The 144,179-nt window shown below is 38.8% G+C and overlaps 1 protein-coding gene across 5 annotated transcripts; it reads right to left on the bottom strand.

Annotated features, from left to right (window-relative positions):
* Positions 1–46,278: 46,278 nt before the first annotated feature.
* On the bottom strand, positions 46,279–120,199 carry LOC129031782 (PC-esterase domain-containing protein 1B-like). 5 transcript variants are annotated; one of them, XR_008501122.1, is made up of 3 exons: positions 116,673–116,799; positions 114,293–116,536; positions 83,929–84,152 (listed from the first exon to the last, which is right to left on the bottom strand). XR_008501122.1 is itself a non-coding variant. In XM_054478487.1 (2 exons), exon 2 carries the CDS (start codon positions 115,883–115,885, stop codon positions 114,653–114,655), a length of 1,233 nt encoding a protein of 410 aa, XP_054334462.1. In that variant the 5' UTR covers positions 115,886–116,536; positions 116,673–116,799; the 3' UTR covers positions 110,549–114,652. The 5 variants fall into 5 exon arrangements, 1 of the variants encoding a protein (XP_054334462.1); XR_008501121.2 differs by lacking the exon at positions 83,929–84,152 and adding an exon at positions 46,279–46,390 and having other exon boundaries at positions 114,293–120,199; XR_010122876.1 differs by having other exon boundaries at positions 75,864–84,152; positions 114,293–120,199.
* Positions 120,200–144,179: the final 23,980 nt, after the last annotated feature.

Raw genomic sequence — 144,179 nt, 5'->3', positions numbered from 1 at the left:
TTCACTGGGTTAAAATCACGGTCTCTGCAGGGCTATGTTCCTCTGGAGGTTTTATGGGTAAATCCACTTAATTGCCTTTTCCACCTTTTAGAAGCTACCTGTATTCCTGGGCTCCAGACATCTTGCTCCATCTTTTTTTTTTTTTTTTGAGACGCAAGCTCCGCCTCCCGGGTTCAAGCCATTCTCCCGCTTCAGCCTCCCAAGTAGCTGGGACTACAGGCGCCTGCCACGACGCCCGGCTAATTTTTTGTATTTTTAGTAGAGACGGGGTTTCACCGAGTTAGCCAGGATGGCCTGGATCTCCTGACCTGGTGATCCGCCCGCCTCGGCCTCCCAAAGTGCTGGATTCCAGGCATGAGCGACCGCGCGCGGCCCCTCTTGCTCCATCTTTAAAGACAGCAGGGTAATGTTTTCAAATCTCTGCTTCTCTCACTCTGACCCTCCCACCTCCCTCTTACAAGGATGCTTGTGATTACATTGGGCTCAGCTGGATATCCAGGACCCTCTTCCCCCACCCCTCAACTTAGCCACAGCTGCAAAGTCCTTTTAGCCGAGTAACAAAACATATTCACAGGTTCTGGGGATTAGGACTTGGCTATCTTTGGGGGCTCATTCTTAAACCTACCAATTACAGTCAATTAATGGGTGCCTACATTATAATGCTTACTCTGAAGATATTTATCCTTTAAAATTTGGTTAGGAATGAAAGTATTTACTTTTTGTTAGACAAATTAACCCCAGCCAGGTCAGAACTCGTAAAGTAAATTCAAATGAGAAACTTTCCAGCGCAACATCTCAAATGTGTTTTTGGAGCAAGTCTAGACTAGAGCATTGAGAAAATACAACAGCTCTTTGGGCAAAAGAAGTTGTCAAGGTAATTTCCTTCTAGCCCGTGGTTTTCTCCACAGATGATGTAAATAAGTTAGCACAAGAATGGAGTGATGGCACGTGTGGTTAGTATTCTCCCAACCTGCTGAAAGCTGACAAGCCGTAAAAACTGTTTTCCGTCTTTATTTCCAGTAAAGGAATTAAGTAGCTAGCTTGCTCTGCAGTTCTGACTTTTCCAAATTTTGTGACTTTCCGCCACCAGACGTAGAGAACAACCACGGCTGTGCCCAGTTCTTCAGGTGGCTGCCAGTCGCCCCGTGCCTGCTCCCCGTCCCTGCCTGCCTTCCCGCTGATGATGACTGACGTTCTGGGACAGAGGAGCAGGTGTGTGGTGTCTGCCCTCGGCATGTTGAAGCATGACTTGAAGGAGGAAATTTGAATTTTTCTTACTTCTTAGGAGAACCAAAGGGATGACAGATTCCCATAGGAAATGCACACACCTGTTTTTTTTTTTTTAGATTTGGTGCTCTAGGCAGTTTCAGAAAACAGACCCCAGAGTGAAACCATCAACATGAGAATGCCTTTGTGCCCTTCAAAATTATTCTCAAAAGCTAAATAGCACTTTCTGACCAGGTGCAGGAGAATTTTTTCCCCCATTTTTCTAAACTCATAACTAATTTTTTAACTATTGCCCTTTCTGGGCAATAAATTATTTTTTAAAACCACGTTTGGATAAAATTAGCTAGGAGATAACATCAACAATTTTTAAACACTGATATTTTTGTTTATAACCTTTACAAACAAAATCTAAAGTATTTTGGACAACTATATATTCAAATAAGATTTAGATATGAATATATAAATTGTGTTTGTGGGTGATAAATATGTAGCCTACTCAGAAATTAGCCTTATTAATTAAGAGAGCTACTTATCTGATATTTTTACCCAGGTTAGGCCTAGGTACAGTGGTGTGCTAGTAAATTTGTAACAAAAGGCTCTTCAGGGGAAGAAAAGTCCTGATTTTCAGTGTTTGCCAATTTCCATGGTATTAAAAGTACTCACACCGAGGCCAATTTTAAGCAGTGCTCCTGAAGTCCCTGAAGACAGAGTTGAAAAGCATCGTGCACAGTTGACTCTTCTGAGCTAGTCTGAGCTGGCTCCAGCACACTACTGCCTATGTAAGTATCTATAAATAATACAACTTAGAGGGTTCATAAGGATAACAATGGGATATATTCAGAATGATTGAATGCTGACTCAGAAAGAAAACTATACAATTTTGCTATACCATAAACCATAGAAGTATATCATAGGAACTGTGACCAAGAATATAATCGTTGACCTCAGATGGTCCTGATTCTTCCTTTTCTAGCTTCTGGGAACACTCTTTTTTGTGTCCTGTCCTGGTTATGCTGAGTCTGCATCTTGCTTCAGAGAATTTACTAAAATCACAGGAAGGTCTGAATTCTCATTTATACATTCGACACCAAGTATATGGAGGCTTTCCCAATTGCTCTGTGTGAAGGACTTGAGTTTTTTTCCAGCATCAGCTGAAAATACCAAATGCCTGTTTGTGTGGAAATTTCCTGAGACTACAGCTCTTAACTCTCTGACCTGAGTAGTATATGTGTGAATTTTCCATCAGGTTGTATTCTCTGCATTTTTCTCTGCTGTACGGTGGCAAATGATTGTCCTAATGTACAGGATCCCCTGTCAGCCTCCCACCCCCAGCCTCAGTACTGCCCCTGAGCTCGGGTAGAGAACCACTTGCCCTGGGCTCCACATTTGATATTTGACTCTAGATATCTGTTGGCTATGCCCGTTTCCACTAAGTCTGTGTACCCTGCTTCTAAGACTATTGTCTGGATTCTGGAGACTCCAGAATTCTCTGCCTGAAAGGCTCTGAACCTATTGAACCTGTAGTGGCCTCTTTGCCTTATCCATTCTCCAAAGGGTAGACTATGCCAAATCCCAAGATTTTGATTAAGAACAGCTAGCTTGTGTGTTTTTTTGTTTTTGTTTGGTGAGGGTGGTTGTGGATGGAACTACACCTAAAGGCCACCATGGATGTTCACATAGCACTCATGCTTGTTGTGCAGACCATATGGAGCCAATAGCAAGAATGTTAAGGGATCCAGCAAAATCAGAAGGCCTGGGGGCAATGGCTGGGTCTCCCCTACCTGTTGCCACATTTCAGTGTGGACCTCTGAAGACTGCAAGCATCCTGAATTTGAACCTTCCTTTGTAGTGAAGGATGGAATGTATTTCATTTAAGAGCTCGTTGGCTCAATTTAAACTTTTAAATATTTAGACAGATAGTATATGGACCTCCATTTATACTCTTGCACCAGACTCTGCAAATATTGGCCAGGCCTTCCCAAAACACAGTTTTTTGTTTGTTTGTTTGTTTGTTTGTTTTAGTGTCCTCTTTTCTCTTTCAAGTGTACAGTCTAGGTGAGTAAGGATTAGGTTTTTAAGAGGGAAAAGTCCCAGAGAAAGTGTCATAAGCATGGGAATGAGTCCCATTGGATCATCAGCTAGGTAGCTGATGATCCAATGTAATTGCCAGAGAGAATGTGGTGGATCTAACCCTTGGAGCTGCTAAGAGGACAAACACTGATGCCCAGACCAGCAGCAGGTCTGGCAATGGCAACTGTCCGGTCTCATGGACAGGAATACAGACTGGGTTAAACCGAGATCTACTTGTTTCTCCTCTCTTATTTCCTAACTCTCCCCTACATGGCCATCACTTTCCTCCTTGTGTGCTCAAGAGACCTAATAAATGTCCTGCAGGAAGAGTTACAGGTGCCTCAGAGTTCTGGACTCTCCTGCAATTGCTGTGTCACCTTAATCTTATCTCTTTGACCATGGTCAGTTGGTGATTTGCTGAAGTGAACCAATGAGCATTTTAAACCCCATTGGGTAGGAAGAGTCATTTTCTGCTTGGACTCTGGACTGGAAACAAACCTTCTCATTGTGCAGCACTGTGGTCCTTTCTGTGTGCTGTCATTAATCTTTTCTCAACTGCCCAGCTGCAATGACTCTAGGACATTACAACATAATTCCTTCCTACTCAGTATCATGTAGGCCACATATATGAACAGACCATTTCCTGAAATTTTTTTCAGCAAAATCAGTATCAATGTGGGAATTCAATGACACTCTAGACTGGTGTCATTTTTGTGTACCAAACAAAATGGTACTATAAAAATTCAACGTAGTCTCAAGAAGGTCCCAGTTAGTGCACATGTAATAACAATACTCAAGTTTCAGTGGCAATTCTTGCAGGAAGGATATTCTGGTATCTTCTAATTAGTGAAAAAAAATACTAAGATAAATATTTTTGTGAACTTCATTGGGAAAATAAATGAAACTATCAATTAGCCAAGATTTGGGGAGCATCTGAGAACTATGAGGTTTGCAGTAAACATGTGACTGAACTGCCTTTGGATGGATGCTATCATAAAATACGTTACCAATTGGGTAGAGATAAATCTAACACACCAAAAATAAGAGTAGAAAATAAAAACAATAAATCACCTGCTGCTATTCCAAGGACCAGATTTTTTACCACAATTAGTACTGACTCTCTGAGTGCTATAGGCTATTGAGACAAGGAAGAAATCCATGAAGGGGATTTAGGGAAAGCTTCCTGAAAAAAAAAAAAAAAAAAAAAGGCTTGAGCTGTGCTTTAGGAAGATGTGCAGTGGAAGGAGGAGATTTCCAGGGGATGGGGACATTATAAATATTTGTCAACTTGACTATGCCACAAGGTAACTAGATATTTGGGCAGACATTATTCTGGGTATGCCTATGAGGGTGTTTGGAAGAGATTAACATTGTGTAGAAGGAGTAAAACAGGTTGCCTTCGCTAATGTAAGTGGGTCTCATCCAATCAGTTGAAGGTCTGACTAGAACAGAAAGGCTGACTCTCCCCTAAGAGAGAATTCTTTGTGTCTGGTGGCCTTTGAACTGGGACATGGTGTTTTTTTCCTTCCTTCACACTCAAACTGAAGCATCAGTTCTTTCTTAGTCTTGAGCCTGCTGGCCTTTGGAATGGACCACACCATCAACTGTCCTGGTTGTCAGGCCTTTGGACTTGGGGTGGAACTAAACCACCAGCTCTCTTGGGTCAACAGCTTGCCGACTCATCCTGCAAATCTTAGGAGGTGCCAGCCTCCTTGATTGCATGACCAATTCCTTATAATAAATCTCTTCATATCTGTATGACCACATCCTATTACTTGTGTTCTTTTGGAGAACTCTGACTACTACACTAAGTAAAGACACACAACATTTGCAAGACAATGCAAAGTTTGACCTGACCAAATTAGAAAGATTATGTTATGGGGAAATTTAAGATAGTTGATTTGATAGAGTCAGAGAAGATGAAGGAGAGTTGAGATGGATTTAGATTGGTGATGCAATTAAAATACTTCCTCCTAAAGTCATCACTATCTCACTAGTCAGTGTTATCCTATTTTCCATTTGAGCCTGAATTTGAGGATTTTGTCTCAATAGTGTATCTCCAAACATTCCCTAACAATCATATGGAGTAAGAGCACTAGATTAAACCTTTTGCAAATAACATAGGGATCTAGTTAAAATGCAGATTATGATTTAATAGACCCAGGGTAGAACCTGAGTTCTGCTGCTACTCCAAGGACCAGGTTTTTGAGTAAGAAACATCCCTTGTATAATTAATGCTGCTTGAATCAGGGAGCCACTGAAGAAATACTACCTGGCCTCTGAAGGAATAAGGGCTGGTCCCAGAAAAAGACAGTATATTCTGGACTTTTTAAAAATTGTACTTGCATTTTACCTCACAAATATTGTCCTTGGAATGCATTGTCAAGAATTTGCAACATCAAAGAACAAAAATTAAGAGGAAATCAATATTCATCCAGAATATGTCATTTGAGGTGAGCATCATGAGTTTGTCAGAGACAATTTGAAACATCATTTTGCTAATATTAAAAGAGATGGCATTTTAAAATTTGAACTCTGAAAAGCATTTGCTGGAATCATTTATAAAATGGCAATATTAGCCATAATTGGCCTGGGTAAAAACTTGATAGGAGGAGATGGAGGGATTTAGGTAATTCAAACAGAACATTTCAGTTAGGTTTTCTCAGGGGAACGAGGCAGCATGTTGGTGGAAACTCCAAGGAAACCAAGTGGCAAGTCTTCTGAAAGCAAGGGCTTGAATTTTCCTTCCAAGACATTTGCCAGAAAAGAAAAAAGCACAAGTGAAGAGATGGATTACGAACCTCTGATTTAGACTGTACCTTAGTCACTCAATGGCAACTCAAGCTGCCAGGACTCTTGTTCCTCCTGTTTTATGCCTTTTCTGTAACTCTACTCAACTAGTGACACTTGCTTTTCCACCAAGGCTTAGCACACCACTTCCAAGAAGATCTGGGCTAGGTGGGTGCCACTCTGAATCTGAATCACCCCCGTCCTGGGCTCTCCTTATCAAAAACACTTAGCAAATTGTATTCAACTGTTTTACTATTTTCCCTTCTCCGACTCTACTTTAAGCTACTTGAAAACAATTATGGGTCACATATTTATTTTCATTCATTCATTCCTTATCAGTTATTTATTAAGTGACCTACCACATGCCTGGGCATGGTGATACAGTGGAAATAAGGTACACTCTATGTCCTTAATGAGTTTTGTGCGTGAGTGCTTGTGCATGGGTGAGTTCTGGGCAAAGAGATCAAAGAGGGATAAGTGCTTTCTTAGGGATAAGGACAATGACTAAGGGTCATCATATGACAGGCATGGAACTTTGGCCATGGTAGTCTTGGGAAGCTTTCAGTAGGTGATGTAAAATGCTGAATATAATAAATGTAAAACCAATACTGATTGTATTTACTTTATCATCATTCCTAAACTGTCCATATGCTTTAGACACTTCTCTGTATATATACTTCATCAAACAAACAGATATGATGTGTGCTGTTTTTGAACATAATAAGAGATCTGGGGTAGTCTCAGCTGAGTTAGTATGTTGGCTCTAGGAAAGGCAGTCCCCACACCTGGCCTGGTAACTGCCACTCCTCAGTGAATGGCTGGATCTATGTTCAATTGATCTAATCAATTCAAACCTCAAGCTGCTAACCATTTCAACTCCAAGTGGCCAGATAATTGAGAACTAAGTGAATTTTACTTGAATGGTCTAAAAAAAAATGATTTAATTCTTTAGAGTATATCTTTAGGACATACATTTAGCCTAACCCAGAAATACAGCTTCTTATCTATTTTTAGTACCTGGAAAGAGAGCCTTCAACAACCTCTCATTGACTCTAACAACATACTAGAAGACAGACTTTGAAAAAGCTCAAGTAGAAAAGAGTTAAATTTCCCCGCCTCCCCCCCGCCCCGCCCCATTCTGATAACTCAGAATGATAAGGGTTTAGAAGAAATGAAGAATAAAAGAGAGAACTCTTTTGTTTTTACTATGTGTAGTTACTTGTATCTACTACGACATGGAGGTTAAATTCTGGTAATTTTTTTTTTCATCTAGAAGAGTTGATCATACACTGAAAATGTTCTTTTTTTTTTAAGAACAAACATTCTCAGGAAAGGTTTGATCTCATTTAGACGTAAAAGCATTTAAGATTTTCAGTAAAAAAGAAAGGACATTGTACTATACCAGTTAATGCTTTTTCTTTGTAAGCAACAGACAGAAACTGGCTAACTTAAAGAAAAGTGGGATTTAGTGGAAGAATGTGGAGCAGCTTTCAATACCTAAGAAATAGAAGCAAAACCAGACCTCCAGGGAGACAGATGCAGAGTAGTGGTGGGGATCTGGGTGAAGAAATAGATACAATCTCTTTGGGAAGATATAATAAAAAAAAAAACCTCAGCTCCAACCATGTTCTGTCCTTGGGCCAAATTCCTGGGACTTCTATCTGATCGGTCTTGGCAAGTGAGAGTAGGGATGGGGAGGAAGTGCCAACTTGCCCCTTTGCACTTTGATCCATAGTTTGACAGTTCCATGAAGATGGTTCATAATGGCGATGGGCAGATCCCCAGAAAATCATAGGGACACTCTCAAAACAAGGGGAGGGGATACAGGACTGGCAAAAAACAACAAATGTTCACCAAAGGCATTTTTGTTCTATCAAGGGAAAAAAAGTTTTCTCTCCAAGTGAATCCATCTGATCTAGTGTTGCTGATATCTTTCTGCATACCTGCATCAGGGGTTCAAATACTACCCAGTTTTAATTAAAGGCCATGGCACACTTTATTATTGAAACATTAGTAACAATTTTAGAAGTTGTAGCTGTTCATTGTAAGTCATTTTGCAATTTTACAATGAGTTATTTAATAGAAAGGCAGCTTGTTTTAAGTAGATACTACCTTGCTCATCTCACTTCTTAGGATGATCACATAAACACCATTTTTTTGTATATAAAAGCATCTAATTTATATTATGCGATCCATGCACAACATTAACATCAGACATTGTGAAAAATTCATGTTCTTTTTAACCTTATGAAATGTAAGATATTTTATGTTTTGCTTCAGGGGATGTTGAATCCATTCAATTTTTACTTTATTTAATTCACTAATGCTCAATTATTATTTTAATCATAACCTGAGTTTGCCTTACCTTATTTTCTCCATAGTATTCAGTGATGTGGAGAGAGGTAAAGAAGATGTCAGATGTTAAATATAATTAATGTTAAAAACAGATCTGATGAATCAGGGTGTTACTTCTGAAGAGAATGACTCAACAAAGACTTGCCGGTCATAATTACTAAAAATTGGTCATTCTGTGAGATTTTTTTGCTGATACTAATAGATGAAACACCATTGAGGGAAACCCTTTTGAAAGTGCTGCAATGTGACCTCAGAGAAACATGCCTTTCCAGACATTATACTAGTTATCAATTCATTCAAGAAGATATGAGCAAAGTTTTCTTAGAATTTAAATATCACTGACAAGTGTATTTATGAACACACTTCTTTTCCTAGCTAAGTTCTGGGTAAGTGATCTTTGCTCCGTACTTTGCATTCCATGAATTACTTAAGACTAAAGACTTAACCTCTGTAAATCTCAATTTTCCGGTCTGCATGATGGGGACAATATTAGTGCCTACCCCTTAGGGCTAGATTGAGTATTAACTGAAGCAAAGCATGTCAAACTTAGCATAGTACTGGACACATACCAGAAACAAGTTAATATTAGTTAATCTAATTCTTATGAAACAATTTTGCAATGGTTTGAAAATTCCACTGATTTTCCCAGCATATTTGGGAAGTCTCTTTAATTTCATCACACCAGTGGATTTCATCTGCTTTCCAGTTTATGTTGAAACTCCTCTTCCCTAAGACTGTCAAGTTCCTTTTCCAAGTTATCTTTAGTGTGCAATCGGCTAGATCCTTCCTTCTCAGCTTTTCATGAGGGAATGAACAGGCACATACCCCTCATGGCCAGGACTCAAAGTGCCAAGAAGATAGGCCAATTCCCTTGACATTTCTCCGTGTTCCTCAGGGCCATCTGCTTCCCTTTTCTGCCTCATCACCTTTAGAAAAATCCTCTTTTGTTCTCATGGTTGCCAATGAAGACTGTTGTCACAGTTTGCCAGAAGATGTACTGGCATGCCTAGTGATAATGGACTCCATAGATAGGACTCGGAGTCCTCACGAATGAAATTCCCACTTACCTGGACAAAGTAATAACAGGAAAGATGGCCTCTCAAAGAATACTTTGAAAAATAATAAATTCTAGAGAATTGTATATTCTTAGCATATGATACATCTCATATAAAAGAAAACACTGAGATATTCCTATGGACCTTTTTTCTATTAATACATTATTTGAACTATGTCTTTTTATGGTATTTATTTCCTTAAGATCTTAGACATAAACCTAAGTTTGCAGGGAAATACTCACGTCTGAAAGGAGATGTTCTTAAATTGACATTTTACATATATCAGTTGTCACAACTTAAGATCCCAACTTTACTCAATAGTGCTTAAGGGGTCATGGAGAAAGATTTGATTGATTGTTTTTTAAGTATACAAGGAGGCCAGGTGCAGTGGCTCACGCCTGTAATCCTAGCACTTTGGGAGGCCAAAGCAGGTGGATTGCCTGAGCTCAGGAGTTCAAGACCAGCCTGGGCAGCATGGTGAAACCCCATCTCTACTTAGATACAAAAAAAAACTAGCCAGGCATGATAGCTCCTGCCTGTAGTCCTAGTCCAGCTACTCGAGAGGCTGAGGCAGGAGAATTGCTTAAACTGGGAGGCAGAGGTTGTAGTGAGCCGAGATCATACCACTGCACTTCAGCCTGGATGACAGAGTGAGTCTCTGTCTCCAAAAAAAGACAGAGTGAGACTCTGTCTCCAAAAAAAAAAAAGTATACAAAGGACAGTTGTTTTACCCAGAAAGGAAGAAATAAGAAAGTCAATTATTAGAAATTTGTTTAACTGGCATGTGTTGAGTTCCTATACCTTATTAGATACAGTTGAATATTCTTTCATTAAGTTCTTAAAAAATATGAATTAGGTATTATTTTCATCTCCCATCTTACAGATAAGGAAACTAAGATTTAGAGAGTGTAGGTCACTTGCCCAAGGTCATGGACTACTGGGAAGCAGGGACATGAATTGAATCAAACTCTTTTCAAATCTAAATTCAGTGCACTTAATTTCTGTGTCATGCCATCACACTTCCTCTCCATGAAAGCTAATTTCTCTTTTAACATTAGGTTTTATAGGTGGTTCTACTAATTATGTTTGTGAAGTTTTGTTTTGTTTTCTTTTCCCTTCACAACTGGACACAGATCAGCATTCTCGTGTTACGAATTGTTTAGCTTCAGATTACTCTTCTCCAAATGGAGGGAGGAGGCAAACCCCAAACTAAAGGCAGGGTTGGAATATAAAAGTCTCAGCTCCTCAAGAGTCCAGAAAAACCTCCTCCCAAGAGTGCTGTGGCCTCTTGGCGCCTCTCCAGGCCCAGCCTGCCTGCAGGACTTGCTTGCTCCATCTTGCCGGTTCTCAACGGAGAACTCTTTGTTTTGGACCCTGTTCTTGTATTCTGCTCAGTGGACTTGAAAATTGGAAGTTTCCTTGCTTCCTGGTCCTTCCTGTGCCTGGGAAACAGACTTGGAATTCTTCTTTTCTTCTCTTCATTCAGCAAAAAGACAACCCCACCAGTTACCATTCCTTGTATTAGTTCTTGGAACCCAGCCTGGGCCAACAGTTAGGCCCCCTGAGAAAAGAAGCCTAACTTCCTTTGCCTAGTTCTTCCCTCAATAGATTAAGAAATGAAGAGAAAAAAACCTTCTTAAGATATACTACATAATCCTAACATTTACTTAAAAAAAAAAAAAGGCTTAACCCCTGCGTTTTCATCACTTGAGAAAATTGATATAAGCTAATATTTTCAATAATTAAAATAAACCATTTCTTTCCTGCTCCCCTCCCCTTCTGAATATTCAGCGTAAATAGTTGCTTGGGTAGAATAAATTCTCACTATTCATTGGTTTGAATGCTTGTGTATATCCCAAGGGTATACACAATGACCTCTATGCACATGACCTCTGTTTTACATAGTCAACTTTTATTTCGCTGAGGCAGAAATAATGCATGCAGCAAAGACTGCCAGCTGTTTACCAAAATCCCTTCTCCTCTTCTTCCTGAGCACATAGCTAGACTATACTTCCCAGTCTCCATTGCAATTCTGTGTGGCCACGTACTAGAGCTCTTGCACTGCTGTGTTTTTGCATCCCCTTCTACCTTCTGGCTTCCTGAGATGGAGCAGACTATATGCAGTGGACCAGGATGGCAAGGGCTCTACTGTCCTTTCAGGAGAGCCCTTGCCTGGTCCACTGCATATAGCCGAGCTCCCACTGACCTGGAACCCTCATCCTGGCCTGTTGTCCAAAAGAGAGATAAATGTGTTGTTCCCTCAAACATGAGAAGCTGAATTTGGAGGTCTATTTGTTATGATGTCATAGCCTGACCTAACTGAAACAGGGCACATGTAGTATGTAGCACAAGTTTCTTAGCTAGTGAGAGTGCTTAGCAGAAGCTCAGTGCCTGCCCTTCACCATGATTTGAGGTTTCCTACTCACGGAGTATCATCAGTAACTCTTGCCAAGTGATAAATCTTTTGAATATTGGTGGAATATGATAACACAAAGTAAACTAACCCCTAAATGTTGGTAGCAAAAGTAAAATACAATTGAGTGTGTCTTAGAGGGCAAAGGTTCTTGGCTAAAAGGGGGTTGTTTTCTAGAGTTTAACAATAAAATACCAAACTCATATTAGAAATATGAATAATTTTACCATATGCTCCACATATAGAAAGAACAAAAAACTCAATTCTGGAAATATTTCACCAAATACTTCAACCAGAATTTAAAAAATAAATATATAAATAACTATGGTCCTGAATTTATAATATTAATGATATGTAGGAATCATTTACATTTTTCAATTTAACTCACAACATTTCAGGTAGAAAATTATATGGTATATATATGGAAATTTAATGATTTACACACACCCACGCTTACATCTATACCGACATACAAAGTTATCACCTTATGATATATTCCTTCTAAATATTATTTGTTTGGTCCAAACTCTAGGATAAATTTACCTTCTTAATTCTCTAAAACTATGATATTAGACCACATATTCTTGCATCTTAAATTGTAAAAATTCAGAACATAGAGGAAAGAAGAAAAGAAATATAAATGATATTTATTCGAGACTATTGAACTCATGTGGAAAAATAGACTGGAAAAATAGTCCCCCGAGGACATCAGGTCCTAATCCTTAGAATCTGTAAATACTACCTGATACAGAAAAAAGGTTTCTGTCTATAAGAACCCAAGAAAAGACAATTTTTAATTAAAAACAATTAAAACATTAAACATTTAAGGTCTTTATAGGTATGATTAAGTTAAGGATATTGTGATGAAGACGTTATCACAGCTTATTAGAATGGGCCCTAGATGCAGTCACGTATATCCTTATGAGAGAGAGGCGGAGGGAGAGCTGACAACGAGGAGAAGGCAATGTGATCAGGCAGGCAGATGGGAGTGATGCAGCCACAAGCCAAGAAGTGGTGGCAGTCCCATGAGCAGGAAGAGGAAAGGCCAGATTCTCTCTTTGAGCTCCCAGAGGGAGCATGGCCTGGCTGACTCCTGGATGTAGGCCTAGTGAAACTGATTTTGGAGTTTTGTCCCCTAGAACTGTGAGAGGATAAGTTTATGTGGTTTTAAGCCATTGAGTTTGTGGTGATTTGTTATAGCAGCCACAGGAAATGAATCCAATTCCATTTTCTAACAGCTGAGTTCAACTTTGCTAAGTTTATATCGGTGATATTTTATCCTAAGTCTTTGGGGACCTAGGTTTGTCTTCCTTTTCCTTGGCCTGGAAAAGACAAATGTCCCACCCATTGTATTATATGTTGTTGAGTGTCTTTAGTGAGCTCAAGAGAGGGAACATCTCTCTTCTCCAGCTGAGTTTGAGTCATTGAAAAACAGAGTAAGATGGATAGACAGCAAATTATCAATTTTCTCATTGATAAAGTTGATTTTGGAGGATGGCCTTACTAACACTGAATCTCAGATTTAGAGAGACTTACCTACCTTATTTCCAACACTAGATAATGGACTCTAAAATTTAGGGTCTGAAATAGCAGAGCAGAATGTATGCTTTCTCTATGCACATACCTCTCAAGAGAATGAGGAGGTAAAGGGACTCAATAACATTAAATGATTCCCTCTTCTGAGAACAGAGATGTCAGGACTGCTGTGCTACTGGAAATCTTTTTATATGGAAAGAAGTGCTGGGAGTGGAGATGAAACATTTCCTATGGTTCCATCTCCTTATGGACCAAGATTGACAGCTATCTGTGGGCAGAAACAGTGACACTCTAGGCTTTACAAGCTGAGTGGAAGACAACTTAAACCATAGATAGATAGTAAAGTCGTAGCTGTTCTCAGCTCAGATGTGAATTTTGGACTTGGGACAGTGTTTAAGATCCCAAATGAGTCTGCTGAAGTCTAGTTAAGTCCTGAATATCCCCCGATTCACACATGGACCTTTGTTTATTAGCATATTCCACCCACCTCTTCTTTTAATCTGTTAAAGGAGACTTCTGCTTTATACAATCAGGCAATAAAATATGTCTTTATAAATATACTTGTTAGTATGCATTTAGAAATGTAAGTCCTCACTCTTTTATTGACAGACACTAATAGGTTACCTACTTTTTTCCCCAAATGATTCTTACTTGAAAATTAAAAGAACATTGCATTTAGTGTTAAAAGCCTGTAACCTCAACATGAGGTCTCAGTAACCCAGCTGCTATCTATTTATCTTGGTAGATTCATTTATTCTCTCTTTCCTAAGGTTATTTTAGCAACGTTGTGTTATTTGTAATAAAAGTTGCTTTTGTTTCCACACTGGGCCAGAATGGATTGAGTAATAACATTAACAAATACCTTGAGCTCACATCCACACCTTTCACCCTGAATTGTTTTCCAATGCTAACTCATTGTCTCCTCAACATTCCAGTGGCTCAGTGACAAAGGGTATTATTCCCATATTTCAGAGAGAAAAAGGAAAGCATGAAAAAGTCAGAGCACACCTGTATCTAGAAATCAGAGCCTTTGATAATGCTACTATACTTTTTTTTTCCTAAGGGCGTACATTGTGTTAATAATCTCTCCTGGTTATTCTGAGTGAGATTGCTGAATGTGCCTTGGGCTGCACTGAGGGAAGCATTAGTTGGAGTCCTGTGGTTGTGCTCGATGATTAAAGTGTGACATAAACATTGAAGTACCTACTGTGTGCAGGGCACAGTGTACTTCTACTCCAAATCTTTGGGAATTCCTGAAACCTTGAGGTTTGAATAAGGGTCAAAGTGGGGGCATTGACTTCCTCTCCTATCCTTGCAAGTTTGCTCAGGTAAGGGAGCATTATAAGACCAAGAAAATATTATTATGTCATTTTCAACTAAGGTCCAAAACCGCAGAAAACTGATCATTTTCAAGGGGTTGACCATTTTCAGTTCTCCATGCAATGCTTTCTATCATCCCAGTGGGACTTCTTAAAACCGAAACCTTCTCTTTTTAGTGTTATCTAATATTAAAAGACTTCTTATTTTTTCAAGAGCAATTGCTGTGAACTAGAGGAATTGTGAGCCAGCAATACCAATCAGCAAAAGACATTGATGATTCACAGCATTTGATGAAGCACAAAATCTTAATATCGCAATCTCTAAAAGTACTGAAAGTTCTGTCTTAACTTCATGTTTTTAATACATTGGAGTTTCTCAAAAGAAATACATTCTTATCGACTGCATTTTTAAACAAAATATTTTCATAATATTGAGCAAGAAATTTGCTGTGAATCATTCAAAGTTATTCATTCATTCTTTTAAAATTTACTTAGTGAACAGGTAAAAACCCATTGATGATCTAGTAACATATTATTATTTAGTTATATTTTTTCTTTGTCTTTAAAGGTAACATACTTTACAGACATAACTTCTCATAATGATTTCCAAAGGAAGGTAATTTTGTTTTTGTTTTTGTTTTTTTTCAAAAGAAAAAATCCACTTTGCTTTCCTAATTTAAAATTTGTCATTTATTACACGGGTTAAAAGAACATAGTTGAGTTCTAAACCCCGTAATGGCCTACAAAGTCAGGAACTGATTGCCTACATCCCAATAAATGACAGACCTGCATTCTTACTTGCTAATTTATTCTAGAATGCATCTTCTTATGCAATATTCATTAAATCAATAATATTTTAGAAGAGTCATCTATGGGTCCAGTGCCATCCTAGAAGCCATGGAATCTTTGAAAAGCAAGCTTCTAACTTTAGAAAACAAGAAATATAATTGGGAAATTAGGAAACAAACAAACAAAAAACCCCCCAAGACAAGAGTAAAGCAATACAGGAAACAGACCTCAGACTGTGTAAATGACAAGGACTTCATGGAAGGTAAAGAAAGACCTTTCTCATTGGATGAGTGTCTTATCTGGGAAGACTTTGTAAAGGAATTGAATCCTGAAGACATAGTGAAATGTAGATTTCCTGAGAGGGTTATAGGCATATTTCATCCTCATTAATTTTTTAAAATTATGTCATTAATGTATGGGCATTACAGCACATTTGACTATATAGAAAAATATGAAGTAATAAAAAAAACCTAGAGATGACTAATTCAAATCTTCCTGTTTCTCTCTAATATTTGTCATGTGTATTAATATGTATACATATATTTGTGTGGTTATAACCATACCATAAATACAGTGCACATGTTTAATTATTAAATTTATATAATCAATTCCTTCTACTGATTAAACCTGTTTCTCCAAGATTGACCTCTGGGGAGAAAGCATCTTAACCATTTTCCTGCCAATCTGTAAGTTTTCCCACAACAATTAAGCTTCTTGCCTAATCCATATGCTCCTTTCCTATTAGAACAGGGAGTAGTAAGTAGGAAAGAAACAGAAAACTCATATCTTTCTCATGGCTGCATGAAGCTATGTAACTGGCCACATGGAAAAATGGACAATGGAGATTAGACCTTCATTTATTTGTCTACCATGAATTATTTAGTGGTTGCCATGGTATGTGCCAGGGATGGTGCTAACCTATGGTAAGCGAACAAGACAGACACAATCCAGCTCTCAACCAACTCACAGTATAAGGGAGATATAGACATTGCAGTAGAAAATCCTAGAAAAGTGTGGTAAGTACTATGATAGAGGATATACAGGATGTTATGGTAACCCATAATCTGGGCTTGTTCAGGAAGTCTTTTGAAGGCATTGAATGTAGTAGTGACTAAACAAAGCTGAGTGGTGACTTGGAGTTAGCTGTAGGCCAAGGAGGGAAAGCGTGAGTTTCAGGAAGAAATAATAGCATGAGGTTTCTCAGATTATGATACAGCAGCAACCACAATAAAGCCCTCAATACGGTTGGAGCGTGGAGGCAATGGGAGGTGCTGGAATGGGTAATGTGATTGGGGAGGTTAGAACTGGAGCAGGAAGGACCTTGTAAGCTCTATGAGGAAGACTTTAAGAACAAGGGGGAATCATTAAAATTTAAAACGAAAGTGACATGATTAGTTTATAATTTCACTCAAAGATTCTATCAAAGGTAGTTACCTTCTAAATTCTTGCTGTAATTAATTTATAAATGCCACTATGATGCCAAATGCTTCACTCACAATATATTACTGATTATTCACAATAATCTTTAGAGAAGATACCATCAGTATTGCAATTACGTAGCTGGAAAACTGAACTCTGAGACGTTAAGTAATTCGCCCAAAGTCACCTAACTAGTAAATGGTAGAGAACTCAAGGAAAGATCTATTTTACTACAAAGCTTATGTTCTTTCCAGTGGACCAGGCTGCCTTCCAATAATGTTCAGAACTGGCTGTTGAATGAAAATGCCAAAATATATCTGAAATTTCACTAGAACCTAAGGAACTTCAAAAACAGGTGAAAAGATGTGGCAAGCATAGGAGGTGAACAGGGCAGAGGTGAAAGGGTTGAGTGAATCAATTCCTTGTAGTAACAGACTCTACTCTATTTAGGTCTGCTTAAGTGGGTTCTCATGCTCAGGAACTTGTCAGCCAACTGATGTAATCCTTTCAGAATAGGCAAGTTTTCTTTTACAAAGGGAAGCTTCATTACATTGGAAACTCCAAGTAGTCCCCTTTACTTAGATTGTTTGAGTTTCTGGGCTCACCTTAAATAGAGGAAATGAAAGTGTTCTATTATCAATAAATGATGATAGTGACTTTTTTTTACAGTAGCCTGCAATTTATATGAGAGCTTCTAAAAGATCAGTAAGTTTTAGTAAAGCATCAAAGACAGATAGGCAGTGTAGGAGAACTTCACCAAAAGTTTTGTTATCTATCTTCCATTGCTCATTGAACCTCCTGTAGTTCAACTATATACACTTAGTATTTGAAATACCTTATTCCCATGTGTATCTGTAAGCCAAGGATAGGTATTCGTAGCAGTTTTTAGTGAAATATAAATAACACACTTCAATTGTTTTGTTCATAATGACTAAGTGTATAGTGTATGTTTACAAATTAAGGAATGCCCAGATATAAATCAAAGAGTTCTCAGAGCAAGAATTGTTCTTAGAGAACATCTGATCCAGTCCCCTATTTTGTAGATTAAGGAACTGAGACTTACATTGACCTAGAGACCTGTTGAACATTATTCCCCATTCCTCTGGACAGTTGTTTCCCCCAAATATGTTTTACTTGACTTTATACCATCAATGGTTGATAAAGCAATCTGACTTTAAAAAACCAAAACCCCATCATCTATGTTATTTCTTTATTATACTAAGCTTCAAATATCTACTTCATGGAAGCCCAGATAGTGGATCAAAAGTAACAAAATATAGTATCTCTTTTGTAGACAACATAAAATTTCTTTTTGCCGTTTTCTTTTTTGGAGGTGTTTTGACTGTCTCAATTCTCCTATAATTGGCAGCAGCAATGAAAGCTCCAGTAAGGGAATAAGAATGGTTGAGGAAGTGTTTGATAAAAATGCATTAGCTCTGTGGAGAAACATATCCAGTTATTTCAGCTCACCTGGTTTGACTGCAGAGTGTTACCTCACAGTGAGGAAATGGAGCATTTAATGTCTTGCTCACCTTCTAAGTGACCCCTTCATACCACGCCTGTGTTGGGAGACAAAAACAAACACAGAGCTGAGAATTCCCAAGGGCTGAGGGCCAGGTAATCCTCTCAGAACTACTCTAACCTGATACTCCCTGACTAAGGTGGGACTCTGGTAATCTTTGAGGAAACTAAAATCTCCCTTTCTTTTCTTCTTTGCCTTTCCTATTCATTTTGCTTAAAATAACCATCACGCAATTCCAAATATTATAAATGCTCTTATAATAACTCTCTCACCTACTTTCTGTTGGTAATTACTATCTAAAAAGAAAAGCAAGTGCCAACCAAAGATTTTACAGTGGGACAGGGTTGTTGATCTAGGAATAATCAAACAGCTTTAAGTAAAAGGATTGCCTTACCTTACAAAGAAGCATTTAACTGAGACTCACCAAGCATCTCACAAGCACCATGATGCCTTAAAATCCAGCGTGTGAATGAGGCCTCCCGGCAGAGGCTTAAACCATCTGGTCTCTCCTACCTGGAGAAGACCATGCAGACGTTGGTCCACTTTTTTGTGCTGGGAACAAGAGGCAATCCAGTCATTAAGCGAGTCCCCAACTCTCAGCACTTAATTAAACAGGAGGACTTTGTGGCTCCAGATTGAATATAACTGTCAGGGAGAGCCTAAACTTCTTGGCCCTCGTTTCCCAGAATGCCCAATGCAAGGTTAATTTTTCCAGTTTTTCTGAATTTGTTTGGTGAGTGACTTTCTGGGGTATCTATAGCAGCCAGACATCTCCATGGTCTTTTGGAAGGGAGAAGTTTCTTTCTTTCTACTCTCTAAGATTCTATCAAAAAATCTCACACTCAGTCTACTTAACCAGGAAATGTTGTCATCAAACACAATGGCCATGTATACCACGGTGCCCTGGCATGCTCTAGGGACTGATAAATCCAGGAGTATTGCAGAACCTGAGAAAACCACATGCATTTGAACTCTAGCTCCACTACTTACCACCTGTATAACCTTTGGTGAGTTACTTTTCTAGCTTCAGTTTCCTCATCTATGTGATAAGCATTAGGGTACTTATCTCATAGGGGTTTATAAAATCAAATGAATTAATATATAGAAAGTACTTAGAGCAATGCTGGGCACATAGCAAGTACTCAAAAAATGTTGGCTCTTATCATTTTAAACATGATCAGCCCCAGATGAACACTGAGGAGCAGAAGAATGAATGAACTATTTCTGACCATAAAGCAAATCCCTGGAAATTTTACACATCAAAGGTATTCTTCACAGCTACATTTTAAAGAACTCCAGGGGATGCATCACTTGTTTTGTGCAAATGGTGCACCTAGAGTTCTGCAGCTTGATGATCCTGGTGTGCTTGTACTTGCTCTTTGTGGTTCCCTAGCATTTTGTTTTTGTTGTTGTTGTTGTTTTGGGATTTTTGGGGAGAGGGTTTTTGTTTTTGTTTTTGTTTTGCTTCTTTCTCCCCCACAAATAATGAATATTTTTACAATTATGCTCTGTATTGTTTTCTTCTGTCACCAGTGACTAGAGTACAATTTATCCTAGGATATTTGAAAATAAGAACAAGTATGTTCTTCTCTGGCAGTTTACTCCCAGATCTAAGACTCCTGTGTGGTGAGATGTGCAGCAAATTAACATAAGAACCCAAGTGGTTAAGTCCCTCCAGAATTCTACGGAAAACTTCTTTAAGTTGCCGTTATTGCTGCTGCTGCTAAACCTGAATAGAAGTTGCCAATCTTTTAAAACAAGCTTCTCGGTGTTATTTTTAAAGGATGGAAAACCAAACCTACCCACAATTATTGAGCATGCACTGTATGCAAAGAAATATATAGATATGAAATTACAAGAGAGGCATTCTTCAGAGAGAAACTGAATTATGCTAAGTGTAAATAAGTATTCATACTTTTAAATTTTTCCTTCCAAGAGATTTTTAAGTACACTTTGCTCAGAAAATGAAAGACTATTCCATTAGAGGAATAGAAATCCACTTTAGTTGAAATTGGGGTCCAATTCGGTGAAAACACCCAAATTCTCTCATATATCAAAGACTTGTTTATTCGGAGGGGGGCGGGGCGGGGGGAAAGCCCTGATGTGAAATACTGAGGTGAAGAGACCCCTTGATTTTCTTCACAATTTCAACCTGCAAAAGTTTAGAGACAAAAGATCTACCAAAAGGACCCATTCCTGAGTGGAGTTTTCCGAACTCTTGCAATTGTAACATCAACCATGCCTCCCATGGGGAAAACTTCTGCCAAAAGCATTCCTGTTTGCTGCCTGTCTGTGCTCTCCACAGCCCTTCCCCTAGTCTTTTGTTACTTGGCCAAGTTAAAACAAAGCTAGATAACACATATAGGTGCCAAACACTTTTCAAAAGGTTCCATATATATTCAGTCATGTAATCCATCCAAAAACTTTTTAAAGTGTGTTCTACTATTTTCAAGTGAGAAAACGGAGGCACCCAGAGATGAAGGCAATTGCCCAGAGTTGTACAAATGCAAGCACAGAATTGGGATTCAGACATAGGCCATCCAGCTGCAGAGCTTCCAGTCTCTCAATCCTCCTTCCTACACTGCTCCAAGGCAGTGAGTGGTCTCCACGTGGGTAATAGATTCACCCCTGGGGCAAACTTTCTTATTCTGATTTTCTCATCAAATTCAACAAAGTCCCCAAATTTTACAAGAGAAAAACTCCCCCTAATCATGCACTTGAATTCGCTGAATAAGTTTTCACAAAGCTGGTCTCTAAGTGACATTGCCTCTGAGAGAGAGAAGCAGCCCTGATTGGCCTTGGGCAAAATTGTGACATGGATGAAATTCTGTCTGTAAAGAAGTGGCCCCAGAATCCTGCTGTTTAGGGAAAACCCATTACATTTAGCAATTGCTTGGGAACAAAAGTGAGAGCCAGAGGGGGCTTTATGGTTCTGCTTAAGAAAGTCAAAAGTAGTTGTTATTACTTATGAGAAAGGGCGAGAATAGGATGAGACTAGTGTAAAAACAAAACCAACAATTAGAAACAGTAACATAGTAACAGTCTGGGAACTACATGGCCAAAAGGGCAGGTGAAAATGCCGCCATGATTTCAGGGACGCAGTTGGGCAAGGGAGAGGAGGTTATGTACATACAATATAGGATATTTTCAATATTTAAGAATGGGGCTTCTTAGGTTTGATTTCAAGGTGTTTGAATTGCTTCAAGGTAAACCCTATTAAGCCACTCCCCCAACCCCACTCCTACACTAGGACCCATCCATACATCTGTTATGATGGAAGGAGTTGTCAGTGGAAATCTGGGAAGGGCTGGTGTCACCATTGTGTTCAGCAGCAGGGAAGCAGGAACCCAGAAACAGAGGGAGCTCCTGGGAGCTTTTGCCCAGTGGAAATTTGCAGAAATCACAGAAACAGCTCTGAATGTACCCAATTCTTGGAATTAGGGCATTTTGCACAAGCATCACCTACATTCAAGGAGCAGGGTGGCCTTAGCTATCATAGAGATGAAATGTCTCCTAGGCTGGGTACACTCCCTCTCCCTAAGAACCCACAGTTGTCATGGAGCCACTTATTTAGTGCTCTCGAAATTCAGCTTTACAACTTCCTTGACTGAACAGGAAATGGATTCCTTGTCTGTTTTTCATATTCTATATTCCCTTGACTCCTTATCATAGTTACTTCTTTTTCTTTTGTCACTGATAAAAAGAGAGCTGTCACTTTCATTGCTAAGGCTTTCCTCAGAATCTTTCATTTTTTTTTCTGGAAATGACCTCAGGCTCCTTGCACACAAACACTGAAACCAAATAGTCATATTATCACTGTGTTCCTAACCCTAGAGCCCTAGAGACACTTAGCATGGGTATGGGTTTGCATAACAGGGAAACTAGTATTGACCCGGTACAAATGCTAATTTAATGTTTAAAAAGTTCAGGGATAATGCTTCAATGATGCCAAGGTAGGGGTGTATGTATGTGTGTGTGTGTGTGCGTGTGTGTGTGTGTTTCTCTCTATCACCTAAATGTATTTGATGGGGATACAAAGTTCAAGCAAAAGCAGAAAGAAAAAAAGGTTTGCATGAATGGTTAGGGAGAATGGGTCCCTCTTCCAGGAAGGTTAGTGACTCACCGTGTGACAATACATAAGTCATCTAGTCTCCATGTTCTATCCTCTACCTTTAAAATGGGGACTGCAACACTTGAGAACGTGAGCACTCAAACAGAGTATCTCCTAGGTACATGAGACTCACTCAGGTACTCAAGTGTATGCATCTTTGGAAGGAAAGATTTGAGTTGTGGGGAGAAAAATGTCTATGAAAGTAAGCCTTTCAAGACTTTATGATACTATGATGATAACTGAGAAAGTGGAGGCAAAATCATACTTACCAGAAAAACTAAAAAGAGAAACTCAAATTACATGGAAACAGGGAGAGAGTGGAACTGGGAGGAAGGCATAGAGAAAATGAAAACAAAAATCCTAATATTCACCAAGGAAAGTATTATGAGCTTTGTATACTTTTATTTTTGTTTTTTTCAAGAGAACTGTTCAACGACATTCCAGCATCTGCTGCCTAAACTCATTTCTAATTGACATCTTTAGACACCTGTGCAGTTGCAACAGTTCAGCATTCAAAGGACTTGGACTGGCAGATAAACATGTGATAAACACAGATAAAACACCTCACTGTCCGTCCATCTTTTTATCGTTGGCAGGTGCTCTTGAAACAGAATACATAACAGAAAAGAAAAAATAATCAAACCAACTCTTTATTTTTGCCCTTTTGAATATATTGTAGGAAACAGAAGTTTCTGACGTTAGTCTCCTCTGATTCAATTGAACAAATACCTTATGCTTGCTCACCACCAAAATGAGGAAGCTGCTTGCCCACAAATTCTCTAAAGGAAGATTCAGAAGAAAAAGGAATTGCAGTTAATCCTTTCCCAGGTCACACCTAAAATAGGTCTCTACTAATAGGGAAGTTAGTTGTGTTTAAAATATAAATATACGTTTTAGAATATGTCGAAGGAATCATTGATGAAAGAGTAGAGTCAGAACTTCAAGTCCCCATTAAAGGGGCTGGAAAATACAAGTACAGTATAGTATTTTCCAAATTGCATCTTAGGGTCTGAGAACTTCTGTTAGATATTCCCCAAAAAAAAAATCTATAAAAAGTGTTCCTTTGGTTAAGTAATTCTGGGGAAGACTGAGTAAAGAAATTACTGCTTTCTGCAAAATTTGGCAAAGGTATATTATGAGTTTCTGAGAGAGAGATGTATATAGTAAGCAGCAACTCTCAAACATGAAACTATTTTGGCAATGCCAAATAATATCTCATGTTTTAAGGAAAGCAGGCTAGAAAATGCTGACATGGAATAAAATTGTACTTGAAGCTTTGTCTAAGTTTTCTGAGTAGATTATACAATATCAGTAAATAAACATTTTGATATCATACCCGATCCACACTAGCCTTCCCATTTTATTTACTTCTAGTTGTGTACTGATTTACTGTTTATGCTGAGACATCCAGACTTGACACTCGAATGTGAACGTTAATGTCTCTTCTGATGTGCAGTGATGGGCAGTAAAAGCAAAGAAAAAGATCCAAGTATCACTTAACAGAGGAGGGCAGTCACTGAGCGCTGAAAGCAGTGGCAATAAATCGCAGCTCCATACAAAGTTAGAAAGTGTCCTTTTGTGTTTAAATGGACACATGGTGTTTGAGAAAAGTCACATTATTTTTTCCTCTCAAAGTGTTTACATTTAGAAAAACATGCTTTGTTTTCTCAATGCAAAATCTCAATTGTTTTCCAACTAGCCCTATTCCTCCTCACCCCTTCTCAATTTGGAGTCCTGTTTTTCTCCAGTCCTGCGTGTCGGCTCCATTGCCCTTTTTTTTGGGTGTGGATCTTATAACGATTCTGGTAGAAGGAGAACTTTAGCAAAAACAGAGTCATGTAGTTTGATACTGCCTGCTTGTTAAATCTTTGCTGTAATAACATTCTGTTCCTACCTGGTTAAGGTATATTGGAATTTGTCACATGAAAGCACAGCTCCATATCAGCAATAGATGACATTAGAAGAAAGCCATTTGAAGTGACACAGAGACTTTAGTTTAATAGCTGTAATTATTGCCACTGATGAGAATAATGGGGAAAGATATTCATATGTCAAGCAACAGATATTGAAAGAGCCTGAGTCAATCATCTTACATAACTATCCTTAAAAAAAATGTATAGGGATGGGAAGAAGATAATAAGCAAAGCATAAGAAAGGAAATGGAGATGTTTTCCCTTAATTATGGTATCTAGAATATGAGGGAAACAGAACAGTTGTATCTTGTGGCAGGAAGACCGCAAATGAAAGGAGCTCTTTCATCTTTTTAGTCATATATTCCAGGATCAAATTTCAGGGAGAAAGTATATTCCCACTGTATGGATCTTTTTCCTTCTGTTGACTCTTGTCTTCCCTGACAACCACGCAGAAAGCACTCTGGCATGGGCGGGTGATACAGGCTGCATAATGCAGCCTATCAGTCATGTAGAACACACCCCACGGCGATCACAATTCTGATTCAAGGCAGGATAAAATGAGTTCAGTGCACAATGTGGTGTTTAGGGAGGTGATCTGGAAGCATTAACCATACAACTTTGGCAGAAACTGCTTTGTGAATGTGTCAGTGATATCTCAAGTACATGCAAAACCAGCTTTACTGTCCCTTGATACAAGATTAATTTTTTATTATTTCCAGAGCATTTACCATTGTATGGTAGACAAATATTATCCCTGTTTTTCAGTTGCAGAAACTGGAATGCTAAAAGGTTAAGCAACATTTACAAAGTTACACAGTGAGTCATTTCTTGAATCAGGAAATAAACTGGAGGCCATGATTCCCTTTTCTCTGATTTTGCTGGCCCCCAAGTGTCATTTAACACTATTTACAGAAGTGTTTTTCTTTATTGTCTTGCAGTGAGCTCTGAGATTTTCTAAGACCTAAAAATCATGAAATGTGACATGTTTTAGGGAGCAATAAAATTCAGTCAATAACATTAATTCGTCCAACCAGTTTTATTAGCACTGAGTGTGTATAGGAGCCAAAACTTGCCAGTCTTAGTTTTAAATCTACCCATGATTTAAAAATATACACATGACATCTCTTTGCCTTCAGTAAAACAGGGGCAATTATTCCTACTACAGATTTCTTAAGAAAATTATGTGATTATATTACATGATATACTTTGGGTTGAATAAGTGGAATTACTGAATACAATTTTTAAAAATGAGCACATCACTCTTCCTTTACTAGTAAAACTTTGGTAAGTTTCTTATAAAAAAGTTTAAAAAATATTATCTAATTTTAGCATGTGTGTTTGTAGTTGTCAAAATATAAAACAGCCCCTTCTGGAGGTATTTTGTTATGGCACAGTTAATATATTGTCATAGTCAGCCCTTGTGCCAACCACTCTGGCACTCTTCCTATGGGGGATGAAGCCTGACCAAATAAACAAACTCTATTTCTCCAAATATCCTGGGTGCTGCTCATTAGTTTTTCTACCCTTGATACTATATTTACGTCCCATCTCTAGCTATACACCTTTTAAAACTAGGGCTAAAACGTAGTCAGAAATCCCAAATTGAGTTCCTTAGTACAACTGAACTGTGCTTTTTATAGGTTGCTGCTTTTAAAACGACTTTATTAAATGATAAAGTAAAACAGCAAGGATGCAAATATAGGAAAGTCAGAAAGGATAACAGAAGTCTAGTTTACGCACTGCAGATTTCTGATTCAACTACTCCTGGGTAGAACTCTGCCCTGATAAAATCTGCCTTTCTTACTCCAAATGCCGTTTTGAAGAGTATAGTGCAGGCCTTGCATACCTATTCTATTTCCCTGGACTTTTTACATTCTAGTTTCTAGCCTTGTTCCACATGGGAGACGCCATCAAATGAACCACCCCAGAGAGGCTTCCTCCAGAATGTCCTGACACTTTGTCTCCCTTAATAGTTAGTGAAGGCCTCTGGGAGATTCTGCCTGCCTTGGTTGTACTAAAGAGAAACAAGGGGGTTTAACGGTCTTTGAATCAGTCAAGGAGAACAGCCAGACTGGAGGACCCCTCACAATGCTAGCACTGGTAGTAAAAGTGTGACAGCCCCACAGAAAGATAAAATTGGGGGAAATGCCAAATCAGCTTGATTTCGCACCTATCTTACCACAAAGCTTTTTCTTTCATGACTAAATTTTGGGTTTCTAGATTTGTTTTTAGTAGGAAAAAGGTTGCCTTGGTAAGTTGGTATCAGTATTTTCATTTTACAGATTAAGAGAGACAGAAAAGCTCAGAAAGGTAAACAACACATTCTCGGTTATATAAGCCTGAATTGGTAAAGCTGAAATTTGGATGCATTTACCTTTAAAGGGCATCCTCTTCTTTCTGTGGCATGAAGTTGTGCTGTCATCCGATAAGTCATGAGCCCCACTTGGAGCACTGCAGAGTAGTCGTATGTGGGCATGTGGGCACAGCCACCAACCAACTAACTTCCCAGGACTTCTGAGAAAGCCCCTTTCCCTTCTGAGATTTATGTTAAGAAATATTGTTAGTGGCACCCTATCAATAGTAAGAAATAATTATTAATACTAACTAAAAAGTCTCTCTAACTAGGAGAAAGATTTTTTAAAAAAGGAATTAAAAATCATCATAAGAAAAGGATATGGTGAGCGTAATATATATGGTAATAATATGGTATTTCATTTTTAAAGAAACCCTACATATTAATGTCTTCTAAACTTTCCATCTGATTCTTTCTGAAGATGATGAAAATATCAAATATGAAATATACAGTCAATTCTCATCATTTGCAATTGTTACTTCTTATAAAATTGCTGCAAATACTAAACCATTCCTCCTAAGGGAAATACAGGGTCAGGTTCTTCTGTGCCTTGTCACAATTTCATTAACTGATGAATACATAACCTTCTTTTATGTGTGTTTCCATTTAAAGACACATTTAGTATTATTGTTGATTCATTAACATTGAACTTAGAGCCGACAGCACTGTAATCTATGGGTGACTGAAGCTTATCTAATACATATATTTTCTCCCTAAGGCACATCACAGCCTTAGGAACTCTAGACAGCACTTCAGCACCGTACTTGGGGTTCATTTTAAACTGTGAAACACAACAAAAAGCACAAAAATGCAGAAACAAGTGGCAATAAATAGACTGAGAAAAGGCCACTTGTTTACAATATGAGAGCTGAATCAGGAAGGCAGAACATGGTTTTGTTCTACCTCAGCTGGGACGTGTTCAAATTTGTCCCTGCTCTATGCATGTTCGTGAAAGAACACAAAACACTGCTAGTATTGATTCTGGGGTTACAAATAAATTTTTGTGAGTAGGTGAAATCACAAACACAGAACCTTCAAATAATGAGAATCAATTATAAATGTAATAAACAAGTTGAAATGAGTTTTAATCATGTGGCTACTTACTTTCATATCCACCTTGACAAATTAGTGGACTTAATCTTTTTTTTTTCAACTTTTATTTTAGATTCTGGGAGTGCATGTGCAGGTTTGTTACAAAGGTATATTGTGTAATGCGAGGTTTGGAGTGTAATTGAAACCGTCACCCAGGAAGTGAGCATAGCACTCAGTAGGCAGTTTTTCAACCCTCCCTCTCCGCTCTTGTGTCCCCAGTTTCTATTGTTCTCGTCTTTCTGTCCTTGTGTACACAATGTTTAGCTCCCACTCACAAGCAGGAACATGTGGTATTTGGTTTTCTGTTTCTGCATTAGTTCACTTAGGATAATGGCCTCCAGCTGCATCCATGTTGCTGCAAAGAACATGATTTTGTTCTTTTTTATGGCTGCATAGTATTCCATGGTGTATATGTGCCACATTTTCTTTATCCATTCCACCATTGATGAGCACCTGGGTTGATTTCATGTCTTCACTTTTGTGAATAGTGCTGCGATGAACATATGGGTGCATGTGTCTTTGTGGCAGAATGATTTATTTTTCTTTGGGCATATACCCAGTAGTGGGATTGCTGGGTTGAATGTTAGTTCAACTCTTAGTTCTTTGAGAAATCTCTGAACTGCTGTCTACAGTGGCTGAACAAATTTCATCCCCACTAGCAGTGTATAAGCATTTGCTTCTCTCCACAGCCCTGCCAATGTCTGTTATTTTTTGACTTTTAAGAAAAGCCATTCTAACTGGCGTGAGATGGTATCTCATTGTGGGTTTTGATTTGCATTTCTCTGGTGAGGACTACACCAGGAAGTCTGTTGACCAGTTCTTACCATAATTATCAACCTTGCTTCAGTCTATGACATTTGAAAGCTGATGATGCATTTTTGACTAAAGTTCTAAGGATAAACCAATTCAAGTATAATAAATTTAAAAATGATTTTGTCTCAAAATTAAATCACTCAGAGGGATAACAACATAAAATAAATATTAGTGATAACATGTGATCGTAGGGCCTAAATTGAAAAAGGGAAAGAATTGGAAGATGGTTTTGCGTGTATGCCAGACTTACATTTCAACATAACTGTTGCTGTAATATCCTCCCACTACCTTTTTCATACCAAGTGCTATAATCCCACGCAGTCCACATGATGCTCTGTGCTATTAAGTGAAGTGACAGAAAAATAAGTGACAGAACAGCAGGGTTATATCACCCAATGCCTTGGAATTCATACCTAGAAAACAAGTAGCACAAATCACATAATGGAGGAGTCACTATCACTGATTAGTGATAAATGGTGGTCTTCACAGTATGGTTTTATTATTAGCAGCTTGTTTTTTCATCAAAAGTCTACGCAAAATGAACAGTGCCACAAATTACACATTTTGGCTCTCTTAGATATTCTATGGATTATAACATACTTGTTTTATTTTGGACGGTTTTTGTATAAGTTTTAAAAGGTATTAATATGAGTGTGTGTCGAGGGGTTGGGGAATGGTAGTGATAAAATTAAAAATATTGTATGGTTACAGACTGATTGCCATGTATGTGAAGAATGTTTGAAACAGTTCAGATTAGTACTGGGATTGTGATCGACTTTGAGTTGCTTCAGGTCTAGTAGAAATCCAGTTATTTCCAAGCCTGTGAAATGTGAAGTTCAAGAAAATTGAATCTGTGTATAGCAAAACCATTTTTCTCACAATTTTTTAACCAATGAACATTGTGTGGGAAATTGATTCCATATGTTTTCAAGTCATTTATGCAACTTGAATAATTAAAATATTCATTGGTAAGAGCTGCCTGATGTCTTTAAAGTCAGGAAATTGTCTTATGCCAAAAGTAGACAAACTCAAACACCAAAAGGTCAAGCTAAGTTTGAAATTTCACAACATCCCAAAATGTAATTATTCTAAAAAAATTAAAATGTTTGCTAATCCCTCATGCTTATTATCACACGGTAGAAAAATAATAAATTCCTTTATCTTCATAGTATTTATTGTTCTTTTTTTACATTTGAAAAATCTTTGCCTGTGTGTCTTTTTCTTGCTAAAGTTACCTCCAAATTATGTTGGGGAAAAGCCTGGACTATTAATGACATTGGCAACAAAATCTTGTCATCTCTTTTTGTAAAAAATCATAACATTAATAAATGCTTCCACTTCTTTTCTAATTAAAAATAAAGCATAATGATGAAGATACATTTTGCTTCAATTATATCTAAATATTTCGAAGAGTTGTGATTATTATTCCCATTTTTTAGATGTAGAAATGAAGGTCCTGATAGAATAGACAGACTGGGAAACCACATCTTAACTAAATAAGTTAAACTTTGCCTGAAATACTTTAGAAATACTTAATGAGAAGCATGCACAAAGGGGATAACTGATACATTTGGCCCTAGTGAAATACTCAAGATTAATCTGTTTAGTTCTATGTAAGCGGATGAGATGAAGAAAATGTGAAAATAAGGAATGCTGAAAATGCTACCATGTTTATAGCATAAGGATGACAAAATTAGGAGCTGGAAGATCTACTTTCAAATTCAGACTCTTCTATTTATTAGCTCTATGAGCTTGGGCAAGTCACTTGATCTCTGAGTCTCTATTCCCTCATCCCTTTAGTGGGAATAATGACACCTTATAGATTTGTGAGAATAAAGTAAGATGTTATTGAATGAGTATTTCAAAAATTAAAAATTACTATATATATAAATAATAATAATAATCACAATAGTATGGAAATATAGGGGTAGTCACTACCTATAATGAAATTAGAAACATTTAAATTTGACCCATGTTATTTATTTTGTTTCATACTACAGATTTAATTTTCCCTCATCCTTATTGTGAAATAGAATCTTATGAAAACATAACATGTAACTTATTTCAAAAAATTATTGCAAAAAACTATAAAAACATCTACTTATTTTCCCATCTTTGCATCATTTTTACAAAAAGAGCCCTTTCTTTGCTTTGTTTATTCTAAACTTAAAGCTTCTTTAATGCCTTGGAAAATTAATCAATTTAATTTAACATGGACATTTCATTTAAGATGGACAATGGTGTTTCAAATAAGACGTTCTTTCAGGAAAAAGAGGATCAGAGGGCCTGGGGCCCAGGATCTGGGTGGCTGGTGGGGGCGGAGAAAGAAAACAAATCATTCAGTTGGAAACAAGCTGATACCTGCCAGAACAATCCATGGAAGTCACCCATTGCTGTACATATTGTGTTTATACTATAATTAAAAATGGATTAAAGAGAGCTAGAGCATAGCACCTCTGATTGCTGCTCGCCTTCACACTCAAGAACGAGAAAGCCATAGTGTTAAATTTAGCCAGTGGCACTCAACTAAGCCCAAGCTGTCTAGCCTGGCCTGTGGGCTAGGAGTGCTTTAAAAAAGGATGGACAGTTAGTTTTCCTCTCTGAGATGTTTCTAGTAAAATAGCAAAAAAAAAAAAAAAAAAAAAAAAAAATTACAAAGTTGATTTTTTTTTTAAGCCAGAAATGCCATGTATAACTAAGGAACATGAGACATTCTCTTCTCTCTCCTCTTAATGTGATTCCTTGAGCTTTAGAATTGGTAATTCTGAATATATTGGGCCTTTTTATGTTTCTTATTGAGGTTTCAGATATGACATTTTCATTCTCTCAAAGAACATATGACTCTGTACAGGGACCTTGCTAACCTGTAAATCCTGGGGAATTTAAAACCTTCTTTTTTGTTTTTTCAGTCTACGAGGTGCTAGTTACCTACCCTTTTCCCTGAATAAGGAAGCTGCTTCCTCTGTTCTTTGCCCTTTCCCTCTCCTCCTTTCAAAATGAGTTTCATTGTGTTTACCCAGAAATGGGGCTTTGTGGCAATTAAAAGATTCCAAAGTGGCAGAGGCTAACGTACCAGTAGAGCTGGATTCCAGCTTTCCATGGTAACACCCAGCTTCCCTTCTCTAACCACCTCCTTCTAGTCCAAACAGACAATTCTAATCCTACCTCTGTGGTTGCTCCGAAAAGGCATCCAGTTTGGTTATCAGAAAAGATCTTTCTTAAACAAATATTTACCAGCATCTGTTTTACTCTTTGGAGAAGTGAGCAGAGGAAGGGCTTGATTCTCTTAATCCTTTTGGATCACACATTGTGTAGATGATGATAGAATGTAGTCAAGTGTACTAGCACTGGAGCCCAACCTGCAAGGAGGATGATGCTTTATTGCCTCAATGATCACAAACCTTAAGTGGCTTGATTGGCTACTCATCTCCTGGGTGACTATTATTCCTATTGCCTTCCACTACAAGTCCCTTCCTCTGCATGGCAGAAATCCAGGAACATTCCAGGAGGGTTACGATATTTTCCTTTTACAATAATGGGCCTTACCTTTCTCTTGGTTCCATGAACCCTTTAAATGTCAAAGTGATTCACATGGGAGGAACTGATCCTACACTCTTCATTGAAATGCTTAAGGATGTAAGATCTTTTCTCTCATGAAATGGTGTGATGCTTATCTTTTTGCTAATAATGCACCGCAGGTTTGTCATCCTAGCATTATCAGTCTGCATGTAGCCAGGAAGTCTGTTGGATAAAAAGGCACAAGGAATGTACAGTATTTGGAGAAAAATATTTTCTAGAGCCCTTACTTTTCCTACAGGCTTTAGGACCCCCTAACTACTGTGAAGATTATCCCAAGAAAGGATTGGTTCTCCATGTCCTTATGTTGTTGGATATTTCATTTTTATTAGCCATGTCTTAGTTTGAGGATGGTTTGCATCAGTAGTAACCCAAATTAATTTGTGTTTCATGTAATCTGACTGTATTTCCCACAAATGTTAATAGATGAAAGTTTATTACTTCAAGTTGTTCATTTACCTCACATTTATTCTGAATTAGATTTCAAGTGCCCCTTTTACAAAAGAACAAGTCAGAAAAAGAAGAGTGAGATACTAAAATCTCAAGAAAGAACACATTAAACATTTTAAAATTCATTCACAACAACATATGGAGAGCCTTTTCTGCTACAGTTGGACTCTAGCAGGGACCAATTCCTCCACTTAGGACCTAGATCCTATCCACTCCTGCCTACTCAGGGATATCATTGTGGTAGTTTTTTTCTCTCCTGTCTACGTCATCAATTGTTTCACCTCTTCTGAATCTTTCTCATCTGCATACAAATGTGCTGGTATACTCCCATCTTAGAAAGCCCTCTTTTGACCTGCCTCACCCTGGCTACTTCTTCATTCCTCTCCTTCCCTTTTTAGACAAAGTCCCTGGAGGTGTTGAGTCCATTTACAGTCTCTAAGTTCTCTATTTTCTCTTGAACTTACTCCAATAAGGCCCCCAGTACTCCAATGAAATGGCTACTCTTGTCAAAGTCACGAATGAGCCTCACAGCACCACATACAACGGTCAGTTCTCCATCCTCATGTTACTTAATCTATAGTAGCATTTAACACTATCATATCTAAAATGTATCTAAGTTGACATTACAGTGCACTATTTCTAGGATCCACAGCTTCAACTTTCTCTTATTGGCTGATGACCTTCAAGTTTACTTCTCGAATCCAGACCTGACAATTGTCAGAGGCATGGATGAATGATGAATGAATTTCCTTTACTACACTTTATCTTAGGTGTTCTAACAATAATATTATTAAATGGAATGCTCATTTTAATACCTTCAGAAGTATTAACTTGTTACAACTTTACTGATAAAATTCTGAAATGTGGTCTTCTTTTTCCAAGGGAAGTTACTTTAGTAACAATCATAAAGCACTACAGCTTTATCCTTATGTTTATTTATTTATTATTATTATTTTATTTTATTTTTTTTTTGAGAGGGAGTCTCGCTCTGTCACCCAGGCTGGAGTGCAGGGGTGCGATCCCGGCTCACCGCAAGCTCCACTTCCCGGGTTCACACCATTCTCCTGCCTCAGCCTCCCGAGTAGCTAGGACTACAGGCGCCTGCCACCACGCCGGGCTAATTTTTTGTATTTTTAGTAGAGACGGGGTTTCACTGTGTTAGTCAGGATGGTCTCGATTTCCTGACCTTGTGATGTGCCCGCCTCGGCCTCCCAAAGTGCTGGGATTACAGGCATGAGCCACTGCACCCGGCCTATCCTTATGTTTTATAAACAGTGAAAGTTGTACATGTATAGATAGTCTGTCATGCCAATTCTGTGATTTTTTTCAATCTATGAAAAGAATTATCTTTGATGCTAATCCTCACCAATAATTAATTGGAATCTGATCTGTGGCCTCGTAAAAACATCATGGATAAAATATTATTTTCACGCTCTTGTCTTCCAGCTTGGCCCCTGCCTCTACTGCGCATTCATACTGCTCTGGACTCAGCTCTGAGTCCCTATGATTGACCTGTATTCTCACAACCAGGAAGCACAATGCCCAGCAGGTTTCTAGCCTGTCTGATCCTGTCCCAAAGCTTGGTAACCAAGTCCTGTTTTACTGATTGTGGTCTACTTAATTCCATGCTTCCTGGTTCTTGACCTTGGCTACAAACTGGTTTATGAAATATTCCTAATAGAAGTGAACTTCCTGTAATAAGAGGACCCTTACAGTAAGATTTTAATTTCCTTACTAATGCAGGAATGAAACTGTTGATCAGAGTTGCAGTATTGATTCTTCCTGTGGCCATGGATACACATATGGGTAAGACATACAGTTTCTTATGTATTTTATTATAATAACTCCCTCACCACCACCTTTACCATGTGGAACTTACACTAGCCTGGAATGATTTAGATTGGCATGGATAATCCCAGCATTACAGAGGAATTTTTATCTGTGTTGTAATGTGCTTTTTTCTTGATTAAGAATGAGACAGCAGAAAGGGTATGAGTAGGGATATGAGGGAAGGAATTTATATTACTCTGTATGGGGCAATTGAGCTAAGCTATAAGGATGCAAAGGCATAAGAATGACACAATGGACTTTGGGGACTCAAGGAGAAACGGTGGGAAGGGGGAGAGAGATAAAAGACTACAAATAGGGTGCAGTCTCTATTGCTTGGGTGATGGGGGCACCAATATCTTACAAATCACCACTGAAGAACTTACTCATGTAACCAAACACCACTTGTTGCCCAGTAACCTATGGAAATAAAAAATAAAATAAAATAGTGTAGTTTGATGTGACAATCACTTTTTACAAATGTAACGAGATTCCCCCTCTCAATAAACAATAAACCAAAAAGGAGGAGAAGGAGAAGGAAGGAAGGAAGGAAAGAAGGAAGGAAGGAAGGAAGGAAAGAAGGAAGGAAAGAAGGAAGGAAGGAAGGAAGGACCCATAAGATCCAGTAGTCAAATATGCCAGATAATCTAGAAATTTATTTAGAGAATTTAGTATTCTCCCTGTAGTGATGGCTTAATTCCAGGGGTCGTAATGCAGTGTCAACTAAAAGTGAGCTTGTAGTTGTTTCATGGAACATAGAGATGCTTAAACAGGGAGAAATTAAGCTCCGGAGAACTCTTAATAAGATAATCACATCAGACCTTGAGTTCAAGTCCTATTTTATAACAGTGTTTTCAAAAAGATGTAGTTTATTGTGGTCAGTTTAGAATAATGGAGTAAGCATTGTTTTCTTTTTGGTTCTTCCTACCAGTAAACTCTATGACCTTAAGCTATCTATCTATACTCTTATTCCTACTTATGAAAAAAAAAGGAATCCCATAATTTATTTTATAAAACCTTGGGGCTACTTTTGAAGCACCACATTATTTCAATTCATAAATATTAATGGCAATGATACCCAGAAAATTGCTGATTTAAAGAAGGAAATTGAACATTTTCACTGGAATCACTGGCAAGATATGCATCAAAAGCTATCATTGCACATAGTGCTGGTTGATGCCCATATATCAGAAACCTCAGAAGAGAAGCCAACATTTGACTCAGCAGAAAGATTGATCCCTATTGCTGGATCCTCCCATTTGGAATAATGTTCCAGGAAGTTTGTACTACCACTCCCTATGCTGAATAAATACACAGTTTCTGTTTTAATTATGCATCAATCTTTCCTTCATATGAAATTCCCAGATAGGTAGGATGTAAGGTCTTTGATGGTTATTTTACAGGAGTCAAGGATTAGTCTCTGTAGTTTAATTCTTAGAAGCCACTCTTGTGCCTAATATTTCACGTGTGCAGCACAGCAAGGGGCCTCTAATGGACAGCTGACGTAGTGAAAGAAAGCGTGACCACAGAAATCATACTCACTAAAACTAGGTCCGAAGGTTACTTGCTTCAGGCCTGAGGCTTCTGCTTGCCAAGTCTGAGGATGGGGAGGAAACACTAGTATGGGGAGAGTTAAGTATTGGCCTTTCCAGGTCTGGCCATGACCCTTCCATTAGGGCCTCTGTATCCCAGGCAATTAATTGTAAAATGTTGAAGGATCAAGGACCAATGAAACTATTTTGTTACTGAATACTGTGTGTGTGTATGTGTAAAAATCCTGAGGTGGCATTGGTTACACTTGAATCTTAAGCAGCAGACTTTTTATGTCAGTCAGTAACTAAATTGGTATATTCTGTGAGTTACATTTGTATTCATTCTCCCTCCTTGGTCTTCAAATAATTCCTCATATTTAACACTCAAGTAAGGGAAGTGTCCCTAGACTCTTAATAATGATATAATATCAACTTCTTGATGCCTCTAGAATCTGGTAGCCCTTGTTTTAACACACTCAGATATGCACTACATGGATTTTTGTGTCACTGCTGTTTTTCATGGTGTTTTTTGGATTCCTTACTGAAAAGAATCAGTGCTTTTAATACAGAGCTTCAGAAATAATGTGCCCGGATTAATCTGTTATCACAGCATCGACACCCTTTGCAGCAAAAAGTTTAGAAACTCAGTTTTCCTGGCTTCTGAACAACGCTTTGGCTAAGGAAGGAAAGACAGGAAAAGTTAGGCCCCTAGGTTACATCTTTCTGAGAAAATATACAAGTTTATCAGATAAACTTAAATCAGAGAAAGTTAAAATTATTTTAAAAGAAATACATCTTGGAAAGTTTCTGTAAGAATAACACAGAGCTCTGTCATCAACAAGGTGTAAGTCATTCATAATTAGGATTCTGTGAGAGATGACTCATGTCTCTTGGATAAGTGAACATAAAAGCAATTAGTAGGGTGTGAATTATTTGGTTTCTAAATGGCCTGACAGTTACGACAACCAAATTTAGGTTTTTATCTGTCCAACACTGGTTCAATGTATTCAGCATTTAATTAACTCTTTTATTTCTTAGAATCAGTGAGAAGCTTTCTTCAAAAACTTATTTTTAATATTTATGATTACACTTTCTTGTTGAAGGAAAGGGAACATGACAAAAAGATGTGATTCCAATAAGCAGCCACCAAATTGGATGTGTCATCCCAGTGAGCATGTCCAATATAATGCGGAACTTCAAATCTCATGATGGACAGCCAAGCACCTGCTCAGCATACACCATGCACATGATAAACTGAGTGAGCTGGTAAACTTAATTGCACTGAATTCTGTAAAGGACGCTTCACATACTCAAGGCTGTCTCATTTCCTTGCTCAAGTGAAATTTATAACCTAACATGTACGCATTGATATAAGCATAGAGAACTGAGGACCATGAAGAGATTAAGAAATTAATCATATCCCAGTGATTTATTCCTTGAGTTTATCTGGGTGTTTACATAACAGCATGGGAGGCAGACAGAATACTGCTTAAAAGCAATGTCTTGGGAATATGACAGAGTCCAAATACTGATTGCAAAAATTTCTAGTAAAATGACTTCATGCAATTTACTCCCTCTATGCCTCAGTTTTCTATTTCATAGAACCTACTGTGAGGATTAAATGCAACATGTTTACTAGATCATGAACTTCTTGAAAATAGTATCTATGTGTCTTTTGTTTGTTATTGAATCTCTGGTACCCAGCATACTCTCTAGCATATAGTAGGTGCTCGATAATGTTAGGGAATAATTATGTAAAATATTTACTGTAGTCTCTGGCATATTGAAGGAAATATGATGGTAGTGATAATTTCATTCTTAGGAGCTTTAAGAATCCCTTTAGTGTTTCCCAATACACTTAGAACAATTTGTAAATTCCCATAAGGCCCTGAATGATCTGACTTGTTTCTGTTGTTCCAATTTTATCTTTAGTGAATTTTCCATTCCTTTTTTTTTTACCTGTAGCCACACTGCTCTTCTTCACTGTCTCAAATAATCCAAATTATTTCTTTCCTCGGGACCCTTGCACGTGCTTCTTTCATTGTATTTTTGCCATTTCACATTCTGCATCCAGTTCTCTTTCCTAACACCTGGTCCTTGTAACTGAGAGCTATGTCAGGCACACTACCAGATGCTTTGCTGTGAAATCACAGAAGCAATAACCATGAAGGACTACAAATGTCTCATAGATTTCTACACTAGCCTATTTCCTTATACACTCCAGCAGGTGAACAAGCTTAGTCTCCTGAAAACTCAACAGGTTCACTGATGCCATGGCTGGTTAGTAACCTTTTTCTGATCACTTTTAGACCTTTACTTTCTCAGCTTCTTCCACAGTTGTACAAGGTGAAATTCCACAATAAATTATGTATTCTGTAACATTGTAGTTATTCTGCTTTCCTGATTAAACACTGATTGCTAAAGTTATTGGTAACAGAACCTTAAAGATCAGTATCTGTAGTTGGTTCTCATCCTATTGGATTTAAAGGCATCCATGTTCCCATGGCCAGTAGCAAAGGAGGCACCAATAATACACTGACAAAACAGTTATTTAAATACTCACATTTTGGCACCTGTAATAAAGTGCCTATAGGAGACAAGGCTTTGGAGTGATCAATTTTTTCCATGGAACATTCCAATAAAAATAAGGTGCATTATGTGGTTGATTGGTTGCTTTTAAATATAACAGAAAACTTGGAAAAATAAAATAATATTTTTGGGATTTCAAAATCCCAGCTAAGAATATTGGATCAGGGTGGAAGGAAATAAGATTAGATCAAGCTGAATTTGATAAAGGTGCACTATGGAAAGATTCTGGATTCATAATGTCACCTTGAGCAACAAAGAGAGGCTCTAACAGTTTGGTTGGTTGATTGACTGAAGCCTAGACCCAAAGGTAACCTATGCTAAATCAAGCTGTAATGTTCATGCTTTCCTGGTGTACTAAAAAGGAAGACATCCAAAGGCTTAGGGAGATTTGAATGTTGGAGTAAATTTATGCTGTAAGATCTTTTTACCTACTGTTTTTTTTTTTTTTCTTGAGACGGAGTCTTGCTCTGTTGCCCAGGCTGGAGTGCAGTGGCGCAATCTCGGCTCACTGCATGCTCTACCTCCCGGGTTCACGCCATTCTCCTGCCCCAGCCTCTTCAGTAGCTGGGACTACAGGCTTCCGCCACCAGGCCCAGCTAATTTTTTAGTATTTTTCAGTAGAGATGAGGTTTCACCGTGTTAGCCAGGATGGTCTCGATCTCCTGACCTCGTGATCCACCCGCCTCGGCCTCCCAAAGTGCTGGGATTACAGGAGTGAGCCACCGCGCCCGGCCCTTTTTACCTACTCATTAATCTTGAGGAGGTCTAGAAGACAACCCATTTACCAAGGCTGTGGAAGGCTGAAAGAAATTCATTCCTGAGGAGAGCTTGTGGCATCTTTGAAGAGCACTGTGGTGGCTAGTTTTATAGGCCAGGAATGATAGGGAAACTCTTGTCATAAAACGGAACCCCTGGAATTCACTGGAGATAATGAGAATTGCTAAATGCCAACAGCTAAATGGTAGCATATCATCATCAAAAACAATGTGAACATGATGATCATCATGGGCAGCAGAGCCAAGGCAGTAATTAGGATGACTTGACCAACAGAGATCTGACATTGGCCAGATGATAGTGATGTACCCAGAAGTGGAATCGATTGACAGCCTACTAAAATCTTAATTAAGTGGAAAAGCTCTGAGTCTTATGAGCAGGAATTTACTTGAGTCATCACAATAGACAGATGTGACCAATCCTTCAACTAATTTTCAGACTTGAGCAAGTGAACAGATTCAGAGTACCTTGAATGAACTGAAGGTCGGATTCCCTTAAGGAAAGACCCTGCTACATAGTCAACAATTGATGCAACATCCTCCTCCTATCCTTCCCCAGAGGGACCTGAGGTCACTCACCAGCATGACTATGCATTGGAAAATAGTAAATAATCACATTTTTTAAAGGGATTATTAGGCACTGTCTCTAAAATGACATTAATTCCTGGAGATGCAAACAGCACTGTGGTCTAACACCTGAAATAGGGGCTTATTAAGGTCAGGTGATTGATGGACTATTGGCTTGGGTTCTGAGTGTCCTCAAATGCTCTTTGTGATTTTTTCCTCCAGTTTTTGAATTATATAGTTGGAGTAGATAAACTTAGCAATTTTCATAATCCCCATATTGGCTATTATGATAGGAAAGGCTGTAATATGTGGAAACCACCAGAACTGGCTTTGCATACAAAGATAATAAAACCAAAGTAATACTGCATTCCTGGAGGGATTGTAGAGATTAGTAATACCATCAAGTACTTGAAGATGCAGAAGTAGTAATTCCCACCATATGCCTACTGAACTTGTCTATTTCTCTTGTGCAAAAGACAGATGAATCTCAAGAAATGACAGTGGATTATAATAAATTTAATAATCTGGTGACTACAATTGCAGCTATTGTACCAGACCTGATTTTTGCTGCTGGAGTAAAGAAACACATTACCTGGCACAATACATAGACAGGTAGGTAGGTAGGTAGGTAGACAGATAGATAGATAGATAGATAGGTAGATAGATAGATAGATACATCTCAATAAATAGATACGGACTTGGCAACAGCTGTATTATCTGTAGATATAGTCTGCTATTACCAGAGCAGTTTGCCTTCGATGGGCAGGACCAAAAACATACTATCATTGTATATCAATGGTTATATCAACTCTAAAATTCCTGTTTATAATTTCATCTTCAGGAATTTTGAACACTTTTCCATGCTAGGGAACATCACATTTGTCCATTACATTGATGATATCATACTGCTTGGACATGGAGAACATGAAACATGAGCTACTTAATACCCTTTGGTAAGATGCATATACCAGAAAATGGGAAATTCCACAAAAATTCAGAACTCTGACATCTTGGAGAAATTTCTAGGGATCTTTGGAGAGAGGTTTAGCAAGTTTTTGGTTGTATGAGTGATGGTTGCATTGTGTTAGATGGAAATATAATTTGCTTTTATCTTTTCTGAGAAATTAAGTATTTGTTTAACGTGAATGCTAAATTGACAAGAGGTAGATTGTGGTGCTTTCATATTGTCATTTTAGCTAAATTGAAAGTACATTTCTATATGTTTCAGATTAGGGTTGTCTACTAGAGACATTTTATGTGAAATTTGGGAGGCAGAAGTGAAGCAACCATTATACTCTGAAAGCTGTTGTTTAAAGGTGATAAAGAACAAATCCAGAGATGCCAAGAGGTTCCAACTGGTCCTTATCTTGCCCTACTGTGAATGTCTTCTTCTTCCCAAATGCCTGTTCTATTTGTGGCTAAGGATTTAAAAATAGGCTAAGTTCCTTGAGGGCAAGATCCAGGTTAAATTCATTGTTAAATCACAGGGACAGGCAGTCAATAAATGCTTGTCGATTTTCTATCAATCAATCAATCGCCCTTCTGTTTTCCCTATCATCTTCTATTAATGTGATAAGAATTGCAATTTGAGACCAGAAAAAATCAGATATTTTAATTCTATTATTTTACATATAACAAACATTTTGCATTTACCAAAATTTAAATGACTAGTTTATAGAAGAAAAAGTACTAGGATTCCGGTCTCTTGACTCCTAGTCCCCTGCTTTGTCTTCTCCAGCAGATGACTAAATTACAATGAAAACAACTTGCCTTTGTAAAGTAATTTATATATTTCAAAGAGTCATACATGTTATCTTAGTTAATCCTTTTCACTAACTCTCTGAGGTAAACAGGACAATTTTTTTTAATAGCAGAGATTAAAATAAATTAAGCTACTTATCTAAGGTCATTTTTAATATAAAACTAAAACAATTTTTTCCTTTTATACTTTTTAAGGGATATTATAAAAACTAATTGATTTGTATTCTGTCTTGCACATGTCTAAATTTGTAGAATCTGTAAATTAGTACATTTGTGGAATATAGGCTAAGAATCATTTCTTTCTACTATATTCATGATTAATGTGTATTATCATAATACCCAGCTGACTCTGGTGGGTGGGTTGGTGAGAACAGTGACCCAAAAGTTCATATTGTGAAATACATTTGAAATGGGAGAGAAAAAGATCACTGCGTATTCCTTCAATCTGGTTGTAGTCTAGCAGACTCTCTGGGGATTGTCTGATTCTACGAGGGTGTGCACATTTGTTTGTCTTTGGTCAGTCTATTTAGCAACTTCGTGGGATGAAAGTTAGCTTGTGGAATGGTGTAGATGTTTTCTGTCCGTCGCAAAGCAAATGACTCCTGTTCATCACAAAGCAAATGAATTTTGTCCAGTAGAGAATACAAATCTCATTGCAGTATGCACGTGGTAAGAAGGCAGGGCATCTTTATTAATAGTGCCATCAGACTATCAGATGGGGAGGAGAAAATTATCCAACAGGAAATCAGGCTGTTCATGTGATGGGACACTTATGTCACTATTAATCAGATGGATGCAAATTATGTGACAATGAAATATTATTTTTTGCCATCAGATTACAAACATTAAAAGGATGGCAATCACATGCAAGGCTGCTCACAGCATAAGATGATAGGGTAAAGCTTTTTGGAGGGTAATTTCAGTACTCAAAAAGCTATTTGTAAAGATATTGACCTGCAGCTTTACTCCTAGGCATCTATTGTGCAGTAATGCTTATATATGTGCACAAAAACATGAGCAGAGATATTTGTTATGACATGGGAAATCAAGAAGCTGTAAAGTGCTGAAAGTACATCAATGGAAATAGTTAATACAAATTATGGTATATAAATACTATGAAATACTCAATATTTGTTAAACAAAATGTGGACAATCTATGTGTATGAACATAAAAATATGTTCACATGTACGGCTGGGTGAGCATAGAAAGGCAAATTGGTATCATATATAGAGTCATCACCATTGGTTAAAAAATTAGCACATAAAATGACCTTCTGGAATAATCTACACTAAACAATGTTTACCTGTTTAACAGGATTAACAATATTTACTTCAGGTGAATGGGCCAGGTGAAGTAGGCCGGGTAAAGAGATACAATCATGTTTTTCTTTTTCTTTCTTTTCTTTCCTTTTTTTTTTTTAAGACAGAGTTTCACTCATCACCTGTCACCCAGGCTGGAGTGCAGTGGCATGATTTTGGCTCACTGCAATTCCGCCTTCCAAGTTCAAGCGATTCTTGTGCCTCAGCCTCTCAAGTAGCCAGGAATACAGGTGTGTGCCACCATGCCCAACTAATTTTTGTATTTTTAGTAGAGACAGGGTTTCAGTATGTTGGCCAGACTGGTCTCAAACTCCTGATCTCAAGTGATCCACCTGCCTCAGCCTCCCAAAGTCTTGGAATTACAGGCGTGAGCCAACGCACCTGGCCTCAATCATGTTTTCCCTAGATCAATTTCCATAGTTTGAATGCATTACCGAAAAATCAGGTGTATATTTATTGGTTTTGTAGCATAAGAACTTTAAAATAAGAAAATAACTTCCCATTCCTAGTTCAGATTTGAGGCAATGAAATTCTCTAGTTCTACTTGTAATATTTAATCAACATGATTATTTCCATGTGCTTCACTGCTGGGAAAGAAAAGAGCAGAATAACTCAGAAGTTATTTCTTGCAAAAGTGTTAGTTATGGAGCTCTCTGAAAATACTGAAACAGGAAGACATTTATACCCAGCTTACCATTATTTTTAGATTGAAAAGAGCGGGGCAACTCTAGGCAAGTGACTTAAATTTTAGAAACCTATGTTAATGAAGTGCCAGTTTCATTTATGTGCTGAAGACTTGCTGTGTGGGACAACCAACATAATAGACTATTTTTCAAATATTCCACTTTCAAAAGTGGCTGCATTGAAATGTCAGGGGGTATGATATGAGGAAGAGGGAATTGAAAGAAAGACCTGAGTCCTATTCCTGGCACTGTGTCCTACTAGTTATGTGACCTTCATCTATAAAATGATATTAATAACCACTCTTCCTTTTTCACAGGGTTGTCCTTTAAGCTTACTGAACTTTCATGTTAGAAAGCATTTCATAAACCAAATAAAAATATAAGGTATTACCATATCAGATCCCGCTTTATAGTTCTGCCTTCCTTTTTATTTTTCATTAGTTTTCAGTTACTTAGCAAAGTACTTGGCAGTCAGTATCTGTTTAATAAATAGTTGAATGAATGAATAAAATCAGGTTAGTTTCACTCCTCTGAGCCCTCATGCTTTTCTGACATTGTACAAGTTAACTGAAACAGGTGAAAGAGTTTGTTTAGGAAATAAAAAATTACCGCATTCCACAGACTTAGAGCAGTTAATTTCTTGGGAGCAGAAAATCATTCCCCCTCTCCCACTGGGCTCAGAGGAATTCCATTAGGGCAGCCAGACAATAATCCACCAAAGCCACCACATCTCTGCTGGGCAGTAAAACACTCACAGGATTAGCTCAGTCAGTCCTGTCACATAATGGGTTTCTGAAGAGTCAGGAGCATCTCTTTCAGAATTTTTTATTTGGGGTCAGCAGGACAATTTCAAAAAGCTATTGACTTTAAAGGGACAGAACAGGCAAAAAGCCTCTTTTGAAGCACAAAATTCATTGTTCTTTTCTGAAACAGCAAACTAAATGAGATACCCATAGGATGGCAGGACAGTTTGCAGTAACAAACTAAACCAAATCAAAACCAAAAAGCCTTTTCTTGCCCTTGCTTCATATTGATGAAATGGTTTGTGAACGTATCTACACTCTAACCATGACCGTATTTGGCATCTTTGAAAGGTAGCTTGAGTCTTAGTGGATTCGTCTGGAAGGTTCTTTGGTATAACTAAATTTATCCAATTCCATTGCATTTCTTTGACTTCCTAGGCATCTTTCTTTGTAATACACATTAAGAGTTATACAGGCAATTATAAAATTAAATAACAAATAAGTTCTAAAAACAAGTTTTAGCTCCAGTTGGTAAAAATCTTTAAAATATTAGATTTTATTTTCTTTCTCTTAGAAAAAGAGGGAGTATTCTAGAGAATATAAAAAGACTTCTTGAGTCCTAAGAGGTCATGAAGACAGCTTTGGAAATGTTATAAGCGTCAAGATTCACTCAAGATACACCTGCTTCTCTTACAAAAGGTAAACAGACCTGATTATTTTTTCAGCTGGAAACAGACCTGATTTTTTTCTTTCAGTTGGATATTCCAAAAATATGGAGATGTGTAGAAAGTTAATTTGGAAGAGGGTTGTTAGGATTCAATGTGAGTGACAGAGAAATATGAGGGAGTGTACATGCCTTTACCTTGGTTCCCTGACTCCTGCTTCCCCATCTTTGAGTATGGAATTCATGCCGATTTAATCAGCTTTTTTTGTGTGTGTGGTTTTTATTCATTCTGTCACCAGGTGGTGCTGCACTGTGTGATGATCCTATGTGTAGCCCTCCTGTTTCGGCAATCAACAAGTTGTGGTCTTACTAGACCTCACAATTAAGAGCATAATAGAGCTGTAAGTGAAAAACGTAAGTAGATGGTGGGCTGTTACTCTCCATAAGCTTGTCTATATTTGTGCTTCTCTTTGCAGTGTAGTGTTGTTTTTTCTTAATCCCCCAAGGCAGTTTCCTTTATTTTGTCCCAATGTATTATTAAACATCACTTTATGATTTTAAAAAGTAGCTTAACTAGTTTTAAAAATCATTTGTTTTATGTTTTTCAAATTGTAATATGTCGCCTTTAATTTTTGCACTCTGGTGAGATATTGTTTATCAAGCAATTCCAAACTAAAACTTATGCCATGTTGATGTGTCGTGAGAATTCTGTTAGTCTCTACCTCTATAAATATTAAGGATAAATGTGGGAAAATGGAACCTGCATGAGATAATAGCATATCAGAGTTGATTAGGGCTATCAACACTTAAAGGACTCATTATACTGGTAAGTTTTGTTGCCACCATAGAATACAGGGCATACTCATTAGAAAAAATTAATACAATTTTAGAAATCTATAAAATTTAATAATTAATTTAAATAAGCTATTATTTAAATTAATAAATTAAATAAATTTTTATTAAACAAAAATTTAAAAAACTGTGTTAGTCTATTTTGTGTTGCTATAAAGAAATACCTGAGGCTGGGTAATTTGTGAAGACAAGAGGTTTCTTTGGCTCACAGTTCTGCAGGCTGTAAAAGCATGGCATAAGCATCTGCCTAGCTTCTGGTAAGGCCTCAGGAAACATCTAATCATGGAGGAAGGCAAAAGGGGAGCTGGTGTATCACATGGCAAGAGTGAACAAGAGAGAGAAGGGGGAACATGCCCCACTCTTAAAATACCAGATGTCATGTGAAGTCAGAGTGAGAACTCACCCATTACTGTGAGGGCACCAAGCTGTTCATGAGGGATCCGCCCCATAGGACCCAATCAACTCCCACCAGGCCCCACCATCAACACTGGGGATTATATTCAACTTGAGATTTGGAGGGTACAAATACCCAATATATATCAGAAAACAAAATTTATTTTTCTTGTAATTTATTAATAAGGTGAATTTCAAAGAGAACATTCCAGACCAGATAAATTATCAGATTTTGATGTAGATCTCTCTTAAAGTATATTTTAAAATACTACATAAAGGGACACTGGTCTCTGAACTACTGTAGTTTAATACTCTGATATCTCTGTCAAAGCTACATGTTGTAGATAATAACAACAGGTCTCAGATATTTTAAGTTAATTCTTATTTTAGATATGCCCGTTGTCTCTTAAGCATATACAGTTGTAAACAGTAAGCCATCTATCTACATTTTTTTCTTTTTCACACAAAAGCCTCTTGACAAGCTCTTTTCCTTTCTTGCTTTATATGTTCTCTTTTTCTCCTCTTTCTTTTCTCTGCAAAAATCTCATATGGTTAATTCCACTTACCATTACTGCCTTTTCTGACTATATAGTTTTCTTTTTTTTTGCTTTGCCTTGCATGGACTTAAATAATTCTTTTAAGTTTATAGTAATAGCTTAGGTTGTGTTAGTTGAACTTCTTGTTCTTCTAATATTTAGCAATAGCTGGTGAAGCAAATCATCAAACCTCCAGTGTGTCTTGATGGGCCACAGTCATTTCCTGTTACTCTTCCTACGTTCCATCAGCTGGACCCTCAAACCTCACTCTAATCCCCCTGCTAAACCCTATCCCAATGGCTCAATTTTTAGATAATTTTTAATTGTAGTAATCAAAATATCTATGAATTCTAAATTTTCAAAAGATAAGACGTATCAGTTTGGCCATTTATTTTCCTGAAAACTTTTATCAGTTGTGTCCTGTAAAGAAAATGGGTACATGAAAGAAACAGTAACTTCTCCTTAATTTTCTTCCTTTGAGGGGAAGGGTGTGGTTCCTGTGATCAACCATTATCTTTTAACATCATGAAATAGTGTGTAATGTAAGAGCTTCCTCTCCTTAATATAGATTAAATTACATCAATGGCTAGTGAAGGAATCACCAAATTTTGAGTGTACTTTGAATATGTACTAGATGATGATTATATTGCCAAAGTCTCATTTAGGGATGAGGTTAAAATGAATAACAAATAAAAAAGAACTCTTTTAGGATACATTATTTTTAATCTTTCTCAATAGAATAAAAGGCCAAGAGAAGGCTTTATGAAACTGCCTGTGAATAAATTTAAAAATAATGAGTGAATATGTTTTTGGTAGTATTGAATAATGTACAGAAATCACTCATTTAGGCAATAATTATAACAAGTAATTTAACAAGGCTTAAAGGATTAAACAGTTTTATAAGCATTAATGACATACCTGTAGCTGATAGAAGAAAAACAAAACGATATAGAGCACATATGCTCCATCATGAGTTGCTGTCATTCTAACATATTATTCCAAGGATGTGGGGGTAGGGAGTTGGGCGGGTGTCCTTCTGACAAAGGAAAGAATTTTGACAACCCAAGTGTTATTAAATAATAGCTGTACTGACAGGCTTCCCAGTAAAGGCCAGTTAGGCTGGTAAGGAGGCCACATGAAGTCACACAATTGGGAAAGGCACAGAAGGATTAAATAAATCCTAATAACCTGCATATTCCCAAACTGTGACTTACAACATGGAGAAACAATGACTACGATCATGGCCCTACAATAATAATAATAATTAAATTATTATAAATTAAATTAGTTTTTAGTAATATTAATATTAAACTATTATACATAATAATAACCAAATCATTACTCTAGAACAAATGACAAATTCTAACCTCATCTAAATTTTATAAAACTGGATTACTGGGGAAGTGAGAGAGGAAGGAGTTAAAGCTGTTGATAGTATAGTTAAAAATCCAGGTTCAAGATTCCCTAATCACTCAGACTTCAACTGGTGAACATTAAAAAACAAACAAAAAACACAACAAAAACCTAGCATGTTTGCTGACCTAACTTTTGTTGTTGTTATTGTTGTTTGAGACAGGGTCTTGCTCTGTCACCCAAGCTGGAGTGAGGTGGCTTGATTAAGATTCACTGCAACCTCTGCCTCAGGGGCTCAAGTGATCCTCCCACCCCAGCCACTGGAGTAGATGGTACTACAGGCGCGTGCCACCAAGCCCAACTACTTGCTTTTGGTGGGTTTATTTTGTATTTTTTGTAGAGACTTGGTTTCACCATGTTGCCCTGGCTAGTCTCAAACTCCTGGGCTCAAGCCATCTGCCCACCTTGGCATTGCGAAGTACTGGAATTACAGCTGTGAGCCATCGTGCCTGGCCTGATCTAACTTCTGTATGATCACTTTATTTTCAAACATATGTTTCTCTTTCTGACTTTAAGATATAACATAAAAATGTTTGTAGTTTAGTGCATCCAAAGGTAAAAATCAAGTTTTCCTGGCACATTTGTAGGCTTGAAGATTGCTTCCATAGATAAATGAAAATTTGTTAAAAGTAAAACATACATGCTAGAAAAGATATTATATATGTATATATGTTTTTAAAAGTCAAAAACAACAGTGAGTTTACTATAAAAAGCAGCAGAACCCTGACACATCCAATCCCATTTCACTTCCCTATAACCTAAGACAACCATTTGCAACACTTTGAGCTACACATTCTGGTATTTAATTCTATATTTCCAAGTAACATGCTTTATTGCTATGTCTTTGCTCTTTAGTTTTATATATTACCTATAAATTCCTTATTATGAAAGATGAGAATTTATCCTTTTTTAAAAAAAATTATACTTTAAGTTCTGGGATACATGTGCAGAACATGCAAGTTTGTTACATAGGTATACACGTGCCATGGTGGTTTGCTGCACCCATCAACCCGTCATCTACATTAATATTTCTCCTAATGCTATCAGTTCCCTGTCCCCCCACCAACTGACAGGCCCCGGTGTGTGATGTTCCGCTCCCTGTGTCCATGTGTTCTCATTGTTCAACTCCCACTTATGAATCAGAACATGCAGGGTTTGGCTTTCTGTTCCTGTGTTAGTTTGCTGAGAATGATGTTTTCCAGCTTTAACCATGTCCCTGCAAAGGACATGAACTCACCCTTTTTTATGCTGCATAGTATTCCATGGTGTATACGTGCCACCTTTTCTTTATCCAGGCTATCATTCCTGGGCATTTGGGTTGGTTCCAAGTCTTTGCTATTATGAACAGTGCTGCAATAAATACACGTGTGCATGTGTCTTTATAGTAGAATGATTTATAATCCTTTGGGTATATACCCAGTAATGGGATTGCTGGGTCAAATGGTATTTCTGGTTCTAGATCCTTGAGGAATGGCCACACTGTCTTCCACAATGGTTGAACTAATTTACACTCCCACCAACAGTGTAAAAGCATTCCTATTTCTCCACATCCTCTCCAGCATCTGTTGTTTCCTGACTTTTTAATGATTGCCATTCTAACTGGCATGAGATGGTATCTCATTGTGGCTTTGACTTGCATTTCTCTAATGACTAGTGATGATGAGGTTTTTTTCATATGTGTGTTGGCTAAATAAATGTCTTCTTTTGGGAAGTGTCTGTTCATATCCTTTGCCCACTTTTTGATGGGGATGTTTGGTTATTCTTGTAAATTTGTTTAAGTTCCTTGTAGATTCTGGATATTAGCCCTTCGTCAGATGCATAGATTGCAAAAATTTTCTCCCATTCTGTAGGTTGCTTGTTAACTCTGATGATAGTTTCTATTGCTGTGCTGAAGCTCTTTAGTTTAATTAGCTACCATTTGTCAATTTTGGCTTTTGTTGTCTTTGCTTTTGATGTTTTAGTCATGAAGTCTTTGCCCATGCCTACGTCCTGAATGGTATTGCCTAGGTTTCTTTCTAGGGTTTTTATGGTTTTAGGTCTTACATTTAAGTCTTAAGTCCAAGTTGAGTTAATTTTTGTATAAGGTGTAAGGAAGGGGTATAGTTTCAGTTTTCTGCATATGACTAGTCAGTTTTCCCAGCACCATTTATTAAATAGGGAATCCTTTCCCCATTGTTTGTTTTTGTCAGGTTTGTCAAAGATCAGATGGTTGTAGATATGCGGCATTATTTCTGAGGCCTCTGTTCTGTTCCACTGGTCTATATATCTGTTTTGGTACCAGTACCATGCTGTTTCAGTTACTGTAGCCTTGCAGTATTGTTTGAAGTCAGGTAGTGTGATGCCTCCAGTTTGTTCTTTTTGCTTATGATTGTCTTGGCTATACGGGCTCTTTTTTGGTTCCATATGAAATTTAAAGTAGGTTTTACTAATTCTGTGAAGAAAGTCAATGGTAGCTTGATGGGGATAGCATTGAATCTATAAATTACTTTGTGCAGTATGGCCATTTTCATGATATTGCTTCTTCCTATCCATGAGCATGAAATGTTTTTCTATTTGTTTGTGTCCTCTCTTATTTCCTTGAGCAGTCGTTTGCAGTTCTCCTTGAAGACATCCTTCACATCCCTTGTAAGTTGTATTCCTAGGTATTTTATTCTCTTTGTAGCAATGGTGAATGGGAGTTCACTCATGATTTGGCTCTTGGTTTGTCTATTATTGGTGTATAGGAATGCTTGTGATTTTTGCACATTGATTTTGTATCCTGAGACTTTGCTGAAGTTGCTTATCAGATTAAGGAGATTTTGGGCTGAGACGATGGGGTTTCTAAATATACAATGATGTCATCTACAAACAGAAACATTTTGTTTTCCTTTCTTCCTATTTAAATACACTTTATTTCTTTCTCTTGCCTGATAGCCCTGGCCAGAACTTCCAATACTATGTTGAATAGGAGTAGTGAGAGAGGGCATCCTTTTCTTGTGCTGGTTTTCAAAGAGAATGCTTCCAGCTTTTGTCCATTCAGTACAATATTGGCTGTGGGTCTGTCATAAATAGCTCTTATTATTTTGAGATATGTTCCATCAATACCAAATTTATTGAGTTTTTAGCATAAAGGGCTGTTGAATTTTCTTTTTTTTTTTTTTTTTTTTTTAGTATTTATTGATCATTCTTGGGTGTTTGGGTGTTTCTCGGAGAGGCGGATATGGCAGGGTCATAGGATAATAGTGGAGAGAAGGTCAGGAGATAAACACATGAACAAAGTTCTCTGGTTTTCCTAGGCAGAGGTCCCTGCGGCCTTCTGCAGTGTTTGTGCCCCTGAGTACTTGAGATTAGGGAGTGGTGATGACTCTTAAAGAGCATGCTGCCTTCAAGCATCTGTTTAACAAAGCACATCTTGCACCGCCCTTAATCCATTTAACCCTGAGTTGACACAGCATATGTTTCAGAGAGCACGGGGCTGGGGGAAAGGCCATAGATCAACAGCATCCCAAGGCAGAAGAATTTCTCCTAGTCAGAACAAAATGGAGTCTCCTATGCCCACCCCTTTCTACACAGACACAGCAACAATCTGATCTCTCCTTCCTTTCCCCACACTTCCTCCCCTTCTCTTCAACAAAACCGCCATCGTCCTCATGGCCCGCTCCCGATGGTCGCTGTCTCTTCGGAGCTGTTGGGTACACCTCCCAGACAGGGCAGCCGGGCAGAGGCGCTCCTCACCTCCCAGACAGGGCGGCCGGGCAGAGGCGCTCCTCGCTTCCCAGACGGGGCTGCCCGGGCAGAGGCGCTCCTCTCCTCCCAGACCGGGTGGCAGCCAGGCAGAGGCGCTCATCACCTCCCAGACGGGGTGGCCGGGCAGAGGCGCTCCTCACTTCCCAGACGGGGCGGTCGAGCAGAGGCGCTCCTCACTTCCCAGAGGGGGCGGCCAGGCAGAGGCGCTCCTCACTTCCCAGACCGGGCGGCCGGGCAGAGGCGCTCCTCACTTCCCAGACGGGGCGGCCGGGCAGAGACGCTCCTCACTTCCTCCCAGACGGGGTGGCGGCCAGGCAGAGGCGCTCCTCACCTCCCAGACAGGGCGGCCGGGCAGAGGCGCTCCTCACTTCCCAGACTGGGCGGCCGGGCAGAGGCGCTCCTCACTTCCCAGACTGGGCGGCCGGGCAGAGGCGCTCCTCACCTCCTAGACGGGGTGGCCAGGCAGAGGCGCTCCTCACTTCCCAGACGGTGTGGTGGCTGGGCAGAGGCGCTCCTCCCTTCCCAGATGGGGCAGCCAGGCAGAGGCGCTCCTCACTTCCTCCCAGACGGGGTGGCGGCCACGCAGAGGCGCTCCTCACTTCCCAGAGGGGGCGGCCGGGCAGAGGTGCTCCTCACTTCTTACCAGACAGGGTGGCGGCCAGGCAGAGGCACTCCTCACCTCCCAGACAGGGCGGCCGGGCAGAGGTGCTCCTCATCTCCCAGACTGGGCAGCCGGGCAGAGGTGCTCCTCACTTCCTCCCAGACGGGGTGACGGCCGGGCAGAGGCGCTCCTCACCTCCCAGACGGAGTAGCCAGGCAGAGGCGCTCCTCACTTCCCATATGGGGTGGCGGCCGGGCAGAGGCGCTCCTCACTTCCCAGATGGGGCAGCCGGGCAGAGGCGCTCCTCACTTCCTCCCAGATGGGGTGGCGGCCAGGCAGAGGCGCTCCTCACCTCCCAGACGGGGCGGCCGGGCAGAGGTGCTCCTCATCTCCCAGACGGGGCGGCCGGGCAGAGGTGCTCCTCACCTCCCAGACGGGGCGGCTGGGCAGAGGTGCTCCTCACTTCCTCCCAGACGGGGTGACGGCCGGGCAGAGGCGCTCCTCACCTCCCAGACGGGGCGGCCGGGCAGAGGCACTCCTCACCTCCCAGAGGGAGTGGTCAGGCAGAGGCGCTCCTCACTTCCCATATGGGGTGGCGGCCGGGCAGAGGCGCTCCTCACTTCCCAGATGGGGCAACCGGGCAGAGGCGCTCCTCACTTCCTCCCAGACGGGGTGGCGGCCAGGCAGAGGCACTCCTCACCTCCCAGACGGGGCGGCCGGGCAGAGGTGCTCCTCATCTCCCAGACGGGGCAGCCGGGCATAGGTGCTCCTCACTTCCTCCCAGACGGGGTGGCAGCCGGGCAGAGGCACTCCTCACCTCCCAGACGGGGCGGCCAGGCAGAGGCGCTCCTCACTTCCCATACGGGGTGGCGGCCGGGCAGAGGCGCTCCTCACTTCCTCCCAGACGGGGTGGCGGCCAGGCAGAGGCGCTCCTCACTTCCCAGATGGGGTGGCCGGGCAGAGGCGCTCCTCACTTCCCAGACGGGGTGGCCAGGCAGAGGCACTCCTCACCTCCCAGACGGGGTGGCCGGGCAGAGACGCTCCTCACTTCCCATACGGGGTGGCAGCCGGGCAGAGGCGCTCCTCACTTCCCAGATGGGGCAGCCGGGCAGAGGCGCTCCTCATTTCCTCCCAGACGGGGTGGCGGCCAGGCAGAGGTGCTCCTCACTTCCCAGACGGGGCGGCCGGGCAGAGGTGCTCCTCACTTTCTCCCAGACGGGGTGGCGGCCGGGCAGAGGCGCTCCTCACCTCCCAGACGGGGCGGCTGGGCAGAGGCGCTCCTCCCTTCCCAGACGGAGTGGCCAGGCAGAGGCGCTCCTCACCTCCCAGAGTGGGCGGCCGGGCAGAGGCGCTCCTCACTTCCCAGAGTGGGCGGCCGGGCAGAGGTGCTCCTCACTTCCCATAGGAGGTGGCAGCCGGGCAAAGGCGCTCCTCACTTCCCAGATGAAGGGGGTGGGTCGCCCCTTCACAGCTGTGGGTGTTTCTCATTGGGTGGAACGAGAGACTTGGAAAAGGAAAAGACACAAAGTGAAGAGAAAGAAATAAGGGGACCCAGGGAACCAGCGTTCAGCAGATGGAGGATCCCACTGGCTTCTGAGTTCCCTTAGTATTTATTGATTACTTATCGGTGTTTTTTAGAGAGGGGGATGTGTCATGGTCACAAGACAATAGTGGGGAGAGGGTCAGCAGACAAACACGTGAACAAAGGCCTTTGCATCATAGACAAGGTAAAGCATCAAGTGCTGTGCTTTAGAAATGCATAGACATAAACATTTCAATGCTTTGTTAAGCAGTACTGCCGCCCACATGTCTCACCTCCAGCCCTAAGGCAGTTTTTCCCTATCTCAGTAGATGGAATGTACAATCGGGTTTTATACCGAGACATTCCATTGCCCAGGGACAGGCAGGAGACAGATGCCTTTGTCTTGTCTCAACTGCAAGAGGTATGCCTTCCTCTTATACCAATCCTCCTCAGCACAGACCCTTTACGGGTGTCGGGCTGGGGGACGGTCAGGTCTTTCCCTTCCCACGAGGCCATATTTCAGACTATCACATGGGGAGAAACCTTGGACAATACCTGGCTTTCCTAGGCAGAGGTCCCTGCGGCCTTCCGCAGTTTTTGTGTCCCTGGGTACTTGAGATTAGGGAGTGGTGATGACTCTTAAGGAGCATGCTGCCTTCAAGCATTTGTTTAACAAAGCACATCTTGCACAACCCTTAATCCATTTAACCTTGAGTTTGACACAGCACATGTTTTAGAGAGCACGGGGTTGGGGGTAAGGTCACAGATTAACAGCATCTCAAGGCGGAAGAATTTTTCTTAATACAGAACAAAATGGAGTCTCTTATGTCTACTTCTTTCTATACAGACATATTAACCATCTGATCTCTCTTGCTTTTCCCCACATTTCCCCCTTTTCTTTTCCACAAAACTGCCATCGTCATCATGGCCCGTTCTCGATGGTCGCTGTCTCTTCGGAGCTGTTGGGTGTACCTGCAGACTAACAACAGACAAAACAGGCACACAAGGATTAATATAAAATTTATAATTGTAGTACTTCCAATGGTCTTAACCCAAGTGACAGGGTTAAGATTTGCGAGGCCATCAGCAACTCCTGTAATTGCCTTAGTTCCTGGCACCAAATTTAAATGGGCTTTTGATGCTTCAAAAATTTGTTCTTTTAATTTGGAAATGTCTAAAGTGAGATTATCTTCTCTTCCTTGTAGATGGCGTCTAACCATATCCCAGTGATGCTCAGACTCATTATAAATTTGGGGTGTAATACAAAAATCTGACGTATTCCAGTCACATTGTAACTGAAGGCCTTTTCTGCATCTATTGAGATAATCATGTGTTTTTTGTCATTGTTTCTGTTTATGTGATGGATTATATTTATTGATTTGCGTATGTTGAACCAGCCTTGCATTCCAGGGATGAAGCTGACTTGATCGTGGTGGATAAGCTTTTGATATGCTGCTGGATTCAGTTTGCCAGTATTTTATTGAGGATTTTTGCATCGATGTTCATCAGGGATATTGGCCTGAAATTTTCCTTTTTTGTTGTGTCTTTGCCAGGTTTTGGAATGAGGATGATGCTGGCCTCATAAAAAGAGTTAGGGAGGAGTCCCTCTTTTTCTTTTGTTTGGAATAGTTTCAGAAGGAATGGTACCATCTCCTCTTTGTACCTCTGGTACAAAGGGCTGTGAATCTATCTGGTCCTGGGTTTTTTTGGTTGGTAGGCTATAAATTACAGCCTCGATTTCAGAACTTGTTATTGTTCTATTCAGGGATTCGACTTCTTCCTGGTTTAGTCTTGGGAGGGTGTTATGTGTCCAGGAATTTGTCCATTTCTTCTAGATTTTCTAGTTTATTTGTGTAGAGATGTTTATAGTATTCTCTGATAGTAGTTTGTATTTCTGTGGGATCAGTGGTGATATCCCCTTTATCATTTTTTATTGTGTCTATTTTATTCTTCTCTCTTTTCTTCTTTATTAGTCTGGCTAGCAGTCTATCTATTTTGTTATGTTTTCAAAACACCAGTTCCAGGATTCATTGATTGTTTTGAAGGGTTTTTCATGTCTCTATCTCATTCAGCTGTGCTCTGGTCTTAGTTATTTCTTGTCTTCTGCTAACTTTTAAATTAGTTTGCTCTTGCTTCTCTAGTTCTCTTAATTGTGCTTTCAGGATGTCTATTTTAGATCTTTCCCACTTTCTCCTGTGGGCATTTAGTGCTATAAATTTCCCTCTGCACACTGCTTTAGCTGTGTCCCAGAGATTCTAGTGCATTGTGTCTTTTTTCTTATCGGTTTCAAAGAACTTATTCATTTCTGCTAATATTTCGTTATTTACCCAGTAGTCATTCAGGAGCAGGTTGTTCAGTTTCCATGTAGTTGTGTGGTTTTGAGTGAGTTTCTTAATCCTGAGTTCTAATTTGATTGCACTGTGGTCTAAGAGACTGTCTGTTATGATTTCCATTCTTTTGCAGTTGCTGAGGAGTGTTTTACTTCTACAAAAAGAGAGTTTGAAAACTCTTCTATCAAAAAGAAGGTTCAAGTCTGTGAGTAGAATGCACTCATCACAAAGAAGTTTCTGAGAATGCTTATGTGGTCAGTTTCAGAATAAGTGCAATGTGGTGCTGAAAAGAATGTATATTCTGTTGATTTGGGGTGCAGAGTTCTGTAGATGTCTATTAGGTCTGCTTGGTCCAGAGTTGAGTTCAAGTCCTGATTATCCTTGTTAATTTTCTGTCTCATTGATCTAATATTGACAGTGGGGTGTTAAAGTCTCCCACTATTATTGTGTGGTCTTGTGTGGGTCTCTACACACAAGAGTGTCTAGGTCTCTAAGAACTTGCTTTATGAATCTGTGTGCTCCTGTATTGGGTGCATATATATTTAGGATAGTTAGCTCTTCTTGTTGCACTGATCTCTTTACCATGATGTAATGCCCTTCTTTGTGTCTTTTGATCTTTGTTGGTTTAAAGTCTGTTTTATCAGAGACTAGGATTGTAACCCCTGCTTTTTTTTTTGCTCTCCACTTGCTTAGTAAATATTCCTCCATCCCTTTATTTTGAGCCTATGTGTGTCTTTGTAACTGAGATGGGTCTCCTGAATACAGCACACCAATGGGTCTTGAATCTTTATCCAATTTGCCAGTCTGTGTCTTTTAATTGGGGCATTTAGCCCATTTACATTTAAGGTTAATATTGTTATGTGTGAATTTGATCCTGTCATTATGATTCTAGCTGGTAATTTTGCCCATTAGTTGATGCAGTTTCTTCCTAGCATTGATGGTCTTTACAATTTGGTATGTTTTTGCAGTGGCTGGTACCGGCTTTTCCTTTCCATATTTAGTGCTTCCATCAGGAGCTCTTGTAAGGCAGGCCTGGTGGTGACAAAATCTCTCAGCATTTGCTTGTCTATAAAGGATTTTATTTCTCCTTCACTTATGAAGATTATTTTGGCTGGGTGAAATTCTGGGTTGAAAATTCTTTTCTTTCAGAATGTTGAATATTGACCCCCACTCTCTTCTGGCTTATAGGGTTTCTGCAGAGAGATCTGCTGTTATTCTGATCGGCTTCCCTTTATGGGTAACCCGACCTTTCTCTCTGGCTGAGATAATTTTTCTTTTTACACCCCTTCCCTGTCACCCCCACCAGCCTTTGCCAACACACACACACACACACATTGTTTAGCCAGTTCTATTTTTCACTATATCCTGCCGTTTTAGAAGTATTTGGAGTGAGCAATTCCTAAGTCTTTCCAAAGTTGTGCAACAGGTATTAACTTGTTTCTTGTTCCCCTTACCTGCCTCTGCCTAGTAGTTTGTTAAGTCAGTTACCATTCATACATCCACTTCCCACTTTCCAACATTTTGACTTCTGTTTTCTGTTGTTTCTCCCGTGTTATTTTTGTACTGGTATTTCTTTTTTAAAAAAATTCCTGTCTGTTGTGCATTTTGGAGCAAGAGCAGATACAAATGCATGTGTTCGATAAATGTGTTGGGATCATTTAGTTTCATTATCCACTTTGTAGGAATACAAAATTCCAGAAAAGTGGTTTGACCAAGACATTTAGGGTTCCATGGCAGAGCCAGGACTAGACTCCATGACCCTGATTCCCAGTGTAATTTTCTGCTGCACCACTCTCTCTTATAATAGACTATTATTCTTTCCTCTTCATCACACAGATGATTGAATTTTTATGTAAGGAACTTACCTCTACCTGTTTAATAATTTAATATCTACAAGACTACTGCAATTCATTATTTGGCACACTGTTTCTGTAAAGTGCTTTTCTATCATTATCCCAATATATATGTGTGCCACACTAGTGAATGATGAAGTATTTACATTTTCACAAGTAGTGCAGCTAAAAGTAGACAGTCATTGTATTTATATATAGAATTAATACTTGAAACCTAGGGAATAGATTTTGGGGGATTGTAGATAACAGGGTTTTTCTTTTTTAAACAATTGTAAGAACAGAATGAATGACCTTCATGATTGGTATAATCTTATAATCCTCATCCCCACTTCAGCATTTTTCTTTTATTATAATAATCACTTTGTAGTTTTTTATTGATGTGATACATATTCCCTAATTTAAAAATTAATCACTATAGAAAAGTACAAAGAAAAAATAGCAACAAATTATTCCAAAACAAAAACACAAATGTAAACCTAATTCCAGGTATCACTTTCACATACATAGAGAAAGAAATTTGTAGAGAGGAAAGGAGATTTGTCAAAATAATTTTATAACAATGAGCTGTTTTAAAAAATCACTTAATTATGCTTCAAGGAAATTTAATAGAAAAAAAGGAAATCAGATTCAAACTGCATGTGTTATTGAACTTCAGATAAACATGGCTTCATCATATAAAAAAAGGATTTAGAAGTAGTCCTTTTAACTTGTGTTTCAGTTTCATTCTGAATAAGTTGATTCCCAGCTATAAAGATTCGTACGTTGTTCAGAGACTAGCTCTCTGGATAATAGTTAAAAGTTGTGGACTCTAAAACATTCAAATCCTATCTCTACCACTCAGTAGTGGTATGAAGTCAGGCACATTTCTTAAGCTCTCCATGCCTCAGTCTCCTTATCTGTTATGGCAAGAATAATAGCAGATGCCTCAAAAGAGCTCTGTGTTGAAAAAATGAGTCCTTAAAACACTTAAGAAAAACTAGGAGTCTCTACAAGTGTTAGAAATTATTATTCACTCTCCCCTTTCAAACTCCTTCAATGTGGTTTGTGTTGACTATATTATTTTTGGTTTATCATACTGTATAATATTTATATCCTATTTTGTAACCTTAATTTTACCTGTTGTTTAGTTTGTAAACAATAGGTTGGTTTCAATTCCTCTCCAGCCTAAAGAATCTAGTTCAATCTTAGTGAGATAGCTCCTGGCAACATCCTCCACCCCACCTGTCAACCTTCCCTGTCCTCATCTAGTATTCTCCATGTCTTTAATTTCAAACATGTTCTCCTTCCACGGACATGCCAGGCTCCTTAAAACCTTTAGGCCTTGGCTTACAATGGTGGCTTTGGAATACCATTTGTCTCCAGCCAACTTGGCGGATATCTACTTAGCTTGCAACATAAACTTTCCCCATTTCAATAAGTGACACCACAGTCCTTCCAGTCACTTTGACCCCAAACCTAGGACTTATCCTCTACTTCTTTTTCTACCTCATACCCCATATCTCATCTAATAGTAAGTTCTATCAGTTTACCTCTGAAATATTTTCCAAATCCAACCACTTTTCATCCTCCTCCCTGCTACCATCCTGATTCAAGCCATCATCATGTCTTGCTTGAATGACCCCAAGGATTTCCTAAACCATCTCCCTTCCTCTACTTTTGTCCCTTTACAGTCTATTCTTTTTTTTCTATTATTATACTTTAAGTTTTAGGGTACATGTGCACCACGTTTCTACATATGCATACATATGTACAAAAAAGGTTTGTTACATATGCATACATGTGCCATGTTGGTGTGCTGCACCCATTAACTCATCATTTGTATTAGGTATATCTCCTAATGCTATCCCTCCCCCCTCCTCCCACCCCACAACAGGCCCCAGTGTGTGATGTTCCACACCCTGTGTCCAAGTGTTCTCATTGTTCAGTTCCCACCTATGAGTGAGGACATGTGGTGTTTGGTTTTCTGTCCTTGTGATAGTTTGTTCACAATGATGGTTTCCAGCTTCATCCATGTCCCTATAAAGGACATGAACTCATCCTTTTTTATGGCTGCATAGTATTTCATGGTGTATTTGTGTCACATTTTCTTAATCCAGTCTATCATTGATGGACATTTGGGTTGGTTCCAAGTCTTTGCTATTGTGAACAGTGCCACAATAAACATACGTGTGCATGTGTCTTTATAGCAGCATGATTTATAATCCTTTGGGTATATACTCAGTAATGGGATGGCTGGGTCAAATGGTATTTCTAGTTCTGAATCCTTGAGGAATCTCCACACTGTCTTCCACAATGGTTGAACAGTTTACAGTCCCACCAACAGTGTAAAAGTGTTCCAATTTCTCCACATCCTCTCCAGCACCTGTTGTTTCCTGACTTGTTAATGATCACCATTCTAACTGGTGTGAGATGGTGTCTCATTGTGGTTTTGATTTGCATTTCTCTGATGGCCAGTGATGATGAGCATTTTTTTCATGTGTCTGTTGGCTGCATAAATGTCTTCTTTTGAGAAGTGTCTGTTCATATCCTTTGCCCACTTTTTGAGGGGGTTGTTTGATTTTTTCTTGTAAATTTGTTTAAGTTTTTTGTAGATTCTGGATATTAGCCCTTTGTCAGATGGGTAGATTGTAAAAATTTTCTACCATTCTGCAGGTAGCTTGTTCACTCTGATGGTAGTTTCTTTTGCTGTGCAGAAGCTCTTTAGTTTAATTAGATCCCATTTGTCAATTTTGGCTTTTGTTGCCATTGCTTTTGGTGTTTTAGTCATGAAGTCTTTGCCCATGCCTACGTCCTGAATGATATTGCTTAGGTTTTCTTCTAGGATTTTTATGGTTTTAGGTCTAACATTTAAGTCTTTAATCCATCTTGAATTAATTTTTGTATAAGGTGTAAGGAAGGGATCCAGTTTCAGCTTTCTACATATGGCTAGCCAGTTTTCCCAGCACAATTTATTAAATAGGGAATCCTTTCCCCATTTCTTGTTTTTGTCAGGTTTGTCAAAGATCAGATGGTTGTGGATGTGTGGTATTATTTCTGAGGGTTCTGTTCTGTTCCATTGGTCTGGATCTCTGTTTTGGTACCAGTACCATGCTGTTTTGGTTACTGTGGACTTGTAGTATAGTTTGAAGTTAGGTAGCATGATGCCTCTAGCTTTATTCTTTTGGCTTAGGATTTTCTTGGCAATGCAGACTCTGTTTTGGTTCCATGTGAACTTTAAAGTAGTTTTTTCCAATTCTGTGAAGAAAGTCATTGGTAGCTTGATGGGGATGGCACTGAATCTATAAATTATCTTGGGCAGTATGGCCATTTTCACAATATTGATTCTTCCTATCCATGAGAAGGAATGTTTTAATGTTCTTCCATTTGTTTGTGTCCTCTTTTATTTCGTTGAGCAGGGGTTTATAGTTCTCCTTGAAGAGGTTCTTCACATCCCTTGTAAGTTGGATTCCTAGGTATTTTATGCTCTTTGAAGCAATGGTGAATGGGAGTTCACTCATGATTTGGCTCTCTGCTTGTCTGTTATTGGTGTATAGGAATGCTTGTGATTTTTGCATATTGATTTTGTATCCTGAGACTTTGCTGAAGTTGCTTATCAGCTTAAGGAGATTTAGGGCTGACAGGATGGGGTTTTCTAAATATACAATCACGTCATCTGCAAACAAGGACAATTTGACTTCCTCTTTTCCTAATTGAATACCCTTTATTTGTTTCTCCTGCCTGATTGCCCTGGCCAGAACTTCCAACACTATGTTGAATAGGAGTGGTGAGAGAGGGCATCCCTGTCTTGTGTCAGTTTTCAAAGGGAATGCTTCCAATTTTTGCCCATTCAGTATGATATTGGCTGTGGGTTTGTCATAAATGGCTCTTATTATTGAGATACGTCCTATCAATACCTAGTTTATTGAGAGTTTTTAGCATGAAGGGCTGTTGAATTTTGTCAAAGGCCTTTTCTGCATCTATTGAGATAATCATGTGTTTTTGTCTTTGGTTCTGTTTATATGATGGATTACGTTGATTGATCTGGGTATGTTGAACTAGCCTTGCATCCCAGGGATGAAGCCAACTTGATCATGATGGATAAGCTTTTTGATGTGCTACTGGATTCAGTTTGCCAGTATTTTATTGAGGATTTTTGCATCGATGTTCATCAGGAATATTGGTCTAAAATTCTCTTTTTTTGTTGTGTCTCTGCAAGACTTTGGTATCAGGATGATGCTGGCCTCACAAAATGAGTTAGGGAGGATTCCCTCTTTTTCTATTTATTGGAATAGTTTCAGAAGGAATGGTACCAGCTCCTCTTTGTACCTCTGGTAGAATTCGGCTGTGAATCCATCTGGTCCTGGACTTTTTTTGGTTGTTAGGCTATTAATTATTGCCTAAATTTCAGAGGCTGTTATTGGTCTATTGAGGGATTCAACTTCTTCCTGGTTTAGTCTTGGGAGGTTGTATGTGTCCAGGAATTTATCCATTTCTTCTAGATTTTCTAGTTTATTTCCATAGAGGTGTTCATAGTATCCTCTGATGGTAGTTTGTATTTCTGTGGGATAGGTGGTGATATCCCCTTTATCGTTTTTTACTGCATCGATTTGATTCTTCTCTCTTTTCTTCTTTATTAGTCTTCCTAGTGGTCTATCAATTTTGTTGATCTTTTCAAAAAACCAGCCCCTGGATTCAATGATGTTTTGAAGGGTTTTTTATGTCTCTATCTCCTTCAGTTCTGCTCCGATGTTAGTTATTTCTTGCCTTCTGCTAGCTTTTGAATGTGTTTGCTCTTGCTTCTTTAGTTCTTTCAATTGTGATATTAGGGTGTCCATTTTAGATCTTTCCTGCTTTCTCTTGTGGGTATTTGGTGCGCTAAATTTCCCTCTACACACTGCTTTAAATGTTTCCCAGAGATTCCGGTATATTATGTCTTTGTTCTCATTGGTTTCAAAGAACATCTTTATTTCTGCCTTCATTTCGTTATGCACCCAGTCGTCCTTCAAGAGCAGATTGTTCAGTTTCCATGTAGTTGAGCAGTTTTGAGTGAGTTTCTTAATCCTGAGTTCTAGTTTGATTACACTGTGGTCTGAGAGACAGTTTGTTATAATTTCTGTTGTTTTGCATTTGCTGAGGAGTGCTTTACTTCCAACTATGTGGTCAATTTTGGAATAAGTGCAATGTGGTGCTGAGAAGAATGTATATTCTGTTGATTTGGGGTGGAGAGTTCTGTAGATGTCAATTAGGGTCACTTGGTGCAGAGCTGAGTTCAAGTCCTAGATATCCTTGTTAATTTTCTATCTCATTGATATATCTAATGTTGACAGTGGGGTGTTAAAGTCTCCCATTATTATTGTGTGGGAGTCTAAGTGTCTTTGTAGGTCTCTAAGAACTTGCTTTATGAATCTGGGTGTTCCTGTATTGGGTGCATGTATATTTATGACAGTTAGCTCTTCTTGTTGAATTGATCCCTTTACCATTATGTAATGGCCTTCTTTGTCTCTTTTGATCTTTGTTGGTTTAAAGTCTGTTTTATCAGAGACTAGGATTGCAACCCCTGCTTTTTTTTGTTTTCCATTTGCTTGGTAGATCTTCCTCTATCCTTTTATTTTGAGCCTATGTGTGTCTCTGCACGTGAGATGGGTTTCCTGAATACAGCACACTGATGGATCTTGAATCTTTATCCAATTTGCCAGTCTGTGTCTTTTAATTGGAGCATTTAGCCCATTTACATTTAAGGTTAATGTTGTTATGTGTGAATGTGATCCTGTCATTATGATGTTCACTGCTTATTTTGCTCGTTAGTTGATGCAGTTTCTTCCTAGCATCGGTGGTCTTTACGATTTGGCATGTTTTTGCAGTGGCTGGTACCAGTTATTCCTTTCCATGTTTAGTGCTTCCTTCAGGACCTCTTGTAAGGCAGGCCTGGTGGTGGCAAAATCTCTCAGCATTTGCTTTTCTGTAAAGGATTTTATTTCTCCTTCACTTATAAAGTTTAGCTTGGCTGGATATTAAATTCTGGGTTGAAAATTCTTTTCTTTCAGAATGTTGAATATTGGCCCCCACTCTCTTCTGGCTTGGAGAGTTTCTGCCAAGAGATCCGCTGTTAGTCTGATGGGCTTCCCTTTGTGGTTAACCCGACCTGCCTCTCTGGCTGCCCTTAACATTTTTTCCTTCATTTCAAGTTTGGTGAATCTGACAATTATGTGTCTTGGAGTTGCTCTTCTTGAGGAGTATCTTTGTGGCGTTCTCTGTATTTCCTAAATTTGAATGTTGGCCTGCCTTGCTAGGTTGGGGAAGTTCTCCTGGATAATATCCTGCAGAGTGTTTTCCAAATTGGTTCCATTCTCCCCATCACTTTCAGGTACACCAATCAAACATAGATTTGGTCTTTTAACATAGTCCCATATTTCTTGGAGGCTTTGTTCGTTTCTTTTTACTCTTTTTTCTCTAAACTTCTCTTCTTGCTTCATTTCATTCATTTGATCTTCAATCACTGATACCCTTTCTTCCACTTGATCAAATTGGCTACTGAAGCTTGTGCATACATCATGAAGCTCTTGTGCCATGGTTTTCAGCTCCGTCGGGTCATTTAAGATCTTCTCTATGCTGTTTATTCTAGTTAGCCATTCAACTAATCTTTTTTCAAGGTTTTTAGCTTGTTTGTGATGGGTTCGAACATCCTCCTTTAGCTGGGAGAAATTTGTTATTACTGTTCGTCTGAAGCCTTCTTCTCTCAACTCATCAAAGTCATTCTCCATCCAGCTTTGTTCTGTTGCTGGTGAGGAGCTGCGTTTCTTTGGACGAGAAGAGGCGCTTTGATTTTTAGAATTTTCAGCTTTTCTGCTGTGGTTTCTCCCCATCTCTGTGGTTTTATCTACCTTTGGTCTTTGATGATGGTGACGTATAGATGGGGTTTTGGTGTGGATGTTCTTTCTGTTTGTTAGTTTTCCTTCTAGCAGTCAGGACCCTCAGCTGCAGGTCTGTTGGAGTTTGCTAGAGGTCCACTCCAGACGCTGTTTGCCTGGGTATCACCAGTGGAGGCTGCAGAACAGCAAATATTGCAGAATGGCAAATGTTGCTGCCTGATCCTTTCTCTGGAAGCTTTGTCTCAAAGGGGCACCCGGCCGTATGAGGTGTCAGTCAGCCCCTACTGGAAGGTACCTCCCAGTTAGGCTACTCGGGGTCAGGGACCCACTTGAGGAGGCAGTCTGTTTGTTCTTAGATCTCAAATTCTGTGCTGGGAGAACCACTACTCTCTTCATAGCTGTCAGACAGGGATGTTTAAGTCTGCAGAAGTTTCTGCTGCCTTTCGTTCAGCTATGCCCTACCCCCAAAGGTGGAGTCTACAAAGGCAGGCAGGCCTCCCTGAGCTGTGGTGGGCTCCACGCAGTTCGAGCTTCCCAGCCACTTTGTTTACCTACTCAAGCCTCAGCAATGGTGGATGCCCCTCCCCTAGCCTCACTGCTGCCTTGCAGTTCAATCTCAGACTGCTGTGCTAGCAGTGAGTGAGGCTCTGTGGGCATGGGACCCTCCGAGCCAGGCACGGGATATAATCTTCTGGTGTGCCACTTGCTAAGATTGTTGGAAAAGCACAGTATTAGGGTGGGGGTGTCCCGATTTTCCAGGTACTGTCCGTCATGGCTTCCCTTGGCTAGGAAAGGGAATTCCCTGACCCCTTGTGTTTCCCGGGTGAGGCAATGCCCCACCCTGCTTTGGCTGGGAGCCACACTCCACGGGCTGCACCCACTGTCCGACAAACCCCAGTGAGATGAACCCAGTACCTCAGTTGGAAATGCAGAAATCACCTGTCTTCTGCGTTGCTCATGCTGGGAGCTGTAGACTGGAGCTGTTCCTATTTGGCCATCTTGGAACCTTCTTCCTACAGTCTATTCTTTATACAATCAGAACAATTCTGTCCTTTCCTCTGTTGCAAACTTGTCCTGGTCTTATGAGAACTCTGAGGTCTTGCCAGTGTTATTTTTGTTGGATGTTGCTATAAAATTTTTTTTAAAGTTAGAATGTTCAGTAAATATGGAGTAAAAATTGAAGATAATCCTTAGATATTGTATTTCTTCTTTAACCAAAAATCTTTGTTTTATAGTCCTGAAATACTGTCTTTTGTTAACAGCAGGAAACAACTTCTCTACCCTTTCCCCCAAAATTTAAGGTCAAATTTAAAACACATTTTTATTTGCTCTTGAATTTTTAAAGATTTTGCATGCTATTAATCAATGACTATGAGGTGATAAATTTACCTTAGATTCTTAGATGTGTGAGTTATTGTGCACAATTATATTTCTGAAAAAAAATCCTTGGGCATTTAAAAGTTGTCTTGTTCCTTGTGAAATAAGGTCATTCTCTTTCTACTAGTCTTAAGATTTCTCCTAGAAAAGTTTCATTTTTGGTATTTTCAAATGATAAGGAAAAAAAAGAAGGACAGAAGAAAGGAAGGCAAGGAGTGAGGGAGGGAGGGAGGAAAAAATATAATGCATGCAAAAATTCTGCATCACCGAAACAAAAGTGAAGGGCTAATATTCTACTAGTACAGGTTGAATATTCTTTATCTATAATGCTTGAGACCAGAAGTGTTTTCAATTTTGGATTTTGGAATATTTCCATATTATATATATATATAAATAGATAGATAGATAGATAGATAGATAGATAGATAGTTAGTAGATATCTCGGGGATGGGACCCAAATCTAAACATGAAATCTATTTATGTTTCAGATACATCTTATACACATAGCCTGAAAGTAGTCTTAGACAATCATTTAAAATAATTTTTTGTGTGAAACAGTTTGTGTACATTGAACCATCAGAAGCAAAGGTGTCACTATCTCAGCCACCCACATGGGCAATCTGGTTGTCGAGCATCACCATCATTCCTTACTGAATTATATGCTACTGATAAGCAATCATTTTTTATACTTATTTACACATAAGTACGTAATAGTAAAAAATGTGACACACCACTGATACTGTGAAAAAAATAAAGTGTTCAGGGGAGGTAAGCAGCACAGTAGCATCACCAGAACACCCATCTCAGCTGTTATCAGCAACAATGAACAATAGCAGGCTCTTAGTCTCTACCTGTGATGCTGTGTTTTGATTAAAAGGTTACTGTATAGTGTATTTTATTTTTGTAAGAAAAATCATCAGAAGCAGTGAAGGATCAGGAAGTGGGTCCTCTAGGGATAAGGAGGCATTCTGCTGGATGTTTTTTTTAAATGTTTCCTCTGAAGTAATCTGCCTCGTTAACAACAGCTTTTGTCTTACAAGGCTTTCCTTGATTTTATAAACATACATGATTTCTTGTTTTGTTATGAATGCATGCTACTCTAGTCCTTCAAAAAGCTCATCACACATTTTCACCATGTTGTCTTTACATACCTTTTCTGCAGTGCTAATAACGTCATCTTCATTATCACTATTATCAGGATTTCCTTAAATCAGAACAATGTTGGCTATTTTACCATCAGTCAGTGAATGAAAAACTGAAGCTTTATTATTAATGTCAAAAAATTCTTAAGTGTCCACTTTTTCCAGCTGACTAATGGACTCTGAAGGTATATTTTTGCATCTGTAAGATCAGGCATTTTTTTCTCACTTGATTATGAGAACCCTTCAAAGTCACCATCTTGTTCATCATCATCATCTATGGACCTAGTTACAGGCCAGAGGTTGCACCATGCATATACAACTGTGTCTGTAGTCACTGTGTTCCAAGTATTGGCAACAGCATATATGGTATCCTTCATGCTAAACTCTGTTGGAAAACCTTCTATGCCACCACCTGTGTTCATTGCTGTTAGCATGCTGTTCAAGAAACTGTTTTCATGTTTACTCTTCATTCATGTAAGGATACCCTGGGCATATGGCTGAATTAATAAAGTCAAATTTGGGAAAAAATCCATGGCATAAGCATTACTTTGATGATGACTTCAGCTGGAGGATGAGCAGAATCATTGTCAAGGGATAACAAAATCTTGCAGTTGTCATTTAGTACAACTTCCCTGCAGTGAGTATGAACTGCTGATAGAAAGTGTTCGTGAAACCAGTCAGAAAAGATTTTTCTGGTGATCCATCCCTTTTTGTCAGCATAACAATTAACTGGTAAAAAATATATTCCTTGAAAACAGTGAGGATACAAGCTTTGGCCCGTCACAGCAAGTTTATTCTTAATGCATGCCTGCTTCATTAGCACATCCCAGCACAGTTATTCTGTCCTTGGAATTCTTAATTCCTGTAGGAACTGTCTCATCAGGTGTAATCAGGGCCTTTTGGGGGCAATAACACCAAAACAGTGATGTTTCATCAGTATCATAGATTTGTTTTGGTGTCAGATTTTCATCAGTGATGACCTCAGCAAACTTGTGAATGAATTTCTCTACTGCTTCATTACCACAAATCTTTAAAAAATTTAATGTTTTGGCTTTTCTTACATTTCTACAATGAGCCTATTGAATATTAACAGTTCCCTTCAATTTTCAGTTTATCAAGGTAGATCTTTATTTGTTTTATACTCAGCATACTATTATGTGGCACTGTTCACTGCAATGCTAATGAATCCATTTTTCATTACATGATGGAGATCTTCATTTTTAGATTTATGGAGTGTTTTCTACTTTTCATTAATTTCTGTGCATCATTTTCAGCACAGAACTTCAACATTTTATCCTTCTGTCTCTTCAGGTCATATATGTTGGTAATTCCCATACCATTCTCTTCTATAATACATTTCACACTTATGCCACTATGCAGTTTCTCCAACAGCTTAAATTTCTGTGCTACAGATAAACATAAATGCCTCCTTTTTTGCCACTGTTACTCATAGGGGTATTTACAGGTTTTGTTGACATTTTCAACATCTTTATACCACAGAACAGAGAATAAGCAAAAAACAAACAAACAAACATACAAAAACCCACAGTGAGGAATACATTTAGGTCTTGGCCCTATGCGGGGCATTGCTGGTGTGTCCGGCCCACATGCATGCCATTTTATTACCCTTTGTGGGTGTGATTGCATAGGGGAATTTCAGCATGCATAGAAAAGATATAGTACAGCTGAAAGGGGCTAGGAGGCTCTTTTTCCCTTGGAAACACTAAATAAGCTGTGTGTTACACACCTATCACTTGAGGTCAGGTGTGGAATTTCTACTTGTGGCATTATGTCAGCACACAAAAATTTCAGATTTTAGAGCATTTCAGATTTTTTGTTTGTTTGTTTGTTTTGCATTAAGGATGTTCAATCTATAGTAATACTACTTTTCCTAGCATTACTACCAATGATAGTAATAGCAACAATAGCCATTTGTTGAATATTCTCTATGTTCCAGGCCAGAACAAAACATTTTACAAGCATCATCTCATTTAGTATCCATGCTACAATTTAATACTGGTGCTACAAGATGTTAAATAACTTACCCCTGGTTACCCAGATAGTGGGTATCGTTGCTAAAACTTGAACCCAGGTCTCTTAATCTGATGCTCTGATGCTATCTAACACTACTTTACAATATCCCTCATCATTAAATAATGAATACAAATTTAAAAATATACTTCAAGGTTGTGTTAAGAAACTGAAGATATTTGTGGTTAGGGTTTCTGTTTCCTCCATTGAAAAGTAGATTGTGTTTCACAGTTTTAAATCACAACAATTCCATTAGCATTCAGCTTTTGCTGTGAAAAGGTTTGGATCTTTGCCATAAAATCCTCTTTAAAGTAAAATTTGGCCAAGCTGTAGCCTAGAAGCAATAGTGGGGCACAATTGATCTACTAAAATAAAATTGCCAGACTTGAGTGGTCTAGCAACCATAATGTAGAATGCTGATTACACAGATTTCAAAGGTCTTTTTTTAATGTCAATGAAGTACTAATTTTTCATGTTCCAAGATGTTCACAAGTAGTCTACATATATATATATTTACTTATTTTGGAATCAGGCAATCAATTATAGAATGGTAATTCTATAAACCATAGCTAGAAAAAGACGCTTTCTTCACATTTCCCAATTCTCTACCCAACTCAAATTTGTGGGAATTTAGGGTAAGGAACATGTAGCCTGCACTGTAGCTTACAGGATTGATATCTTACTGGCATTTTAGAACTATTGGTCCTAAGTGACAGAAATTCAAAAGAGCTTTAGCAAAAAATAAATTTTTGATTTCTGTAAATGTGAAGTTTGGGACTGTTTGCCTTCAGGTGTGTCTGTCCAGTTGGTCTAACAATGCCATTGTTAGATGACAACTTTGTTTCCTTTATATATCCTCAATTCCCAGGCAGGCAATATTCGAATGGGGGCAAAGATGGAAAATATTTTGTATTTAGTTTAGTACCATCATAAGAATACAGGTGCCTCTGTCCCTGTCACTTCAGCCAAAGCTCCCAGAATGGCTACCAGTGCCTCCTATTGTGTCATGTACTCGCCCCTGAGTAATTACGAAGGCCAAGTACAATAGAGTGCTCCAAATGACCACTGAAGCTTGGTACTTGTATTGTAATAGATTGATTTTGTTCTGTTCTTGATCCTAGGCTACAATTTTGCCAAATTTCACTTTAAAGGACATCTATCCACTCCTGAAGCTGAGGACTCAAGTCAGTCCCACTCAAATGCCACCATGGTGGGAAAAATGGAAGAGAAGCTGTTTCTGTTACTAGAAGAAGGACAAATAGATGTTGGTCAGACAAAACAAAAGTCTAGTATACCTGGATATGTTTTTGTCAAGTGACAGAGAAATACAGTAATCTTTCATCAACATCTCATTTTATTGACATGAAATTCTACTTTACCCCAGTTTACTTTGGTTTCACCTTTCTATACCCTGGCAGATTTAGGACTTGACATAAACCTGTATTTCCAGTCACTTATCTTGGTGATAATTGGAGAGATAATTAAACATCAGTATAGAAAAATGGGGATAAAGTGTGCTGTAGAGCAGGAACTGAACTCTTTAGGAAAAACTTATGAAACATAAGAAATGCTAAACCCTACCTTAGAGATCTTCCAACGTCATTAAAAGCAAGTGGTATATCAAAAAGATTGATGATGTGTGCTTTGGGATGACTTGACCTTAGATAAAACCAAAGTTTTATGCCTCACTATATATTAACAGGGAGTTTTAAAAATTAGCATCTCAGCTAAGCTGTTTCCATGGCAAGCATCAAAGTTACTGTCTGTCTCCAGGACTGTGGTGAAATGTAGGAGGTGAGAATAAACAAATACAAATAATATCAGAAAGATATTAAACATTTAGTAGAAGAAATAGTTACACAGAATAAATTTTAACATTCCTATTATAAGCAGCAAAGAAAAGCTAATCAGTGAGTATCTGGTTGAAATTGTAGGAAAGAAAACTGTTAAATGTTTATAATGAACAATGAAATGCAACTACAAATTAATTGTACAGTGCTTATTATTATTAGCTAGGAGTAATAATAGTATCTAACACATAAAGCTATTGTTAGAATTAAATGAGACAATAGTGCACAGTGCTAAGCTCAGATGAACTCCTCAAAAATTGTTAGATATTATATTGAATTTAAATATCCTTCCATATTATTTCATTTAAATTACAGTAAAAACATTGATAGCAACTTTCATCATTTCCCTGATGATCTTCTTCCTTGACTTTAATTTTCCCTGAAGCTCTTAAAAGTTTCTCAATCATGCATTTTCCAAGTAGTTTTATGAACCAAGCCAGTAAAGCTACTGTGGATAATACATTGAGTGTATGCCATGGGCTATGTGGGAAAATTGTAGATGAGTGAGCTGAAAGGACCTCAGAGGAAACCTTCCCTTCAATGCAGCCACACAGATTTTGGGAAAATGAAAAGACAGAGGGTTTGGGCTATGTGATGCTGCAGTTTTGCTCAGATGGAAGAGTTATTGGGCCCGGTCCTTTGCAGCATTTACAAAACTACAGCAGGTGCCTAGGGAAGCTTTGGTATTTACAGAAAACACGCTGTTAAGCAACCCTTTATTCTTTCACCCCCTTTTGGTCCCACACCAATCTATTATTAGTTCTGTAGCCAGAGTCATCTTTTTAAGACACATCTGTTAGTCTTGATGAAGGTACTGCTTAAGCAAGAAAAGCAGTCATTTGAGGGAGTCCAGGTTTTTCTCTCTCCCTATTTCTCACCCTTCACAGCCCATCAGACTTGTGAATTCTTCCTCACAAATGTTCTAGGTATCTTCCCCACAGATGTTCTAGGTATCTTCCCCATTTTCTATCCTCACTTCCATGAGACAGGTAGAGGTTTCTATTGTCAAGTCCTGGGACTATTGTGGGAGTACTTTATTGTCTCTCTCTGCTTCTTGACTTGTTCTTTTCCAAGCTTTCCTTCAGAGAATAACCAGAAGGATATTTATCAAATATAAATTTGGCATTTCACTCCCTTATTTAACATTCTACAGGGGCTATCCCCTGACTTACAGGACAAAGCCTAAAATCTTTCGTATGGCTTTCAAGGATATCAGTGATGTCTCCGGCCAACTGTCCAGCCTCAATTCTTAGGCCCTGCTCCTCCCAATAGTTGGATCTTTAACTTCCAGCCATTTAAATTATGCAAAGCTCCCTTACTGTGCCATGATTTTTACCCTCTGAACTTGCATCTGCCTTTCCTTCTATCTAGGACCCTCTCCTCCTGCATTTCCAGAAAATTCATGCTTTCATAAGCTTCAAATCAAAAGTTTTTTCCTATGAAACTTTTGTTATCATTGAAGGTCTTTAATTCATTTACTCATTCCCTTTTGTTTTTGTTCAATTTTATTGAGTCCTTATTATGCACTGGGCCCTTAAATGCTCCTTCTGTTCTGTTCCCACTAAACTTTTCTATTCAGTTATAACAGTGTTCTTATTATGCGATAATTTGTGTTTTTTTTTTCCTGTCTCTTTTTAAAAATACTTAAAGACCTTAAAGGACAAGAGCTATATCTTTTAATCAAATCCTCACAGCTTAGACTAGTGCCTGGCACATAATAGGTACACAATCAATAAGTAATTGAATGTGTGAACTTACCTAGAAGAGTAGGAAAAATTAAAAAGAGGCACTTGGGTTGGGATTATTCTAATAGGGGTTACCTATGCTATGCTCCTGCCAAGACCCAACCCTGTATACTCTTTGCCTGTTCCTCTGTAGAGAAGCACTGAGCAATCATACTGAGTGAGTAGTTGTTGTTTTGTCCTCTTCCTTCTGTGTGAGATAGCTGTTCATTTCATCTGATTGGTACTGCCCACTTAACACTCAGAACAGTAGACGAGCTAGTTGTCTAGAATCCTTATTAGTAAAGAGAAACTTGGGATGAAATAATATCAGAAGATATTGAGTAGTAGTTGTGCAGATCCAGATAACTTTTGAGAGCCATTTTTCTCTTTCCATTTTTGGGAAAATAAGATTCATGCCACTTTTTGCATTGTTACTTTGCCTTCCCACAGCCAATAAATTGGTAACTGGTTGCCGTGAGGAGTAACTATTTTCCTGATTAATTGGATGCATTAGGAGATGCTGATGTGTAGTGAGAATCTTAAAACATACTACATATTCCTGTTGCCAAAATATATTCATGGATGGTTTACTTTCTTTATTTTAAAGGAGACTCATGGAATGCTGAAGCACATATGGAACTTTGCACAGTGCTTTCATTCATTTCCAGCTATGTTTATGCACTTTTGTTTTTGTGGTAACATTTGGGTGGCTCCCAAACATAATTATTATACCATAGTTTGAAGTTTTGATTCAAGAATGAATTTGAAAAATAGCTGTAACACCTGGTGCCATTTATATAATATACTAATATGCTCTTATTGTGGCATTCTGGTTAATGAAAAGTATTAAATTAATGTATAAATCAAAGGGAAAAACAAAACTGAAATTGCAAGCTCACCATAATGTACTTAAAAGCAGTATGTCTCATATCAAGTTATGGTAAATAGCAAAATTTACCAAGAAGACAATTTACAGCCTTAAATGCCTTTATTGTTAATAAAAACATATTAAAGAGTAAGAGATAGTGACCATCTTAAGAAATATGCAGAATAACAACAAAAAAGAACAAAAGAATTTAGAGAAAGAGAATTAGTAATATTAAGGTGAAATTAATTTTAAACACTTTAAAAATTAATAGAAAAGACCAACGTATCAAAAAAAAATTTATTTCAAGACTATAAAATAAATTGAGTGTATTAAAAGTGAAAAACAAAATGAAACAAAAAGTGAAAATAAAATTGAGAAAGGAGACATAACTCTAAGTGCAGAATAAACTTAATTAATTATACATTACTAAATACAAATTAATATTCAAAGCTTTAAAAGTCAAAGATGTTGATCTCTTAACAAAATGTAAATGACCAAGATTGATTCAAGAAAAAGTGAAAAAAATGGAATGACCCAAATAAATATAATAGAAGCAATAAGAAGATTTGCCATGTAGAAAGGCAACAAAACCAGTCTCACAAATAAGTTCTTTCTGACCTTTACAGAAAATAAAATTTCAAAGATTCTTAAATTCTTCCAAGTAATGAGAAGAAAGTGGAAATCTTTCTAATTCATTTTTAAAGCTAGTATAACATATAGTTTGGACATTTGTCCCCATCCAAATCTTATGTTGAATTATAATCCCCAATGCTGGAGGTGGGGCCTGGTGGGAGCTGTTTGGATTATGTGGGCAGATCCCCCCACTTGGTCCTAGCTTTATGATAGTGAGTCCTCATGAGATCTGGTTATTTAAAACTGTGTGGCACCTCCCCTCCACCCCACTTTCTCTCTCTTGCTCCCACTTTTGCCATGTGATACGCCTGCTCCCCTTCATTTTCCGCCATGATTATAAACTTCCTGAGACCTCCCTAAAAGCCAAGCAGATGCCAGAACCATCCTTCCTGTACAGCCTGCAGAACCATGAGTCAATTAAACATATTTTCTTATAAATTACCCAGTCTCAGGTATTTCTTTACAGTAATGTAAGAATGGCCTAATAAAATAGCAACAATGTTAAAGCTGACAAATATACTATAAAAAGAAAAATATAAAATATAGTTTGCAAACATAGATGCAAAAATTCTAAAGAAAATATTTACAAATAGAATCTAGAAATATACTGAAAACTAAGTAGATTTTATTTTAAGAATACAAGGATGGTTCAATATCTGGAAATCAATCAACATCATTTATTACATAATTTTGTTTAAAGGGAACCATATGACTAAACCAGTCAATGCTAATAAGTATTTCAAACAATCAAATAGCCATTTCTAACAAAAATATAAGTGAAATAAGAAGGAAACTGCATAAATAAGATATTGGTTTCCCCAAATCCAACATCTAGTGATTATTCGAGTTGTTAAACAAGAAAACTCTTCCAATTAAAATCAGATATTACACAGGGATACCTGTGATTACCACTGCAACACTGGGAGATTCGAGGGAATGCAATAAGTTAATAAAGTGAAGTAATTGATATAAACGCTATTGGTGGAAAAATTGTGCATTTGAAAATTCAAATTATATGTAAAAGCTTCTTAGAAAAAATGTGGCACAGTATCTGCATAAGAAACAAATATTAAAAAAGTGTTTTCTTAGAAATAGAAATATGTAATTTCCTCATAATATGACTATTCCTTCACAACAGTAATTAGATCTATAAAAATCTTAAAAATAAACTTAAGATCAACCCCCCAAAATAGAGAAAATTAAAAAAAAATTTGACAAAAGACATAAAAGACAAATGATAACCTTGACTATATTCTAAGATGAGAAGAGTTAATATCTTTAAAATGTCAATCTCCACAAAAGTGATGCATAAATTTAATGCATTTTCATCTCATCAGAATAACATTAGCATTTGGTTTGTTCATTTTCAAATTGAATACAATGAGCTTAAGATTCCTATATAACAATACATTTAATGACAGCCAAGAAAAAGTGAAGAATAGTGGGAAAACATTTGACTTACATGAAAATAAAAATATTTTAAAGTAATTAAAATAAAATAAATAATGAATTAGCCCATGATATAAAATCAGGCCAGGAGAAGGGAGGACTCAACATCCTCCAGAATACACAAACATTAAATAGATGACAATGCTGGTATTTTTCTTCAGTGAGGAAAGCCGGTTTATTTAATAAAGAGTGCAGACAAAACTGGCTTTCCTCCTGAAGGAAAACAAAATTAAATTTCTTTGAATTTTTTAATCCAAATGATATAAGAAATAAATTTTAGATAGAACAGAGACCTAAATATAAAACATTAAGACAATGAAAAATTGGGAGATTAAATGTACCATCTATAGGTATAAGAAACCCTTTTAAATAATGTACGAAATCTAGAAGCTATAAAGAAAAGTATGTATTTGGCTATGGAAAACACATAGCTCATCCAAGGGCTATTCCCTTCTTTTATAAGGAGAACTTTCTTGGGCAGGGCATGGTGGCTTACATCTGTAATTCCAGCACTTTGGGAAGCCAAGGTGGGCAGATCATTTCAGGCCAGGAGTTTGAGACCAGCCTAGCCAACATGGTGAAACCCCGTCTCTACTAAAAATACAAAAAAAAAAAATAGCCAGGTGTGGTGGCACATGCCTGTAGTCCCAGCTACTAAGGAGACTGAGGCAGGAGAATCACTGGAACCTGGGAGGAGGAGGTTGCAGTGAGCCGAGATCATGCCACTGCACTTCAGCCTGGGTGACAGAGTGTGATTCCATCTCAAAAAAAAAAAAAAAAAGAAGCTATATGTGAGGGCACATGCTTATGTAATCCCACCTACTCTGGAGGCTGAGGCACACAAGAATTGCTCAAACCCAGGAGGTAGAGGTTGCAGTGAGCTGAGATTGCACCACTATACTCTAGGCTGGATAACAGAGAGAGACTCTGACTCAAAAATAAAATAAAATAAAATAAGAGAAAGAGAGAGCTTTCTCACTGCCCCAGTACCTCTACTTTCTACCTTTGAACACAACCATGTGAAAACACCATGTCTGTATCTTAGAAGCTATCTTATGTCTAACAGTCAATATTTAGGCTTAGGATGAAAAGCTAAAACACTTAGATGGAAGAGAAAAAGGATGAATGGAAAGGGGATGAATCCATGATGTTCCCTCTAAGCCAAGGAACTATCTTAGAATTTCACATCCAAATACCTTGTTGGTAAGATTTTTTTAAAAACGTCTTTTTTGGAAACTGTTATTCAATTACTTCAGTAAACTTTTTTTGTAGTTGATTTGACTAATATAAGCACTTAAAATGTACAGCAAATAGCTTAAAGTCAGTTTTTGTTTTCAAAATGGCGGCACAGAATCAATCTGGCTTCACTACCCACCCTCACCCACAACAGAAAAACCAAAACCAAATAAACAGCACTGAGATTATCACCAGCATTATCCCAGAATTCAAATATAAAGATGAGACAGTTTCCAGGGCCACAAGTAAGTGAAAAAACATTGAGCAAATGATAAGGGAATTGGACTTCCATACCTGTGATGCCCCTCCCACCAGTCAGCTTGGCACCAAGCACATGGGAAGTCTGCCTCTAACTCTTGGTTTCTACACTAGAAAAAGTGAGGTCATGGTGGATGGCCAGTTTCCCCATCATCTTAGGTTCCCTGGCAGGATATCTGTCCCTGCTTCAACACAGCAAAGCTTTCCTAGTGCCTGAAAGGAAAAATATTCCTTAGGATAGGCAGAGACAAAATGTGGAGATGGGACTACCATCCTCAGCCGGGGAAACTCTGCTCTGTAGCTCAGCCGAAGGAGACGCCAAAGCAGAGTGGTCGTTCAGCAGCATCACCCTGTAAGAAGTACTTTACACAGGTCCTCTGCGCATGAACCAGTCTTCCCACACGGCCAGCCTACTATCTGTTTGGGAACCCCCCCCATTCAGGTCAGGCAGCGTTCTGTTTGCTAGAGCACAGGCAAAGCTGGCTTTCAGACGCCATCTAGTGCTAAAAAAGAGGCAGCAACCTAGTGGGGAAAAAAGAAAAGGAATTCATCAGATAAATTACAAAGACTCTAACCAAATGTATCCAATTATAAAACAAAACAAGCCAGACAGAAAAGACTGGAATCAATAACTAATCATTCAATGCAAATACATAAATGTACATCCACAAGAAACAACAGCAAACAGGGAGGAACCATGACCTCTCCAAATTGATAAAACAAGGAACCAGTGAATGACCCTAATGAGCACTATGTGAGCTCTCTGAGCAAGAATTCAACATAAAGTAAAAGTCAAGTGATAGATTTGGGAAAATTGAGCCATAATAGAAAAAGAGTTCTTAAAAAGTAATAAACGTGGAAATATATAAATAAGTAGGTGGAAATATGAGCAAAATATATGACTAGAGTTTTTACAAAAGGACAAGTGCCAGTGACCTGTTAACATATGAAAAGGTTCCTAGACTTCCAAGTAAACAGGGAAATTAAAACTAAAATGACAATTATATGATTTTATACACAGCCCGTTAGAACATTTAAAAATGTATTAGCCATTTTTCATAGAGATTTGCAGAAAAGTACTCTTCTATGCATTGATAGTGAAAATGTTGCTATAACCTCTTTGAAATAACAATCTGGGAAAATCTATGAAAATTTAAAATTCCCTTTGATCCAGTAATATAACCCCCTAGGAAACTCATCCATAAATATGAAAGGGTAGATGTAGAAGAATGCTTAAAACAGCATTATTCAAAATAGTAAAGTTCTCAAACCAAAACTTCACACCTTGGAATATCATGCAGCCACCAAGAGAAATGAATTAGAATGGTTGCAATTTACTCAGAGTTTTCCATGATCAGAGACAAAAGCAAGGTGTCAAGTCACATTACATTATAACAGATTTGAATTTTATTTTAAACAACACCACAAAGAAGTAAATGCCCTGTATTTTCAACTCCAGTATTTAAGATTGTTCTTTACAGGCACCCTAGGGCCTGTTCCATCACTCTTAATATATAACTAAATGATTAGAGCATTAATGATATAAAATATCCACCTGAATTATTAACTACTTATCTTGGTTTTGCCAGAGCAGATGCAGATTAGAGGATATGGCAGTGTGCAGGTTGACAGAAGGATAAGAGGACAGTGGAGTGAAGAATAAAGAAAATGACTACCTTGGAAAATAATACAATATAATTCTATTTATAGATAATATTATATGTGTGCATATGAGGATATGTTATTTTGTGTTCACACATTATTTATTAGAAAAAACAGAACTTAGTTAATTCCTACATATTTTTGGGTGGCCATAATACATTGTTAACTGAATAAAAGGACACCCAGGATAATGAGAATATGATGACATTTTGATGTTTTATTTAAAGGAAATCAAAGCCTTCTGTGTATATATGTGGCTGTATATGCACCGGTGTATATAGGCGAGTGTGTGTATAGGGTGTGTATGTGTGTGTAGGAGAGGAAATTAAGTGAGAAAAGATAAAAGTAATTTTGTAAACCCTGTTTATATTGTTTATCTTGTTACCACAGTTAGATATTGGTTTTATAATTTGGAAAACATCAAATGAATAAATTAGAATAAAAAGTTTATTATTTATTTTTATTATACTTTAAGTTCTAGGGTACATGTGCACAATGTGTAGGTTTGTTATATATGTATACATGTGCCATGTTGGTGTGCTGCACCCATTAACTCATCATTTACATTAGCTATATCTCCTAATGCTATCCCTCCCCACTGCCCCCACCCCACAACAGGCCCCGGTGTGTGATGTTCCCCACCCTGTGTCCAGGTGTTCTCATTGTTCAATTCCCACCTATGAGTGAGAACATGCGGTGTTTGGTTTTCTGTCCTTGTGATAGTTTGTTCAGAATGATGGTTTCCAGCTTCATCCATGTCCCTACAAAGGACATGAACTCATCCTTTTTTATGGCTGCATAGTATTCCATGGTGTATAAGTGCCACATTTTCCTAATCCAGTCTATCATTGATGGACATTTGGGTTGGTTCCAAGTCTTTGCTATTGTGAACAGTGCCACAATAAACATACGTGTGCATGTGTCTTTATAGCAGCATGATTTATAATCCTTTGGGTATATACCCAGTAATGAGATGGCTGGGTCAAATGGTATTTATAGTTCTAGATCCTTGAGGAATCACCACACTGTCTTTCACAATGGTTGAACTAGTTTACAGTCCCACCAACAGTGTAAAAGTGTTGCTATTTCTCCACATCCTTTCCAGCACCTGTTGTTTCCTGACTTGTTAATGATCGCCATTCTAACTGGTGTGAGATGGTATCTTATTGTGGTTTTGATTTGCATTTCTCTGATGGCCAGTGATGATGAGCATTTTTTCATGTGTCTGTTGGCTGCATAAATGTCTTCATTTGAGAAGTGTCTGTTCATATCCTTTGCCCACTTTTTGAGGGGGTTGTTTGATTTTTTCTTGTAAATTTGTTTGAGCTATTTGTAGATTCTGGATATTAGCCCTTTGTCAGATGGGTAGATTGTAAAAATTTTCTACCATTCTGTAGGTTGCGTGTTCACTCTGATGGTAGTTTCTTTTGCTGTGCAGAAGCTCTTTAGTTTAATTAGATCCCATTTGTCAATTTTGGCTTTTGTTGCCATTGCTTTTGGTGTTTTAGTCATGAAGTCCTTGCCTGTGCCTACATCCTGAATGGTATTGCCTAGGTTTTCTTCTAGGCTTTTTATGATTTTAGGTCTAATTTTAAGTCTTTAATCCATCTTGAATTGATTTTTGTATAAGGTGTAAGGAAGGGATCCAGTTTCAGTTTTCTACATATGGCTAGCCAGTTTTCCCAGCATCATTTATTAAATAGGGAATCCTTTCCCCATTTCTTGTTTATGTCAGGTTTGTGAAAGATCAGATGGTTGTAGATTTGTGGTATTATTTCTGAGGGCTCTGTTCTGTTCCATTGGTCTAGATCTCTGTTTTGGTATCAGTACCATGCCGTTTTGGTTACTGTAGACTTGTAGTATAGTTTGAAGTCAGGTAGCATGATGCCTCCAGCTTTGTTCTTTTGGCTTAGGATTGTCTTGGCAATGCGGGCTCTTTTTTGGTTCCATATGAACTTTAAAGTCGTTTTTTCCAATTCTGTGAAGAAAGTCATTGGTAGCTTGATGGGAATGGCACTGAATCTATAAATTATCTTGGGCAGTATGGCCATTTTCATGATATTGATTCTTTCTATCCATGAGCATGGAATGTTCTTCCATTTGTTTATGTCCTCTTTTATTTTGATAAGCAGTGGTTTGTAGTTCTCCTTGAAGAGGTCCTTCACATCCCTTGTAAGTTGGATTCCTAGGTATTTTATTCTCTTTGAAGCAATTGTGAATGTGAGTTTACTCATGATTTGGCTCTCTGATTGTCTGTTATTGGTGTATAGGAATGCTTGTGATTTTTGCACATTGATTTTGTATCCTGAGACTTTGCTGAGTTGCTTATCAGCTTAAGGAGATTTTGGGCTGACACGATGGGGTTTTCTAAATATACAATCACATCATCTGCAAACAGGTACAATTTGACTTCCTCTTTTCCTAATTGAACACCCTTTATTTGTTTCTCCTGCCTGATTGCCCTGGCCAGAACTTCCAACACTATGTTGAATAGGAGTGGTGAGAGGGGGCATCCCTGTCTTGTGCCAGTTTTCAAATGGAATGCTTCCAGTTTTTGCCCATTCAGTATGATATTGTCTGTGGGTTTGTCATAAATAGCTCTTATTATTTTGAGATACGTCCCATCAATACCTAGTTTATTGAGAGTTTTTAGCATGAAGGGCTGTTGAATTTTGTCAAAGGCCTTTTCTGCATCTATTGAGATAATCACATGGTTTTTGTCTTTGGTTCTGTTTATATGATGAATTACGTTTATTGATTTGCGTACATTGAACCCGCCTTGCATCCCAGGGATGAAGCCCACTTGATCATGATGGATAAGCTTTTTGATGTGCTGCTGGATTCGGTTTGCCAGTGTTTTATTGAGGATTTTTGCATTGATGTTCATCAGGGATATTGGTCTAAAATTCTCTTTTTTTGTTGCGTCTGTTCCAGGCTTTGGTATCAGGATGATGCTGGCCTCATAAAATGCATTAGGGAGGATTCCCTCTTTTTCTATTGATTGGAATAGTTTCAGAGGGAATGGTACCAGCTTCTGTTTGTAACTCTGGTAGAATTTGGCTGTGAATCCGTCTGGTCCTGGACTTTTTTTGGTTGGTAGGCTATTAATTATTGCCTAAATTTCAGAGCCTGTTATTGGTCTATTGAGGGATTCAACTTCTTCCTGGTTTAGTCTTGGGAGGGTGTATGTGTCCAGGAATTTATCCATTTCTTCTAGATTTTCTAGTTTATTTTCATAGAGGTGTTTATAGTATTCTCTGGTGGTAGTTTGAATAGAAAGTTTAAGTGCTAATATCTGAGTAAGTTAATAGGAATGAGGTTCCTAATGTGTAATAGGATTATATTTAGGAGGTAAGAAGTCAATGTATTTTCAGCCTCAGAAATCCTTAACTGTTGTTTTCCAGAGCCTGGCATCACCAATCGGTTGCATGTCTTCTTGGGCATGTTAGGGAAGCTGCCATTCAGTATCTAGGACAATTCCCTCACCCAGCATGGCCAGGAGCTAGAGAGCTGGACTGGTGCTAGGAGCCGGATAGGGAGAGAAGCCTGAGGCAGTCATCCTTCTGCTTCTCCACTTCCTGTCTGAAGGAACATGGAGCTGGTGAGAGAGCCAATGAATTTGCAGAGAGATCTAATGTTAAAGAAAGGAGGGGCAGCAGGCAGGAAGTTGAGACACAGACCCCAGCAGTACGTACCACTCATCACCCCCAGCCAAAGGCAGATGGGCCTTTCAAACTCAACAGTTACCAACCCAAAGAACAGAACAAGGGAGTTACTCTGATGCCAGAAAATGTGAAAACACAGAGAAAAATGCTAGGATCGGGTTCCTCTTCACCCCTTAGGTCATGGGGTCACAAACACCTCCATGCCAAGAAGGAAGAAAATATGAGACTGGGCACTTTACCTGCAGACACTGAGTATGTATGTGAAATACTACTTAAAGATACTGGGTTGGCCTGAGCCTCCTGGGATGGATTCAGTCTATTCTGTCTTGCTTCAGTGGAAAAATCAAATCAGTTAATTAAAAAAAAATTCTGACATTGTTTTTATTATTTAAATGCAGTAAAAGTGAAATTGAAACCTGGCTACAGGGATAAATATTGTAAAACATGCTTTCTATTTTTGACAGAAGAGAGATTTTAGAGCAGATGAGTACTGGGCACTAAGGGTGAAGGTGGGTGGGTATCTCTAAGTCAGGAGAGAGCAGGGAAAAGGGAATGTCTAGACATAAGCCAAGTTTTTCCACTTGACAATTTGCCTTTGGCCTATCCTGTTTGTCTTTAGTTGGGCTCAAATAACCAGAAGCTGAAGCTAAGAGGATTGTCCTTTGTTTTGCATGACAGAGTACAGTCCAGCCCAAGCAAGAATTATATTAGAATCTATTACGGAGAAAACAGAGGGAGAGAGAAGGTGCACTTTTGTGGAGGTGTTTTCTTTCAAAATTCTTCTGCATGATCTTTTTTTCCCAAATATAGTTCCAAGGTGTTTATGAGTTCCTTTAAAACGTTTTCTTCTTTTATTATCTCTTTTTTCTTCTTTCCTGCTCTAAGCATGCTTATTTTTATTGATTTTGGACTTCAACCACCCTGCATTTTGTGGGAAATGAAGAGAGTTAGAAAAGTGAGTCAATAAATTGAGTGCTAGGACAGAGGAAAGACATTCAACAGAGGATTATTGCCAACCTATTTGCCTAAATTCTCAATTTACTATGCTAGGGATTTGGTTTAAGTAGTGGATCAAAGTGTTCAGTGATTTTAGGACTGCATATGCAGATGCTGCTCACTGGAATGTGGACATTTAAAAGATGGGTTTATTTATTCAACAAATATTTATTGAGCAATAAGTATAGCCAGCTACTAGTGAAATGGCAGTGAAAAGAGAAAAACAACAAAGAACAGATACTGTGTACCTGGTCACATGGAGGTTTACTTTTATGTGGGGAAGAAAAAGAATAATCAAATAAATGATACATAATGTGGCAGGTGGTATTAACCATTATGAAGGAAAAACAAAGCAGATTAAGGGATTAGATAGTGACTACCAAGGAGGAGAGGCTGTAACCATTTTTAAGAAGTCCTCTTCTGGGCCAGGTGCAGTGGCTCACACCTGTAATCCCAGCACTTTGGGAACCAAGAGGGGTAGATCACTTCAGGTCAGGAGTTCGAGACCAGCCCTGGCTAACATGGTGAAACTCCATCTCTACTAAAAATACAAAAATTAGCTGGGCATGGTGGCAGATGCCTATAATCCCAGCTACTTGGGAGGCTGAGGCAGGAGAATTACTTGAAGCCAGGAGGCGGAGGTTGCAGTGAGCCAAGATGGCACCACTGCACTCCAGCCCAGGTGATGGAGCGAGACTCCACTTCAAAAAAAAAAAAAAAAAAAAAAAAAAAAAGGTAGTTCTCTTCTGAGAAGGTCACCATTTATTTATTTATTTATTTATTTATTTATTTATTTTTAGAGATGCAGCCTCAAATTCCTGGGCTCAAGTGATCCTCCTGCCTCAGTCTCCTGAGTAGCTGCAGCTACAAGCGGGCACTATCATATGTGGCTAATTTTTTACTCTGTTTTATTTTTACATTTTGTAGAGACAGGATCTCGCTATGTTGCCCAGTCTGGGTAGGTGACATTTTAGAGGAGACCAAAATATAGTACGGAACCAACCACTGTGATGTTTAGAGGAGCACCTTTTCAGGCAGAGAGACCAGCAAGTACAAACGCCCTGAGGCGAGTGTGCCTGGCAGGAGTGGTTGGAGCAGTGTAATCAGTGGGGAGTGGTGGCTCAGTTGGCCATGGGCAGGTCAGAGCAGAATCTTTGAAGCCACTAGGACTTTTTTTCCCAAGTGATATAGGATGCCATGAAGTTTTGTTGAGCAGAACAGTGAAATAAACTGATCTATGTTTTAACCAAATTGACTTTGCTGTTGTGTTGAGAATAGTTTAACAAAAAACCCAGAAATTAGATTTTGAGGAGAAAGGATAAATATTGATATAGTCATTTTGGAAAGTGGGAGGCAAATTGAGTTGCAATGTGTAATAGGATTGTTGGAGCACCATGAACACATTTCAAGTCACAGAAGTCAGGATGGTTACATGTTTTGTCAATTCATGTCCAGCTTCTCATAGCCAAGCACAAAACAAACAAAAGTTGAATTCAATGAAGGTGGTATTTTGTCAGGCAATAAGTAAGAGAGGCAGCAGTGTTAGGGGACTGTGTGAGGCTGTCAATATCACGATGGATCATATTTTAATACATTGGGTGAGCAGGGAAGTGAGAATGTGAAAAGGATGAAAGACAGGCTAAAGTTGCTAGGCTCTCTTTCACCACTAGAATGAAGCATCTTTGGATGGTGTGTGAAAGAGATGAAACTGAAAATAAACAAAAAGAGGTGGTCACAAAGTGGGATATTTCAAATGGAGGTTGTTGAGATCTGCACTAGGCAACAATAGAATCTAGGATATAACCTGGGAGAAGGTGGCTGAAGGAGGTGGAAACAAAATCACTGGACATCAGGAGGTCAAGGCACTGAGATTGAGGATAATAAAAGGATTTTCCACAGTGTCAATCGACATGGATATCACAGTCACCAAGAATGATCACAGAGTACTGGTGAAGAGTCAGTGAGCTACTTGCTACATTTTCACAGAATGAGGAGGTGTGACCTCAGTGTCTGCAGATGATTTTAATAAGATGGGGGTATTGATAGGAGTTTGCCACATGGCATGAACTTCAAAGAGCAAGGATTTTTGTGTATGTGTGTGTGGAAAGAGGTAATACTAACTTGGAAATATCAACAAGCAACAAAGGAGAGTGTCTACCACATCTTCTGATTTGTGAGATAAAAAAAGAAACATTTCACCATGTTTAGAGACTACAAGGAAAGCACTATTGGAAGTGCAACCAGGTTTTAATTATAGCAAGAAGGTAATGGAAACACTTAAACAAGAATTAAGATGAGTTATCAGGAATTCCAGAGAGCCCATTGGAAGGATTTGAGGGAGAAGGGAGGAGTGGAAGGTGGTTCCAGATTAGGGGATGTTCAAAGCAATATGAAAGAGTTCAGGTGACGAGAGACGAATTGTGGTTCTTGGGAGTGAATGAAGTAAACAGGAATGTCGGGCATGATGGGTTTAGTCCCGAAATAAGATTTTGCTATCTGCAGAAAGGATTACTCAGCCCCCTCACATGTCGGGAAGCCTCCAGGGAAGTATGGAAAGGTGAGAAGGAGGATTTAAGAGTTGGTCCTAAAAATGGCAAACAGGAAAGGTTTGGATTTACTCAAAATGCCTGATTACTTAACACAGAGCTGCATTTTCAGTACTGCAATTTACTAGTAGAACCCTGGAGTAAATGGTCCAAATAAACTTACCATAATTATGATGACCTTCATACTATCACCAGGTATTGAGTGTTCATCATGCTAAGTGATTTATATATACTATTTCATTTAATTTCACAAACAGCATTGTAAGTTGGTACAATAATCTCTATTTTGTAGTTGAAAACAAAAAGTCAGCCAAGGTTTGAACTTAGAGCTCTCTGACTCCAAAGTTAATGTTGAATAATGGTGAGGGTATGGAATTTTGGAAGAGTTTTGGGTAGAGATGAAGTGAAAATCTGGTTTTGGCACTAAATTCAACTTCACAAATATCAAGTATCCATATTTCAGCAGCGCACTGAAATGAGAAAGATAAAAAAAATCTTGGTCTTAGAGAATCTTGAAATCTATTGGACAGAATGAGTACAACAAAATTACAGTCCATTATGACTTATGCAAAGATAAAAATGCTCCTGTCCAGACAGTTAGTACAGAGGAAGAAATGCCTAACCCTGTATCAGGAAGGTTTTGAGGGATGAATCAGAGTTGTCTAGGCAGACAAAGTGTTAACATGATTAAAGACACAGGTGGATTCCTTAGGCTTGAATAGAAAGAGAGGCCCAACATTTTCAACATTTCAGAGCGAAAAAGGAAGAATTAGTGAAGATATAGTCATGTGTATGGAGGGGGCAATGAAAAAGCTAAAGAAAAACTGTACCTTGGATTTATATAAATTGTATAATCTTTCACATAAAAGCAGTGACTGATAAGAAAAAAATTAGAACTGTCCAGAGCTTCTCATATCTGTAATCATCACAAGTAGGTCTTATCCCCATTATATAAATGACAAGGAAAGAGACAGATGTCCAAATATATCTGACTCAAAAGTCCATGCACTTTGTGCACTCTGCCTCCCACAAAGGAGAATCACAAATATATACCACATTGCGTATAATTCATTTGGCCAAGTTAGGAACAGTATCAACAGAGAAGAAGCTGGGAAAGAAAAAAAATAAAAACAAAAAATGAGTCACATAAGGATACAGAAGGATTCTATAGGTAAAGACACAGATTGCCAAAAATTCTCATTCATCATCATGAACACTTAGCCTAATTTGATTAAGTGCCAAGAATACAAACAGGCTTAGAACATCCTGTATATCTTGTGTTAGAAATAGATTATGTATTTGAAAATAATTTGTTTATTCATTCATTATTTCACAAAAATATATATGTATATATTTATTTAGGAGTTAATATGTGCTAGACCAGTTGCTGGTCACTGTGAAATATAAAAATGAGTAAGACAGATAGCCTGCCCTGCAGGAACTCACAGTTAAGTAAAGGAGACACAAACAAACAAGTCATAGATATATGGAAAATACTCTAAGAAAGTTCTTAGCTTGAGGGACACTTCATACAGGCTTCAGAGAGAGGAAAAAAATGTGAGTTTTCTGGCAAATGGTGGATGCTCCAAAAGGCTATGGCTCTAAGTGTTGCCCAGTGGATGTGAGTAGAAGGGAGAGCGTCTGGTTACTTTTTGGTTTCTGAGTTTTGGCCTAGTCAACTAGAACGTCAAAAAGGAGGGATCTGGGTATGTTTATGTTTACCTACCCCAAGTGATTCTTCTGAAGAGACAAAATTGGGAACCATGAGTTAAGACAGTGGCTTTTAACCACAGGTACACATTAGAATCATTCAGGGAGCTTGGAAAAAGTGCTGCCTTGGCTCCATTCCAGTCCTATTCAGCTAGAATCTCTGCAGGTGGGTCTCATGCACTAATATTTTTATAACACAGCCTAGGTAATTCTAATGGTCAAAATGGAAACCCTTGAGTTAACAGGATTCGCAGAGAAAAGGATAGGCAAAATAGGAGGCTAAGAAATAGCACAAATGAAAGAGGAGCCCTCGACCTGGTGGGAGATGCAAGAAAAAATATGTTGTAACACTACAGAGCCCTCTTAAAAACATGTGGTCAACTGTTAAATGTCAGAGAAACATCAACACGGTCACTGGATTTGAGAATCAGAAAGTAGCTAGTGACCCTGATGAAAACAGATTCAAAAGCTAGTGGGACAGAAGCCAGATTACAATGGATTGAGACCTGAATGAAGGAGAGAAAGTGAAGAAAGAGTATAGGTTATTCTTTCAAGAAACTTGTTTTGAAAGGAAGAAAGAGAAGGTGAAAGTTTGAAAAGGATGAAAAGTTGGTTAATAAAAGATAATTGGTAAAAGCTGGAGAACCTGAGACCTAGAGCAAGTTAGGAGAAAAGTAAGTTCTCTCCCTAGGAAAAGGCTTATAGAAGGATGTGGATATAGAGAAGTTTATACCTTAGGGGCAGGAGGGAAACCTGAAGGAACTCATGACCTATGAAGCCAAAAAGTGGTGGATAATTCAAAGAAGCTAAGGAGAAGGGAACTGAACTAAAGGGGAGATACAAAGGCCTGCTGAGTGCAATTAAGGACATCACCTTAGCAAGAGACATTAAAATGAACTAATTGTGCATCTTTATTCAATACATTTCTGAAATATGGGTATAGAAGCTAAACACTGAATAAATGAATTGGTTTGGGATAGATGAATTATGGGATAAATAGAGCAGACAAAAGTTAGTACTATCAGCATTCTTCTCTTGTAATATTAGGTACCGTATGAATGATAACAGAAGTAATCTTCCCAGAGCCAGCGCAAGAGGGAAAGTCTTCCTGGGAAAACATGATATGGAGAAAAGGAGAGTTAAAATTTTAGGCTTAAGAGAAAGCAGCTCACCCCTGTAATCCCAGCACTTTGGGAGGCCAAGGCAGGAGGATTGCTTGAGCCCAAGAGGTCGAGGCTGCAGTGAGCCACGTTTGCGTCACTGCACTCCAGCCTGGGTGATAGAGTGAGAGACCCTGTCTCCAAAAAAGAAAGAAAGACATAAAAAATTGTCAACGTCAATGCCAATGGTGGTAGTGCTCAGACCACAAACACATCAGTTAAGCTGGCAATAGTGACCATTTTGATTAGAGCAGTCCACTTATGAGCATAGAAGAGAGGAAACAGGCAAGGCCCAATTGTTGAAGGGCCTTGGGTGATGGAAAAAGGAGATCTATACTGAATTCTACCCTAATGAAGAACCAGTTTGTTTTTGATAATGGAAGGTGGTGTGCAAAGGTGCATTTTAAGGGGGTTAATTTGGCAGCAACCTGTATTGTGCATCTGCATTTTAGAGTTGGCCTAAGTTTAGTTTTTTGGGTTTTTTTTCTGGCTTTCATTATTGAGCTTCTCTAATAATTTATTCCCCCATTTTCCACAATTTTCATTATTTAGCACCTCATAGATTGTTCTCAAACTTAATTCCTTTTGCCTTCTCTGCCTCATTCCACAACTGTGGAAATTTTCTCCTCCTTAGGCGTCGGTCCTGCTTCCATTTCTATTTATCAGCTGGGATTTTTTCTGTCCTTTTAAAACTCCTTCTTCCCTCCTTCATCCTCCTAATGCAGGTTTCCACCTGGACCCTCCACTCTTCTTTGTCTTCTTCAGCGGGCATTTTCCCTCTATGACTCAACCACCACCTCTATACAGGTGACCTGCATGTCTATACCTCCAGCCATTACTGCTATCCTGAGTTCCAGACCCAAATTTTCAAATTCCTGTGATAAACCTGCACATGCATTCCCCATGTACCTGAAACTCAGTGTTTCAAAAACAATATTATCATATTACCCACAAAGTAATAGTTTCTTTTCATCTCCAGGAAATTTTTCTCTCTTTTTAAAATTTTGTGTCTCCTAATAACATTATATCTGTGTTGTTATAGTAGTCTCTTAATTGACTTTCTTGATTCTGGTTTCTCATTGCTTTGATTTGAGCTATACACCTTTGTATAGGAAAAAAACAACTGTTTTTCTCTATATTCACACTCCATGTGTCAGTGACCAAACATGTGGGATTTTCCCCACACCGAGCAATTCTCCAATTCTCTGCAGACACCAACTCTATGTCTTATAATCCAATTCAATTCTGACACCAACCAGAGTTAGCACAGACCCTATGGTTTAAGAACTCAGTTTCACAAGACTTTCTTCTACTCTTCAGGTGCCAATTGCAATTAGTAAGTCCCCAGGTTACCTACTACTTCTATCTGACGTGGCTACAAATTCGACGTTCCCATGACCCTCTGCTCAGATTTGATAATTTGCCAGAGCATCATTCCACAGAACCCAGGAAAACAGTTTACTTACTAGTGTTAATTTATTGCAAAGGGTATTTTAAGGATACAGTTAAACAGCCAGAGGAAGAGATATTTAGGTCAAGGTCTGGAAGGGCCCCAAACATAGAAGCCTCTGTGCTGCACTCTCCCAGCAGGTAGATGTGTTCTCCAACATGTAAGCTCTCTGAACCCCATAGTTCAGTGATTTCTATGTTGACTTCATCACATAGGCATGTTTGATTTTTAATCTCCAGCCCTTCTCTTCTTCCCAGAGGTTGGGGTCCAAGAGCTGAATGTTTCAAGCTTCTAATTATAGTTTGGTGTTTCTGGTGATCAGCCCATATCTAGGAGCCCACAAAAATTGCCTCATTATAATAAATGATGCTCCTATCAGCCAAAAAATCCTAAGGGATAGAAGCTCTGTGTCAGCAACCGGGTCAAAGACCAAATAATAGGACAAAAGATACACCCAGCACCCCTACTGGTCAGGAAATTACGAAGGTTTTAGACACTCCATGCCAGAAGCCAGGGGTAGAGACCAAACATTTAATTTTTGTTATGTCACAACCTTACCAGATAAATCTTCCTGAATCAGAATTTGATTCATATTCTCCAGCTGGCCCTATCCTTAGCCTTTCTGGCCTCTCAAGCTTTAATGGACCTTCCATTGCTCATTGATTCAAGTCCAAGAGCTTAAACTTCTTGACCTTTGCAATCTGTCCCCATCTATTCCTCAAATCATTTGTTCTTCTGTAGCAATATTTCTGTTGATCTTTATGATTTTCTGCACTGTTTTTGTGTCCTGAATTGAGTTCTATTAATCCCTTATCTTCATTTTATTTGCTTGTTTATTTAGTAAGTAAATAGTTTTCAACATCTCCTGTAATTCTAACAGGAGGTAAGTGATTCCCACTTGATAATTTACCTGCCTTACAGGTAATGTGTTCTTTGTCTACCCCAAACACAAGCTGCTCCATCTCTACACCCAACTCCCAAACATGACGGTTTCCTGAAGGTAAATGTGACCTTGCTCATAAAAGTGCACTTCTTTTTATTTATAAAAATTTTTTTTATAAGAGACTATGCTCTACTGGTACTTTTTGGTCTACTTTTTTTTTTTTTTTTTTTTTCCTTTAACATAAGCTTTCTGGGCGGGTAATCTGTGAGGCAGACAAGCATGTCACTACCTTCTTACACAAATTACTGCACACACAGTGAATGGTATACTCTGGGGACTCTCCTGGCTTCTTACCCTTTCTGCTTGCACAATAGTTCAGTCTCTACTTTCCTAAGTACGAAAGAACTTCTTTATGTGCGCATGTATTTGATGCCCAAGGCCCTATTCTTTTTTTTAATTTTTTTAATTTTATTATTATTATACTTTAAGTTTTAGGGTACATGTGCACAATGTGCAGGTTAGTTACATATGTATACATGTGCCATGCTGGTGTGCTGCACCCATTAACTCGTCATTTAGCATTAGGTATATCTCCTAAAGCTATCCCTCCCCCTTCTCCCCACCCCACAACAGTCCCCAGAGTGTGATGTTCCCCTTCCTGTGTCCATGTGTTCTCATTGTTCAGTTCCCGCCTATGAGTGAGAATATGTGGTGTTTGGTTTTTTGTTCTTGTGATAGTTTACTGAGAATGATGATTTCCAGTTTCATCCATGTCCCTACAAAGGACATGAACTCATCCTTTTTTATGGCTGCATAGTATTCCATGGTGTATATGTGCCACATTTTCTTAATCCAGTCTATCATTGTTGGACATTTGGGTTGGTTCCAAGTCTTTGCTATTGTGAATAGTGCCGCAATAAACATACGTGTACATGTGTCTTTATAGCAGCATGATTTATAGTCCTTTGGGTATATACTCAGTAATGGGATGGCTGGGTCAAATGGTATTTCTAGTTCTAGATCCCTGAGGAATCGCCACACTGACTTCCACAAGGGTTGAACTAGTTTACAGTCCCACCAACAGTGTACCTATTTCTCCACATCCTCTCCAGCACCTGTTGTTTCCTGACTTTTTAAAGATTGCCATTCTAACTGGTGTGAGATGGTATCTCATTGTGGTTTTGATTTTCATTGCTCTGATGGCCAGTGATGGTGAGCATTTTTTCATGTGTTTTTTGGCTGCATAAATGTCTTCTTTTGAGAAGTGTCTGTTCATGTCCTTCGTCCACTTTTTGATGGGGTTGTTTTTTTCTTGTAAATTTGTTTGAGTTCATTGTAGATTCTGGATATTAGCCCTTTGTCAGATGAGTAGGTTGTGAAAATTTTCTCCCATTTTGTAGGTTGCCTGTTCACTCTGATGGTAGTTTCTTTTGCTGTGCAGAAGCTCTTTAGTTTAATTAGATCCCATTTGTCAATTTTGGCTTTTGTTGCCATTGCTTTTGGTGTTTTAGACATGAAGTCCTTGCCCATGCCTATGTCCTGAATGGTAATGCCTAGGTTTTCTTCTAGGGTTTTTATGGTTTTAGGTCTAACTTTTAAGTCTTTAATCCATCTTGAACTGATTTTTGTATAAGGTGTAAGGAAGGGATCCAGTTTCAGTTTTCAACATATGGCTAGCCAGTTTTCCCAGCACCATTTATTAAATAGGGAATCCTTTCCCCATTGCTGGTTTTCATTGGGTTTGTCAAAGATCAGATAGTTGTAGATATGCAGCGTTATTTCTGAGGGCTCTGTTCTGTTCCATTGATCTATATCTCTGTTTTGGTATCAGTACCATGCTGTTTTGGTTACTGTAGCCTTGTAGTGTAGTTTGAAGTCAGGTAGTGTGATGCCTCCAGCTTTGTTCTTTTGGCTTAGGATTGACTTGGCGATGCGGGCTCTTTTTTGGTTCCATATGAACTTTAAAGTCGTTTTTTCCAATTCTGTGAAGAAAGTCATTGGTAGCTTGATGGGGATGGCATTGAATCTATAAGTTAACTTGGGAAGTATGGCCATTTTCACGATATTGATTCTTCCTACCCGTGAGCTTGGAATGTTCTTCCATTTGTTTGTATCCTCTTTTATTTCATTGAGCAGTGGTTTGTAGTTCTCCTTGAAGAGGTCCTTCACATCCCCTATAAGTTGGATTCCTAGGTATTTCATTCTCTTTGAAGCAATTGTGAATGGGAGTTCACTCATGATTTGGCTCTCTGTTTATCTGTTATTGGTATATAAGAATGTTTGTGATTTTTGCACATTGATTTTGTATCCTGAGACTTTGCTGAAGTTGCTTATCAGCTTAAGGAGATTTTGGCCTGAGACAATGGGGTTTTCTAGATATACAATCATGTCATCTGCAAACAGGGACAATTTGACTTCCTCTTTTCCTAATTGAATACCCTTTATTTCCTTCTCCTGCCTAATTGCCCTGGCCAGAACTTCCAACACTATGTTGAATAGGAGTGGTGAGAGACGGCATCCCTGTCTTGTGCCAGTTTTCAAAGGGAATGCTTCCAGTTTTTGCCCATTCAGTATGATATTGGCTGTGGGTTTGTCATAGATAGCTCTTAATATTTTGAGATACGTCCCATCAATACCTAATTTATTGAGAGTTTTTAGTATGAAGGGTTGTTGAGTTTTGTCAAAGGCCTTTTCTACATCTATTGAGGTAATCACGTGGTTTTTGTCTTTGGTTTTGTTTATATGCTGGATTACATTTATTGATTTGTGTATGTTGAACCAGCCTGGCATCCCAGGGATGAAGCCCACTTGATCATGGTGGATAAGCTTTTTGATGTGCTGCTGGATTTGGTTTGCCAGTATTTTATTGAGGATTTTTGCATCAATGTTCATCAAGGATATTGGTCTAAAATTCTCTTCTTTGATTGTGTGTCTGCCCAGCTTTGGTATCACGATGATGCTGGCCTCATAAAATGAGTTAGGGAGGATTCCCTCTTTTTCTATTGATTGGAATAGTTTCAGAAGGAATGATACCAGTTCCTCCTTGTACCTCTGGTAGAATTCGTCTGTGAATCCATCTGGTCCTCGACTCTTTTTGGTCGGTAAGCTATTGATTATTGCCATAATTTCAGAGCCTGTTATTGGTCTATTCAGAGATTCAACTTCTTCCTGATTTAGTCTTGGGCGGGTGTATGTGTTGAGGAATTTATCCATGTCTTCTAGATTTTCTAGTTTCTTTGTGTAGAGATGTTTGTAGTATTCTCTGATGGTAGTTTGTATTTCTGTGGGATCGGTGGTGATATCCCCTTTATCATTTTTTTTTGCGTCTATTTGAGTCTTCTCTCTTTTCTTCTTTATTAGTCTTGGTAGCGGTCTATCAATTTATTGATCCTTTCAAAAAACCAGCTCCTGGATTCATTAATTTTTTGAAGGTTTTCCTTCAGTTCTGTTCTGATGTTAGTTATTTCTTGCCTTCCGCCAGCTTTTGAATGTGTTTGCTCTTGCTTTTCTAGTTCTTTTAATTGGGATGTTAGGGTGTCAATTTTGGATCTTTCCTGCTTTCTCTTGTGGGTATTTAGTGCTATAAATTTCCCCCTACATGCTGCTTTGAATGTGTCCCAGAGATTCTGGTATGTTGTATCTTTCTTCTCATTGGTTTCAAAGAACATCTTTATTTCTGCCTTCATTTCATTATGTACCCAGTAGTCATTCAGGAGCAGGTTGTTCAGTTTCCATGTAGTTGAGTAGTTTTGAGTGAGTTTCTTAATCCTGAGTTCTAGTTTGATTGCACTGTGGTCTGAGAGACAGTTTGTTATAATTTCTGATCTTTTACATTTGCTGAGGAGAGCTTTACTTCCAACTATGTGGTCAATTTTGGAATAGGTGTGGTGTAGTGCTGAAAAAAATGTATATTCTGTTGATTTGGGGTGGAGAGTTCTGTAGATGTCTATTAGGTCCGCTTGGTGCAGAGCTGAGTTCAATTCCCGGGTATCCTTGTTAACTTTCTGTCTCGTTGATCTGTCTAATGTTGACAGTGGGGTGTTAAAGTCTCCCATTATTATTGTGTGGGAGTCTAAGTCTCTTTGTAGGTCATTCAGGACTTGCTTTATGAATCTGGGTGCTCCTGTATTGGGTGCATATATATTTAGGATAGTTAGCTCTTCTTGTTGAATTGATCCCTTTACCATTATGTAATGGTCTTCTTTGTCTTTTTTGGTCTTTGTTGGTTTAAAGTCTGTTTTATCAGAGACTAGGATTGCAACCCCTGCCTTTTTTGTTTTCCATTTGCTTGGTAGATCTTCCTCCATCCTTTTATTTTGAGCCTATGTGTGTCTCTGCATGTGAGATGGGTTTCCTGAATACAGCACACTGATGGGTCTTGACTCTTTATCCAATTTGCCAGTGTGTGTCTTTTAATTGGAGCATTTAGTCCATTTACATTTAAAGTTAATATGGTTATGTGTGAATTTGATCCTGTCATTATGATGTTAGCTGGCTATTTTGCTCATTAGTTGATGCAGTTTCTTCCTAGCCTTGATGGTCTTTACAATTTGGCATGATTTTGCAGTGGCTAGTACCACTTGTTCCTTTCCATGTTTAGTGCTTCCTTCAGGAGCTCTCGTAGGGCAGGCCTGGTGGTGACAAAATCTCTCAGCATTTGCTTGTCTGTAAAGTATTTTATTTCTCCTTCACTTATGAAGCTTAGTTTGGCTGGATATGAAATTCTGGGTTGAAAATTCTTTTCTTTAAGAATGTTGAATATTGGCCCCCACTCTCTTCTGGCTTGGAGAGTTTCTGCCAAGAGATCCGCTGTTAGTCTGATGGGCTTCCCTTTGTGGGTAACCCGACCTTTCTCTCTGGCTGCCCTTAACATTTTTCCCTTCATTTCAAGTTTGGTGAATCTGACAATTATGTTTCTTGGAGTTGCTCTTCTCGAGGAGTATCTTTGTGGCATTCTCTGTATTTCCAGAATCTGAATGTTGGCTTGCCTTGCTAGATTGGGGAAGTTCTCCTGGATAATATCCTGCAGAGTGTTTTCCAACTTGGTTCCATTCTCCTCGTCACTCTCAGGTACACCAATCAGACGTAGATTTGGTCTATTCACATAGTCCCATATTTCTTGGAGGCTTTGTTTGTTTCTTTTTATTCTTTTTTCTCTAAACTTCCCTTCTTGCTTCATTTCATTCATTTCATCTTCCATCACTGATACCCTTTCTTCCAGTTGATTGCATCGGCTCCTGAGGGTTCTGCATTCTTCATGTAGTTCTCGAGCCTTGGCTTTCAGCTCCATCAGCTCCTTTAAGCACTTCCCTGTATTGGTTATTCTAGTTATACAGTCGTCTAAATTTTTTTCAAAGTTTTCAACTTCTTTGCCTTTGGTTTGAATTTCCTCCTGTAGTTCGGAGTAGTTTGATCGTCTGAAGCCTTCTCTCAATTCGTCAAAGTCATTCTCCATCCAGCTTTGTTCCGTTGCTGGTGAGGAGCTGCGTTCCTTTGGAGGAGGAGAGGTGCTCTGCTTTTTAGAGTTTCCAGTTTTTCTGCTCTGTTTTTTCCCCATATTTGTGGTTTTATCTACTTTTGGTCTTTGATGATGGTGATGTACAGATGGGTTTTTGGTGTGGATGTCCTTTTTGTTTGTTAGGTTTCCTTCTAACAGACAGGACCCTCAGCTGCAGGTCTGTTGGAATTTGCTAGAGGTCCACTCCAGACCCTGTTTGCCTGGGTACCAGCAGCGGTAGCTGCAGAACAGCGGATTTTCGTGAACCGTGAATGCTGCTGTCTGATCGTTCCTCTGGAAGTTTTGTCTCAGAGGAGTACCCGGCCGTGTGAGGTGTCAGTCTGCCCCTATTGGGGGGTGCCTCCCAGTTAGGCTGCTCGGGGTTCTGGGGTCAGGGACCCACTTGAGGAGGCAGTCTGCCTGTTCTCAGATCTCCAGCTGCGTGCTGGGAGAACCACTGCTCTCTTCAAAGCTGTCAGACAGGGACATTTAAGTCTGCAGAGGTTACTACTGTCTTTTTGTTTGTCTGTGTCCTGCCCCCAGAGGTGGAGCCTACAGAGGCCGGCAGGCCTACTTGAGCTGTGGTGAAGTTCGAGCTTCCTGGCTGCTTTGTTTACCTAAGCAAGCCCGGGCAATGGCGGGCGCCCTTCCCCCAGCCTCGCTGCCGCCTTGCAGTTTGATCTCAGACTGCTGTGCTAGCAATCAGCGAGACTCCGTGGGCGTAGGACCCTCAGAGCCAGGTGCGGGATATAATCTCCTGGTGCGCCGTTTTTTAAGCCCGTCAGAAAAGCGCAGTATTGGGGTGGGAGTGACTCGATTTTCCAGGCGCCATCTGTCACCCCTTTCTTTGACTAGGAAAGAGAACTCCCTGACCCCTTGCGCTTCCTGAGTGAGGCAATGCCTCGCCCTGCTTCGGCTTGTGCACGGTGCACTGCACCCACTGTCCTGCGCCCACTGTCTGGCACTCCCTAGTGAGATGAACCCGGTACCTCAGATGGAAATGCAGAAATCACCCGTCTTCTGTGTCACTCACGCTGGGAGCTGTAGACTGGAGCTGTTCCTATTCGGCCATCTTGGCTCCAGCCGGCCCTATTCTTTAGCTAGAATTTTAAAGCTGGCTCATGCTTCTGTGTTATGTGAAAAAATAATTAAGGATGCATCTACGAGGATTTTGTACTCTACAGGGTCCAGAAAGAAAAGAAGTGCTCTGATGGAAGCCCTCCTGGGTCTGGACACCTTTCATTGCACCAAGGCTGTTGTCTTCCAAGAGTTTTATGTTAAACTTTCTTTTATCCAACTCTGCTGGTTGCTTTTCTAATCATCTGAGTTTTAATAAATATAATTTCCCTTGTTTGTTCTGCCTGTAAAAGACATTTTTAACAATTGTTTGAATTTTACACTTAAATATTTATTTTGGCCTATTGTTTCTACTAAATTTTAAACATTGTTTAAATTATCACCTTTTCTAGAAATTACATGTCACTTCCTGAGAATTTTAAAAGAGAATAAGAACAAAGTAAATATGAGCTAATTTGCAAAACACCAGTTGATATTGTAACTTTTTATGCATAAGTGTTTTTTTCTTCCTTTCTAACATGATTGTCAATCATATTTTATATATTTTTTTGTATCCATCACTAGCACCTAATAGGGCCATGGAGACAGTAGACACTCAGTAAATATTTGTTGGCTTTTTGGTTCAGAAACACAATCAACCAGTGTTTTGAAAATGGACTTTTCATAACCTTCAGCTTCAAATAAATCATACTAATTTATTGAACTTAGAATTTAACCAAACCTCATTTTTTTATTGCTTCCTAGAACAAACTTTTGGTTCTCTCCAACTCTCCAAATTTGAATGAAATTCTGTTGGTTTGATCTTGACTGTTATCTAGATCTCCACATGTTAATAGGAACGAAGTGTTAACTTGCCCTAATTATGAATGATTTCATCTAGTACCATACAGCTAGGAAATCATGGATAATCTTGTCCCTTGAATTTATAATAAATATATTTCAACTATCTTCTATATAGAGGCTTATCTGTAATTTTTAGAGATCAGACTAAAGCTACAGGCTCTTTGGGGTGTATCTGTATACTTTTAAAATGTTTGATTAAGGAAGTTACTCAAAAAATGTATCTTTTTGCTAATAAATAAAAGTATAATAATGAATCCTGGAAGGAAAAATTGGAGATGAATTTAGAATGTTGTATATGCAATGGAAATTTTGAGTTAACAATTTAGATAGTATTAAGGCAAATCACTTGAAAAGTCCACATGAAATCCATGTCAAATAATTGTTAGGAAATAGAAAAGGTATGTTAATATGCATAACATCTTCATGAAACCAAGTCATTTTTTTTCTGATCTACTCTGAGCTTCAGAATGGGGGCAAGATTTAAACTTCAGAATCTGAAGAAGCTTTTTAAAAAGCAAAAAAAGTTTGCATGAAAATTTTATTTTACTTAAAGTTCAATCAATATGAAATAATATTCATTGCAAGTAAGTCAAATCATAAATATTGTAAAGCCTCTGCTAATCCTGTGCTTGCTGCCATAAAGCAGACATGAAAAATAAAATAAAAAGGCAAATATTTGTTCTCATAGTTTATTCCTATTAAAGGAAAAATTTTTTAAAACAATAAAAAGTGAAATAATAAAAAATATCCCTCAAGATTAAAAACAGAAGACATATCACAGGGCAATATTTATTTGCAAACATATTCTTTGATGTAGTCCTGTGTTTAACCAAATGTCATTCCCTTCTTTTTTACCTCCCTCCCTTCTCTCCCCAAACATGGCTGAGCATCTTCTGCATGTCAGGCTCTGTGCAGGGTATAGGGTGACAAGGAAGAACAAAGCCCAGCTTCTGACCTCAAATGCAAAGCATAATTAAAATCTTCAAGAATCCTCATTTGACAGCTCAAACATCCAAACACCAAGAGCTGGAGGAAGGGGGTTGTCTCTCCTCACTAATGATCTTTGGGTTCTTAAAGGACTTTTAGCCCCACCCATGGTGTCTCCCAGTCATAAAACCTGTTGATTATGGGATTGTAGCCTGCCCTATACATCTATACTGGACATCTTCATGGAACCAAGTCAATTTTTCTAATCCAGCCTCAGCTTCAGAACAGGGACAAGATTAAAATGAAGTGAACTATTTAGGAGGCAATAGGGGCATTACTTATGTAGCATTACTAAATAAGACTAAGAGGTTAAGTCAGAACTCAAACTTTAGATTATGTTGTCTCAAGGTCATTTTCATTAGTCTAAAATATTCTGAACTTCACCACTCAAGTGTTGTTACTCCTGAAATCTTGGGAAATAATGTGGATCAACAAGACTTAGAATCAAATAAAGGAAAATCTACTGTGGGTAAGGAATGTGTATCTTAAGGGAAAGAATGGTACTCCCTAAAGTTATCATGACCTACAAGTAAAGAAATCATATAATTCCTGGCACACAATAAGTGATCAATAAAAATTATTAAGGGAAATATCTATGTCAAAATGATGTATAGCTTTCAGAAGACAGATGTGGGGAACTACCTTCAAAGATATTTCCATGCCAGTGTCTGTGGCCCAGTCTGAGGAGACAGGTGTCCTCTTATTTCTACGCCCAGGTCAGTGTTTATATGTGGGAGGGGTTTCAAGAGATTATTGTGTTTCCATTTTTTGACTTTTATTTCAGGAATGGTATGTCTGGCTGCCTTGTTCCTCTTGGCCCTTCTGGTTCTGGTATCATAAGTTGTATGAAAGGGAACTGAGGACTCTGCTTCTACTTTCTTCCTTATTGGAAAGATTTACCAGGTTTACTCATTAAGGGGATGGTGATGTTCCAGGTGGGCTGCAAGGCTAAGTTTCTTTTCTTTATCTGAAATGTTTTTAACCCCTTCCTCAGATCCAGATTGTAAGACCACATCCATGGGAAGTTTGACAGTGACACTGGAATCTAGAGTATTGCCATTCTTTTGATTCTAGTTCCTGAAATGTTATTAAACAGATGAAATTACATAGTACTTTCTAAGCCTCTCCATAACCATCCTGTGCTGAAATAATTAAGACTTTAAAGCAATGATGCCAGCTTAGTTCAACTCACAAACATGGAGCTCAGATTAGAAACTGTTTGAAAAGGTGAGTAATCTTAGTGCTGGTGACTTTAAATTCTGAAGTTCCCTATGAGGAGTGTCGAGTCTGACTAAACCTGACAGTTTGCTTATTCCTTATGAAAATATTAGGTGTCAGGGCAATGGCTCAACAGCAATGACTCTCACACATTCCTTCAAGTAGGAAAAGGAGAGACATGCTGGTTCTTTTTATGTCTTATTAGGGATATGCCTAAGAGTCCCTGGGAGGCAAAAAGGGGTCACACAGAACAGACAAGTCTCAGCTCACAGTATTATTAATTTGAGGAAGAATGGGTTGGTAGAAAAACTTAAAACTTCCAGGAATCAAGAGTCTTAGGGAAAAAAGGCACACTTTACCCAGAAAACCGGGGCTTATTGGATGAGTGGTAAAGGGAATTGGCAAGGAAGAGACAGGCTCTGCAGGCAGGGAAGTGGACAATTGTGTATTCTTTATGGCCCCAAACCTGGTGAATGACCTTTCTTCTCTCATTCTGTAGTGTTTGTCCCTGATGTATCTTTGGGCTGGCACCAGCCTACTTTAGCAAATTGTGTTAATTCTGGATTTGTGGGGCTTAAACAATTATTACAGTTTGGGTGCAACATCTGAGGAAACATGTTCCTTGATTTGAAGTTCTGGAATTCAAGCAATTTAGCTTGTTCTTTCAGCTAGAAACAGAAGTAGGGAATATTTCCTAGGTTCTATGTCTTCCTACTATTTTTCACTTCTGTTTCTTTGTGTTTTTATTTCTATTCCAACTGTTTGACTTTATTTAGGTTTTAATGTTGTAAATGACCTCAACTTCTGTTAGGGAGTGGAGGCTAGATATAATGTGATACAATTTCTTTTTCTTTTTTTGTGTGTGATAAGTTGTGTGGTGTCATAACTAATCTGAAAAGTTAAACAGATGTCTTTGAGGAAAGAAAACTGAGATTATGCTATAATCATTTAGTTAATATTCTGGTTGCTCAGGCAAAAATCTTAGTCATGTTTGCATCCTTTCTTTTCCTCACATCCCATATCCAAATCATCAGCAAAGCTCCAGGCTTTAATCCCAAATATCTCCCAAATCAACCTTTTCTCACCAACTCCAGCAAAATCATCCTTGCCCAAGCCTTGAAAGAAAGTTGGGATTTGCAATGGTCTTCTAACTTACCACCTTCATTTCACTCTGCCTCCTCCCCATTCTCAACCCATAGCCAGAATGGTCCTTTTAAAACCTAAAGGATCATATGATTTTTTCATGTTTCTCATCTCAGAATAAAAACCGAAATGCTTATTATGGCCTATAAGGCTAAGGATGAAACCTGATTGATCTGAGCTAACCAGCTACCCCTTCCCAGCTTGATCCTTCTGCTACTTAAAACTCATTGAATATGACAACATACATCTACCTTGAAACATCAGGGTTTCACACTTTTCCCTAAATATCTTCATGACTTGGTCCTTCACCTCCTTCAGCTCTGTGCTAAATGTAACTTCTGCAGTGCCTTTCATGATCATCTGATATCTGATATCGCCATACTCCTTGCCAAGCCACACTGCCTCCTTTACGTTTCTCCTAGCACTTATTAGTGTTTCACTATATTTGTTAGTCTCCCTTGTTAGCAATGTTTGTAGAGACCTTTCTCACTAGATTTATCCCCAGACACTAGTCAGTTTCAGACACATTGTATGTTTCAACAAACATCTGTTGACTAAACATCGAGGAAGTTAATCATCAGGGTTAGTCTTCTACATAGGAGAAGTAGATGTAACCACCGAGGGGTTCAAAAGTTGGGTCTACTCTCTGTTTACTCACCTATTTTATCCAAGTCTTATTAACATGAGGTTGCATTCCACAGTTAAGAGGAGAAATTAAATACTAGTTAGCTACCATGGCTGCTGTTCAGGAAGGGGTTCTGGACCTCTGTCAGGACAGCCATGGGACTTGTAACCAGTTGGTAAAAGTCATAATTCATATCCAGATCTGATATATAAGCCCATTACTCCATCATAGTCTACAATTTTGCCTAGGGTTAGCCATGGAAAAAAATGCCCTTTTGTATACAAAATTATTGGCCTGTTTCTTTCTCTAGTGCATCAAAAGTTTTGATATACACATACCCTAATCACTGGGATTATACATACTGAGATCATACCCAATGGGACAGATAAAATCTTTCTCCAACTGTGGCTATGGTAATTGTTTCTTTTCCTGGCCACATCATTTTGGACTTCTGGTTTGCTGACTCATTTCCTGTGTTTCATATTGTTCTTTTCTATAATGCTTTCTCACATCATGGAGTTTTACATTAATTGGAGAATATTTTTATTTGTATAATGGTAGACCACTAGAAGTTCAGATTTTAAATACAGAGCTATCTATAGTGACTATTGCTATAGAGTCAGTCAGTCATCTGTCTTCTAAATTGCCCAGACTTCGAGGTTTTTCAAAACACTGGTGCATGTTTTTCCTTAACTATAATATAAAATGGCAATAACAATGTCTACCTAAGAGGACTGTAGTGAGATTTAAATTAGATAATACCCATAGAGCTTTTGGAAGAGTAGGTGGCACAAGGTAAGCCATCTCTTGTTAATTACTATTGTTTACTTCAGTAGTAAGGTGACATTGTCTGTGTTCTTTGCTTTTCTTCTCTGTATTTGAGGATGTATGTGTGTTGGGAGGAAGGGTGGGACCCTACTCTGCTTTTTGGCTGGAAAAGCAATTTCTGGATTGAATCCAATCAGCAAAATGATTCCTTTTTTGGGAAATTATGATTTTTGTGGCATTTCTGTTATAACACTATTGACTAGAGGGCTCATTTTGAGTGCTGCCTCAGCCTTCTTGGATTTTCATTTTAGACAGTTTACATTTTCTGTCTGCTATGCTGCATTTGTTTATGGGATTCAGTTTAGCTCCACAGATGTTCACTGATCAACTGCTATTGATTGTATGCTAGGGATACAATGGCAATTGATGCAATACCCCCACCTCAGAGATCTTTGTCCAATTAATTACATATGTGCCCAAATTATAATCTATAGTATCCTGGGGTTTTGCTTTTTGCCACATCTTTCTCAAGTCTGTGAACCAGGAGACAACATCATTCTAACCTGGAAAAATCAGTGCCAGCTCACTGCTGGATTTGACTCAAATCAGAAACCCATACTCATCTAATCCCACATAGTTCCTAATGACATCAGTGGGAATTCTGAGGGTGTATCTGAGAAGAATTTTGTTCACTCTTTGCATTCTTTCTAAGTATAAGCATATGTACCCAGGAAGTTTGATGCTTATCTGTTCTTCCTCAGGCTTCAACATGCCAGCCACCCACTGCTGTGGAACTGTTGAGAACACTTGAGACACATGGTTCTTCAGAATGAGATAAAGAGCTAGAAGTAATTTATAAATTATTAGATCTAAAAGGAGCCCATGGAGATTATCCTGCTGCCAGGTTCTGGAATCTAGCTCAAACTATGCATTTGACTGATGAGTTACATTAACGAGGTTATAACAGATTACTCAAGGATGCCCTGTGACATCTCAAGGGTCACCCAGCTGGTTGTGGTTTAGGCAGAACTAAGAGTTGCATCTTCTTTTAACACAGTTTTCTGTAACTGTGGAGTGTCTGTGTACTTCAATTCTCAACTTCTGTGATGCTGTCAGCTATTACTCTATTTATCTTAAAAGTCTCAATATTGGAATATGACTTCCTTAAAGGCCAGAGTTGCTAAAGAATTAGGAAAATGATTTAATTTGCCATGAAAAAGATGTGACTATTAACACCTCTTAGGGAATTTCTTTCTTCTATTAGGCTTTCACAAATGTAAAATGCATTCATTATTCAAATGTACTATGTGAAGGTGCTTGGGAATTAGTACGCTTAAATTCTATGTCATTGCCTTAGGTCTCTCTATGCAGTGCTTGGACTCTATGCAGTCTTTGGTGGAGAGAGAAAAGAGATGGGAGTTATGGAATGGTTAGTGGGTGAAGAGCTAGTTCTTTTGCAATTAAGATTCAAAAAAAAACAAGATGGAACTGCTTCCTGATTTATATTTTGCCCAGTTAATTACATATGTGCCCAAATTATAATCTAACATAACCTACAGAATTTTTCAGAAAGGAGGGAGCCTTAGAGACCATTAAGTCAAAAGCTGGAAGAAAGGAGACTAACTGAATATCATCCCCTGTAGGAAGATAAGATGCTAATTTTTAGAGGCACTCAGCCTCTAAAATCAATTTTTCTTAACATTGAGAATTATTGAGTGGCTGGAAAAGCATCTTACTCTATGAAATATAGTCACTGTTTAGTGCCTTTCCATTTTATTTACTATTTGAAGCATACAACAGCTAGTTAACCAACTACTTATAAAATATATTTAATGTTTAGAGGCACTCAGTGTGGTTATAAAATGATTTTAAGGGTATACAAATATGGTACATTAACCACATTTCATGAACTATGGTTCCCTCTGGAAAAACAAAAACGTTTTCCCTGGCATCCTGCAGCATCTCATCCTGAAGTTTTGTAAATGGCCCATACTGCTCAAACTGGCTGCCTCATTGGCTTTTGATGCCAGCCACTTTAGAGCACACACCAGAAAGATCAATATAACCCCTACATAAGTGATAGAGCACCGTGCACTCAAAGGCTGTTAGACTCTTCGATAAAGAACGGCTTGACAGATGCAGTGAAATTAAGCAGCACGCACAAAACCCGAGTAAAGAGGTTGTAGGGCTGTAGTCTTTTTTCAGTGCACAGTGGATTGATGGGTGCACCGTGACACAAGATGCACTGAGATGAGACTTGGTCCCTGCCATGTGTATGCATTAGCGAGTTTACGGTCTATGAAAACATGGGGAGAGTCCAACAAAGGATGGGATAAGAATGGAGCCTTTTTCAAAGGAACCTACTTCAGAGAATTATGATAAGCGAGACATAAGAGGATCTAGCATAAATTTAACAGCGAGGAAATGTTCAACGCTATTTATTTTCAGGCAATATCCTAGTTCCCTGAAAACACTCTACATCACAATGTACTAATCTCTATCTTTCATTATTAAAATTCCATGGCATTGATTATTGAGAAAATGTGATGGAAATGTTGCTTTCAATTTCCCGTTCATGTAATGAAGCTGAATGTGTGATGATGTTCATTTTGTCTTGTTTACTTTGCATGTACCTCCTGCAGCATGCAGCCTGGCAGAAGGGCTTCTACCCCAGGAATACGCCACACTATAGCTGGGGAAAGGATGCAAAGACAGAGAGTCAGGGCAGCCTGGAGTAAACCCATACTTTGATTTGTCATATAGCGGGGCAGTATTAATAGAAGGGGTAGTCAATGTAAAGTTCTAACCAAAGATAGTTGATGGGAAAGTAGACTAATTTCTTAACCAAAAGTTTTTAAAAAAGCATAAACTATAAAGAAGTAGATAATGTTAAGGAATAAAAATAGACAATAAAAATTGTTTAGTGGGAGCTGTAGCTTACAGTGCAATGTGTTTCAGTTCTCTGGGCCACTTCAAAACGTGCTAGACGGGAGTTCCAGTTTTGGTTCAGCATGTAAGAAGCTTGGAAGTCATCACTCCATTCTAACAGTTAAAATACTGAATAAACTGAAAGGCAACAAATCTTAGATCCCTCAGAGAATTGAGAACACAGGGCAAACCATTATCCCCCAAATTGGGGACAGACTGGTAAATACAGAGAAGCACAACTTAAAGGAGAATAAACCTTGTGGGAGCTGGTTCAAGAGAGGAAAACTTAAACTGTAATTGACTAATTGCTGAAGGCTCAGTATGAACAAATCTGAATGCTAAAAACTCCAGGAGAGCCCAGTTTTAGGTGAGCCCCATGTTTTCTAGGTTCTACTTTCAGGAACTCTACCAGGTTCTCACAGTAAAAATGAAAGAAATATTCCCTATCTTTTCTGCATGGAGAGGGAAAAAGCAGCCATTGTGAAATATGCTCAGAGAATTCTGTTATTCCTAACACGTGCTGCCCTCAAGAGAAACTATTTTGCTGGAACCTAATCTACTGGGGTTTTATCAGAGCCTAACTGACATCAAAGAAGGGAAGTACCCAACTCCAGCCCCCTCTAAGCCATCCTGTCCCACTAAGTAGGGGAAAAAACTTAGAAGCACTTGTGAAGATTAGAGCCCAGCAATACAGCCTCATTATATGACTGAGACCTAATCACAGGACTATAGCATGCTTCTCCTCCCACCATACCTTACTACCATATAACTAAAAGCTTATTTACTACAGTTCCTTTTACCTAGTACATCATGTCCAGCTTTCAACAAAAAACTACAAGGCATACTAAAAGGAAAAAAAAAAAACCCCACAGTTTGCAGAGACAGAACAAGCTCAGAACCAGACTCACATATAGCAGTGATTTTGAAATTATCAAACCAGTAATTTAAAACAACTATTATTAATATGCTAGAGATTCTAATAGAAAAAGGTAGACAACACTCAAGAACAGATTAGGTAATTCAGCAGAGAGATGGAATTCTAAGAATCAAAAAGAATTGTAGAAGCCAAAAACACTGTAACATAAATGAAGAATGCCTTTGATGGTGTGGTTAGTAGATTAGACATATCTGAGGAAAGAATTAATGAGCTTGAGGATATGTCCACAGAAACTTCCACAACTAAAAAGCAGAGAGTGCAGTGATACATTTAAAATGTTGAGAAAAAAGGAAAAAAAATACCAACCTAGAATTTTGTATCTTTTACATTATTCTTCAAAGTGAAGGAGAAGTACAGATATAGCTGATTGTATTATGCTTCACTTTATAGCACTTTGCAGATATTATGATTCTTACAAATTAAAGGTTTGTGGCAATCCTGCATTGAGCAAGTCTATCCATGGTATTTTCCCAACATGTGCTCAATTTGTGTCTCTGTGATATATTGGTAATTCTTACAATAATTCATACTTTTATTATTATTATTGTATCTGTTATGGTGATTTATGGTCAGCAATCTTTGATTTTACTACTGTAATTGTTTTGGGATGCCATGAACTGCACTCATATAAGAGGGCAAGCTTAACTGATAAATACCATGTGTGCGCTGCCTGCCCCACTGACTCGCCATTCCCCCATCCCTCTGCCTTGTCTCAGGCCTCCATTTTCTCTGAAGCACAACAATATTTAAATTAGGCCAATTAATAACCCTATGATAGCCTCTAAGTGTTCAAGTAGAAGAGTTGCAGGTCTCTCACTTAGAATCAAAAGCTAGAAATAATTAAACTTAGTGAGGAAGGCAGGTCAAAATGTGAGATAAGTTGGAAGATAGGCTTCTTGTGTTAAACAGTTTAGCCAAGTTGTGAACGCAAAAGTTCTTGAAGAAAATAAAAAGTGCTACTCCAGTGAACACATGAATGATAAGAAAGCAAAACAGCCTTATTGCAAATATGGAGAAAGTCTTAGTGATCTGGATAGAAGATCAAACCAGCTACAACATTCCATTAAGCCAAAGCCCAATCCAGAGCAAGGCTGTAACTCTCTTCAATTTTTTGAAGGCCAAGAGAGGTGAGGAAGCTGCAGAAGAAAAGTAGAAAGCTAGTTGATCTAGCAAAGACAATGATGAAGGTGGACATATTAAACAACAAATTTCCATTGTAGAGGTAAGAGCCGTATATTGGAAGATGCCATCTAGGATTTTCATAGCTAGAGAAGTCAATGTCTGGCTTCAAGGCTACAAAGGACAGGGAGAATCTCTTGTTAGGGACTAATGCTGGTGGCTTGAAGTTGAAGCCAACGATTACCATTCTGAAAATCCTAGAACTCTTAAGAATTATGCTAAATTTACTCTGGCTGTGTTCTGTAAATGGAACAACAAAACCTGGATGACAGCACATCTGTTTACAGCATGGTTTTCTTAATATATATTTTAAGCCCACTGATGAGACCTATTGCTCAGAAAAAAAAGATTCCTGTCAAAATATTCCTGCTCATTGACAATGCACCTGATCATCCAAAAGCTACAATGAAGATATATAAACAGATTAATGTTGTTTTCATGACTGCTAACATAACATCCATTCTGCAGCTCATGGATCAAGAAGCAATTTCAACTCTTAATTATTATTTAAGAAATATGTTTCATAAAGCTATAGCTGCCATACATAGTGATTCCTCTGATGGATCTGGGCAAAATAAATTGAAAATGTTCTGGAAAGAATTCACTTTAGATGCCATTAAGAACATTCTTTATTCATGGGAAGATGTCAAAATATCAACATTAACAGAGGTCTGGAAGAAGCTGATTCTAACCCTCATCGATGACTTTGAGGGTTTAAAACTTCAGTGGAGGAAGCAACTGCAGATGTGGTCGAAATAGCAAGGGAACCAGAATTAGAAGTGAAGCCTAAAGATGTGACTACATTGCTATAATCTCATGATAAAACTTGAACGAATGAGGAGTTCGTTCTTATAAATGAGCACAGAAAATAGTTTCCTGAGATGGAAACTTCTCCGGTGAAGATGCTCTGAACATTGTTGAAATGACAATAAAAGATCTAAAATGTTACATAAACTTAGTTTATAAAGCAGTATGCAGGGTTTGAGAGTACTGATTCAATTTTGAAAGAAGTTCTACTGTGAGTAAAATGCTGTCAAACAGCACTGCATGCTACAGATAAATATTTTGTGAATTGATACAGCAACTTCAACGTTATATTTTAAGAAACTGACACAGCCACCTCAACCTTCAGGGACTACTACCCTGATCAGTCAGTAGCCATCAATATGGAGGCAAGACCTTCCACCAACAAAAAGATTACAACTTGCTAAAGGCTCGGATGATAGCTAGCATTTTTTGGCAATAAAAATTTTTAAATTAAGTTATGTCCATTGGGTTCTTTAGACTTACTTCTATTGCACACTTACTGGACTACAGTAGCGTGTAAATCTAACTTTTGTATGCACTGAGAAACCGAAAAATCCATGACTTGCTTTGAGACATTCGCTTTATTGTGGTGGTCTGGAACCAAACCCACAATATCTCTGAGGTATGCCTATTAAGACTTTCCCAAACAAACAAAAATAGAGAATATTTGTTGCCAGTAAACCTGCCTTGCAAAAAATGTTAAAAGAAGTTTTTCAGAGAGGATAATAATATAGGTCAGAAATTTTGCTTCACATAAAGAAGAGCATCAGAGAAGGAATAAGTGAAGGTAAAAAAAAAAAAGAACTTATTTTTCTCTACTTAATTGGCTGAATATACAACAGTTTGTTAAAAATAATAATAGCAGGCTGGGCACGGTGGCTCACGCCTGTAATCCCAGCACTTTAGGAGGCCAAGGTGGGCGGATCATGAGGTCAGGAGATTGAGACCATCCTGGCTAACCCAGTGAAACCCCATCTCTACTAAAAATACAAAAAATTAGTGGGGCGTGGTGGCAGGCACCTGTAATCCCAGCTACTCAGGAGCCTGAGGCAGAAGAATGGCGTGAACCCAGGAGGCGGAGGTTGCAGTGAGCCGAGATCACACCACTGCACTCCAGCCTGGGCTACAGAGTGAGACTCCATCTCAAATAAATAAATAAATAAATAAATAAATAAATAAATAAATAAAAATAGCAATAATGTATTTAGTGATTGTAACTTATGGATAACCTTGCACTATCCATGAGGCAGTATAGTGTTATTCAAAAGTAGATTTGGATTAGATGCAAATGTATATTGAAAATACCACAGCAACCACTAAAAAAAAGTAAGTAAATAAGTATACTATAGTTGATATGCTAAGGAGAAAAAAAATGAAATCACACAAAATGCTCAGTTAAACCACAAAAGGCAAAAAAAGAGTGGAAGAATAAAAAACAATGAATAGAATGCAGTAATAAGGAAGATATTAATCCAACAATATCAATAATTAAACATCAATTGTCATTGACACAAAAAGAGATTGTCAGAGTGGATCAAAAGACCCAACTATATATTGTCTACAAGAAACACACTTTAAATATAAAGACATATCAAGATTAAACATAAAGGGATGGAGAAAGATATAATAACTCGAATCAAAAGAAAACTCAGTAGCTACATTAATTTTAGATAGAGCAGACTTCAAAGCAAGGAATGTTATCACAGATAAAGATGGACTTTACATAATGATAAAAGGAGTCAATTCTCCAAGAAGACATAACAATCCTTAAAGTATATGCACCGAACAACAGAGCATTAAAATACACGAGGCACAAACTTATAAAACTCCAAGGAGAAATAGAGGAATACACTATTATAGTTGGAAACTTCAACACTTATCAGTAATGGACAGATTCAGCAGCCAGAAAATCAGTAAAGACATAGTTGAACTCAACAGCACTATCAATCAACTGGATATAAATGGCATCTATAAAATACTTCATCCAACAACAGCAGACGACACATTCTTCTCAAGCTCACATGGAACATTCACCAAGACAGACCACATTCTTGGCCACAAAACACACCTCAACAAATTTAAAAATAAAATACAATGTCTGCTCTCAAATCCCTCAGTAAAATTAAACTAGATACCAGTAACAGAAAGGTAGCTTGAAGATCTCCAAGTACTGGGAGATTAAACAACACACTTGTAAATAACACTTGGATCAAAGAAGAAATCTCGAGAGATATCTCAAAGACAATATTGTCAATATGTCAGTTCTTCCTAACTTCATCTATAGATTCAATGTAATCTCAAGGGAAATTGCAGCAATCTCTTTGTGAACATTGACAGATTGATACTAACATTTACATGGGGAGGCAAAAGACCCAGAGTAGCCAACACAATATTGAAGGAAAACTAAGTCAGAGTACTGACACTACTTGACTTCATGCCTTACTATAAACTTCCAGTAATCAAGATAGCGTAGTATTGGCAAAAGAATAGACAGGTCGATAGAACGGAATAGCGAACCCAGAAATAGATACCCACAAATATAGTCAACTGATCTTTGACAAAGGAGCAAAGGCAACATAATGGAGAAAAGACAGTCTTTTCAACAAATAGTGCTGAAGCAACTGGACATCTGCATGCAAAAATAATCTGCATGCAAAAATAAATACATAAATCTGGACACTACCTTATACTTTTCAGAAAAACTCCAAAACACTGATAACAGCAAATGATTCCAAGGATGTGGATGGTAATGCAATACGGTATAGCCACATTGAAAGACAGTCTGGCAGTTTCTTACAAAACTAAACATACTCTTACCACATGATCCAGCAGTTATATTCCTTGACAATTATTCAAATTATATTTTATTTACAAAAAACCTGCACACAGATGTTCATAACAGTTTTATTCATAATTGCCAAAACTTGGAAACAACCATAATGTCCTTCAGTAGGTGAATAGATAAACAGTGATACAACCAGACAATGGAATATTATTCAGCCCTAAAAATAAATGAGTTATTGGGTACAAAAAACAGAAAGAATGAATAATACCTACTATTTGATAGCACAGCAGGGTGACTACAGTCAATAATAACAATTGTACACTTTACAATAACCAAAAGAGTGTAACTGGATTGTTTGTAACACAAAGCATAAATGTATAAAGGGATGGATACCCCATTCTCCATGATGTGATTATTTCACATTGTGTGCCTGTATAAAAACATCTCATGCACCCCATAAATATATACTCACAAAAATTAAAAATAAAAAAACATAAATGAGTTCTCAAGCCATGAAAAGACATGTTGGGAACTTAAATTCCTAATCAGAAGAGCTCAATCTGAAAAGGCTACATATTGTATGTCTAACTATATAGCATTTTGGGAAAAACAAAACTATAGAGACAGTTATAGATCCACAGTTTCCAGGGGTTGGGGAGCAGGAAGGATGCAGAGACAGACCAGAGAGGATTTTCAAGACAGTGAAACTATCCTGTATGATACTATAATGATGGATGATACGTGCCATTATACATTTGTCAAAACTCACAGAATGGAGAACATCAAGAATGAACTCTAATGAACTATGGTGTTGGGGTGATAATGATGTGTTAATGTAGCTTCATCAAAGATAACAAATGTACCATTTGATGTAGGATGTTGATAGTGGGGGAGGCTTTGCCTGTGTGAAATCAAAAAAGTATATGGAAACTCTCTGTACTGTCCACTCAATTTTGCTGTGAACCTAAAATTGCTCTAAAAATTAAATTCTAGGTCAGGTGCCCTGGCTGTGGGAGGCCAGGCATTCCCAACACTGTGGGAGGCCTAGGCAGGAGGATTGCTTGAGTCCAGAACTTTGACGACAGCCTGGGCAATATGGCGAGACCCCATCTCTACAAAAAATTTAAAAAGTTAGCCAGGCACGGTAGTGCACGCCTGTGGTCCCACTTACTTGAGGGGCTGAGGCAACAGGATCGCTTGAGCCAGTGCACTCCAGCCTGGGCAACAGAGTGAGACCCTATCTAAAAAAAAAAAAAAAGTACAGTCTATTTTGAAAAATGTGCTAGGCATTCGATGAACTTTAAAGATTATGTTTCTAACAGAAAATAAACAACCTTGCATTAGTGAATGGAATTTTTTTTTTAGGACAAATGCTATGTTGAAGCACAGAGAAATGTAAAGAATATGTAAGACAACTTAGGTGAAAGCTTTAGATATCAGGTTCTATGAACATACTCAAAAACGAACGGTGAAATGGAAATCTTAATTGAAATGTTTAAGTTGTAAGGATCAAAATTTTTACCTTTTTTTGGAAGAATGTCAATGGAAAATACTGCCTGAAGACTTACATTCGGGTATGGCTGGGTTTTTTTTGTTTTTTGTTTTGTTTTTTTTAAGGCGAGGAGCACTTTTATGTAGACTTCATTTCTCCCTAAATGCTTCGAGGAGAACGGCCTGGTGGTCTGGGTCCCTGCTCCCTTCCCAAAAAGCGGCGTGGAAGCTCTGGCAAAGACGAGTGATGTGGAAAGCGGTTCACTGATTGGAGTACGAAGCGTAAAAATACCCCCACCTCGGAAGAGTTGCTGAAGGCCAAGCTCGTGTGATAGTGGTCAGGCAGCCCATTGACCATGCTGGGGAAGACAGGACGTTCTCCCAGGTCTGGCTACTGAGGCCTGGGTGTTCTCGGGACCCCTCTGTGTGTGCGTGTGCGGCTTCGCTGGCTTAGGCGTGGCTCGCTGGGGCGCCACGGACGGTAAGGGGAATGCCCCCTCTCTCGGCGCAGAGCAGAGCTTGTGCGGATGGGGCCCGGCCGCGACTCGCGGCCAACCCTGGCGTTTTCTTCGCCGCTGTGTCGGATCTGGCGCGTGGAGGAGTCGCTGGAGAAATGCCGGTCAGAGGACAGATACGCGACCTGACGGCGGGGAGGGAAAGGCGGTCGAGCCCAGAAGAACGAAGCGAGCGATCGAGGGGCACGGAGGTCTCCTCGGTCCGCTCGGTCTCCTCGGCCCGCTCGGTCCCCTCGGCCGTGTGGGTCCGCTCGGTCGTCTCGGGGCTGCCTTCTGCCCGCCGGGGCTGCACGTCTGTTGGCGTGGCCATGCCTGACCCACCCGTCCACGGCTTCGCGGCGGGGCAGGTCCACGCCCCAGGCGTCTGCCAGGTGGGCCAGTAGCAGCTGGGAAAGGTGGCGGTGCGCGCGCTCGTCCCAGTGCACGCCGTCGGCGAGCCGGTGCCGCGTGGCGTGGCGGAAGTGGAAATGCAGGTCCAGCACGTCGAAGCCGCGCCTCGCCGCCTCGGCGGAGCTGTAGAAGTTGGCCTCCATCACCTCTTCGCGCAGGCGGGCGCGGCGGAGCTGGCGCGCGCATGGGAGGCAGCTTCCCGAGATGGTTTCGGCCACGGGCATGGCGGTGTTCCACATCAGGAGGCAGGACGTGGGCAGCGCCCAGTCCAGCCGCACGAACAGGCTTTCCACGTCACGCCGGTAGCTCCTGGGGAAGCCCCGGCCATCCCTGGCGAGGTCCCAGAGGCAGGAGTTCATGATCACCACGTCCGGGGCGGGCTCGGCCCTACGCAGCTCCTCCACGACGCGCTCCGCGTAGTGCGAGTACACGCGCGTGAGGAAGTAGAAGCGCACCAGGTGGTGGCCCGAGCGGAACTGGCGCACCTCGCGGTAGTGGCTGTCGTAGTGCATGCGGCCGCTGCTGCAGCCCACCAGCAGCATGTCGCGCTCGAAGCTCAGCTCGCCCTTGGCCTTCAGCTGACTGGAGGACAGCAGGCAGTCCTTCTGAAGCAGGAGCACCAGGTCCTTGTACACGGCCAGCTGGACCGAGTCCCCCATGACCACCACGAACTTGTTGTGCAGCAGCTGCCGGACTTCGCAGGCTCGCAGCTGGGCCATGGCGGCGGAGGCAGGGCGCGCGGCCGAGCTCCCGCCTTTCCTCAGTGCTGATCCGAAGAGGATTCAGGGACCTGCAGGACCGCTAGGCGTAGGACCGCTAAGGTCGTCTCTGCTGGGCGCCGGGGCTTGGGCCGAGGAAAGACGCTGGGGTCGCGCCCCTGAAGGCCGCCTGAGCGCAGTTTACTTCAGCCGGGATGTGACCTCTGAACCGCGGAGGCTCCCGTGCGAGGACTGGCTCCACCTGGCGGAGGGGAGGCGCGGAACCCCCGCGGGAGCGCCCCGCTAGCCGTGGGTCGGCGAGGGCTCCCTTTGGGTGGCTGTGTGCTGGCTTTCAAGTACCGCCGCCGCGGACTGCGCTCAGTTTGCACTCAGCGCCGCCTGCTCACGGCCTTCTCTTTGTTTTACCAGCAGCAGCTCACTAATGGAGGCCGCCGTCCCGTGTGGAGGCCGCTTCTTAGCGTTGGCTCTTGGCGTTCCTGTGTCCAGTGGAGAATGCCTTCATCGCCGGCTTGGCTCTCCTTCCGCGCCAACTCCTATCCTGGGGCATTTGGGAAATGCTTCCTCTGGAGGAGGGGTGCCATTCCCAGGGGTAGAGCCCGACCTGGGGACTGACTTGCTAGGTCAGTCTGTTGGGAGAATACTCAGGTCAACCTGTACTGACAGAATACTCAGGTCAATCTGTGCTGGAGGGCTCAACTCTATTTTAGTTAAAATCTTTTTTACCAGCTCATGGAGGATTCACATGTACTTATAACAAATAATACAGAGATCATAGTGTACCCTTTACCTATTTCCCCCACTGGTGGCGTCTTGGAGAGCTGTAGTACCTCGGCGCACTGAACATACAGACCCTTTCCTCTGCACAAGGATGCCTCCCATTGTCCTTCCAGTGCCAACCACCTTCTTCTCTCCCCATTGCCCTGATGCCTGGCAACCGCTAAGCTGTCCCCCGCTTACAGAATGTTGCCATTTCAAGAATTCTATTTAAATGGAGTGGCATAATATGTAAGCTTAGGGGACTGGCTTTTTCCCCCTGCAGCATTGTTCTCTGCAAATTCGTTCAGTGTGTTTACTTTGTATACACTGACCACCTGTTTTCTGTACTAGGAAGTGAGTTTCCAGTGGTACCAAGGTGTCAATACTTTGTTCCATTTTTATTGCTGAGTACTATTCAATGGTATGGATGTACCATAGTCGGTTTAACCAATCATCTGTTGAAAGGACTGTAGGGTTGTTTCCACTTTGGGGCTTTACACATCACGTTGTTACGAGCATTTCTGGGCAGGTTTTTCTACAAACCCAGGTTTTCATTTCTCCAGGATAAACCCAAAACTGCAATTGCTGGGTGGTATAATGGTTATGTATTTATCTAGGGCTTTAGGAAATGCCCAGACTCTTCTCCAGAGTGGTTGTACCATTTTACGTTCCCACTAGTAATGAATTTAGTGGCTAATTTCGTTGTTTCTGAGATGTAGATATGCATATCCTGGATATGTAAACCCTGGAATCCTATTCTGTATGGATATGGATGTGACTTTCCTGGTTGTATGAACCCTGGTTTCCTTCTTCCTTGGATATGGGTATATAAGTGTCAAGCTGTGTAACGCAGGCCTCCTTCATCTTTCGGTATGGATGTGAGCTTCTAGCCTGTGTGTAATCCTAGCGTCTTCATCCTCAATTAGGAATATGAGCTTCCTGCTGAGTAAATCTGGACTTCTTTCTCTCCGTCCTTGGTTCTGAGTGCAAAATTCTTGAACTTGTTTTTAACAGAGGTTAATAAACAATCACCTTTTAAAATATTCCTTATGATTGTCCTATTTATCAGTTAACACCTTTGTGTGAAACAGCTAATTTTGGAGCCAGTTATTGTAATTTTTAGTTATGACGTAAACATTGTGAAAATTGTCAAAATCAAAATGCAGTCACTTGTTTTAAAAATCGCTGACAAATAGAGGTAAGGAAAGCCGTGAAGGGGGAATTCTCGTGCATAAATGCCTCATAAGAAGTATCACAAAAGTGTCCACAAAAACCACAATCTTGAACAAAGGCCATCACAACCTTACAATCTTACACCTCTGTCACAACATCTGCCCAGCAACTGCCTGTCCAACCTTGGACTGGCGCCACTCTTGTTGTTACTGATCCTTCTAGCCAGAATAATTATCTAAAAACAGTGACACAGTCCTCATTTTTCCTTTAAAAACCTCTGTCTTCCTTTACTTTCCTGAATACTCACATAGTTGCTATGGCACGTATGTTCTTACTGAAATACCTATTTCTGAATAAACATAATTTTCTTTTGCAGAATCTCCTTCTGTGTTTTCTGTTTAGGTTGACAATATAAATTCATGAAAACCATAAAATTCATAAATAGACCATTATCAAGAATTGTATTTATACATTAAGGGGACTTTACATGCTTTCGTCATTACCTATTTTATATATTTATATATATATAACTAGATATGAATCAATTGGTTTGGTAATTTCTTCTCATATTTTACATATTTCTAATTAGTGAGAGCATCAAAGCCTTTTGCCTTCAGTACAAATGAAAGCGTGATTTATATTGGTTTAACAACTACTTTTTGGCCCCTAAAATCAATTGCTTGTCCTTATTGCCAAGAAAGAAAGTTGAAATTATTCACTAGTGTATGTAAGAATTACCTAAAATTTTATATTATTTTGTGAAAACAAAATGATTTATTTGTATGTTGCATTTTAAAGGTAATAATTGAATAAAACTAAAGTTAGTTTATAATAATCTACACAATCACCTTTTGTTCAGACTGCCTTCATGGACATGCTACCCTCTCTTGGGGAGATTTTCTCACTTTCAGGATAAAATGAAGAAAAAGGTTTTAAACCCAAGTTATGGTGATATAGAAGCCTCATACTACATCTTTTCTTTTTTTTATATACGGAGTCTTGCTCTGTCACCCAGGCTGGAGTGCAGTTGCACTATCTCAGCTCACTGCAGCTTCCGCCTCCTAGGTTCAAGCGATTCTCCTGCCTTAGCCTCTGAGTCGCTGAGACTACAGTTGCCCACCACCATGCCTGGCTAATTTTTGTATTTTTAGTAGAGGTGGGGTTTTGCCATGTTGGCTAGGCTGGTCTTGAACTCCTGACCTTAGGTGATCTGCCCTCCTCAGCCTCCCAAAGTGCTGGGATTACACACATGAGCCATCTTGCCCAGCCTCATACTACATCTTAAAAATGAACATGTATGGCTAAAGAAGCATTACATTTATTAGAATACTATTATAATATTGAAGTTGAAACTTCAATGTGATTAAAGGAAAGAAACCAATTTTAATTTCTCTTGAGCTATTTTTTTTTCCAAAGATAAAGAGGTCTGTCTTGAGAGCACAGTGAATAAATACTGTCATTTAACCAGTTAATTTTTACAGAGTTTTTATCTACTTGTTTATCCATATTGATTTTTTTAAAAATCAGTTAATTTATAGATTTGTGGGTTTTTTTTTTGTGTTGTATAAATACAACCTTAAAAGACATTGTTTTGTGTTGTGATGCCACTCTACGTACAAAGATATTTCACATTAGGACCAGTAAATGTTAAAGCTAATAGAAAACCACGTCAACATTTACTTTGTTTAGCTCATTTTCCAATATTATCATTTTTTAATTGTTTACTTCCAATGCCTAAAATTTGTTATTAATGATATAAAAATATGCAATATGTTCAATTTAAAGTATAGCATAATATGAACTTTATGATATTTTAAAGTATTTTTTCAGTATTTTTTTCAGCATTTTTCAGTACTTTTTTAAAGTTTTTTTTCAGTATTTAAAAAAATTGCAAATGTTAATACATGACCTTAAAAATTCTAGAGAAGAATAAATAAAAATTCAGTCTTTTATTTACTCCTACCTGTTCTCAAAGATGTGTATCCATCCAGTCCTCTTTTTACAATGTCACGAATAATTAAATGTGTATATGCTTTTGTATTTTTACATAAAATTCATTATTTTCCGTAGTATTCTGTAACTTACTGTTTCATGTAACATTATATGACAAACGTCTACCTTGAGTCAAGTACCCTAGAAAACAGAGCTTAAAGAAAAAGCTGATATGCTCACTTATTTGCAGGTAAATCCCAGAGAAATAGGAATAAGGGAAGAAAAGAAAACAAATATGATGGGATACATTACTGGGCTGACTACTGTGGGTGTCAATTGCAACTGACTGCATGATCTCATGGGATCATCTTCCCAGATGTTGAGTAAACTGTTTCATCTCAGGACAGTTAATCTCTGAAATGAAGGGAGAAAAGTGTATCTATTAGCTCAATCTCCAACATGTCAAAAGTTCATTTACCATACAGGGCATTCAGTTCCCCTGTGATTCCAGATTACCAGTGTGTGAGAACCATATGGATCCCCCTGCCACTGATAGCTCAGCAGCAACAGAAAAGCCCTGGGGCCTAAGGTGGACAGTATAGTAAGGTCTGAGAAAGTGAATTGTCACCATAACACCTGGGTAAAACTAGTAGCCTGTCTCTTTTTCTGTGAGGACACCAGTCATATTGGATAAAGGCCTGGACACAGGTACTATCAAAAGGATCTGATGTGCTAGTATGTATTGATGACTGAAACATGCTTTTCCATGTTTCTTATGTCTTACAGGTATAGCTCATACCTTTAAATGGCTGAATAGTACTTCATTGAAGGGATATACAAGTTATTTAAATAATCTAATAGTATTTGTAATGATAATAAAGGAAAAAGGAAATAAGGCAAGGAAGGATGGGAAAGAGCAAAATATTGCCTTTGGTCTTTGGTCAGGAACTTGTCAATGAATTCTTTCATCCAAAACTCCAACCTCCATTTCCTACCTCTAACTCACTCAAGATCCAATCCCATATGCATTCTTCCAATTCCTGCTGATACATATTAGCTAGGTCATGAAATGCCTTTAGCATGGAAGCTGGGATTTTACTTCTGTGCACAAGTTGTGTTAAGACATGATCTGGCTATTGGCCTAGATGCAGTGAGAGATGATAATGTCAAGCCTTGCGATCTTGCAAATTTACAATTTCAGTGTAATCATTACACAGTCTCTAGGCAAGCAGAGACTGTTCTTCGCTGGTGAGGAGGATGAGGCTGCTTATATCAGCCAGGAAATCTCAGGAGAATCCAGGGGTTCAAGATTACAATGCCCATCCACCTAAATGTCATTATCCAAGATACTAATGGTCTCAATATTTTCTATCTGGGTTCTGACAGTGACTTGGGAGAATGCTTGCAACTGTACATTTGGTTTCATTTACATCTCTAACAATGCCATAAATGGATTCCAGTCTTAATTTTTCACCACAGTCTGTCCTGAGTTTCCATTGATGCTGCCATAGCAATCCTCTGAGAATCAGAGCATGCCTTAAGTTAGCAATTAACTGCTTTGAGCCTATGATTTTCTTTTTACAAGTTATTTAGGCATATCAAAACTAGCTACCTTACTCCATTATCTTTTTATTTATCATGTACCCATACTGATTACCACAGATACTTGGGCTCCTTCTTTTACCTTTACCTGAAGCTTAATTGTGATACCATTGTGTGCCATGGGTTATTAGCATTCTACTTAACACAGTAATGGTGTCCCTCTTGCCTTCCAACAAGTGGGCATCCAAATCCAAAATCCCGTTGTAAAGGTCTGTGTTCTAGAACAATTTCTAGTACCAATTGCTTGACCCCTTGTATTAGTTGCCTGGGGATATCATAATAAATTACCACAAATTGGGTGGCTTAAAACAACAGAAATGTATAATCTCCTTTTTGGAGAGATGAGAAGTGCAAAATGAAGGTGGGTGTCGTCAAGGCCATCATTCCTCTGAAATCTCTAGGGGAAGATCCTTCCTTGCTTTTTCCAGTATGGGGTAGCTCTATGAGTTCCTTGGTTTATGGCAGCGTTAAGTCCAATTTCTGTGTCAGTCTTAACATGGTTTTCTCCCTGTATGTTTTTGTCCCTTTTTTCCTGAAGAGGACAGCAGTCATATTGGATAAGGGCGAATCCCACTCCAGTATGACCTCAACTTCACTAATTACATCTATAATGATGCTATTTCCAATAAGGTCACACATTCTGAGATATTGAAGGTTAGGACTTCAACACATCTTTTGGTGAGGCACAATTTAACTTATAATGGCCCTCACTCCTTACAAAAAGAGCCTGAGCCAAGGATTAAATGTTGATGGAGAAGTGTAATCCTATTGGTGAGAGAATGAGGGAAATGGGAAATGTTGGAGGGAAGACCAGGAAGCAATTCACAGTGAAATATTATCATTTTAGCCACATTTCTCAACAAGCCACAGCGAAGCACAGTTGTTTACAAAGCAGATGTGCTTATTTATTCATGTATGATATTTTCAGATAAAGAATAAAGAGAAAATCAGGCTCAAGCAAGTCCATCCGAGGGAGTCAGGAATAGAGGATGACTTTTCGGCTTGGTGCTTTTCTGAATCCTGTCTCCCGTTGGTTAGAATTTGCCCATTAGGGATTTAACTCCGCTATAACTGGGTTATATTATCTAGACCCTTTAGCAGCAGCTTGGTAAACCCAGCTGTGTGGTGCTTTATCCATGTCTGGAAGCAGTGAGAAGAGTGAGAGACTGCAGGTATGTGACCAGACAGTCATGTGAAGGCGTGTTACGTGTATCTTTAGGTCTACAATTTCAGCTCCCATCACCATTTGCTTGATAATCATGAGGGAGAGGAGTAAGAGGAGGTCTTCCCCTTTCAGGTATGATCCTCTAAATAATTACTCTGATATTTTTGCACAATCTACTCTTGCTCTTTGTACTTATTAACTCTGAGCATGGAAAATCTTTGAGAATTTCTTCAATATTCAGACTTCTTCTACTTAGGGCATTTGGTGCCATAGTTTCCCTGCTCTATTCCCCCCAGTGATCAGACCCTGTCTACTTCTAGTATCTTCTCAAATTGTCGTCAGAATCTCTTATTTTCCAAAACTGCAATTTTTATGTAAAAACTATTTTTCTATGATTTCAGAGTAACTAGGAACAAGAGGAAAATAGAAAATTGTGCTTGTTCTGCCATCTTAAACTGAATGATACCCACTTAGTTTTTTGATTGTGGAAATAAGTATACCACTGTTCTAGTTTCACTAATAGTTCTATTGGATTTATAAGTTAGAGTTATTATGGGTTTAAGAGTTAAAGAGTAAACCGCATAGATGGTAATTAACATAAGGAGGAAAAATAAGGGCCTTAGGAAGCTACCAGACTGAAAATTTAGAGAAATTTATTATGATAAACAGATGAGCTCATTGGCCCAAGAGGCTTTTCTGATCATTCTATTCATGTCTCTTCCCTTTCTCCATCACTCAAGATCCATATCCTGCTTGATTTTTCTCCACAATCTTTATTGCTGCTTGAGATTTTATTGATTATTTGTTTATTTTCTACCTATTCCATCAGATTTCATGAGGAAATGGCTTGTTTCTGTTTGTTGCAGTATCCTCAGTTCTTAGGATGATGTTGGGTACATGTCTGGTTCTCAATAAATACTTAATGAAAGAAAGAATGAGCCATGGAAGTTCATTATTGGAAGAGATCTTTAAAAACTACTTTAAATACCCATCTAAAGCTTGAATTGCTTAAATAACATGTCAACTAAGCAGTAATTCAGACATGATACTATGTTTGTTTATGCTTGGTTTTGGGAAACTTTCTACTTTCCATGACAGTCCATTAGTCCTCAGAAAGTTGGACCATAACGAAGTATCTCTCTGATATTTTTAAGGATCCTTTTTTATTCCTTGAGATAATAGAGGACAGTGATTATTCCTCCATGTGGTAGCATTTAATATATTTGGATACCATTTGGATGCCATGGTTCTCCTGAGTAGTCTCTTATACTGGCCCTGGATCTCTTCAATTATTACTACCTAGGCATGATTTCTATTCTGTGTTACTGCATGGCTCTATATACAAATAGGTATAATGATAGAATAAGAAAGAGAATTCACAAGTATGTAACCATGACACAGCAAGAATTTCTTTATATGGTGATAAAGTGGATTCCTGTGGGGTAATGTCCCCCTTCCCTTCCAAAAGGTAGTGAGATTTGGTTCTAGGATCCTCTGTCCTGGTGAATTCTTAACTCTGCAAGTTTCAGGGGGAAGAACTAGAGAAGCAAGAGTTGCCTCTTCCACTCATAAGTCTCTCTGTTTCTTTTATCTCATGTATATCCTATGCTCTTCTTTGGTTTGCTGACTGAGCAGTAATCTCAACACTGTCATGTTCACATTGTCATTTACATCAGTTATTAAAGCTGGACCAGCTTTTGTGGTTGGTCCTAGTCTATAAGTGTCTTCTCCAATCCTAGTTATTCTTTTCAGAATGCATTGCAAGTCAGATATGGCATTCAAAAGTAACCCAGATTTTCCAGGTATGGTCTGATCAACACAACCTAGGTTTGGATTATTACCTCCTTTGTTCAATTAATACTGCCTAAAACTTTATCCGCTTTTTTGGAGGATCTGCCATGCTCATGACTCACATTGCCTTTATCTTCCACTAAACTCCCTGAGTCATTTTAATAGCTGATAAATATGGTCTTCCCTGTCCCAAACTTATGCCTCTGGCTTTTTGAATTTGAGAACAATTCTCAAGACTTATTACTGCTGGATTTATTCTATTGTCCCAGTTGGGCAAGATCTTTTTATTCCATTGCTACAGCCTGTCAAGATCTTTCTGGATTCTGATTCTTTCATCCCAGTTAGACAATGTCCTTCTCAGCAATCTGCAAACCATGCTTTAATGCATGTTCCTTTTATGTCTGCAAGTTAATAATAAAAATTCTGAGCTAGATAAGACAGGGTAAAGGAATTGAGATACATACGCAACTCCCTTCAGTTTTACATTGATCCAGTTTTCAGTAGACTTTGGATATAGTTGTTTAACCTATTATTGATCCACATAATTATTTTGCTTCTAGTACATATTTCTCCATCTTGTACAAAGGAAAATTGTGAAATTGTGTCAAACATCTTTCTGAAGTCCTTATAGATTGGTTTCACGGATTTAACAGCATAACCTCACAAAGATGTGCAGGATGGTGTCCGTTATCTTCTTCCTGCTTCTCCTAATCCATTATCCACCCTGATTTGTGTCCCTGGAAGCTGTCCTCCATGGACTGCATGAACTTGATTCCTTTGTCCTGCACTGGCAAGAGATTGCAGGAGGGCATGAGGAGAATGAGATCACAATATGTATTTCCCCAGATTGCTCTCTTCATAGCCAGAGATAATCAGTAGTTTAGTGTAAGTGGCTTAGTTCTTTTACCAAAGTCCACAATGTCCCTCCAATGGACTCTCCTTCCGATGAAGATACAGCTACAACCCTCTCCAGGTTCCCATACATATTTTCCTCCTTGCCCCTTCAAACCTAAAGGCCAGGGCAAGCTTCATGGTCTTGCAACTTGTGTGATCATATAGGGTCTCATGCTTGGTTTAATGCTAGGCTATCCCTATCGTGAAATTCTTAATCATTTTTTTAGTGGGGTGGGGGTGCCTGCAAATTATGCAGACAGTCCTTCTGTGGTCGGTACTGGTTCTCCCCAGTTGCTTTACTGTCCCTCTAAGTTTTCTTTAACCCTGACCCATGTTTTTATGAGGATTCTCTTTTCTAAACTCTCCTCTAGTACGTTAATTTGTTATGTGTGCATCTGTTCCCTGCCTGGACCTTGACTAATACAGAAGGAAATGAGGTGAGTCTAATATTTTTTATGGAAGTCTTTGTTGGCTCCTAGTGATCATTGCTTCTTTAGGTTCTCTACACCTATTCCTTTATATAAAAGATTCTAAAATCTTAGCTGAAATCAATGTAACTTTTACTTGTCTTAATTTGCCAAATCTTTCTTTGTCCCATTTTTCAAAGATTGGCTGGTATTTGCCTGTCTCCAGTTTTATTCCTCTTTACTGTTTTTGATCGTCCCTCAAATGTCACTGGCAATGTTTGGTTTAATGATTTAATTTGAAGATTCTTTAGAGACCTTTAGAAATAATTCAGGACCAGAAGTTTAACTATGCTTCCCCAGCTAAAGCTACAGTTTCCTCTTATCAACATGTCTTGTCTTTTTTTCAGTCCAAAGAGAGGTTTGCTTTTTCCTTGTCATTAGTCAATATATCATTGGCCCCCAACAGAGAACATTCCCTTCCTTTCCTTCTACTTGCACTCATAAAAGACTTAAAATACTCAAAAAAAAAAAAAAACCTTCCTCTATTTGGTGCTACAAACATCCCGAAACTTAATTCTGTGCCACCATCTAATATTAATTGTTTCCTCACTGTTTCTTTCATCAGATAGATCTTTTGAACCTATAGAGAGGACATAGATATTAACATACAAATTCAGAGACTGAAGTCAACCTCCACTCCCTTCCAGCTCTAAGAAGGAAGGATTCTTTATTGTTTCTGCCTCCTTAGGGCTGGAATCCTGTCATTCTGATTGGAATCCTAGGAACAGGAAAATATCAGTTTGATTTTCAACAGAAAAGGCCTGGAAATAGAAATGATTATGGGGATTCAAGTTTGGACTACAAAGTGGAAAGGTTTCAGGTAAGAGTTTATGGAAGAATCCAGAAAGATGGTAGGTGTTAGGGAGGTACTGTCATGAGGATGGCTGAGGCCTAAAGAAAAGGCACATTTTGTTTTGCTACAAAGTGTCTGTTCAAGAGACTATAAGTTTATTGTCTATACTCTGCACTAACAAGAGTTTACTATTTTATTATCTTGTTTTACATGATTTTACTATTCAAGAAACTTAGGAAACTAAAGTTGTAAATATCTTTATTGTTAATTTCAGGACCTCACAGAAAATCTATTTAAACATTCCATTTACCGCTGTAGGGGCCATAGAAAAAAATTTCTTTTCCTCTGAAATTTTGCAGAAAATCAACTTAGAAATGCAGGTGAATAGCAGAAAAGCATATAAAATTTATTTTACTGTGCATAACATAAGGAAATCACAGGAGAATGATTACCCAATGACCCAATGGGGTACAGATGCTTATATACACTTCTTCATAGGGCAAAGGGAGATGGGGGGAGTGTGGCAATTTGAGACATAATAAATGATTTTTAGGTGAAAATAAATGGATTTGAAGAAGATACAATGGCCTAGGACAAAGTCTTTTGATCCCACAAAACAGACAGTGACTGATAAATGATTCTCTTTGAAATACTGAATGGACCAAAAAGGAAGACAATGGTTTGGACAAAAGTCTGTCCAGGTCTTTTAGTCTTTGTTCCTGCCATATGAATTAAGTTAATGCAAATTCAAGGAAGGGAACAGAGGTAATTGTTTTCTTCTTTGGTGGGTCTGGACTTCAGGCAGATAAAGGAACTTCAGAGACCAGCTTCATCAATTGCTTTGACAGAGACCGAGGATTGAGAGACAGGAAGGGGTAGGGGAAGGTCAAAGAGACCTTGAGGTTGCTTCTTTAGTTCAGTATGTCAAAGCTGCTGGGGTACCAGTTTCTGAGCCCCAATAACTTCATCAGAGAAAATACCTTTTCTCAGGACAATATAGCATGAAAAGAGTGTTTCCTCTTCAAAAATTCTCTTTGAAACCATATCCATGCCATGTTCACCAATCCTAAACAATAATATTGTGAATCTTCTGCAGTCCTAGTCTAGCTCCCACTTTGAAGGATCTGCTGACCACCCCCCACATCTTATTAATACCTTCACTTTTTTCTCTCAAATTCAGGTGCGACTAAGACTGTTAAAATAGCAATCTCCCTCAGCACAATAAACAATAAAGTTAGCTTTGCTTTATCAACAGATGATTTTCGGGCTGGTGTCAGCATTTAAGGATCTGATCACAGAATACTCCTTTCACATAAACTTATTTACATCCTGGAGAGCAAGTGTTTGAAGGAATACACTTGAGGGGATATAGGCTAACAGGATTGTGCAGGAGGATTCAGTCCCTAAGAAGACCTGGATTCAAGCTATCAAAATTCATCTTTTCAGCCTGGCACAGTGGCTCACGCCTATAATCCCAGCACTTTGGGAGGCCAAGGCGGGCAGATCACGATGTCAGGAGATGGAGACCACCCTATCTAACACAGTGAAACCCTGTCTCTACTAAAAATACAAAAAATTAGCCGGGCTTGGGGGCATGCGCCTATAGTCCCAGCTACTCAGGAGGCTGAGGCAGGAGAATCACTTGAACCCAGGAGGCAGAGGTGGCAGTGAACCGAGATTGTGCCACTGCACTTTGGCCTGGGTGACAGAGTGAGACTCTGTCTCAAAAAAAAAAAAAAAAAAAAAGAAAAAAAGAAAAAAATCATCTTATCTTCGAATTACATGATATTTCTTAAGGAAAGCATCTCTGTCAACATGTTTGTATACACTAAGAGGAGTTAGTCCTTCCTTCATGTATTTCTTCTATGGATAATTTAATACCTGGTGTTATGGTCTGAATGTTTTCCCCAAAATTCATGCATTGAAACTTAATCGCCAATATGATAAGAGGTGGGGTATTTAGGTATGAAGTCATAAGGGTAGAGCCCTCATGGATGAGATTGGGGCCCTTATAAAAGAACTTGAGGGAGTAGGTTCATTCTGTTTCACTCTTCTGCTATGTGAGAACACAGTGTTCATCTCTTTTTCTCTTTCTGTCTCTTCCACCATATGAGAACACCTAGACAGTACCATCTATGAGGAACAGGCTCTCACCAGACAGCATACTTGCAGCGCCTGAATCTTCCCGGGCTCCAGAACTGTGAAAAATAAATTTCTATTGTTTATAAATTAGGCAGCCTCAAGTATTTTGTTATAGTAACACAAATGAACTAAGACACCAGTATGAAGAGTTTTATTTTCAATTTTCTTGAAATGAAATCCAATTTGTCTTTCTTTTGCATTTTTTTCTTACAAAGGGTGGGTCTCAAAAGTTTATATCTGGAATTTTAAAGAGAACGGACTGAGATAAAGAGCTCTTAAAAGGTCCTCCAGATGGAACTTTAAAATTTCCATTAACTAATGCAATCTAGTACGCCTTATCTCAGTAAGGACAAGTCTTTGTCCCACAGCTGTCTGGGGTTTCTAGGAAAGCTACACAATTTTAGGAATCTCTCAGTAATCTGTTCAGTAGGCTTTATACAGAGAGATGAATCTGGGAGAATATAGCCGATGAGGGATATTCCCTGTGTCTTATACCCTCATCTCTCCAGATAGCATTACCTGTCGTCTGCTGTTTTGTCACCTGCTCATGTCCTCTCCTCTCTGCTATTTCCTTCTCCACTGCACCTCCTACCCCAAGCTGACCCCACCAGGTGAGGTCGGCAGAAAACAGAAGCCTAATTCAAACCGTTGCACAATGTTACTGTATCTCATAACTAAAAATATTAACATTAAAAAAAGTAGACATCTTTAACTACCTGAACCTCACATTTTTCATTTGACTGATGACTATTATAGCAACAGTCCTTAGTACCTCAAAGGTTGTTATCATGACTAGAACATGAAAGAACTAAAAAAGTAAAGCTTTAAATGAATGTAAACCATTATTGAGATGTAAAGGTGGTAATAGGTATAGGTACTATTTCACATTAAAGTAAAAGTACAGTAATAGGAAAAATGATGTACTATCCTGGCCACTCTAAATATTTTTACTATATTAATATGGTTTTCAGAAAAATTTTAGTGTAAGATAACGGCTGTCATTTTTGCCTGTCAGCTCAGCTTTAGTTTTGAATTTAATTCATTCAGGCTAGAAAACCACGGCAGTGATCAAAGGCATAATTATAACATATTTATAGCCTATTATTATTGTAACATTCTGAAGTAAAGGGCAAAAATTCCACCCAGTGAACTTGTTCTTCCTGTTACTGACACAAGATTGAGACATTTAAATGCTAAGACATGGATCCCTGAGGCAGAACATAAAATATTTATAATGAAGGGAGTATGAGCCAATAAATTTCAGTTATGAATGTTTTTAGCTAGAAGAAATAATAAATAACTTTCCAAGGCAATATTTCAGTTTGCATTTATTGTACCTCATCATACCAGATTTTCAGGAAACAATAATGATTGCATAGTAGGACACTAAATTACTCTCATGTTTAATGAACGATTAAACTGTTAAGCTTTGATTAAGATATAAGAGCCTCCCTAATTTGACTGTGAGATGTGGTTTCCTTGGAAAGGTATAGATCGTGATAATACCAATAAAGAGATTTTAATTTATATACTTTCTATTGAATAAAAGTAATTTCAGATATAAGTAAGCCATGTAAAAGGATTACCAAACTCATAGGTTTAGGGAAGAAGGGAAAGGAGAGCATTTAAGTAATAGGGAAATGAATTATGCACTTGGAATGTCTTATCTCTAATCCATTTAAACAGTTTAAAAATTTGGTAGGGAAAATGGCCTAAATTACATATAATGATGCATAAAAATTGCTAGGACAAGTCAGGCGCAGTGGTTCTTGCTTGTAAACCTAGCACTTTGGAAGGCCAAGGCAGGAGGATCACTTGAGCTCAAGAGTTTGAGATTAGCCTGGGCAACATAGTGAGCCCTTGTCCCTACAAAAAATTTAAAAGTTAGCTGGGCATGGTTACACGTGCCTGTAGTCCCGGTGACTCCAGAGGCTGAGGTGGGAGGATTGCTTGATCCCAGGAGGTAGAGGCTGAAGTGAGCCATGATTGCATCACTGTACTCCAACCTGGGTGACAGAGAAAGACACTGTTTCAAAAAAATTAAAATTAAAAAAATAAAAATTGCTAGGAGATATTGTGGTACCTGGGAAATAATGCAAGATGAGAGGCAGAAGACTTAAATCAGAGTTCTGCCTTTGTAACTTACTAGCTGTGTGACTCTGTACAAGTCAGTTATCTTGTTAGACTCTCCTGTTTCTTTATTTATGAGACAACAAGAAGAAGACATATCTTGCATAGTTGTTGTAAATATGAAGTGAGATAACAGCCTGGGCTCTCCAGGAAGCAGAACCTGAGTGCAAGCTTGTTATCAGCTTTTGTGATCCTGGAAAAAGGTAAGAATGAGGGATAGGGAAACCAGGCCAAGAAGGAGAGAGAGCCAATGAGTTGCCAGTAGACCATGGTTATAAGTGCCACCTTGCCAATCACTAAGAGATTGAGAACTGTCACATGAAAGGTCAATCAGGATCATCCATCTAGGGGAATAAGAAGATAATTTATTAACTCTATTTCCTTCCCCCATTGATCACCCATGCAGTGTGTTATGGGTTGAATTGTTTCTGTCCCCGTCCTTGATTTATATGTCGAAGTCTTAACTTTCAATACCTCAGAATGTAACTCTATAGGGTAACTATGTTGGATATAAGGTCTTTAAAGTGGTAACTAAGTTAACATGAGGCCCTTAGGGTAAGCCCTAATCTAATATGCCTGGTGTCCCTACATAAGAAGAAGAAATGTGGACACACAGAGGGACACCATGGGGTTTGTATGCAAGAGGGAAAGACCAGGTGGCCATCTGCAAACTAAGGAGAGAAGCCTCAGAAGAAACCAAACCTGCTGACACCTTAATCTTGGACTTCTCGCCTCCAAAACTGTGAGAAAATACATTTCTGTTAGTGAAGCCACCCAGCCTGTGGTCTTTTATTACGGCAGCCTTAACAAACTGATAGAGGGTGTTAACTTTCCCACACTCTGGGTGGTACATGTGTAAATGGAGAGTGTATTTCATTCCTGGTCCCAAGCTGAGGTGTCAACAGAATAGCCCCATGTGGGAAATGAGAGGTAGACTCTTGGGGTGAAGTGCTGTCATGCTGCACCTAAGCCCTCACAGATCAGGTGGTCAAGTTGGTATCTGGAACAGGACAGATGCAACTAAGAAAACCTGAAAAAGTGCACAAAAGGTATTAATACAATATACAACAGTATTTTTAAATGGCAAGTTTGTTACTAATAATCAAAACTACCTTTTACTACTTTATGGATTTATGTAGGATTCTTTAGGAATGCATATGGCTCATGAACTCATAATTACATCACTCAATTTCATTTTAAATCATGTTCATGTACAACTTTCTGAGACCAGAGAGTTGTACCAAATAGCCACAAGTTTATTTCAAAGAGCAAGCAAAATTTAGAGTCTTTATAAAACAGTAAACAAACTGTATATACCTGAAAAGATAAAGCATTAGACAAAATATAGCATTGCTTTAATTGCTTTTGTATATGTACCTGCTTCCCTTGAAATCCATAGCAACAGAATTTGGCCTTCAAATTCCATGTACCATGGTCTATTGCAAAGAATCATGAATTGGACACACTAGAAAGATGAGTGATTTTCTTGGTCACAGAAGGCGTGCATATGGTTATAAGTTTGGTTACATGAGACCACAAAAGCTTTCTGTTATATTTGTGGAGATGTCGGGAAATATCTCCATATTTCAGGGGTAGTTAAAGGGTTTGTGGATTGGTGAAGTGAGAAGGAGTGAGAGGAAATGTGGTTTCTGTGGGTGCAGAAATGGAGTCAGGAGTCTTGAGTGCTATGACATGAACAAGTGTGGAGGGATGTGCCCACGCAGAAATATCAGCGACTGAAAACTTACCAGTCACAAATTTTGCATTTCAACAAACTCAACGTCTGACATGTTTCTTATGTACATTCTAGTCTAAGAAGACAACAGGCTGAAATCCCTCCTCAAAGATGGCACTGAGTAGGAAGTCAAACTGGTTTTCTTTTTTTTTTTTTTCCAACTTCCTGGTTTTAATTAATTTGATTAACATCCAAATACAATTATGTTTTAAAAATCTAGAAGAAGCTGCCTAGAGAGTCATTTGTTTGCTACTAAGAAGGGCAGAAGTAGGAGGAGGTAGTTAGTACCTCCAGTTTGTAGCTGGGGTGATGTTCTTTTTTTTAATTTTATTATTATTATACTTCAAGTTTTAGGGTACATGTGCACAATGTGCAGGTTAGTTACATATGTATACATGTGCCATGCTGCTGTGCTGCACCCATTAACTCGTCATTTAGCATTAGGTATATCTCCTAAAGCTATCCCTCCCCCTTCCCCCCACCCCACAACAGTCCCCAGAGTGTGATGTTCCCCTTCCTGTGTCAGACTGCTAGCAAGACTAATAAAGAAGAAAAGAGAGAAGAATCAAATAGATGCAATAAAAAATGATAAAGGGGATATCACCACCGATCCCACAGAAATACAAACTACCATCAGAGAATACTACAAACACCTCTACGCAAATAAACTAGAAAATCTAGAAGAAATGGATAAATTCCTCGACACATACACCCTCCCAAGACTAAACCAGAAAGAAGTTGAATCTCTGAATAGACCAATAGCAGGCTCTGAAATTTTGGCAATAATCAATAGCTTACCAACCAAAAAGAGTCCAGGACCAGATGGATTCACAGACGAATTCTACCAGAGGTACAAGGAGGAACTGGTACCATTCCTTCTGAAACTATTTCAATCAATAGAAAAAGAGGGAATCCTCCCTAACTCATTTTATGAGGCCAGCATCATCCTGATACCAGAGCCTGGAAGAGACACAACCAAAAAAGAGAATTTTAGACCAATATCCTTGATGAACATTGATGCAAAAATCCTCAATAAAATACTGGCAAACCGAATCCAGCAGCACATCAAAAAGCTTATCCACCATGATCAAGTGGGCTTCATCCCTGGGATGCAAGGCTGGTTCAATATGTGCAAATCAATAAATGTAATCCAGCATATAAACAGAACCAAAGACAAAAACCACATGATTATCTCAATAGATGCAGAGAAGGCCTTTGACAAACTGGTTTTCATACAGATATTATAAAAATGTTGCTTGCTGAGAAGCCTGATCAATGTTGGTAAGATGAAATGTGAACATTAAAATTGCAGGCTTTGCATAAGTCATCATTTAATAACTACCTTATTTACCTAATAACAACCTTATTTACCTAATAGTTGAAAACGGGAAAATAAGAGGAGACATAGGTACTTGCTCACCCGCTGTTTAGCTTTGTGTTCATCTCTGGCTGGATGCCATTTCCAGGTGTTTGGCATTGAGCCAAAGACTAAAATTAGACATTTGATACAGCTCTGGGTGAGACACAGGGGTGATGTAGGAAAGCTTGTTCAATTCTTGGCTCCTGACACTCCTATTAGTGCCTCACTTTTCAGGGCTGTCAAGTGAACCCACCCTTTAAAGGAAAATGGAATAAGATAGAAATGTGAATAGAAAAAATCTACTAACCCCCATATATTAAAGCAAAGTCTCCTTTATAGTACACTATTTACTTAAAAATTTTAAGTACATTTTCATTTCTTTGGAAAAAACATGTAGGATGAGTAATGCTTTTATTCTTTTCAGGGGTTGGTCCAAAGCATATTCTAACAGTGCTCATAGATATATGACATTGTGAAAATAAAATTTGGAAAAGCAAAAACCAGAAATTCAAACATCAGAAAATATATAGGAGTTTTCCTATAGATGAATTCATCAGGTTGTATAATTTAATTCTCAGTTTTATAGATATGAAAACTCTACTTCGGTAGCACTACAGAGGGGACTACAGATTGGTGCCACAATCAAAGGCACAATAGAATGATATCTAATGTAAGTTAGAATGAATCTGGATTAATTTATCACTAACATGGAGAGGTCTGCTTGATTTGCTATCCATATATTACAGGACAATAGGGCCTTAGCAAGTGCTTATCTTCTGGATAGGTATACTTCATTGCTTTGAATGCTTTGTTGTGTATTGAGGAAAAACAAAGAAAGGTTGAGAAATGACATAAACATAACATTAAAGAAAAGTGAAAATAGTTCAAAAGTAAAGGATAAGTGGATTTCTAATCGTGGCTGACCATTCCTTCATTTTTGTTATCAGAAAGTGGAGAGTACAGATCTTTGTCAATCAGTTAAGTGAAGCCATACTCACTGGCCTCTCTCCACGACTACAGAGACCCCAGGGACAGACCTGACATGGTTTTCTATGCTAACATTCTATAAAAAAGCTGTAAGAGCTCAGCAATAGCCATCAGGTTATTGGTCATGGGTGGAATGGTCAGAGAAGCATTTGCCCCAGTATAGCTAACTTTTCTTGCCTCAGAGATGAAGCCTGGGTACTGCCTACTTACTCTTTTTGATCTCCAATGTTTATAAAATGCCCAATGTATAGGGTTCAAAGAAAGGAAAAGGGTACAGGAGGATATGCATGTTTAACATTTTGATATCTGTATCACAATTAATGGTGGCTCTGCTTTAAGATCCTCAATATGGACTATGCTTACTTTGGTCTCACACACATTAGAAAGGAAAATTGAAGGGCTGAGAGACATAAATCCTTTCTGTGGATTTATGGCCTAAAATTATAACCAAAGTATGCCCTTTCCCTGGCTTGAGATACCTGGAAAGCAGGAATTTGCAATCATGAAGGTTCCTCAAAGAGCAAGGACTTAAGGCAAGGGGAGATGGTTCACCTTGACACAGGTGATGTTTTTGTCTCAGCCATGGGGGAGCCTGATAATGCACTTGACCCAGTATGCCCATAGAGTGAACAGAATTCCCATCCCTAAATTCATCTCTCAGGCTCCATACAGTCATTTTTTTACTTTATTGATTACTATGTTACCTTCCTAAAATCACACCTTCCTTTCTTTTCACACACACAGCCCTCTTCTGCAGCTTTGTTAAAATAATTGATTGAATCTAGTTAAGCACTTTTTTTAAAAATTTTATTATTATTATTATTATACTTTAGGTTTTATGGTACATGTGCCCAATGTGCAGGTAAGTTACATATGTATACATGAAGCACTTTCTTTTGTTTTTTGGGCATGAGCAACATTGGATCGTTCACTATTCTACAGGTTGTCCAAAAAAGTCTGGAATCATTGTCAAACAGTATGTTGGTTATATTTTCAAACAATATATGAAATATGTTTTCTTGCAACCTCCTGACACATTTTCAGATGAAATGTTTTAAAATTTTTTTTTTTTTTTTTTTTTTGTTTTTTCTTCTTTTATTATTATTTATTATTATTAAACTTTAGGTTTTATGGTACATGTGCGCAATGTGCAGGTAAGTTACATATGTATACATGTGCCATGCTGGTGCGCTGCACCCACCAACTCGTCATCTAGCATTAGGTATATCTCCCAATGCTATCCCTCCCCCCTCCCCCCACCCCACAACAGTCCCCAGAGTGTGATGTTCCCCTTCCTGTGTCCATGTGTTCTCATTGTTCAATTCCCACCTATGAGTGAGAATATGCGGTGTTTGGTTTTTTGTTCTTGCGATAGTTTACTGAGAATGATGATTTCCAATTTCATCCATGTCCCTACAAAGGACGTGAACTCATCATTTTTTATGGCTGCATAGTATTCCATGGTGTATATGTGCCACATTTTCTTAATCCAGTCTATCATTGTTGGACATTTGGGTTGGTTCCAAGTCTTTGCTATTGTGAATAATGCCGCAATAAACATACGTGTGCATGTGTCTTTATAGCAGCATGATTTATAGTCCTTTGGGTATATACCCAGTAATGGGATGGCTGGGTCGAATGGAATTTCTAGTTCTAGATCCCTGAGGAATCGCCACACTGACTTCCACAAGGGTTGAATTAGTTTACAGTCCCACCAACAGTGTAAAAGTGTTCCTATTTCTCCACATCCTCTCCAGCACCTGTTGTTTCCTGACTTTTTAATGACTGCCATTCTAACTGGTGTGAGATGGTATCTCATTGTGGTTTTGATTTGCATTTCTCTGATGGCCAGTGATGGTGAGCATTTTTTCATGTGTTTTTTGGCTGCATAAATGTCTTCTTTTGAGAAGTGTCTGTTCATGTCCTTTGCCCACTTTTTGATGGGGTTGTTTGTTTTTTTCTTGTAAATTTGTTGGAGTTCATTGTAGATTCTGGATATTAGCCCTTTGTCAGATGAGTAGGTTGCGAAAATTTTCTCCCATTTTGTAGGTTGCCTGTTCACTCTGATGGTAGTTTCTTTTGCTGTGCAGAAGCTCTTGAGTTTAATTAGATCCCATTTGTCAATTTTGGCTTTTGTTGCCATTGCTTTTGGTGTTTTAGACATGAAGTCCTTGCCCATGCCTATGTCCTGAATGGTAATGCCTAGGTTTTCTTCTAGGGTTTTTATGGTGTTAGGTCTAACATTTAAGTCTTTAATCCATCTTGAATTGATTTTTGTATAAGGTGTAAGGAAGGGATCCAGTTTCAGCTTTCTACATATGGCTAGCCAGTTTTCCCAGCACCATTTATTAAATAGGGAATCCTTTCCCCATTTCTTGTTTTTGTCAGGTTTGTCAAAGATCAAATACTTGTAGCTATGTGGCATTATTTCTGACGGCTCTGTTCTGTTCCATTGATCTATATCTCTGTTTTGGTACCAGTACCATGCTGTTTTGGTTACTGTAGCCTTGTAGTATAGTTTGAAGTCAGGTAGTGTGATGCCTCCAGCTTTGTTCTTTTGGCTTAGGATTGACTTGGTGATGCGGGCTCTTTTTTGGTTCCATATGAACTTTAAAGTAGTTTTTTCCAATTCTGTGAAGAAAGTCATTGGTAGCTTGATGGGGATGGCATTGAATCTGTAAATATCATACTGAATGGGCAAAAACTGGAAGCATTCCCTTTGAAAACTGGCACAAGACAGGGATGCCCTCTCTCACCACTTCTATTCAACATAGTGTTGGAAGTTCTGGCCAGGGCAATTAGGCAGGAGAAGGAAATAAAGGGTATTCAATTAGGAAAAGAGGAAGTCAAATTGTCCCTGTTTGCAGATGACATGATAGTATATCTAGAAAACCCCATTGTCTCAGCCCAAAATCTCCTTAAGCTGATAAGCAACTTCAGCAAAGTCTCAGGATACAAAATCAATGTGCAAAAATCACAAGCATTCTTATACACCAATAACAGACAAACAGAGAGCCAAATCATCAGTGAACTCCCATTCACAATTGCTTCAAAGAGAATAAAATACCTAGGAATCCAACTTACAAGGGATGTGAAAGACCTCTTCAAGGAGAACTACAAACCACTGCTCAAGGAAATAAAAGAGGATACAAACAAATGGAAGAACATTCCATGCTCATGGGTAGGAAGAATCAATATCATGAAAATGGCCATCCTTCCCAAGGTAATTTACAGAAATGTTTTAAAATTTAAAGCATATATCTAAATACTTACGTATTTGTTTTAAAAAATACAGTAAGTACAGTACTTTCCTTAGGTTTCTAGACTTTTTCAATACTCAGTTCTATATTCATTGTAATTTTCCAGAGTAAAAATTAAACCCATTGCTTGATATATCAACAGATCATAACCAACAATATTTTAAACAGATAATTTTGAAAATATAATTACCAAACAATTTAAAAAATAGGTTTATCCATGTTTCCCAACTTTTTAGATACCTCGTGATTCTTTTAGACAAACACTCAGGGTCACACTGTTTGAAGCTTCAAATAGAACAGGACCTAATGGTATTTACTGTCACTTAATCTTAGCTACTGACTGATTTATTACGAGGCTCTGTCTTTTTTATTTTTTCCATGTCACATAATCAGATTTTTTAGATAGGAATTTCAGAATTCTAGTCCCTGAATAAATAATGAATGCTCACAAAGAATTCCAAATGTTCTGCCCTTGACTTTGTATGGTTTGCTCCAGAACAATTATTGTAGCACCTAAATCAGCAGGAACTGTTCATTAGAGATGTGAACTCTGGAAAACAAATCCACTATGCCTCACTTGGCAAGGCTGTTGTCAGCCTTGCATGCAGCTTGTGCTTATAATAAATAAAGAAGTAAGTAATAATAATGGCACAAATTAAATTTAAGCCCCACAAAGTTAAAAATATTGCCAACATTACTCACAACATCTGGGTGCAGAGAAAGACTTACTATGACAAGAGAAATTAATAATAATAATAATAATCAGAAGAAGAAGAAATAATAATAAGGGGAACAGATAGTATGTAGCATTGAGAACCACTACAAAAGTATTTTAACACCTCAGCTGAATTCATACTTGCAGCTTCTCTCAAGTGTGATATTAAGTCTTAACCAGAGTCTGGCTAGATCTGTAGGCCTCTATCTAGGGCAAGCCTTGGAGCTTCAGTGACTTGTGCAGGGACAACATGTTGTTGAAAGCCATGGTAATCTCTGTCTGGGAATCAGGGTCAGACAGTCTCCCGAAGCTGGTGAGCTGCTTCTGTTTGAAATCTCCTTTCTGAATGTTCTTGGGCCTGTGATGCTTACCTTCTGAAACCTGAATCCAGGGTCTGACAAGTCCTAACATACTGTAGCTCCTGATACCTACAAAGTCTTTACTCAGTCTAGCCTATTGATTCCCTGAACTTGTTGCCTGAGGCAGAGAGGGAGCTAATTAAAAGAAAATGGAGCTTTGAAAATCTCTCAGAATCTCTCTCAGATGCTGCCACAAACCTTGGGAATTTGAATCACTGCCCTACCTAGGAGCTGACAACAAATCTTTCTCCATGCTGCTGAACTAGGAGTGAGATGCCTTTAAAATGGGGGAAAAAAATTACAAACCTCCCTGTTCCCATCTTATTTTCTCTCTAAGATTTTAAATGAAGTAAAAGATATTTTAGAGTAAAAAAAAAAAGATATGTGCATGCATGTATGTGTGTGTGTGTGTGTGTGTGTATGTGTGTATTTTGGATCGCCATAGCATATATTTCCTGGGTATTTATAAATATCAGTCAAATTTTTACAACATTCTTTCTGTGCTATAAGGGTGGTTTATTTCATTGTATAGGTAGGAAAAATGAGGCAGAGAGAAGTTAGGTAATTTTTCTTAAGTAATCTGAGTCAGCCAGAAAGACAGTTGGATGAGATTACAACTCAGAATTGCTGACACTGAAATACATGTGGAAACCACTAGACCACATCGTTATCTTTCTTTTTTGAATTGACTATAACAAAACAGCACTTCTGTGCTTACAAAATCCTTGACTGTTTTTTTCTGAAGCAGTTTCTAGGTAGACAGAACAAATAAATCATAAAATTGTCACTTACCACCAGCCATAATGACCCATCGCTTCCTTTTTGAACATATCATGACCATCAGAGAGTGGGGAAAATATTTAACGATGAGACCCTAATATTCATTGTTTACTCTTATGGCCATGTTCAGATTGTATCACTTCCAAAAAGCTGCAAAGGCATTTTGCCAGGATGGCTCCTTCTTCTGAGGCAAGGGCCAGAAAGATGAAAATAGACCACAAGGCTATCATTAGATGAAAACAATAGACTGGGACTCACCGTTCAGAAATCCTGAACCTGCTTCCCACATCAGATAATTTGCTAGTTGCCCATGGGAATTCATCATCCTACATTTTGAATAAAATTATAGGTAAAGAAAAATCAGAAGACAGAAGTTTATTCCTGAACAACCAAAATAGGCCTTTTCTAATGACCAAGAATGATTCACATTGAAGATTCAAAACTCAAAATATAGAGTACGTGTCTTGGTAGCATAGGGTAGGCCCGTAAAAGTTAACAACTATGGATCAATCCAGGTTCAGACTCTTGTATTCTCATTTTCTCCAGAACTAGAGAGGTGAGAAGCATAAGCTACTATTCCAGATATAGCAGAAAACCAGAACCACCTGGAGGAAATGGGACTTTCACGTAAGATATACCAGTTATCTACAGCTGTGTAACAAATCATCCCCACAATTGCTTTGTGAAAACAAACAGATTTATTATTTATCATGGTTCCGTGGGTTGGCAGGGTGGTTCGTCTGCTGCTTTGCCTTCTTGGCTCATTCAGGCAGCTGCATTCTACTAGCTGGTCAGCTGGACTGTCCAAGGTGGCCTCATTATCATGTTGGTGTTGGCTGTCAGCTGGGTCACATCAGGTCTCCTTGTCTTCTGCTTCTTCAGTAGGGTAGATTGGCTTCCTTACCTGGAAGTTTTAGGGCAGTTTTCCAACAGGGCAATAATAGTGCTTAAAAGTTCCAAACAGAAACTCCAAATAGTGTTTTTTAAGGAGTCACTTTTAATTAGTACATGACAAAAAAGAGGAGAGTATGATGACAATTTTTAAAAAGTACAACGAATAAAGCTGTCGTTTTAGGGCTACATCTTGTCTCAGTGCTTTTGGGAGAGACTAAGTCTGTGGTGATTGAGGTTTTACATTTCCACGCAGTTTCCATTTAAAGAATACTTGAGAAAAACATGCGAAGACCTATACTTTTGTTTTTAGAAACTTCATTGTTGAGTTCCAGTTATTGGACTAATGACTAATGTCATTAGACAACTCTCAATGTGACCCTTCTGTTTGAGTGATTCAATTCATATCTGTATCAATTTCTTTTTCTAAATCTTGGATTTATGCAACCTAAAACACTGCTGGAAGGAATAAAAATGGTGGTGAAACAAGGAATACAATCTAATATAATGGTTTTGTCAGGGAAAAAAAACAGAGGTTGTTTCTGTGAGAGTTCCTATGTGTCCATGGTTAGATGCATTATTATCTGGGAAAGAGAGTGATGGGCATGGGGGATGGGGTGCTGGATAACATGGAGAATTGGAAAAAATAGTGCTTGTTTCCAGATCAAACTTCAGGGGTTAGCCTTAGTGAAATGTTGTTTAGTTTTTCTTTATGGGGCAGACAGGCTCTTGTGAAATGAATGAGAATTTAGAACTTTGTTATGCCTTCTTATGGCTTTAAAACTTCCTTTTCTCCAGCATCTCTCCACCTGTGCCCATGGAAGTCTTAGTGGCAATATTATGACCCTCCAGTATATGTTATCCAGACCAGCAGTCCCCAACCTTTTTGACACCAGGGACTGGTTTTGTTCAATTTTTCCATGGCCAGGGTTGGGGGATGATTTCAGGATGAAATTATTCCACTTCAGATCATCAGGCGTTAGTTAGATTCTCATAAGGAGTTCACAACCTATATCCCTCATGTGCACAGTTCACAATAGGGTTTGCACTCCTATGGGAATCTAATACCACTGCTGATCTGACAGAAGGCAGAGCCAGATGATAATGCTTGCTTACCTGCCACTCACCTCCTGCTGTGTGGCCCATTTCCTAAGAGGCCACTGACCAGTACTGGTACCATGGCCTGGGGGTTGTGGACACCTGATCTAGATCATGAAGCTTAGGAATGGTCTCAGCCGAGGAATAATATTGGCAGTAAGAAAGTTTGTGCGTGTGTTCTAACTGTTATGGTGCTAGCCAGCCTTTACTAATGTCTTCTTCAGCTGAATAATTGTTTGTTATCTAGTTGGAGGAGATACTAAAGAAAGTGTTAAAGATAAAAGTTTTCATTCTCTTTCATTTCATTTAGTTTCCTACTTCTGGGAGGGAAAAAAAGTTTAAATTTTAAGGGATTTGATGTTGTTAAATAAAGACATGATGTACATATTGGCATGTGCTATCACAATGTGGTGCTGCAGTAGTCATGGAATCAGAATATATTAGAATTTTTTAAAAATCTCAACTACATTCCAGTGTAGATAACCACTGCTTGGTTGGATGGTTTGACTTCTAGTAGTATAATGTTTACTATTGTGAGACAGCTAGTTTCACGGTTGGATAGCATAAATTGTCAAAATAATTTTCATATTGAATCAAAATATGCTAACACTTTCATTCGTTGGACCTGCTTTGGCCTAGTGGGTTGAATAAAATGGCTGTATTATAATGATCATCTGTGTAGCACGTATTGTTTTAAATATTTTACATATGATAATTTATTTAACCCTCACAACCCTGTAAAGTAGACACTTTTATTAAACCCACTTTACAGATGTGAAAACTGAGGCATTGAAATATTACTTTGAATTTCCCAAGGTTGTGTAGCTATTAAAAAGCAGGATTGGTATTTGAACCCAGGCAGCTAGATCCCAAAGCCTTTGCTATTAACAAGTACAGATACATATCAAACTGCTAACAACTGCCAACAGCAATATTCAGTAATTGATATAAGAAACTACACACATCAGCAGCTGTTGAAACCAATAAGCATTTTGTTTTACATTCCCAAGCATCGAATTCTGCAAACTCAGAAAGCAATTAACCATAATACATTGAGAAAAGCACCGAAGTTTTTAATGCTTATTCCTGTAGGTAGCCCTTGAATACTTGAGACAAATGCCCCACATTCCTTAAAACTTCTTTCCAGGCTAAACATCACTAGTTCTTAATAATATTAATACTTCATGTTCATCTTCAGCCAGAAAATACTTGTTGAGCACATAATTTTCCCCCAGACACTGTACTAGGCACTGTATAAAAATAAAACACCTGCGGATTCATTTCTTGAGCAGCTTATGGGTTTGGGGGGAAAGAAAAATAAATTTCAATTGTTTTAAAGTGTTAAAAAGAATTATAATAGAATTATGCTCAAGGTTCTTTGGGAACAGAGACCTCTAAATATTACTGAGGTATTAAGGAAGGATTTCCAGGATGGTTATACTTTAATTGAGACTTGAAGGATTGGTAGGAATAAGATAGGAGGGAAATACTATAAAAGCAGAAGAAACAAATGGGCAAAGCCTTGGCAATATGACAATATGATTTGTGCAGAGAACTGCAGTTTAATAAATAAAATAAAATGTACATCTAGGGAGATGGCTGGAGATGAGAGGACAACTGGGTTTTCTGTTCTAAACTGAGATGGAAGGAAGCCATTGTGATAAGTTTAGTTTGCAAGTGATTTCATTCAACAAATATTTGTTTGGTTTATACTATATTTAAGCTGTGCCAGACATTTGGTATTTGTTGTGAGCAGGATAGAAATCATCCCTGTCTTCTTAATACTTATAATCAATTGGAAAATGACAAGTGATAACAATAAATGCGGTGCTATGACAAGGGACATATAGAAAGCGATAAGAATACACATTTCCAGAATCTAATTTGTCCTGGGATAAGGATCCCTCTTCCTAAGGGAGTGAAAGTAGTTCATTTGGAAGGTGATTAGGGAAGAGTGGAAAAAAGATTAAGAAGGTAGGAAACCCAATATGGAATGCATTAATGACCAGGTCACTTATTTGAACAATGGGGGATCAGTCCCACTGTGGAACTCTGGAAGACTGTGTAGAGCATGCCTCAGAATTTTTATATCTGAGGGGTGAAGAAGCCAGGATATTTATCTATTAAATCCAAACTATAATTGATTGAAGGTTGTTCTTAAAGATGTCAACTCCACAACATTTCCAGGTTTGCCAGCACGTAGGATGAGTGTAGGTTTGCAAGCTCCTATAGCCAGAGAAAGCTCTCATGCAGAGTCATGGTGC

Source organism: Pongo pygmaeus, chromosome 11, assembly GCF_028885625.2.
Source record: "Pongo pygmaeus isolate AG05252 chromosome 11, NHGRI_mPonPyg2-v2.0_pri, whole genome shotgun sequence".
In the NCBI taxonomy this organism is placed as follows: Eukaryota; Metazoa; Chordata; class Mammalia; order Primates; family Hominidae; genus Pongo; species Pongo pygmaeus.
The sequence above is the reverse complement of the archived record's forward strand: the minus strand, read 5'-3'. Positions and strand labels throughout refer to the sequence as shown.

What these genes read in the sequence shown, in the direction of transcription:
- LOC129031782 (XM_054478487.1), bottom strand. Translation starts at nt 115,885, where the DNA reads ATGGCCCAGCTGCGAGCCTGCGAAGTCCGGCAGCTGCTGCACAACAAG.